Source organism: Phaethon aethereus (genome assembly GCF_964289735.1).
Source record: "Phaethon aethereus genome assembly, chromosome: 8".
NCBI classification, from domain to species: Eukaryota; Metazoa; Chordata; class Aves; order Phaethontiformes; family Phaethontidae; genus Phaethon; species Phaethon aethereus.
The window spans coordinates 7,775,824-7,908,549 of NC_138584.1; the positions used below are offsets into that span (position 1 = coordinate 7,775,824).

Here is a 132,726-nt window from a genome sequence, read left to right on the forward strand (position 1 = left end):
TTGGTGCTATATGCTGGGTAACAGGAGGAGCAGCCGCTCTTCTCTGACCACTGCACTGGGCCATCAACTGACAAAGGCCCCTCCTGAGAGGGTTGGCAGTAGGTTCTACCCTAACATTGCACTGCCGTCACCCACGTTTTTAACCTTCCCCCTGCAATGGTCCCCTCCAGATACCCCAATCCAGCCCATAGATCCATCTTGTTTGATCCTTCCCGATTTCATCAGAATCTCACTTTAAAAAGGTCTACTCCAAGAACAGTGTTTGAAGCAGATAGTGGTGCAGATTTTAAGGTTGGCTGGGGAAAAGCTCTTCCAGAGGACAGTAGTTGCAGCAAGAAAACTGGAAAGCCTGTGACCAGCAACCTCCACACTTGTGATGTGATTGTCCTAGTTCTCTGGCGCCAGCAAGTCAGATGGGAAGCGGCGAGGATGAAAGCTGAAGCTGTGCTGATAGCCAGCTGATTCTAATCTTGCTCTTGCTCTTTTCCCTTAATGTGCATGTTCTGTGCCTTTTTCTCTTAACCCATTTTATTAAGATAATTTTGTATATGAGTCATTTTATTGTATCTTGACCTTTTGTTTTAAATCTCTTCTCCCCACCTCCCGTGAATTTTGGGTTATTTTTTGTCTTTTTCCTAGGCGACCTCCACCAGCTGTTCCAGGAAGATCATCCTAACACACGCATTTTTTTGTTATATGCAGTCTGTCTTTTTTTTTGTCCAAAATTATCTTTAATTTGCACTAGCCTATTTGTAAATTGTTTTATTTTCAGATGTCAATGATAAGCCTGCATATAAAGAAAATAAAAATTCTGACTACAAAACGTGTGCTGGTTTTCTATTGAAGAGTCTACCCACTCTTTCTCAAATGGGGCCATTAGCACCCCATGGAAGCAATTGCCTGGGCTCTGTGGAGACTCCCACCCTCTAAGGTGGTGGAGGGACATTCTGCTGGGATTCCACCACTGCTGCTGAATTCATTAACCACCAGGATTGCTCCGTATAAATGGCTTTGGCTTAGCATGGGCGAGAAGAGTAGCCAGCTTTTTTAACAGCAAGAGGGTCCTAAAAGATGTCTAACGTACCAGCAGCAACAGCCGACTGCGCGCAGAGTGGAAAGTCGAAGGAGAAGATTGCAGCAGTCTGATGAATCTGATCTGCAGCAGTCACTGATGAATCTGCACAATTATAAATAAATCACAGCTGCTCTGACCATTTTTTTCAAGCTAAATCTCTGAATTCCTTGCGAGCTGACCTCATTGGAGCATCTGAGCTCAAATAGCTGTAAGCAGCAACCTCTGGGATTCCAAATGTGTCTGTCCCTATGAGAAAGATAAAATCTGGGATTTAATGGTTAGAAGATGTCCTTGGTTTGGGTGCCAGAGAAGCATATGAAGAGTAAGTCTAAAAAAGGGAAAATTGATGGGTTCTATTGACTTTTATTCTCGTATGAAAACAAAGAAGGGATGTCTCACAAACCATTGCAGATAAGGAACCGCACAGATAGGAACGGGAAGTACAGCACTGCGTCGGGACTCCAGCCTGTTGTTTAAGGGGCACAAACCAGTCATTTATTTGTAGTAGGAAGCTCATGGTGAGAGGGAGCTGCAGTGGTGCTGCTCAGGCGATGGGGACAAGAGAGTGGTGGAGATCAGTATCACATCTGTGTGTGTAGAAGGGGCCTGACAACACACAGGCTGTGCTTGATTTCAAGTCAGGCCTGACACAGCTTTGCTGAATTTGGGTAATTTCTCCCATTCCAGCTGGTTTAGGTCCCTGCTGACCTCTTGTATATCCAGGGAGCTGCTCAACCACCTGCATGTGCCAGACACTGAGCTTGCTCAGATTATAAGGGGGTGCAAGCCCAGAGAGCTGTAGAGTTACACAGATTTTCCTTTCTTCTCTCTTAGACTTTGTCTTTTGGTAGATTACAACAGAAAAAACAGCAATGGTATTAGCAAAAAGGGGGGAAAAAACCCACAAGTACAGCAATTCTTAGGATACTCATTCCTGCTAGACCTTTGAACTGCATGTACTAAACTAGGAATTGCTGGAGCTGGAAAGTGTGGAGTGATGAGCAAGGTGCTTCCCAGCACCCTGGGAAAAGGGAGGAATGGAGGCTCCTAACAGTCCCATGAACACAGCTGTCCCAGAAGTAGGGGATGTGGAGGGGAGCCCAGAATGGCTGTATCTTCCATCTGTGGAACTTGCCGCTGCCAGGTACTGAGGCAAAAAAACCTCAGCAGAGTTTGGGAATTGTGTATTTTCAGGACTACTACAGAATCGATGGTGTTTGTACCCAGCGGGCTCTTAAGAAGGTTCTGGCTGTGCTTCACCTCTCAGGTAAGAGGGAATGGCAACAGGATGAATTTCACAAGCTGCTTTTTTTCCAGGTTATTCAAAAATCTGTTCTGTACCAGGGGAAGCTCTCACTGTGTTCCCTCTGCGTTACAGCATGGTACCAACAGATGAACCAACAACAAATAAAGGGTGGCTGATATTTTACTTGTATGACCTTACCTACAGCACCAGGAGCTGCTGCTGTCCGCCTAGCTGCCAGCCAACCTCCATGCATCAGGCTGTAAGAGCACCAACTTCCTTCTTGGGTGGTTTTATGGTCTTAAACCTTTGACAGAGATCCTTACCTTCTTCTGAGGTATTTGATAAAAAATATTGTTGGAAATAGGACTCTGAATTTCATGGTTTTCTGGTAGCTATTCCTAAAATCTCCCAACAAGGGTATTGGTGTGCTGGGAAACCTTGGCACGTTCCTTAGCATGAACTCACAGGATGACTTTTTGAAGAAGCCGTTTGACCTTGTCTGTGCTATTTCCACCTTGCAATGGTCCACATCCTGTGGCTAGGTGGAGGTGCTAAGGGTGCTGCACCAGCTGGTTTTCAATGTGTGTCCTCGGCTGCTTTTCAATGGGTGGGGTAGAACCAAAATCTATTTTGGTTTCCTGATCATTCACGTTGTTGCTGTTGCCTCTCATGTCACAAAGCTGAGAAAAGCTTAGTGATTACTGTGGGAATTGAAGAGGTATAAAGATCTTGCCTTCAAAGACTAAAGCTTCACTCTTTCCAGGCTTCCCAGACCCAGCCTCCCACGTGGGGAGGGACACGGGCTCCTGACAGCACAGTGCGGGTGGCTGACGCTTGCCTTTGCCTGCAGCAGAGGCTGTAGATGGAGATTCCAGACGGCACGTGTCAGCAGCTCCCCCAGGAGCAAGGCTTATCCCCGGCCAGTTTACAATTACTCACATTTGGCCAGCTTCAAATCTAAAGAAAATGTCCCACTGAAGTACTCTATCTCAGTGGACTTGGAAACTTAAGAGGAAGAAACAGCACTTCCTTGTAATGCAAAATAGCATTTAACTCTTCAGAGTTGGTTGTTGATGATTCAGTTGCATGCAAACTGAGGACCTATTTCTTTGGTCTCGTCATGTGCTTCATCAGAGAAGACACAGACCGGAACACTCAGGTAGCGAATGCTCAAAGGGCATCCAGCTTTACTGCTGAGCCGGGCGTAGAGTTATGGCAAGTTTTTGTTCTATAGAGCATATTCTGACCTCAGGTGTAAAGACCTACTCATAAGGCCATTTATTTGGCATCTTAAATAACTTTACTGCTCAGCAGCATTGCAGAGCATCTGTCCTCAGCGGAAGGTCAGACAAATCCCAGGGAAACTCTACCTGGCCTTTGTATCTCCCTCTCCTCTCCCTGGCTGTTCCTTGCGCTCTTCGCTCCTTCAGAGTCCCTTTGTGTTTCCAGGCCATGGACTGGACTTTATATTTTTGGACTTCCAGGTTAGGAAGGGCAGGATAGCCGTGCAGGGAAGCTAAGGGGAGGGCTAAGCCTTTCCCCGTGGGATCTCTGGGCAAGGACTGACGCTAAGGAGGAGATGAAGGGAAGGAGCTGGGCAGAGCGGAGAGGCCTGGGGCTGTGGGCAGGTATGAAACTGCCTGGGCCAGGCTGGACCAGATGCATCCTGCCTGGAGCTGGGTGGACGGGGCCTGCTGAATCCATCGAAGGCCAAGGATCTGCCTAGGTGATCCACTGGGTTCCAGGTGTGGCTGAGGTGAATGTGGCAGTCTGTGCCCGTTCCCACCTGGCATGATGGCTGGGTAGTTGACATTTGCACTTTTCCTAACCCAGAGCTGGTTTTGAGAGTCTGAATTTGGGAAGAGTATTTTTTTTTTTAAATACTTCTCCTTGAGGGAACAGGTGCAGCAGAAACTGTGCTTTCTTGTAGCCTCTACCATGACACGCATTAACAACAGGCACCAGGCAGGCTACATTTGATTTACTTTTGATTTATACTCAAGCCTTGCCCTACCGATGGACTCTGTGAATCGGCTTTGGATGGCAGCGTTACAATGGCATTAGCCCGGTGCAAGACGGGCCACCCCGCTCGCTGAGCAGCTTTCTGAAGAAGAAAAAAACGTCATCTTGACTGTGAGCATCTGGCTACTCTGTGCTCCCTGTGAGACTGGAGCACGGGCTCTAAACTTCCACAGGTTTCCTCTAATTAAAACCAAAACGAGATGTAGTCATCACCATGACAACAACAGCAACATTTAACACTTGGCGAGAGCCGTAACAAAGCACCGGAGGTGTTGGGGACTCCGCCGGGGGTTGCTCATTTCCGAGAAAGCCCAAGGAGCGCACGGCAAGCGCCCGCTCGCTGGAGGGAGATGCTGGTGCTCAACAGGATGGGGTAAATCAAGCAGAAAGTTGCACTTCTGCAGCATTGGCTTTCCAAATGAGAAAAGCTTCATAACAACCCAAGTAATGCCAAATGCATCCCTGCGAGGTGGGGCTGGAGCAGGTGTGTGCATCGCTTCCCTCCCACAGCGCAGGCTCTGCTCCCCGGGGTGGCCGGAGCAGGGCTGGACTGCTGAGGGACAGTCCCAAGATGGGAGCAGGGAAAGGGAAAGCACTGGGGAAGTCCTCCCAGAACAGGGCTGGCCGGTCCTGGCCTGGCCTCCCGCGGGTCTTCTTTGCTGGGAGCGGCCTCTGTTGCAGTGTGTGCGGTGCCGGACAGACGGCCGCTGGACAGACGGCCGCCAGACAGGACCTCACTGCGTCCCACCGCTGTCGCAGCAGCCTGGCATCTCCCCAGCCGGTGGCTGCGCCCACAGGGGTCTGTGCTGAGCTCCATCCCTCTGGCTCGGGGTCTGGCCCTGTGGCGAGGCCAGATCCACCTCTGGGAGGGGGTTAGAGAGGGGAGGAAGGCGTCTTGCCTCCTCACACCCTCCTTCTCCTAAAGGATTTAGAGTAACGTGGTGCCTGGCAGCATCATGAGGCTATTCTGGCATCAGCAACCAGTGGGGAGCATGTGAATCGGGCTCTGCACCGCGCCCATCCCAGGCACCCTTGTGCTCAGTCCTGTGGGTCCAGCAGTACCCACCGCCCCATGCGCTGCCGCCCTGCCCACAGCGACACTCACCCGGCCCCCTTCCCCCCCCCCAGCCTTCCCGTCAGTCCCTGTTGCACACTGAGGTCCCTGGGGCTGGGGACCTCCATGGGCATGCTGTGTGGCACACCGTGGGGCACTTCTCAGCCAGATGTGCATTTCCACGTGGCATTTCTGCCCAGGGGATGCACCACCATCCCCCCCACCCCCCCCTGCATCGCCCTCAAATGCAGATATGGGTCTGCGTGGCTGCAGCACACACCGCTCTGCTTGCCTGCACCCCGAGCTGCTGCACGGGCCGGCCGGTCTGCGGGCTTCAGCTCCTCCCTTCGCCAAACCAAGCAGGTCAGGTCTGGAAACAGATGCTGAGGGTAACGCACACAGATGTGGTCCTTGCTGCTGTGCGAGGGGCTTTATTGGGGTGGTCACATTCCCCCAGGGCTGTCCCCTGGCAAGGGCCTTTGTGCTGCTCACAGCAGAGGCCCCCCCCAGGCCAAGGCTACATGAGGAACCTGGAGAGGTCCTCCTTGATTTCAGCCTCATCCCATGGCCCGTGGATGTTGTCCTTGAGCAGCTGAAGGCGGATGAGGCAGTAAGGGCAGAGGCAGGAGACGGCAAGCAGCAGCGAGGCGAAGAGCACGGCGCCCACGCTGGAGATGGTGGCCAGCCCCGCCAGCGCCGCCAGCGCAAAGAGCACCGTCACCCCGACATAGCATCGGGGTGTCTGGGCTTTCAGTTTCTTCTGCAGCATGGGCCAGAGGGCAAAGATCTGCATGGCGAAGGTGACCATAACGAAGGCGTGGAGGGAGCGAGGCAGGCGGGAGGCCAGGCACACTGAGGCAAAGATGGCCATGTTGAGGGACAGCGTGCTGGAGACGATGGCGGCGTTGGCGCCGTAGTCGAAGAAGATGAGGTGGCCGAGGAGCATGAGGGCCGACATGGCATAGATGGTGTCTGTGCTGATGGACTCTGTCAGAGTCTTCAGCACCGGTGAGAAACCGTAGGTGAAGGCAGCAAACACCAACATGCTCTTCAGGTCGGCCCAACGCGTCCGCCCGCTCTCCCGCCGCCCGGCCCCGCTGTCCACGGCATCGAAGAGGACATAGCCGAGCAGGGAGGAGACCAGGGCCGTCCCGAAAAGCCCCTGCGGGCTCAGCATCCCGGCGTCCATGTACCACCAGGTGACGACGAAGACGCAGACGCTGCACAGCTGCTGCACCACCGCTCCCGACTGGAAGACGACGGCCCGGTACCGGTACCGGCGGGCACGCACGTTCTTCCGCAGCTCCTCCAGGAACCGCTGGTCCACGTAGTTATCGGGGAAGGGCTGCCGCTCGTACAGCACCTTCTGCCACCGCCGCCCGGGGACCGGCTCCATCTCCCCGGGGCCGGGGGAGAGGCTCCGCCGCCGCACGCGCGCCCGCGGCCCCACCTCCGCCAGGCCCCGGTGGCGGCGCAAGGGACGCCGGGACGCTCGGGGCTGCCACCTGCCGGCGGAGCCCCCGGGAAAGGGCGCCGGGACAGGCGGGAGGGAGAGGTCGCGCTGCGCCGCGGGAGGTGCCCGGCCGGGCGTCCGGCGCCGTGCTGGGGCCTGCGAGGGTTCCCGCGGGGCTGCGCCCCCCTCTCCCTGCAAGCGGGCTGTGCCCTGCAGCCGGCTTTGGGGGGGTCGGGGAGACCCCGGCTCCGTGCCCGCACCTGGGCATCCTGAGTGCCGCAGCCCTTATCCCGCACGCAGGCTGATGCCCCCCCACCATGGCCAAGGGGTCTCCCAGGGGACCCTCCTGCGGCCGCAGCCGCCGTCCTTAAGCAGCCGTCAGGAAGGGCACACAGCCGGTGGGATTTGGTCTGGACCCTTCTGGGCTTGGACACCCCCGTGCGTGTCCGGCCTCGCTGCCCGGCCAGCGACCCCAGCCTGTGTCGCAAGCCCCGCTCCCCGTCCCGGCCCAGCCAGGCACCTGCTTTTCTGGCCAAACCAGGCTGCAGCACCCTTGTCGGGGAATGTGGGTGTGATGCTACGAGCACGGGTCGCCTTTCCCCTGCAGCTCCTGCCGGCTCGCAGCTCCGTGCTGCCCTGCTCCCCCAGCCTGCCGGCGCCCTCGGGAAGCGGAGCGGGAGGAGGAAAGGGAGAAGTCGCGGCTGAGCAGGGACCGAGAGGTGCAGCTCTACGGGGACACCCATCTCCTGCGCTGCCCATCCCCTCGCCAAAGGGACCGAGCTAGCGTGCAGCGAGGGGGCTGGGGAACAAAAAGGGACGAGGGGAAGTTTTGCAGAGGCAAGAGGCTTTTTCCCTAAGCGTGTGTGTGTTTGTGCTCAGGTCAGAGCCCTCCCAGCCCCGGAGAGGTGCTCGCTGCGGAGGAGCTGCTTACTTTGGCCTCACCTGAGAGGCCTCAGCCTGGGGTAGAGCAGCCCCGAACACTGCCCCGTTTGTGTTTCGGGAAGGGGCATTCGTGGCCATCCTGTCATGGCAGGAGAAGGCGAAAGAAATGACGGTTGTTTCCCCCCCCAGCCCTCACATGTTCCCCTTCGCATGGGCAGGAGCCAGCCAGCGCCTGCCGCAGGGGACTCTCCAAGCGGGACCCCACCTCTTCCAGGTACGTGCAGAGCAGCAGGTAACCCCCACACTGCTGGCGTGCCTTCGGGGGGGCCTCCAGCAGAGCCACCCCGCGGTGACATCTACAAAGTGCCACCTCCCAACCTCGTATCATTGCACTTGTTCTGCAGGGTCCATGCAGGTACCCCATGCCAAGGGGTGAAGCCGGCAGCCTCCAAGCCGGGATGGAGCTGGACTCAGTTTGATCTGCCCTACCTAAAAGTCCCCATCCCTGCGCTCTGCACGGGGCCACACGTGTGCCTCTGTGCGCACAAGCCGGTGCCCACAGGGACAGGGAGTGCTGCCAGCTCCTGCGATTGCTGGCATTGCCTGGAAGCCCAGGGCCTGGGAACTCGAGATTGTGAACGAAATGTTGTTCTCCCAAAGTCACAGGGTAAAACTGGGGCGTGCAAGAGAAAAGCTGGGAAGGCAGCGCGGCCCTCCTGCTCCCCTGAGACGTGCCACCATGGTGGAGGGATGCCACCTCCCATGGGCACGGGCAGGGCAGCACTCCGCTCTCGCTGCAAGCGTACGTAACACTGACGCTCTGAGGACCAGGAACAGTGGGCTGGGCTGGGGCACGATGCTGCCTTGAAGTGGTCAGGTCCATCTGGAAACGTCAACAGAGGAGCAAGAATAGAGGCAAGGGGTGCTTCTTGCACCCCTTGAAAACTCCTCTGCTGTGGGCCACCAAAGTCCCCCTTGGAGGCAGGGAAAACTGGGAGAGCGCTGCTTTTTGGTGACTTGCAGCATCCCCAAGCCGTGCCGGGCGATGCCACCCATGGCGGCGGCAAGGTGAAGCCCCTCTGGGAGCTGCCAGCACACCAGCTGTGGCCCTGCTGCGGGGTGCCCAGCCACCGAATGGGGGGATCACCCTGGGGCTGGCTCTGCACCCTTGGCAGTGCCGAGACCCACTGGGCCGGGCGCACACTCGGTGCTTGGGAGACCCAAACGGGCTCCGGCGCGAAGCAGCTGGCACCGGGGCTGCCGCGCTGGGTCCCAGCAGGAGGGGACGGTGCGTGCTCTGCGAACGTACCGCCCTCAGTCCGAAGGGCAGCTCGGCCCTGCCCGGGTGGCCCAGACTTTGCCTGCAGCGGGATGACTCACCTGCCTGCACTACAGTCCTAGCGAGACCCACCGTGGGACCGGCCACGTCACCGTCCGTCTCTGCCCGTCAGAGGGGAACGTGCACCGTGGAGTCGACCCTCAGCCCTCCTGGGGCTACGTGGCCGGCAGGGCTCTCTTGGAGAGGATGAGCAGTAGCTAAGGTCAAGGATGCAAAACCCCTTTGAGAGCATCTTAATTCCCGCTCCGGATTCCATGCAACAAGACCTCCCTCACCTCACAATTAGGTGTCCCCAAGAGCTATTGACTTCTGGGGAGGTTGTGAGATGGCACGTGCTGTGAGACCCTCTGCTGAAATGCGGGAATGAGGACTTTTTAGTTTCTGCCAGGCTCGAAATGTTTGAATAAGCTGCTAAAGCTGTTTGGAAGGAAGGCTGGAAAAGGTGACAGGCTGGGACTGAAATAGCTGTCACTGATCTAGGACTCCACCGGAGATATTTGGATATCAAAGTATCGAGGGCCCTGCACCCCCACTGCCGGCTCCAGGTGTGTCTGCTTGTCCTCAGGGTGGGACCATCACTTGGGCCGTAAAGCAGCAGGCTTTGTAATAACTAAAGAGCACGCCCTGCTTGGGGTTTGGGCTTGCCTGAGGCTGCATGGACAAGGGCAGATCCTGCACCTTCCGGTGTCCCTCGGCTGGGGCTCTTCCCCTGCATCCCGCCCACGTCACCCTGTGGGGACAGGGCTGTCCCAGCCCCAAGTCCGCAATGGCACCAGCAGCTTTGGAGGCCGCCTTGCGGCGCGGGCTCCGTCCTTCTCACCGTCCCTCTGCAGCGAGCGGTGCCTGCGAGGGTTGTGCTGCGTCTCCCAGATTGCTGCGACGGAGCTGGGTCCCTCCGTGGGCCTGGGGTGGTGGGACGGACAGGGCTGCCTGCGGGCACAGCTATGGACGCTCGAGCTTCGTTTTTCTGCCAAGTGATTCCCCAGCTTTCCCCTTTGACCCTGGAGCTCAACCCTTCCTCCGCAGGAATGTTTTTCAGGGGGAGGTTGGCGCAGCTCCAGCTGCTGAATTTTTCCATGCCCAGAGACTGTCTCCTGCCTTAAATGGCCCCAAAACACGGGCTGTGTCTGCTCGCCTGCAATCACCTATTTAAGGATTTTTTTGATCCAGTCCCTGGCATGGAGAGGGACAACACCAGCCCAGCACCTTGCAGCTGGATTGAGCCCTGTGGGTGGACACTGGGGCACGCGGGGCTGGTTGCCCCAGGGTCCCCCGCAGCGGTGTGCCCAGGCACGGGGGAGTCCAGTGCCGCTCCAGCTCTCCCAAGCACCTCCCTTCCCTGTGCACAGGTCAGGTTTCCTGGATTCAGGTCCGCACCCTGGTCCCAGGGGGACCTGGGCCCCTGGCAGTGTGTGAGCCAGCAGCGGCATTCCCTGCGCAGAGACGCCCTTGCCGCGGGCAGCCCGTGCCACTGAGGGTTGCTGCTCTGGAGTCGCTGCAAAACTGAGCTCCCTCAGTTCTGGCATTCTGCGGCAGCCAGCATGGATCGGTGAAGCCCTGTGGCAAAACACCATCCTCACCGCCCAGGCTGGGCTCCGGGGAGGGGAACGAGCCAGCTCACCTGGGGTCCCGGCCAGCTCCAGGGCAGTGGGTCAGTAGGGTCCTATTTTGTAGGGGAACCCCGTGAAGTGTCAAACTGTCATCTAGTGAAGGTGGTTTTGGTTTTTAATCGGCTTTTAGAAAAAAATTTCTAGGAAACTGCAGCCAAAAATTATGTCAATGATGCGCTCTGCCAGCTGCAGGGTGCTCCAAGGTGGGACAAGTCCAAACTTCAGCTGCTCACGTAAGCTCAGCTCAACCCTCAGCCATACGTGGCATGTCCCTAACACACAGACACAGGGAGGAAACCAGACCTTTGGGGTAAAAAACTAAAACCTGCCTGCAGGACCTGAGCGTGTGTTGTCATGGAAGCTGGAAGGTGAAAAATGTCCGAAATTTAGGAGTGAGGAGGGTCTTGTGGTTCACACGGGTGCCCCCGAGAGCTGGCAGAGCAGGGCTGGGGCTCCGGAACAAAGTTTTGCCGAGTGGTTTCTGACTCTGTTCCCCTTCGTTTAGCCCTGAATTGGAAGCATGGGGACGAGATGTGAAGTGCTGACCCAGCTCTGCTGCAGTCGGTGAAAAGGCATCAAGAGCTGCAGGTGGCAAAACACTGAAAAACCCAACTCCCCGGAGGGCGAAAGCAACGCACCGTTGGGAAGAGCTGGTAACCGGGGTGGTGGTTGCTGGAGCCACACGCCAGCTCTCCGGTGCCAGCTCTCCATTGCCCCAAGCCTCATCCGGCAGCCACGTCCCTCCCCTTACAGCTTTGGGACACGGGGCGAGAGGCGTGAAGGGACCCCGAGTTTCCTAACAAGGTTTTTACTGTCTGCCCAGGGGATATTTTTGTTCTTTAGCTGTGTAAGTGCAAACAAAGCCAGAAATAGATGGGGAGGGGGACACTGGGTGAAACAGTGTGTGCAAACGGGCTGGCTTTTATAGGAAGTGTAGCTGGGCAAAAATTTGGCAAGCACAGGTCAAAATCACTCCTTTAGCTTGGTGCACCACGAAAGGATCCTTCTCTGCGCTCATCTTCCCATCTGAGTAGTAAAGAAGCATGTGTTCAAACACAGCATGGCCTCAGCCTGGGAACACAGCAGTTTTGGAGGAGTTATTTGCCCCAGGAGCCCTTCCTGCCCTCTTCCCATGAACATCCACCTGGAGCTTCCAAGCAGGAGCCCATGTGCTCGGGAAGAGTGGTGCGATGTCGAGTCGAGGTGTGTTTTATGCTGCTGGGAAACCCCGGCCCACGCTGTGCTTTTCCCCGCAATATGAGCTCGTCCTACCCCAAAACACGGGGAGGAGAGTCCCCTGGGCCAGGCCCTGCAGGACGTGCATGTTCCTCTGCAAGCACGTGGGTCCCCGAGGAGTTCCGCTCCCCGCCACCAGCCACCCCCCCACCCGCCTCCCGATTTCTAAATATCTGCCAGGGAGGGGATGCAGCCAGGTGGGAATTTGGTTTATTTTAGTGCTCAGCAAAAGGGAAAGGGAAGCAGCTGAGCCCGTGGCATTCCCGGTGCGTGCCCAGCCAGCCCTTCTCATTCCTTGCCCCCCATGGCTTGCATCTGGCAGAGCAAACCAAATACATTTTCAAATGTGGAATTCCCATTTCAATTAATTTTCTTCAACTTAAGATAAAGTTTTGATTTTAAGGTTTTGAGCCACTAAAGAGTGAAATCTCTCTCCAGACACAACTGTGCTCCTCGAGAGCTGTGCGAGGGGCCTGAGCCTGCTGCGAGAGGCCCCAGCCACGTGTCCATCAGTGCATTTGGGAGCCGGGGGACCTCACCACCGCCTACCCATGCCAGATTTCAAGGCTCTTTCAGGCGGGATTGGGGCCGGCTGGCTGGAGATCAGAGCAGTCGCTCTCCTACATCAGGTCACGCAGCTCCTGCCAAGTGTCACTGCGTGCCATCGTCCCTGCCTGCCAAGAGGAGAGCCGCCAGCCGCAGATCGGCACCGTCGCACACCGCCGCGCCGGCACACACCTACACACGCCGGCACGCGTTACCCTTACAAGGCTCTGCGCAGAGCAAGCGTTTTGGTGACCCGGCCCATGGGTATCTGCAGTTTGATCGGCCGATCGCAGCCCCGCAGCCCGGTGTGGTATCCCCCGGGTTTTAATGAACGCAAAGGATGGGTGTGGGAGCGGGAATCGGTGTCCATGCAGGGGGATGTCCGGGACCCACGTCTGGGATTGCAGACACACACGGCCCCTCCCTGCAGGACAGCGTGGCAGCCCCAGCCCGGCAGAGGCGTGACGCGAGCAGAAGCGTCGGTGCAAACTCCACTGACAGTCCCTGCTGCCTCAGCCCAGGGGTGAAAACTTGCTGTAACCTGCCCCCAAAATCCTGTATCTCGGAGACAGTTAATATTGAGTGATGAAAGAGCAATTATCAGCTCAACTGGAGGCCGAGTTTCTCCTGTTTGTTTTTGCAAGGAAAACTATTATACCCCATTTTTTTGCACAGCTTGTTCCCCCTCGGTGTGAGCTGCAAAAAAAAAAATAAAAGAAATTCAGGTTTTTAAAAAAGTTTTAGACTTGTTTGCTGGATGCTCTCCTGCAAGTGGTTAACGGTTCATCTAAAGTCAGAGGAAGCTCTGAAGCAATCTTGCAATTTACAGCTTTTCCTTTACTAAATAAGAAACAGTCAGCAAATTAAACAGGAAATTGTGTCTAGAAGGAACAGAAGTTGTGTTGTCAGAACCTGCTATGAAAGATTTACTTTATTTTAACCAGTAAGGAGCCAAGATCAATAGTCAGAAGAGGAAGGAGTTTGTGCAAATTAAATCACATGTGGAAAAAAAAAAAACACTTGGGAAAACAAGAAGCCTTTGTAAAGAGTAGATAGGGATGGATGGGAGAGAAGGCTTAGCATCTGCAGCAAACAAATGCTGGAAATTGCTGAAAGACAAAGGCCCAGGTGTAACTCAGGATCAGATGTCTCTCCAGAAGTCAAACATTGCTCCACAGCCTCAGTGCCGAAATCTCTGGGAGATACTCTACAGCCCGTACAACACTCTGGGATCCATTTGAGTGTTAGAGTGTAATGGACAAGCATTGCCCCACTGCTGTTGTTCACAATCTTCTGCACCTGCACATCAACACTATATGCACAGAGAGTCCTCCCCACCCACGGGACGTAGGTATGTGCCCCTTCAGGAGACGCGGTGGCTCGAATTCAGTGCCATGGCAGGGCCTGCCCTCTGGGGGTACTGCACCAGCCTGCTTCATCTCAGGCTTTGGCCAAGAGAAAGTTGGCCAAGAGGAAGATCCTGCTGCAAACATGCAGCGCTTTTTGAGAATCCCATGCAAATATTTGCTCCCAGGTAACCCTATGTTGTGCTTTGGGTTAATTATGGGCTTTAGTTAGGAGACTGGGTAATCTGTAAATTTTTTTACCATTATACTGCTCATCTTATCAGTGGTTGAGAAACAAGCTTAGCAAGCGCCGGTATGTGAGTGTGTCAGAGGTGATGAATCGAAACCTCTGTCTGGCTGATGGCACCAGGGTCTTTAGGTGGACGCTTGTACCTGGTGGGGACTGACTCGAAGGGGCTTTTTCTCTGGGATCTTGCCTGGTCACTGTAACAATTCCCCTGAAATGATCCGTCCTCCATGACAGCTCTTTACCTGTGTTTGGTCTAAGCTGTATGTGATTAGTCCCCAGCTGGCAGTGGGACCGTAGCATGCGGGAGCTGTGCCAGTCGAGAGCAGCCGCATGGGCTGAGCAAGTGTGGCTTCACAGCCTTTTCCCCTCCTCTTGGGGAAAAGCTCTTGGTGAGGAGGCTGGAAGAATTACTGTCCCGGGACCACAACAGAAGTTGACATTGGAGATGGCTCCAGCTCTAAGCTGTGGTGTGGCCCTGAGCAAAGCACCACCTGCCAGCGCCTAGGCAAGTGCTCTGGCTGGAAGCACTTAGCAATGGGTTAATAAATGTTTACCAGCTCTTCTAGCAGACAGCTAAGCAGTTGTTTAAATTTCTAACACTTCACGGATGGGTTTCTCTATTGCTCTGGTCCTGGCCACCCGCAACGTGCAGAGTTTGCGGTGGAGGCTGTGTTGGTGGGATGGGGAAGTGCTCTCTGCCTGCTGGGTGAGGCGGCCATGGGTGAATCCTCCGGTGGAGGCAGGACAGAGGTGTTCTGCACCCAGGACACTCTGAGCATGGCCCTGCTGTGGGTCCCTGGAGGCACAGCCAGGTCCTCCACACCACATCGCTGCTTGTAACCCTGCCAAGGACGGTCAGATGCCCACACAGCCACGGATCCATGCTGCCCCTGTGCCATGTTAGCTCCGGCGCTACAAAAGACTGAAGAAACTCTCATGGCTGACTCATGCCCCACTGGTGCTACGAAGTAGCTTCTCAGTGTTTTTCAGGACTTGTGTCACTCCCATAACCGGCTGGGCTGCTCCTGTGTCATCCCTGCTCCTGGGGTGACAGGACCTGACCAGGGAGTTGAGTGATGCTGGGGCAGCCGGGCTCACCGCTCACCTGCTGGGAGAGTCGCCAGTGGGCTCTGCAGCGGGCATTTGCGCCGGGGACACAAAGCAAAGCCACTTGCTGCCAGAGCCACCCTCCTGGCCACTTTCAGCCAGGTATAATCCTTACTGTGGTTTAGCAAGCCCATTTTCCTCTGCTGGAGGTTCACATTAAATCACATGCACTTCTTCCAAAACCTGCCAGTGACTTTCACAGGGATTTTCTCCTATTCAACCTAATGAGCCATAGCCTTGCCCAGCAGCTCCAAGCCAGGCTTCTGGAAAAGTTGCAAGGTATGGGGCAGTGGGTGTGTATGGGGCAGTGGGTGCTGCTTTGCACCCTGGTTCGCTGCCCCCTGTGTTGTTATCCCCAAATTTTCCAGAGACACACAGCAGGGATCCGCCCAGGATCCTCCTGCAACAGCCCCCTCCTTGGGCACTGCAGGACAGGCTGTTTCTGTAGCAGGGCAGCCCATGGTTCGCTGGCCAGGGGCATTTAAACCCCACCCTGTGTGGAGATGAGGCACAAAGCTGGAGCTTCCCCCTTTTGCCTCTCTTCCAACATGTTGGCATGCAGGCCTGTCTGCTGTCTGCAGCATGCAGAGCTCTTGGAAGGGTGGTGGATGCCTAGTGTTAATGAAAGCACAAAATTACAGGGTGAAAAATCAAGACAAGAAGGGACACAAAGATTCTCCAGGGGTTCCCACTGCCGGCCGGGAATATTTACCCACAGCTGGCTGACTCCAGTCACGCCATCCTACAGCTTGGCAGCACCAAGCCGAGCCCTGCAGGCACCCCCTCCCGTTTGGGAGCCCTCCCAGCCAGCCATAAGGGCTGGTTTGTGGGACTGGGGCTGGAGCTCCTTTGGGGAAAAGAGCAGCTGTGGCCTGGAAAGGCCCTGCTCCTGCAAGGACTGCCATGATTCACAGCCTCCCATGGCTCCCTCCGGGCAAAGCTGTCCTTCCTTGTTCAGAGTCCTGACATGAGCACGTTTCCAGCGCGGCATGCTCGTGACTAATCCACCTGTGCCTTTCAGGGCTGTTGTAACACCCCCGCAGGCTGGGAGAGCGGTGTGCGTTGGCTGCAGCTCCTATCACACCGTGGCAGCAGGAGGCCTAATTTTTGTTAAGAGTAAGCGGAAAGAATGGTTTTCTTGGCTACTGTGGCTCAGTGTAAAGACCACCTTAACGATGGCATGCTTCAGATGGGCAGATTCAGGCCTGGCTATCTGCAAAATCCCTAAAATTTTATAATAACTGGGGTGTTTTTCTACCAGTCTGCCCAACTGTGCCAGTACCAGGGAAGGCACCTCCCTTCTGTCCCACATCTGGAGTGGGTACCCACAGCTGCTGAGATCACACTTAAGAGCTGCCTGGCCTGGATTCCTCCTGAGCATCTACCAGAAGCACTGCCCCAGCCATTGGAGGGAAGGCAGCGCCAGGGAGGGAAATGGGGAAGGCCTGTGCAGGGAGCCGTGGGGCTAGGGGTAGAAGCTAGGCCAGCAGGGCTTGGCCAGGCTGCCAGGTCCCGGGCACAGCTCCAAGGAAAGCACTCCCTGAGCGGGCCTCAGGATGCGCTGGGCCGGCTGCTAGGCAAACGCTGGCTTGGTTCTTATTCCTACAATGAATAAATACGTACAGAAACAACTTAAACACTTCTCTGGCACCCCTTGCGCCTATAAACACGAGCCAGGCTGCTAGCGGCTGAAGCCTAAGCCTGCGCCCGACTGTCCCTCACGGGCCACCTCACGCCGTCTGCAAAATGGCCGACAGCAACCCGCGCGTGGCAGCAGACCCCGCCGCACTGCCCTCCCCCCGGAACTACAGCTCCCAGCAGCCCCCGCGCGCCCCGCCCCGTCTGCTGAGAAATGGACTTCCCCGCCCACTCCGCGACTTCCCCCTCCCCCCCGGGGGCCTTACACAACACCAATCATCGCTCGGCTTTGTGTGGCAGCCGGCAGAGAAGCCTGATAAAAAATTAAAAAAAAAAAACCCTGTCTTGTCGGAGCGCCGTTCCTTAAAATGACCCTCGCATCGGAGGAAATGACGTTTCTCGCGCCCCCCCGCGGCTCGAGGGTCTGCCGTCGACCGTCATTTATTACTATGGCAATTTCCCTTTAACGGCTTGTTTCACGCAGACCCCTCAGAGGGGTCCTTGGAGGGGAGGGGAAAGATAAGACCGCTGTTTTGATTCGCCGCCGCGTTGGAGGACGGAAGCCAATCTGCGCCGGCAACTGGGGCTGTGGGGCGGGGCTACCTCCAGATGCACAGTCCATTGGTGGCGGTTGAGCGAGGGGGCGTGGCGGAATGGCGGGGAGGGTGACGCGTATCCTTCCAGCTCAGCGTGTGAAAGGATAAGGAGCGCGGGGGAGGGGCCCGGTTCGGCGGGCAGTAACGGCCGCGCTCGCGCCGCCGCGTGTCGCGTTGCGTCGGAGCCGCGCTCGCGCCGTGCGGGGAGGGGCCGCTCCAACGGTCGTTGCTCCTCAGCGGCTCCCGCTGCCGCCCGCGCTTCTCCCGCTGTCCCTCTGCCGGGGAGGATGCGCCGCCTCTTCCCGGCCGCCGCAGGTAGACGGGGGAGACGATGAGGGAGCCGCCCCGCCGGCTGCTGGCCCTGGGATCCTGCCTCTTCCTCTGCGCCGTGCTCTGGTGAGTCCTGTCCGCGCCGAGGGCCGTCGCGGTGGTGGAGGGAGAGGCTCCTCCGAGGCCTCCCGGGGGTGGGGGTGTTCTGTCGCTCGGGGAGAAGAGCGGCGGCGGGGCCCCCGGGCCGCTCCTGCTGCCCCGGCTCCGGCGGGGAGAGCGCCCTGCGTCGGGAGGCTGAGAGGCGATGCTCGGGAAGGTGGGGAGTGGGAGGTGGAAGCGGAGATGGTGCCATCGGGGGAAGGAAGGTGCGTCCCTTTGGAAAAACAGGTATGTGTTCTTGTGCTGGCAGCACGCAGTGTTGCGTTAAGGGAAAGGCAGCAGCTTTTGGGAAGGTAATTGTCGCTGCTGTGAATAATTGTCGTTTGCTGCGTTCGTGAAAACAAGCCCTGTCAGGTGTGGAGTTAGTCGTCGAATGTCAGGGCTTCAGAGTTAACGCTGTACGTTTCTGTATTGTTTTGTTGCCACTCCATGCTTTTAACAGGAAGGCTTTTCCAGTTTCAGGTTGAGCTTTGGCTGTGTTGTCTGAAAGATCACGATGCCTTCCTTATTCTCAAAACCGATTTTCTGTGACTGGCTGGACTCGTGTTAAACGAAAGCCAATGAGCCCTTTCATTTTTGCATTGGTTATGTCTTTGAGAGCATCTTTCGTAGTAATTACCTTAGCTATACCTTGTTCCAGCATCTTCTGTTTGCTTTGTCTTTGAACTTCCTTAAAACGTGACATTTATTAGAACACAAATATTGGGAGAATATATTTCTGTATGATAAATTCTAAGCTTCTTAAACTTTGCCCTCCTTTGGACTCCGTGACTCACTGTTTGAGAAATGCTAGCCAGTTTGAATAGGAAACTGCAAATACTGAAAACTGACCAGCAGCAGTTGTTAGAGATAGTTGTGTATCTGGTGCATTCTTTTAATACATTTCCTGTAAGTTGCTTAAATAGTCTATTTAAAAAAAAAAGAAAAAAATTGAAATAGTCTTGAAGCTCTGGGTTGTCTCACAGCCCAGGCATCTCTCTGTACAGAATCGGTTGGAAATCTGGTGCTGACACCTGTGTTACTGGGTTCGGACAATCCTGGAATAAATTTGGTTTGTGTCATCACATTTTATTTTTGGGAGATGAAACAGTGAGTCTAAAAAGTGCTTGAAAACTCTGTTGCCATGTTTACATTTAGGAAAATTTTAAAAGAAAAAGCTCCTAGCCATGTAGGTTAACTAAGCTGTGAACGTGACCTAACTGTCTGTAGACAGTTTTTCTTATACTTGTTGGACAATTGTTTTTCTCATGGAAGGTTCTACTTGTTAGGATTCTTATTAGGAAGATAGTTTTTGTTTCTTTCTTACTGTGTCTTGAAGGCTGATAACCTGTTTCTGCCTCGAAGTAATTTGTTAAAGAAGGTGTTCTCAGCTTAATGATTGGTAGATGGTCAGAGTAATTGTTGTTGTGTTCTTAGTCTGCTGTTTTAATGAAACTGCTTGGTTTAAGAAAAAATTCAGGTGCCTAGTCAATATTGATAAAGGAATATTCTGTTCAACTAACTTGTTGAAATAACATACTTGTTCTGTAAAGCTCAGACAATTTGCATGTTCATCTTGGGTATGTTTAGCAGAAAAATTGAGCAGATTTTTTACTTGCTTTTTCAAGCAGTGTCCTAACTGAACTCAGAGCTTGCGCTAGAGTATCCCAAACCTTTTGCTAATTTAAAAAAAAAAAAAAATTCAGACTGTGTGTTCACCCTGCTCACTCTGCTGCTTCTGATTAAAGAGACAGTAGATTAATTTAGACCTAGTTCCCTAGTCTCTGTTGTCCAAACATAAATTTGCACTAGAGAATTTAAAATCCACTGCAGGATGTCATTGCAGCTTGCATTAATTTCAATAGCTGTGTCAGATTTGTAATGGGAAAGTCCTGAAGTCTGTTAATTCCTGCCTTGTTGCTGGACTATGTAACATGATAAGTTGTGAGGTATTTAATTTTTTCCTAAAAAGAAAATCAGTGACTTTGTTCACATAAACAGTTAAGAAACTTTAAATAGTAAATGGAAGGCTTTGTGTTATAAAAGTTGGCATGAGTGATAAATGTTGGCTTTTTAAATTTAGCTGTCTTGAAATGTAATCTTCAAAGGAGGTCTTTTCTTACAGATTAAAGTAAAGTAGTGGCAAACAGATGATCAAATTAAAAACAAAAAAGCGGGGGGGGGAAACACAAGACAAAACAATTGCTGAAAGAGTACTACTCTCAGGGCTACTTGGACTGTGTATTTATTTTTTTTTAAACCTGGACTTTGTTTTATTTCTGTATAGACAGTTGTTTCGTTCTTTGATGAAACTAAGCTTAAAATAGGAAGTTTTTTAATCTCACATCATGCATATTAAAGCTTGCCTAAAGAAGTTGGTCCGGTGGAGAAATATCAATTGGTAAAAATCAACTGGAGAGAAAAAAGATTGATAGTTAACTGCAAACTGTTTAAAAAGATGTCATCCTGTACGTTCAAAATGCGACTTTGTGTTAGGAAATGTGCAAAAAGTCCAGAAGCTTGAGATTAGAGATTTGTTAGCCAGTGTCCTTTCAATAAAGGCAAGGTGGTGCTCTTTGGGAGTGCAGAATCAGAGAGTTACCGGTACTTGAGGCTTTCTGAAGCAAACCGTACGTGGAACAAACACAGCTCACTGACAAACCTGAGCCACCGACATTGTTCCAAGTAGTTCAAAAGAGTGGGATGGCTGCACGGTTTCAGAGAAATGGTTTTGATGGAGGTACGGCTTAGGAATGTAGTGCTCTAAAAATAATACGCATCTGTGCAGACCGGAGCTTTGAGTGTACGTGACAAATGACTCCTGTTGTCCTGAATTTACAAAGATTTTTTTTTATGCTTCAGTTAATCTCTGTGTGGGTGATCATAATGTAAAAAATACTTCTAAGACTTGTACTGCTTCACAGTTTGACAATATACAGAGCTGAATAAGTGGAGCAGATTTAGAAGCTTATAGGGATACTAGTACTATCTGAATTGAGACTAGCCGTGACAGTTGTTTCAACAGTAACCTATATAAATTGTTAGTATCAGCTTTGCCTGCCATAAGCTGCAGTTTCAAAGCATTAGCTCCGAGTTTAATAAAGAAATCATGCATGCACTAATTTGTCTATCGGTGATTTTTTTCTACCCCAGAAAGTGCTTTGTGCATCCTGATCTACTTAGCTTTTATGAACTCTCTTTATGATCCACGGTTTTACAACTATGAGTAAAAGGAAAATGGGGACTAAATGCAAGTGCAGATGAGGATTCTTTAGTTGTAGTTACATTGTGAGTATGTTGCATTAGTAAATTAAGGCTTGTATCAAAGTGATTGGGCAGCAAGATGTGCTGTTGCTCTCTGTAAAAACCCTAGTCTAGTAGCTCTGACTGAAATCCATAATGAGAGTGTACCCTGAAAATTGTAAAGGTCAGATTGGTTCAGTGGCATAGCCAGGAATAATGCCTAGATACAAGTACATTGCAAGGGGGTAGGTTGGCTACAGCTTTGTATTCTTCCTTGTAATGTTAAATATGAAGATTTATATGAATTTTAATGAGAGAAAATAATTCTGGTTTTGGTTTGCATTAGTCTTCTGCATTTTTGAAGGTGTGCTTGTTAAGAGCTTCTGTAATGCAAGAAGTCTGAAAAAATGGTGCAATGTGGGCAGTGTGATAACATCACTAGTGTTTATTTTGCCACTCCTTTCCTGCACAGGCAAAAGCTATGCAAGCCAGATTGGAGATCACAGAAGCAGAAGTTTTTCTAATTGAACATTTATTGGCCCTGACTCTTGGCTTAAATCTTGAGCTTGTATCTGTTAATAACAGAGGTGTTGAGTGGTGAAGTTGGGGAGAGGCTTGTGTTCTCCAGTGTAACACACCTGTAGAAATCCTCTTTTCAGCAGAGTATAATGTTTACAGGAGGCTGCCCTAATGAGCTGGATTGAACTGCTAGTGTAACTCACTTGTACTGGGGCTCAGAATTTTACCTGGTGATTCTTCTCTGGTGTAGTTACTTAAATATCTTCAGAAGGTTGATACTAAAATAAGCACTGCATGTGTTTTATGGCAGGAAGAAATGATCTGGCACTGTTTATATAATCAAAACTTTTGTTCCAGGCACCAGATTTCAGAGTGAAGAGTATGTTCCTAGATACAGAGTATCTTGTTTGGAAGTGTCTTTGCTCTATAGTTAAGGTTGGGACAAAAGCTGCTTTGGAACCCTGGGACTCTTAAAAATCAAATATGAATATGCCTAGCTTATAGCCTGCTCAAGTTGAAGATGCTGTATGCAAGTGCAGGCTCTGGTGTTTTATGTGGAAACAAATGCTTGGTTCAATCAATTATGGAATATTTACCTTCTAAAATTTTTTGCAAATCACTGCAGTGCTTTCATGCAGTATCTTGTAGAAGATTTGTCCTAGAAACTTCAAAGTTGTTTGTTATGCAAGTGTGTATGCATGTACTGGTGGCATGTGCCCTACCCACAACCCTACCATGTTGCTGTGTTGATGTATAAGACCCTGCCTGTTGCAACGAGATGTGCCTTACTTTAGCACTTGATTTCAACAACTTCTGAAATGTCTTTCTCTAACCTGTTATTTGTTCTTTTTCACTTTAATGTTCTTATCACTTGTGAGTATTTTACAGAATGCTTTTTTTGCTTTTGTTTAGTTTTCGTTACTAATACAGCTTTTGGTAAAGTTTGTGTTTCATTCAATGGGAGGATGTACAGTGTCTTCTGAAATTAACACTTGGAGGTGCTAGCAGGCCTCTGCCTGAAGAGGGTGTTACTTCTGAGCATGAAAACTTTTGGCTGAGAACAGGGTAATATAGAGCTGCAAGTCTAAAAACTTTCTTGTAAATCTTTGTGAAAATATTGAGCTGGTATTACAGACAGACTGATCCCAAAGCTAGTGGAAGTAACTTTTGCTTGGGTGAGTGAAAATACTGTTGTAAATGATTTTTTGCAGTATCCGTACAAGGTTCCAACGGTTAAAAATTAGCTTAGGTGCTCAAAGGAACCTTCTTGCCTTGGATGACTTCTGGAATGGCAATCAAGATATTGCTGAAGTCTATTAAAAATACATTATAAAATGGCTGTTAATTAGGGTATAGCAGCTTTACAGTGATCTAGGGCGAAACTCATGTTGCTGAATTTATGCTAAAATTCTGCTCCTTGGCACTGTGTTGAGCTGTGTTGCATTTACAGTGAGTTTTAAGCATGGGGAGTTGGTGTAAAGCAGCTGCTGATGATTCTGAGCCTACCTGTAGTAGGCCTGCCATATCATGCCTGTGTAGACAAGCTTATGGATTGTAGTCATGTGGAAAATCTTCAAAGATGTGCAAGTTAGACATTACTACAGACTCAAAAGGCCTTAAAATTTAATCACAGTTCGTGTCTGTTCCACTATTTTCCTTTAGTTTTTGTGATCAGTATCAGGTTTTAGTGTATTTTTCCAGAATGTGTTCTTTTCCTCAAACTCTTTCATTAAAGATAGTAACTAGAGTTTGACAACGTATGAGATTCTCTTAAGCTACAATTTTCAGTGCAGTGTTTACAGAAGTCTGTTACCAAGAATCACTACATTGCTGCGTGTTTCTTTGAGCACTTCCAAATGGACACTTTTTGAGGGCGAGGGTTTGTGACTTCTGTCCTGCTTTAAGTGCCTGAAAATAGGGTACCTGGATACTCCTTTCTTGAAAGGAGTAAGAGGTATGCGTTTCAGTGTTACTTTGCAGCATGTGTCTACTATAGGCTGTTGTCTAGTATGGGCACTGTATCAAAACAATACACAATTATAGTGCTGTGAAGGTGGCTGTTATCTTAGCAGCCTTTTCTTGGAAAGGATGAGAAAAATATTGGTAGCTCTGTAAGAAAGGAACGAAGAGGTTTTCCACTGTTAGTCCTCGGCCTTGATTTCTGTTGTTTAACTTAATACAACAGTTGACAGTCATAGGTAAATGGTATTGTTCTCCCTCTTCTTGGATTTTTATATCTGAGTATACAGTAGCTCAAAGCTAACTTTCTCTGCCACCTGCCCCCCCCAAGTTGCTGGTGTGTGTCCACAATCTCAAGATGAGGTCAGAGGTGTTGAGAAATGTGTGATTGGCGGTGGAAGGCTGGACTACCTCTTCAGGCAGTAAATCTGATAAAGTATGTGCTGCAACTGTAACCTTTTGCAGTTTTTGCACGCTAATGCATTTAAAATGCTGGAAACTGTATTTTAAACTGATGGCTGGAATGTCATTGTCTGAAGCTACGAAATTCAGTATTGTCAGAAGTATCTTTGTGTTGGGCTCCTCTGAATAAATGAAGTAGCTGTCTTTTTTGTGACGCATTCCAGTTAGTAGACAGTTTGGAAAGCACATTCTTTGCAAAGAGTGGGTAAGATATTAAAAATCTAAATTAATTGCAGAATACAATGGATTGGTAAAAGATTTGCAAAAAAAGCAAACCGATTTCAGTTTGGTTTTTTTAAGCACAGGAGTCAAGTTAGTGGTAGGAGATGAGATGGTATCAGTACCTTGCTGGCAGCATCCTTGCTTAGTCTAGATCTGTAGATCTTAGTCTTTGGCTTTTTTCTTCCTTAAATAACTTTTAAAATTAGTAATGCATGCTGCTCTTCTGTAGTAATAAATGGCTTTTACATGAGTGGTGTGTGTTTTTGTTTTGTTTTTTAACTAGCATTAAGGAAGATTAACAGTTCTTCGTTACATTTATCAACAGTTATTTCCATTTTACATGCAGAAATGAGTGTTGTGTCTGGGGAGATTGTGCTAAAGCAGTCAGTGCCTTACGAATAGCTACTCCTCTGACTGGTTGAAATAATGTTGCTGTCCTAAAAGCCCAGTCTTCATTTTCGGAGAGACTTACTTCATTCTGTGGGCCCTTTTAAATGCAAGTCCCTCTGGCTGAACTGTTTTGAGAGAAAGATGGATGCCACTAAGTTAGTGGGGAGAGGATGAGGATTCCCTCCTCTTGCTGCATTACCAGTGGCTGGAAGGCAGATTACTGCTGACTCGAGAGTCTGGTTGTGGATCTGCTGAGCCCCTTGTTCTTACAGAGCCTTCTTTCTCTTTGACAGTTAGGCTAGTCATAGCAGTCACAAACCTATAGGATTTGTTCAAGCAAATGATACTTTCCTGCCTTCCTCACCCTTCCACAACTTCTCTCGTTTTTTACCTAAGTAATCCAAAATAAATGATTCTGTAATCAAGAAGGTAAGCTTCAACCAACAAATAGGTGCATCTTCCTATTCATAGGCCTGCTCTGCTGGCTCTCTGCTCACAGAGAGGGTAGGTTCAAAACCCACCCGCCTTCTCTTGCACTGGCGTATTCTGAACTGATACTATGAATATTTTCAGTAGAGAAAATAGATATTTTTCGTTCTCTCTCCTAGCTCTTGGTCATCGGCGCATCTGCACCTGTTGGCAACACAGCCCTCTGAGAGGTACGGAAAATGTCAGTGATCATCCTGTTCCTGGATGATTCAAGGAGGGCTTGGTCATTCATACACTGTTGATGGCTTCCTTTTATTTGCCCTCTGCTTAAAATTAACTCTGTCTCACAGGTGTCAACTGTAAACTGTTTTGAACTGCTTTACTCTCTGGCGTCCAGAAATAGGTCTTGTTTGGGGAGAATTTAAGAAAACTCTTGAATCATTTAGAGCACAGATGTGTTTCAGCTGAATCTTGTGTGAGTGTCAGCATTTTCATATTACGTTTTTGGAAAGGAAAACTTAGACTGTTTTTCTCTGGGAAGATCAAGTTGTGGAAAATCTGCTGTTACCTTTAGATTTTGCTAATTTGGATTTTTTTTCAGCTGTAATTTGTATGATTAATTTTTCTTACCAGTTTACTTTCTACTTGATTTTTATGCTTGTGAAAACAGTTACCAATAGCTTCACTATCTCTGATAGTCTTCTGCAGCCTCCTTCACAATTACTTAAAGAGTTTGAGCTGAATTAGAACTGGATGGTCTTTCACATGAAACCTATGCTGCAACTTCAAAACCACCTGCGCTTTTGAATTTCAGTCCGTTCCTTTTCAAAAGCCTAACAGCCATCAGTAGACCATAGCCAATTTGTACAGGCATAAGTGTACCGTACTGTTCAGATAAGGGTGAGCAAGCTTTCTGCTTCTGTAGAGAGCCACAGTATGTGCCTGCCCTGTGAAGAGTAAACATTCTCCCCTTCTTCCCCACAACCCCGGTGTCTGGGCTTGCAGCTTTTGCTTTTGGGTTTGTGCATATCTAGCTGAAAAATTCATGGTGTATTAGAGAAAATAGCTTTTGAACTACATTAACGATGCTACTAAGACTCGTGCTTAAGTTTCTTTGTTCGTTATGAGATTTAATAGTGGCTGCTATTTTGAGTCATACTTGGCAAAAACGTAACTGTTAAACTTCTGTATCCATGTAAGTCACTAGCTGTTGGTTATGTGTTTGGAACAATCTCTTGAAGTATTTCTACACTGTTACATCATTTGAAGATACACCTTGTACCTGTGACAGTATATCTAGTAACGAATCTCCAGTACTATTTGCATGTTAGATCTGCTTGCTTCGAGGTCAGCATTAAACTACTACTCTTCTGTCATGAGACAGGGAAGGTTGTATTAACATATCCAGATGCAGTAGCTGCTGTGATTTCCCTGGATATACTGTGCAAATTTAGTAAACTCAAGAGGAATTCTGCTCACTGTAAATTAACACTGAGATTTTCATGCTTGTTGTCTTTCTGCATATAAAGAAATGTTTAACAGAGGTGCTATGCCATTTGGCAATTTTTTTTATTACGGGCTGTATCATTTATCAGCCTGTGGCTAAAGAAGCCTGTTGAATGAATATGCAGAATGCTGAAGGATAGAGGGGAAAAAAGAGGAGCAGTCATCCTGATAAGGTGATTAATTTGACTTCTTACAGAATGGCTGGTCTCACGTGGCCATGCATTCTGTGGATTTGTGTCCCTAATGCTCTGTCAGAGCTTGATGGCAGCAGCATCCTCTGTTGCAGTAGGGCTCAGGTATTCCTGTGGGTGCATGCATGCATACATACACGAAATGAATTCTCGGTCCCCTCCCTTGCTTAGAGGGCTCTTGGGAGACTTGAGGCGTCATGTTTGAGATGGGGAGTAGACTGAGAAGAATTTGTGAAAATAAACAAATCTGTTATTGGACGCAGATTACGTCGGAATAGCTTAAACCTATGAGCTGTCAAAGTGATCTTCTGAAAGCTGCATTCATGCTCTAATAAAGCATGATTTGTTGCATTAAAAATACCAGTATATTAAGACAAGAAATGTATGCCTTTTGTGTTAAGTGCTTTTCATGAGTGCAAATTCTAAAGTAGTTATTAATGCAGTTGTGAAAATATACCTTGTGTTTTAAATTGTTGATTCACAGCCAATGATATCTTTCCTTTTCTACACTAAGGGACTTAATGTTGCTTTTTGAAGCTCACTGAAGATCTCTGCTTAGTGTAAGCAAAATAGGAAACAACATATTTGTGTGCATGTATAATAAAGGGGTGGAATGAGCTACAGTGTGTTCTGTATAATTTTTTGATCTTTCTCTTGTATTTTTATGAAGAGCCAGGTAGTCATCATAGCTGGAAGGGGAGACCAGAGGTACTGGAATTACATGCATGAGAAAATTTATCCATGAAATGATTGAAACCATTTTTCAGAAAAAATAAATAAAGTATTTGCATAACTAATTTTTCCAAGTGAGAGCTAGGAAGTAAGACCATAAAAGTCTGTTAACATTTCATTCTGTCCCTTAAATGTACATCCTGTACTTAGGATAAGACAGAGGGATGGAAAACTTAATATAAACAAGTAACTACATGATGGGATGGGAATTTAAGATGTGTGAGAATGCATACACCTCATTTTCCACTTAACTGAGATGTGAGACTTTGTACCTGCTACAATACGTGGTTATAAATGTTTTCATACCCTTATATTCAGTCCTTTAGTTTCCAGTAACTGTAGCTGCTTCTGCTTGACTTGAGAGCTACCATTTAGTTTAGAGGAAAGCAGTTACCTCAAAGATGAGGGGAATTACTGAGGTGCAGTGGGGCTGAGGCAGACCTGGGACACCTTATTTGCCCATCCCCAGAATAGTATGTCAGATCCCACAAGTTCCTTGTCTGCTTTCTTCTGGTGGTAGGAGACCTGGATTTAGAGTGGCTAGTGCCTTGCTAACCCTCACCATTCATGCAGGTGGAAGAGGAGCAATAGGTTTATAGCTGTACAACAAAAGTTTGATTTTGTGATTGCCTGCAGTAGAGCTCCCTGTGTATGTATACATGTATATGTGTACATATATATATATGCATTAAACTGGTTTTAAAATGTAGTACTTGACTGTGGTTTATTGCGGCATGGGTTCCTCCTTGGTGGAGGAATCTGCACTGCGTATACCTTCCAATAAAGGTGATCTTCAAGTTTTTAAGACAGGTGGTAATTCAAATTCTAAACACTAGACTGATCCCAGCTGTATAAGTGAATCCTGACCCACTAATATACTTTTTATTATAACTGACTGTTAAGGGTATGTTTTAGTTTTCAAAACTTATGTCTGAAGGTTGCTGTATCCAGATTTCTTTTACGCTTGAAGATCTGCTATGGACCTGTCTCCTCTTAGGAGGAGGCGGCAGTGGCCCTTTTATCGGGGTGCAGAGTGATGTTAGTGTGAATTCACATAGGGTCATACTGATCATGTAAACAGTATTTCCTGGAAAAATGTTTGGATTTAAAGTGACAGGTGAGCTGATGTTGAAAACTCCACTAAAAGCTCAATTTGCGTAGCATTTTGCTGGACTTATTCAAAGTTTACATGAAAATCTTTGGCCTTTGGGCCTGCAAGCCTAATGGTTTGCTGTACGGATGTTATTTAGGATGTGAAGGGGCCATGCACTATAAGCAACAAAAGATGCTGTTCTGGTGCAAGTGTTTGTACAGATGTTGGCTGCCTTTCTACAGGAAAAAAAAAATCCTTTTCTACTGAGAAGCAGAACTGAAAAGTACAAAAAAAAATCTCTATGGAGGTTGTAGCTAAAGCTAACACCTGGTTTGCCATTCGTCTCTTCGTTTTCATTGGTTTTTGCACAGGCCTTTTGTTTAATGTACTTTCTCTAATTCTCTTAAATATGCTTGATGCTGACTGTACAGAATTTTCTCAGGTATGATCTGTACAGGGAAATAAGGAGCTTTGTTTTTTTTTAATCTGTGGCTTTAGTTTTTGCTTAGTAATAATCATTGCTAAATATATCCCATTACTATATGATGAAGGACTTGGTTGATTCAAATTCTTTTTAACTTGCACTAACTTAACTAATTTGTGTCAGCTTCCACTTTGTGATGTGGTATCACTCCAATAACTGTTTTGCTGATACTTTTGTCTTTTGGAAGTGGTAAATTTGTAGTGTGTTTTCTGTTACTGATTTCTTGAAGTAAAGTCCCCCAATAGTTTTGATAAATGAATATCTATGAACTGTACATGTGTGTACTTATTTTTTAGGCATCTCATGGGAAAAAATGAAAAAAAGGTTGAGGGAGATAATGCTGAGAGGAACTTTAAAATATCATTTATTCATTTTAAATCAACGCTTTGACTTTTTTTTAATAGGCTTCCTATTTGGCACGTCTTTTGTAAAGACAGTCTTTCATCGGCAGTGCAATATGCTTCAGGTGATGCTTGTGCCCTGGCAAATGATGATGAAAATGTCCAGGAAAAGGTATGCTGAATAAATTGTGTCAATTAGCTTCTCAATCTGACTTGATATTAAATAAAAAACAATTCATACACTTTGTTTCATAGAGTCTTCTTGGCCAGAATGTTTAATGTACTTAGTTGTTCTGCAAACCATTATGTTATCTTTGCAAGTTTTTGTTTTCCTTCAAGTTTGTGGCAGTTATGTGACAATACAGCTGGACAGTTTGGGGGGGGGGGGGCGGGGGTGACAAATAGTAAAGCTAGTAATGGTGGCTTAGGGTTTTTTTTTTTCATTTGGGTGCCAGATGTTAGAAGTGGTCAGCAGGGACAGTATGCAGCTCTGTAGAGACCATGGTAAGAGGTGAGGCCTGGATAAGTCTAGGCCACGGTATGCCTGTTGCATCTGTGTTGTGTTAAAAACCCAGCGTACAAATGATTGCTATTGTAAATAGAAGGTTTAAGATTAATCGTTTTATTAAAAGTCAGCATTTATCATGTTGTTTTCCTCCAGTTTAATAAAAATTAACAAAGCTAAAATACATATGAGATGCTAATAAAGAAGATTCTGTCCCTTTCTCATTTGCATTACTCAGCACTTTAGGTTAAATTGAGTGTAATCGTCCCACCCTGATTAACTCATTACAAGTTTCTGCATATTGAAATCTCATAGTGAGTTCCCAAGCTGTTGAGTCATATCAGAAAGTCATGGTAATTTCATTTATTTGCTTACACATGTAAAGAATCAGTCCTGTGGTAAACATGGGTAGTATTGATGTTATTGGTCTTCCCTTTTCCACCATCAATTAGTAGCAGTGCTAATCATGGTCCCCATTCCAAGAAAGCTTTTATCTGCCACATCAAACCTGGAGAATGTGTGTTGACTCTATTTGACTTAAGTGGAGAGCTGCCTGACCAGAAAAAAAATACTTTTAAATATTGTAGGTTTCTTAAGCATTTCAACATCTAGGGTAGCTGTATTTTTTGCCAGCTTGTGTTACCAAAAAGCATTCAGTCCTATTCTTCTGGCTACCTGAAAAAAGTCCTGCTCGAGTTTAATGGCTGATGTAATAAAACTGGAAAGATCAAGTAAGCTTTGAGACTGGGGAGCCACTGGTGTGTGTTTTCCTACTTTTTTGCAACCTTCTTCCCCTCATTCTATTAACATGGCTGCATTGGTAAGCAGATTCCTGAACTCAAACCCAAAGATGTGAAAGCTCATACATTATACTGTACTTTTTACTCATTAAAGAAAAATCTTTTGGGTGTATGAGGAACCTTAAGCATTTGTCTATTATTCCTAACTAGGCTGCTGGAGCTGTCATGCTCAAAGAGCAGTCTTGCAGCCCTTGATCAGTTTTCCTTAGATCAGTTGTCTGTTCAAGGCCTTGATGCTATTTAATCTTGGGGACTAGGATGTGAGCTAATATTTGGGGAAAAATGTTTCTTAGCTGTTGTCTTTAAGATTTGCTTGCTCACATTTGTACTTCCTGCTCTTCCAGTGTATGCCTTAACTCTCTCAAATTAATATGATCATGTAATCTTCGTTGGATAGCATAGCAGCCCATTTTGGATCCGAACACCAGCACTTTCAGTATTTGACCACAGGATTTTAGATAGCCCTTAAAAAACAAGGGGTGTATAAATTTCTACTAGACTTCTTGCCATGTTTTAAAGTATTGCTCAAACATAACTTGCATATGTTGTAGTCACAACTTCAAAAAAAAAAAAAAAAAAAGAAAAAGAGTTTGAGTGGCAAGTTAATTCTACAATCTGATGGTTTTAAAATCTTTTTCCCCTTAAGTGTGTATTCTTTTTTACTTTGTGAATTCACTGCACTTGATTGTAAATCTTTAGTTGTAAAAGAGAAAGTTGTTTTAAAAGGTTACAGCAGGCTTGTGAAATTATTCTGGTTCTGCTGCTAAGACTGCTATAACTGAAATGTGCCAAGTGTTACTTTTTTTTAATGGTTGTCTGTTGCAAGTCATCTTAGGATTTATTTTTTTCCCCTTCCTATTTTGGGCAGCAGGGAGATAGAGAGGATTTGTCAACATGGGAAGTCACAGCAGAACGATTAACTCTGCTTAGCACACAAACTGAACAATTTAAGAGAATGCTAATTAACTTGCGGTAGTCTTTGTGCAGATGAGTTTTTAAACATACATGGGTAGTGGCTCTGAAGATTGAAGTAGCTTAACTTGTTGATATTTTGGTGGTTGTAAAAGTAGTATTATTCAGTCTGTACCAAAGGTAACTCCTCTTATGAGAATAGAAGGCCTGTGTTACTGCATACTTACTGTTGTTTTAATATATTAGGGGGAAGAGGCTGGTCCCAGACTGGCGTCTGAGCACGCAGACTCAAGTACACGGAGTTACTCTACAGAAGAGCTACTTGATGACTTTACAAAATCTGAGCAGGCAAGACTTTTATTTCATTCACTATCTCCATACACTTTTCAAATGCTTCTTAGATTTCAGCGTCTTTCATTGTGGTTATCTAAAGCTCCTAGTAAGCATCTAATCTCATTTTGCTTGCACTCAGGGTTGCTGTCAGACTCATGTTTCCAATGAAGGAGAAAACCTGTGAGCTAGCAGATCTTGCGTTTCCCATGTGCATAAATAATAATGAGTAATTTAATATTTGTAGGTCCTAACTAAATGAATCTTTCCAAGATAAAATTGTATGTTATAGGTATGGATGTCTCTTTAGAAATGAAATATAAAAAACCTTCTCACTGAAATATTTTATATCTATCAGACTTGGTGATCGTAATAGTCCATTTTAACTTTGATCCTTTGTGGCTTCTGTCAGTCTAATTTCCTTTGTTAACTGAAACGCAACCCTGTTTCCATTTTGTCTGTGCCTTTAATACCATTAAGTCAGTGCTTGGTGTTAAATGTTATGAAGCCCACTGTTAAAGATGATTTATGTGATATATATTTTTGTTTTGTAGATTACAAGACATACATAAGACATATTTCTGAATATATATTGCATGGTTTAGATATGTAATTCTATAGTAAAACATTCCAGACCTCTTCATGTTCAGTTAGATGACTCTGAGTAATCCAGCTATTGACAAGAGGCTGTTGTAATATTTCCTGTTGCTGCAGGAGTTGATCAGACCTGTTTCAGTGGTTATGTACTCTTCCAGATTTAGAAAGCCTTATTTTGATTATGCTGTGCAAGGGCTTACAGAAACTGAAGAGCTAGAATAAATAAAACTAAGACTACTAGACTCTCTGAAGTGATAAGCTATTTATCTCTTTGTTCAGTTACAACATGGAATAGACTTCTTAATCATTTCGGACCTTCACTGGAGTCATAAAATTGAATGCCTTCCCCAAAATTAAGCTTAGGATGAAAAGCGCAAATACAAATTTTATTGTAGCAGAGCGTGCAAATAGAACCATTTGTTTCAGTTGCTGAAATAGTCAAGCTTGTTTTCTTGTGGCTGCCTCTTTATAGAAATGCATGGTTGAGGAAGCATGGAAGAACATGCCTTCTCCCATTAATATTTTTACACTAGTATTGCAGACTAATGGAAGTGTTGCAAATATCCCAAAGTAGCACTGAACACCACCTAGATTTATGAATAAAGAGAATTTATTTCTTAACTGTTTTGTCTGGTTTTCAGGTTAATTGATGACAGAAATCTGAACTATTGAACTGTTGAAACTCCATACTAGATGTTACTGTATGAATGCTTTTTCTAGTCAAGTTTTGAAAAACGTATGTTCATCTGTAATGTTTTCACAGCCGACAGAAATGAGTGAAGCAAGCCAGCCTGAAGTTGAGACTCCACCATCAGTAGATTTAAATGAAGCTTCGTCTAGCATAGTTGCAAGCACTGAAAACATTTCCAGTTCACCTACCTCAGAGATACCTCCAGTCTCGCAGCCTGAGTAAGCTTTTTTATTTTATTTTTTTGATCTTTGAGAGAATGTCACGTACTCTGATGTTGTTAAAAGGGTTATCTCTTTAGATTTAGTAGGGATAAGACTAGACTGCTACACACGAATCTTTTGCTGTACTTTTGCTTTATGATGTCAGTGCTAATGGAATATGTCATCATTTACTCAGTGCATGGATTAAAAGTTGTGTTCTTGCTTGAAGTGTCATACTGTTGCCATTATCAGTTTCTAAGCTGCTGCTTTGACAGAAAAAAATCCAATGTCTTGTATGTGCTAGGTAGTGTGTATTATAAAAGCCCTCAGGACTTCACCATAGGGTTTCTTCCCTTCACAAATGTGCTTTCACATCTGTGATAACAAGCATCAAGGCTGCTTCAGTGATGGCCTCTGCTTTCAGCTAAGGAAGAGCTTTGCAGAATTTTATTCCAGGACTTACAACACAGCAGTCTTAAATAAGTTCTGATATTAAGGAACTTTTGATGAAATAGCAAATTTTAGTATAAACGCAACCAAGATGGTTTGTAATTCTGGTACTTAGTGTGTTGCAGAGCTACCTATGCTGCAGGCAGTCCTCAAGAGTTGATGTGCTTAATTTTGTTTCTGTTCTTTTGTGGAATGCTGTGCTATCAAATGTGAACTGTAGTGTGGAAATTCATGTGGGTATACTTCTAGGTACTTTCACAAAATTCTCCTGGGCTTTTTAATGTGTGCTAAGGGGAATATATTCTTGTGACTGTCTGCTGATAAAGATCTAATATTTCGTTAGATAAAACTTCAACACATTCAAAATGAAGTAGACTTTTCCTTGGTGCTTTGGGTTTTTTAAGAGTCCAGTTTTTCTGGTTTACCAAATTTAGTTTCTTTACCATAGAAAAGATCTGGAATTCTTATCTGCTGAATGATCTTGCATAGTCTGCTAGGGCTAATGCTTAAGCACCTTTTGGTACTTCATAAGTGTCTTTTAAGTCTTTGAAAGATAAGTTTCCCAAATTTGCAGTTTTATAAAGCAAAACAGGAATGTAATTTCACCGTGCTGCTTTTTATAGCTTTTGTTGACTACTGTACTGATTTTTTTGTGTAATGTGTTGTAAGTCCTATTGTTGTCAAGTCTTAGAAGGAGATTATGTTGTTATGTTGTTTTGAACATTCAGCTTGGTATCTTGTAATTATTGAAAACAATCTTGCTGTCATAGCTGGGGAATAGTAGAGTGATGAACTCTGCAGACTTGAACTATGAAACAAATGAAAATGCAAACTTGTTTTGGAGTACCTGATACGTTACTGCTTGGCAATAGTGTTCTGACACTAGTACCATTTACAGGAAGAAAGGGTAGAATGAGTAGGATATACATATTTATACATTGTTTCAAACTTCACTTTAGCTTTAAATAGTAATAGGTGGTCTCCTTTTTGTACACATTAACTCTAATATCCAAAACAGCTGTGGTCCAACTCTGTAGTTAAACAAAATCGTTAAAAAGACTCAGTCTCATTTGTTATGTTTAGACAGCATTTTTCCTGTTTTAGATGCTGGTTCCCATCAGACAAGGTCCATCTCCCTTAGGTGTTACTGGTCTGATATTCCAGCAGGATCTCTTATTCAAAATATTCTGCAAGTAATTTTATTCCAAGCGGTTTTTACTTTGTAATGGATCTTTTTTTAGGACAGCACTGATTGTAGCTTTTCTATTCAGAACTAATCTGGGGAAAACTTCTTGAAAAATCATCTGGGTTCCTGCTCTGACTGCAAGTAAAGACAGTTGCCATGCAAAATGAGCTTGGTAATGCACTTTAAAGAATAAGGAAAAGCTACTAACAAATGAAAGTACCCAAAAGAGACGAGCACTACAGCTTTTAGGCTTGTGCTACTCACCTTCTGCCAAAATTAGTTCCTTGAGGCCAGTCAGGTACACCCTGATATCAGGGTATTTTTAAGTTCATACTTGTCACATATTTTATTCAGTAGATAATTATTCATACTGTCATCTATCCACTGAGATCAAGAGTATGTGGACCTCTTTAATTTTAAGTGTAGTGTTCAACCTTACTTCAGTCATTAAAGTGTTACATGCAGAGCTATACTGTGTGCATCTCAGGTGTGTGCGCGTTTTGGGGTGTTCAGAGAAACTACTCCCTGTTTGTAGTTAATAAATTCTTGTATTCCTAGCATTTGTTACATTTTGCTACATAGCAAAAAGTCTTGAATACCTATGAGCTTTTTGTTTAATATGATAAACTTTATCATATGAAAGGTACTAAAATTGGCTCCCTGGGTTTGTTGCAGCTGCTTCTGTTGATAATTGTAGCAGTCAGAGGACCAAAAAGATCCCTTTTTAAGTTGCTGATGTGCTGTTTGTGTTTTGGTAGCTCTGTATCATGAATTTGGATTAACCTAGTTTGCTGCTGACACTGAAGAAAGCTTATGTTGAAATTTAGAGGCAGAATAAAGCTTTTACTTAGATCTGGTTTATAACCGTCTAGACCAGTATGGAAGTCATCCCTGTACTGCTGCAGAGAGAACAGAAGTTATCAAGTGAAAGTTATTATTTGCCCATCTTCTCCTCCCCACCCATTCCGTCATTCCTAAAGAGCATATTGGGAGGCTTTCATTTCAGTTTTTGCATTAGGATTTGTGTGTTACAGTGTGTTCAGCCTTTCTGGGAGAGAGGAAGTAAAGCAGTGGGCAGATTAGCTAGTTCAGTCTGATGCAGCTTGGATAATGGTCTACTGGGTTACCTCATTTTATTACACTATCAAAAAAAAAAAAAATTAGTGGAAATGAAATCTGGCTGGCGCTACTACATATAGTTATGCCACCCCTTTTCTCCTTTAGTTCTAGCCAAGTTCGGTTCTGACTGCTGCCCTTTTGACTTGGGAACGTTAGGAGCTTTTAGTGATGGACTCAGTCTTGTGTTTGATTCCTTTGTTGAAAGGGAAAATTTGCTGTCAGCCAGGTAACTCTGAAGCTGTTCTTAATTTGTAGTGATGATGGGAAAAATTATCCGTTGCAGTGTTTGGTAAGATGTTAGATGAGAGTTCTGGGAGATAAGCTAGCTTTGTGTTCCTTTGAGACAAACAGTCTGGAAAAGGAAATTCCATTCTTGCATGGGTACAGCTGAGAATGCAGTTCCACAAGTATAGCATACTTCATTGCTCTTTTCTTAATTATTTCTGTGAGATTGTTGCTTTTTAAAAAAACTTTCAAATATGTTCAGTTATGTGGTTGATTAGCAGGGTTACTTGTGTTATCAGAAGGGTAAAAAAAGCATGTTATTTCTTTCCCTTCAGTGCAATAGAAAATTCCCGTGCTGATATCCCTGTAGTCAGCTCTAGTGAAGCTGAGCAGTCAGAACCTGACTGTGATATTGGTGGGACACTTGAGGCTGACCCTCAGAGTGAGCCTTCCTCTTTTGTCAGTCCACCTGAAAGGTGAGTATTGAAATAGGTTCTGAGTCTGAATAATTTAAAGGTAATTGTTCTTTTCTGTCCTGGCCTTGCAACAAATATTTGCATGTACTTGCTTATCTACATATTTGTGTATGTGTTTAATATTGCATATGGCTGAAAATGCAATCACTTTATAGGTCCTAATACTCTTAAAACTTTCAGCCTTGCAGGTCAACATATAGAGAATATATCATCTTCACAAGGCAAGGGAAAGAAGACAAAGTCTGAGTTTGAGTCGAAAGTTTCAGCAGCTGAAAAACGGGCAGATGAGCAAAAATCTGCTCTGAATGCCTCAGAGAACTTAAAAAGGGAGGTAAGCAGTACTGATCCACTCAGTCCACACAGGAGCCAAATGCCCTCTGTTAGGTTGTCATCATTGTTAAAGATGAGTGATATTCATCACTTTTCTGATTGCCACTGTATAAATACACAGCCCTCACATTTTTGAGCGCTGTGTGCGGTTGTGATACTGCCATCTCAACAAGGGTACAATAAACTGGAAGAAAGGGCAGCAAGGTTGATCCATTGGCACAGAAGGGTTTTTCTGAGCTAAGTCTTTTCAAATACAAGACTTGGGGAAATCACATAAAACTGGGGCAGAATCCAGAAGAAATGTTCTTCATGTAACAGATAGTTAAGCTGGGACTTCTTGTAGGATGCTGTGGATGCTGAATTTTTTTCATGGGTTTAAAAAAAAAAAGAGGGCTTGAGTTGGACAGCCCAGGTAGGCTTGTAGAAGAGAAGTCTGAGGGTTGAATCTTGACTGAGTCAGGAAGTTCTTGAGTAGCAAGCAGATGGCTAGAGGCAAAGATGACAGTTGAAAGAAATGCAAAATGTTTGATGTGCTTTTATTCTTTCCTAGGTATCTTGGTCACTGTTAAAGTGGCATACTTAGCTAGACAGGTCATTTATACTTAACTGTATGACTGCTTTCATGTTCTTACTGTGAGACACTTCTTAAAGCTTACGTTTTTTAAATAGGTAAAGAATGACCAAGGGGCAGTACCATTTTTTGCTATTTTAGGGTCACATTTAAACTGTCACTAATAACTTGGATAACCCTCTCTTAAAACTAAGACGTTTTCCCCAAGATTATTGAACAGAGTACAGAGTGCCTTAAAATAATTACATGCAGTCAGGAAGAGTCTTATGAAGAACTTACTACAAACAAATTGGTGTAAACCATTACTAAAAAAAAATAAAAAGCTAAGATTTTCTTTATTTAACTTAATGCTTTAAAGACTGCAATTTAAATAATTATGGCGTTGGCCTGGTGTCATAGTTAAGCAAGAGCATGATTTGGCATTGTTTACTCAGTCAGTTTTTTGACTTACCACTTTTGTCATAGTCCAAGGAGGATCTTATATCCTGAACTTTCTTGGGAGAAGAGGATACAGGGGTTTTTAGGTCTTCTCATTTCTTAAATATATATGGGGATGTGTTTTTGGGTATGCCACATCTAAAGTTCTGTTGCAGTGTGGTCATGTGAAGAATTCTGTTGTCACTTTTGTCCAGATGTGAGTTTGGCTCTCTTTTGAGGGCTTTTAGCTATAGAACTATATGTGAAATAATTCCTGCTTTAAGTGCAGAGAAAATGTCAAGCTACGAAGCAGGTTGCAATACGTTGTCTACAAAATAACTTATACGTGTGAAAAATCTAGCAAAAGCTTTTCACACGTCTGGTGGTGTGCTGGAAATGTGTTTGTACAAAGGATTTCTGCTACAGGGAAACCTTTTTTCCATAGGAGGAAAAGCAAAAGTCTTGAGGAAAAAGCAGATGTTTTATGAGACAGAATGCTTATGTTTTACTTAAAATGTTTAGCCACAAAAATTACTAGCATCTCAGTGAAAGAATCTGTAATTCTGGGAGGAAATCATCACGTGTTTTTTCTGGCTTGTGAGCAGATGTTGGCACTAAGTTTTTTAACATAGGTTCAAATTATGTACTTACTATTGACTTGATGATAGCATGCTTTTTTAAGCATTCAGGTTCATATTTGTTTTCATTGTCAGTACTGAAAAATATTCACAATTGGTGGCATTCTCTTTTGCAGACAGACTATAAGAAAACAGGAGAAATTGACCCTACATCAGTGGTAACTCCAAAGGACCCTGGAGACATTCCAACATTTGATGAATGGAAGAAGAAGGTCATGGAAGTGGAGAAAGAAAAGAGTGAGTTCAGGATTTGTTTGTTTGCTCTAAATACAGACAACTTTCATCTTGTCTCAGATTTGAATAATGAAACTGTCTGAATTTGGAATGCAGCCTGGAACTCATTTTTCTACTAGAACTACATAATTGATAGCATTTATTGTATAAAAGCAGTGATTTAGAACTTCCCTGGAAGTGAAAATACTGTTTGTGTGGTTGGTTATAGTAGCAATATTTTCTTGTTCCTAGGTCAGTCAATGCACCCTTCTGCTGTTGGTGGGCAGCATTCCACAAAAAAGGTCCAGAAAAATAGAAATAACTATGCCTCTGTAGAGTGTGGTGCCAAAATTCTGGCAGCGAATCCAGAGGCGAAGGTAAGCATTCACTAACTGTTAGTGTGTATTATTTCAGTTTGCTGTTAGGCAAGCGGTATTTAAAATATGTTCACTTAGTTAAAACTGAACACTGATTTCCAAAGTAATCTTTTATTTTTGTGTTTGAGTTTATTGTGATTTTTTTTTTTTATTTAGAAAAATGGAACATAAACTATCTATCTCTTGTTTTAAGTGGGATTGCTATAGTTTGTCTGTAAGTTAATTTGGAAGGAGGAGCAGAGTCTACTCATTGCAGAAATTCAACAGAGTTTTATTAAATAACTTGCCGTCATAAATAATCTGTGACTGCCCAAAAGTAGTATGGCATACTGTCTCCTGTATATGACCTTGCCTAGAATATTGTGAATCTTGCTGTGTTAGTCTAGTCTATGTAACTAATATCAAACTTATTTTTGGAGAGAGGGGAAACACCCTTGGTGCTGCATTAGTATCTATCATACAATTTAAAATACTCATCTTCTTCTTTATGCAGAGCACTTCAGCTATTTTGATGGAAAACATGGACCTTTATATGCTAAATCCTTGCAGTACTAAGATCTGGTAGGTTTCTGAGGCTTGCTTCTATGATAGGAGTTGTTATAGTTCTCCATCGCAGTGTGACTGTGTGTATCTTGTGGGACTGACGTGACCTTGGTATGTCTCTGCCCGAAATGTGTGTGTAAGTGACTTTGATGGGTTTAGTGGTGGACACTTTATTGTGTCCCGCATGGAGTTCTGTTTAAAGGGATAGCTTTATTGACTGTAGTATTTGTAGATACGTTTGTAGATAATTACAATCTTGCAGAAGAGAAAGCGCTGAGTGTTCAAGTAAAGACTTTGGTTTCTTTCCCCAGCTGTCAGGTAATTGCAGGACACATGACTGGTATTTACCACGTACTAACTGGTATTTCAGGTGTGGTTTAAATGATGTTTGCTATCCTTATTTTTTAATTCTGTGACTTTTTGCCTTTGAGTACAAGATGGATGAAGCTTTTGTAGCTACAGGTGCTATCTAGAGTTACTAAGCTAGATATGCACGTAAATGTCACTAGTGATTTTGAAGGGAGCAACGAGTGATGCCTCCTTATTGTACAGCATTTTTGTGTTCCCTTATATCCAGTGAAGGATGCAGTAACAAGTTAAAGGACTGAGGATTGTAATTGTAGAAGGAAAAGTGCTTTTTAAAAATAATTTCCTTTTTGTCTTCAAGGTTTGTTATTGAGCTCTGTGAACCAGTCCAAGTAAAGCAGCTTGACATTGCAAATCATGAATTATTCTCTTCCACTCCTAAAGACTTTCTGGTGTCTATTAGTGACAGGTATGTCAACAAAACCTGCCCTCCTGAATGAAAAATGAAATAATTATTAAATGGATGGCTTCATAAAACATGATCTCTGTATGCCTGTTATTGTGCAAAGTGTAATTCATTGTGAAATTACATGGATTTTCTTTGTATATATTATAAGTTACTAGCATTTTTTTTCCATGGAAAAGCAACTGTGGGGTCCTAGAAGACATGGTTTATGTTCTTTCCATGTTTCCTGTATTTTTTTTCTTTGCAACCTTAAATGAAAAGGAAAACTTTCTTGAAATGTAGCAATGAAGCAGCAGAAATTATGCAGTTGCTGGGTAGTGGATGGCAGATCATAAAAAGAACATTACTTAACAGAATGACATGGGGGTTGTGGGCTGTCTCCTCCCTTGGAGGTCATTCAGACTATTTTCACTTGGCTGAAACTGTCTTCAGTGGTGAACTCTGTCCAAAAAACCCCCAAACTTTAAAAAAACCCCAAACCATTATTGAGGAAGTGGAAGGGGTAAGAATACTATTGGTTGGCCGTATGGCTGATTAAAGGGTGACTTTATTGTATTTTAAGCAATGTTGTACCCCTAGTACTTTTGGGAGTGAGGAGATTATTCTGGTATGTGAAGGAGGAGACATTTGCACAGTCTATCAGAAAAACCTCACTTTCTTCAGCGCTCGAAGCGTGTGGATTCTGATTTTCCACATTTGATCTGTTGCTTATTTCTAACTCCACTTTGCTCACAGTTTTTTGCTGCTTGCTTACAATAATATTTACAGCCTGTCACTTGTGTGTCATGTTCTTCAGTGTTCACTTGAGGTGACTTTTTCAGTTCCAGAAACTTTACTGTAGGCTAGTTGAATTTCAGTAATTGGATTAAGTATAGGGTTTCATCCTTCAAGTGCTTGCACTCCTGTTTTTAAGTTTGTGGAGAGAAACTGCTGAGCTTTTGTGCTTGGACTAGCCTTATTTTGCAACTCTTCTTTCCATAAGAAAACCCACATTGCTGCTTCTTGCAAATAAAAAAAAAAGTAACTCTTTTTGTGAAAAGGCATTTTGGGGAACTTCAGCAAATGTCTGTAAACAGTAGGTTTTTGCATTTCATTGGCTGACTCCATTGTTTCTTTTCTAGGTATCCAACAAACAAATGGATTAAATTAGGCACTTTCCATGCCAGAGATGAGAGAAATGTCCAAAGCTTTCCTCTGGATGAACAGATGTATGCAAAATATGTTAAGGTAACTTAACACTGCAAAAGCATTCATACTTCTCAGCGCAGGAAGGGTTTGCTGGGCTTACCCTGTATAACAGAGCATCCAGAGACACCTGTTATCAAAGCATGCTTTACCATTAATTGCACTAGTTTCGTTAGTGGCCCTAGTGTGATTTGCCATATACTAAACCCTTGTCACACAATCACAAGTATATTACCTTCCTCATAATGGTAACTGAGAGCATCTTGGGAAGCACCTATTACCTCGTGTCCAAGTACGTACTTAGTTGCTATCTGAATTAAGAAAAATCCAGACAGTGTTCTATTCTATTTGTCTTAACCAACTGTCTCCTGAATATAAGATTAGAAGTATCAACCTATTTTGTCCCTTGGCTGTTCTGGATTTGTATGTGCGTGTGTGTATATATGTATATGCATGCCCACTCCCTGGAGCACGGATTAGAATATGCATACTTCTTGATACTTTTGTGCTGTATTCTGCTGTACAGTTTTAAGTGACTCTGAAAGAGTAAGCATTTGAATTCTGGTTCTCAGACTCGACGTGCAGTTTTGCATTTATTCAATCATAACGGTGACTCATGGAAATTATTATAGGCTTACTGCTACTGGAGCACTTGCCATGATCTGTCTGCCTTCAAAATAACTTGCAGCAAGCTATCTTTACTCAAGAGACTCAAAAACTCCAAACCTCATACATAATATGGTACTTGGATTGGGATAAAAGCTTTTGTGAAAATATTGGGATGTAGTGGAGGCTTAAATTCAAGTAAAATACAGACTTTTTAGGTCCTCTCCAGTGATGTGTTATCTTCCTGTTATGGTGCTTGCAAAAAAAAAAAATTTTGTTTGTGCTACTGAATTACAATTTATGCTTTCACGAAGAAGTAGCTGTGAATGATAGTTACCTAACTTCTAGAAAAAAATTTTGCTTGAGTCACAGGATAAAGATTTCATTTATTATTGATTCTGCTTTCTGGCTGAATGAATGTCTTAAGGTAGCTGGAATCTTGCTTGTCACTGAAGTTCCAGAATTACGCTAGATGCTTTAGCATTTAGTCCCTTGGCAGATACAGTGTTCTGTCTTGAATAATGTAGCATGGTAAAATTTTCAAAGGATTGTTCTTGTAATATTTTTACTTTATAGCAAAAAGTAAGCAAGTTCTAAGTGTGCCTAGTCTACAGAAGAAGTCCAAAAATTTTTTCAAGAAGCTTGATATCTGAAGTGGCTTAATGAACTTGTATCAAAAATAGTGGACTTTTTTTTTTTTGTAAGAGTGCTTTTATGGGAATAGTTACCTTGATCTCACTTGCAGATTATTACAGTCCTTCATTGGTAGTGTCTACATAGTGGTTTAATAAATGCATTCTAGACTTGCAAATTAATTTAGATTAAATATCAGTGTGTAGTCAAGTTCTCACTAGAAATACACCAATGATTGAAGCTTCGAAATGTATCATCAGATGCTCTATACATTTTCTTCCAGTAGTATTTCTATAAATTGAAGCATGTTATATTGAACTTGAAGCAGCAGCAGTACATAGAATGCATGCTATGAAGGGTTTTTTCCTTTTAAGTCAGTTTCTGTAATCTGTGCTCTTTAAGGGGAAGAAATACACTTAGTAAATTTAACACACTTCAGTATTCTGTCTGCAATCATGCTGTCTAGAAAAATTAAGTTAACTCCTTAAATTCATTAATAAAACACTTGTTGCATGTTACCTTCTATCTGCAAGGTATGTGGGCTAAATGAAATCTTGCTACCTAAGGCAGATGAAGTAGTATTGCAACTTTATCCTTCATAACTTGTCTTAGGCATTTATAGTACTGAATTAAAAACAAAAAAACTCTGTAGTTGCCTGTGGCATGTGTTCTGCCTTTGTACTGACATCTATTTTTTTTTTTTCTTTTCCTTTCTCTCGCTTCAGATGTTCATCAAGTACATAAAGGTTAGCAACCTCTTCTTTTGGAATGATGAATGCATGGGGCTTGGGGTGTTCTCTGCCACGACTCAGCACTTTAATGCATGGCAAGAACAAGTCTTTCAGTCTTTTCTGTTATGGGCAATCTACAAATCCCTTGAGTAAACAAAACTTGGCATTTCAAGGTTGGATGTGTATGTTAAATGAACTCTTGACTCTGTGGGTCTTTGGAGTTTTAATTTAAGTACCTTTTATTCTTTAGGTGGAGCTGATATCACACTTTGGATCAGAACATTTTTGTCCTTTAAGTCTTATAAGGTAATATTTTAAGTGTTTTGCTTTGTCTTCCTTGCAGTGAGGATTAGTGTGTTTTAATAATAGTTGGGCAACAAATTCTAGTTTTTGGCTTATTTAAGTTATTTGGAAATGCTTCACAGCATGCTTCACAGCTGTTTAAAGAAGGTTTGAATCTTTTGATTTGATTCTTCAGTATGTAAGAATAGTTTATATTTGTGGGGGTGGTGTGGGGTGGTGGTGTATATGTGTTAGGAAACAGGAGCATGAGCAGCTTTACAGGAGGACATGAGCATTTCAAGGCTGACCAAGCAAAACAATGAACAAGTGGTGAACTAAAAAGAGCAGATGTGATGAATGCTTTTGAGAAGCTGCTGTGTAGCATGGCACCCTAGGTACATACAGTTAGTAATGCTTGGAATGTCTGAATCTGAACAACTGTGTGTGTGTGTGTAGTTCAGAGAATAATCATCCTCTGTACTGCTCCTAAAAAACAGTTTCAATTCTCCTGCCAAAGCTATGTGAGGATTTGAGCCTGGGAACTCAAATGTTGTAAGCCAAACCATATATTCAGTTGACGAGACTGCTTTAAATTGGATTGGATAGATTTGATTTTTGGCAGAGCAGGTCAAAGAGAATATAGCATGCAAAGTGAGGTAGTCATGAATAGACACTCCTAAAGTTAGTCAAAAGTGAAGCTGAAGAGGAGGTGTAAGAGCTTATGGAGAGCTTAAGACAAGGAAGTCTAGGTATGAGTTCAAGTTAAAAAGGAGGAGAAGTCTCTTTGGAATTATTGGAATTAAAAACAGGATCTTGTTTTGGTGCAGCATGTGCAAGCATGCAATAGACTTTGTGGATACAACTTTTGAGAAAATAAGCACACCTGCTGTTTGATCTTGGTTAATGGAAGGCAACTATTGCTTGTCTAATTTATTTGCTACATATTACATAATGTTACTATTGCTTATCTCATTTTCAATTATGTCAAGTAATTACATGATTAGTAGACTAATACTATGGTTTTATTTTAAAACTTTGTTCATAGGGTATTTGGTACTAGCATGGTTGAAGAGTATGAAGAGATAGCTGATTCTCAGTATCAGTCTGAACGACAAGAACTCTATGATGAAGATTATGGTAAGCAAATAATTACTGTGTCTTTAGCCATGCAAATGTGTCTTGTGCTAGTCTGGTGACTCGTTGTTTCCTGCATATGCTAAGTGATTTGACTGCTAAATTTACTCTTAGTCTTGTTGACGGTATTTCAGGATTTCTGGGCTTATCCAATAATCCTTTTAAGTTTTAAACAATGTGTTGTAACTATTTGGAGGGTTACTTTAAGATGCTAGTAATAAGTCTCTATTTCACTTGGCAGGCTGGGCATTAATGTCTTCATGTGCTGACAGTAGTAAAGGATAACTAAAATAATCAAAGCAGCTCACAGGAAACAACTTTATTCTTAGTGTCCATAGCCTGTTTCCTGATATTATTTGTATGATCAATGCTGCAAGCAATTGGGAAGGTGCTTATTTTGGCTTGCAGACTTTGTGTTTAAATAAAAAATATGAAAACACCTACCTCTAGCTCTCATGAGGAGGAGGGGGAAAAACCCTATACAAAGCTCAGTGAGCTGTTTGCTGCATTCATGTCATGAACCCTGGAGAAACTGAAGCTTGAATCCTGAATCTCTTTGGGTTTCTTGCTTTCATTGCTTGGAGCTTGATATTTCGGTGTGTAATCTCTAACCTTTAACTCTATTTCTGCTGTTTTATTTTCACACTGTCAAACTGACATAGTTGAATGACATGGTAAATCTTGGGGTTTAATTTCTTTGCTCCTGGCACATTTAATTTTGATAGTCATAAGTGTTCTTCTTTATACATAGATTATCTATTGGATTACAATACAGGGGAAGAAAAATCTTCCAAAAATCTCCTTGGTTCTGCTACAAGTGAGTATGATTTATTAGAGAAATTATTGCTGTGCTGAAACAAAATGAGCTACTTGAAAGTAGAATGACATTTTGTCATGGAGCAGCTATGATTTTCTTATTTTTCTGCTGAAACAATTTATTGTGATTCCTATTTAATTGCATAGGAATAAGCAGTAACAAGTTGAAGTTGGGGTATCATTCTTATTCCAGATCTCCAGTTTTTGGAAACTTTGCTTTCTATACTTAAAGATCCTGAGCATTTAAAATAATACGGATGTTACATAGGGCTGCAAATAAGGTTCTACGACACTTTAGTACTGACTAATTATTCAGAACTTGGAAATCTGTACTTAATTAAGGTGCTTTGTTTATAGGAGGTAATATAAATATTTACTTTGTACAGCTCAGAAGGAGGGGATGGAGAACACTTTCTGAGAAGGCTTTATGTAAATATTATAGCTTCTACATTCTTCATAAGAGCTGTATAATTTTTTGAGAGAACTAATGGTTCTTGATTGTCTCTTTTTCACTTTTTCCATTGAAAAACCTCCAGGTGTGGGGTTTGTTTGGCTAAGAATACTTGAATATTCAGTTTTAATGGTATTCTTAACTGCTGACTTATTTAGGATAGTAGCAGCTGCCACACAACTTCTTCTAAAGAGCTGTTACACTGTACCACTCTTCCTTCTGTCCCAGTTAATGAAGGTTTATTATTGTAGTGTAGATTTGCACTCGGAATGAATGCTGATTGGGCTGAGGCTTTCCTTTTTATCCCATAGTGGATCAGAGCTGTGAGTTCTTTGCTCCTATTTCCTAGAACTTAGTTGACCCTTAAGAACAAAAAGGTTATGGCTAGGAATATTGCGCACCTCACGGCAGTTTTCAAAGGGGAAATAGTAGAAAAAGCAGTTTATTTTTAAATGTTAGCCTCTCACAGGTGAGAGCAAGCAGTATAGTCTTCCCTGACACTGCTTATCTCTTACCTGTGACTTTCAAATTGTCAAGCTGTCTTGATGAGGCATATTCCCATATGTGAATATGTACATACACACGTATGTATTCACACATGTTCTATCTGCAAGTGTGGTGTTGCAGGCATTTTTTTGTTTGCTGTCTGAAAAATGCAGTGACTTTCCTACTGTTCTTTTAGAGTACTAAAGCTATGATAAAAAGACTTGAAACAACTATTACTGATAGTGCTTTAGAAAGACAACTGAGCAATGAAATATTGCAGTGATCGTTATTTGTTTCTAGCTGGTGGATCTTGTTATTGAGACCTTTCAACTCTGGCAGGGTAGTCAGTGTTCCTTTTTTTGAAGGAATACTGAGTTTGTGAGTGTCATTTTTTTTGCAGTGAGTTTTTTATATGTGCATGCTTGGACAAATGAGATGGACTTCCATTTTGCCTCGTTTGTCTTAGACTGATACACAGCAAGGAGGAAGGACCTCTGAGGAGGAGATAGTGGGCATCTCCAGGCATTTGATCTCGTAAGAAGTATTTAAATCTTCTTCTGCTAGTGTAACCTGTGAGGAAAGCTCACTGTTCTTCACAGAATCACAGAATCATTAAGGTTGGAAAAGACCTTTAATATCATCAAGTCCAACCATCAACCCAACACCACCGTGCCCACTAAACTATGTCCTGAAGCGCCACATCCACACGTTGTTTGAATACTTCCAGAGGTGGTGACTCCACCTCCCTGGGCATCCTATTCCAATGTTTGATCACCATCTCAGTACAGAAATTTTTCCTAATATCCAGTCTAAACCAGCCCGGCACAACCTGAGACCATTTCCTCTCGTCCTGTCGCTAGTTACTCGAGAGAAGAGACCAACACCGACTGCACCACAACCCCCCTTTCAGGTAGTTGTAGAGAGCGATGAGGTCTCCCCTCAGCCTCTTCTTCTTCTCCAGAGTGAACACCCCAGTGCCCTCAGCCGGTCCGCATAAGACTTGTCCTCCAGACCCCTCACCAGCTTTGTTGCCCTTCTCTGGACACGCTCCAGCACCTCAACAATCCTTCTTGTAGTGAGGGGCCCAAAACCGAACACAGTATTCGAGGTGTGGCCTCACCAGTGCCAAGTACAGGAGTACAATCACTTCCCTACTCCTGCTGGCCACACTATTTCTGACACAGGCCAGGATGCTGCTGGCCTTCTTGCCACCTGGGCACACTGCTGGCTCATGTTCAGCTGGCTGTCAGCCAGCACCCCCAGGTCCTTTTCTGCTGGGCACCTCTCCAGCCACTCCTCCCCAAGCCTGTAGCGTTGCATGGGGTTGTTGTGACCGAAGTGCAGGACCTGGCACTTGGCCTTATTAAACCTCAAAGGCCAAGTGCCGGGTCCTGCACTTCTTACTCCTGCTATTCTCCTCGACTGGCAGGCTTCTATACCAGCTCTTAATCCTCCCTCTTTTTCTGCTTCTCCATCAATAATAAGAAACCATTCATTCTTCAGGTTTAATGTCTTTTGATTATCATGACTTTTCAAAGAATCCAGGCCCAGATAAAAATGTAATTCAGGAATGTTTTTTTTGACCTGTTTTGGAGGAAAGGCAGAATCAAGGTTCTGAACGGAGCTTCCTGGAGTCTAAGAAATTTGTCTTACTACTGAAATGCCTGTCATATATCACATTAATAACTTTATAATATTAAATACAGATGTATGTTGATGGGTGGTGGAGAAAGGGGCAAAATTGGGGCAACTTTTGAGTGTTTACAGTGAGGTGCTCTTTCCCTCTTCATCTTCTAAAGAAGCCTGGCAGTTATGTTTGTTTTGAATATGAAGACCATGGTTAGCTGTGTGTAATATATGTGCTATACAGAGCAGACCCTCTTTGAATTTACTTCTGTGAATGGGGCAGGGGGGAAGAGTACGCAGAACTGTTCTACTTAATAGATCCTTAAAAAAATATATATATGTATCTAAGGCAGATCTTTGAATATTTGTTACGGTTTTCTTCCAGTTGCCTTGATTGATCTAGATAGCATTCAAGTAACAGATTGTAAAGTGTAGATTTTCTTCCTCAAATCTTAAAATATTTAGAATTGTAATGTTGCAGCAGGATCAGAGCCAAAAGTAAGATTTGGGATTAAGGAGCGAGGTATGATGGAAAATGACAGAGTCCAGCTTAATTGGAATGAATCTTTAGGCTTCTGTGTCTGTCCTGCTGTGGACATCCTGTGTTCAAACGCAGAATTCTGTCTTGCTCGTTCAGCAAATGACATTTCTTGACTTACTACTTTAGTGCTATTATGACAAATGATCCAAACTATCTTTATCAGAGTTCCTCCATTCGAGTGTTCGAGCTCTAAATTTCTGGCTTGGGACCCCCATTAGTGGTTCACACACTCAGATTGTCAGAAAATTCCATGCTTAAATATTTGTCTTACTGTTTCTTGGTTTCAGTGGACTAATGATCAGCAAGTACTTCTCAGTAGTGTTAGAAGGTCTAGCTGGTAAAGGTTAAATATGGGTTTTCAAATACAGGTTTTGAGCTTGTAAACTTACCCTTTAAAAGCAACAGATCCATCCAGTGTAATAGAATGAGCGGATTTTTTTTTTTATGTCCTTATGTTGTGCTTGGTTTCAAGCAAGTGTTACAAAATAGCAGATTGCTCAGTGATGCTAATCTCTGTGCCTCTGAATATGTCCTCTTTGATTAGTTGTTTTTTCTTTTAGATGCTATCCTAAGTATGGTGAATATTGCTGCTAATATGCTTGGAGCCAAAACTGAAGAGTCATCTGAAGCTGAAGGTAATTTTTTTAAGATTAAAAGCATTCTGGAAAATCTAATTTCTTTTTGTCATTTTGTTTATTTATGGGGGGTTGGGTGATCTATGTTTAAATCACATTTTTCACCTTTTATGGCATACCTTATTAGTGCCATAGAATTTTTATCCTACTGACCTTGAAATGTGGAACAAAGACGCTGAATTTGCTGAGACAGGTACAGATAGAAAGATAACATATATGTTTGTTCAGCTACATTCAGAGTTCCTTACTCTCTCTATTACCCAGCTTCAGCTGTAAAGTCTAATTTGCTGCTTCTCCCTGGAAATATTTCAAGACTGTCCATAACATTGTATACGTAAACTGCTAGTAGCACTTTCTTTCAAATAACTATGAATGACATCTGCAGTTAATTCGGTAGTGCAGTTAATAATCTAAAAACAAACAAACCCAAATTAATTGAAAACAAACACGATTCTTGAATCTTTATGTTGACATTTTCCTCCTTCCTGCAGCAGGGAACAAAAGTGTGTCTGAAAATGTCACTGCCACCCCTGCAACTTCAACAGCTGCACCAAGATTGCCTGAACCAACTCCTGTTCCTTCACCAGAGTAAGTGGTTGTTGGTGGGATTTTTTTCAGTGTGTTCCTACCAGAGACTGACATGCACCGATCTGGAATCTTTGGTAGTAGAATGCTCAGATAGTGGCACTCTGCCTTAAACGAGTAAAAAGGCAAGTATTTGGTGAAATGTGTAGTATTGTAATGTACTAACCAGGGAAATCTATCATTTAGTTACTGTTTGTAGCCATTTATTTCCATTACAATAGGTTTTATTTTAACACTTGATTGAATGTCAAAATGCATCACTAACTTTCTCAGTTGTATTACTTTGTTTAGAAGAAGCAGCAGGAGTGGTTTGCCGCTCTTGGCTGTTGCAGCTTTCTTGGGTGGAAACTGACTTAATATTCTTCCAGGTTTTGCAGGTTGTCCCCCGCAAGGGAGACTAATTAGGAGCGTAAGTTATATTGCTGAAACTTCAGTTAAATTGTATTAACAAAAATACTGTTATAGAAGCTTGTATTTTTTTGCTAGGCTTTCCTTGATGAAAATCTGTATGCAAAGATACAAAATTAGGTTGGGAAGGGGAGCTGTATGTAGATATTCTATGGGGTTTTTTAGTTGATTACAAATTCTAATCAATTACAGTTGATAAGAATTGAATTGGCTACTTAGAGCTGAGACTCTAGCTTAAATGTTAAGACATGACTTGTGCTGTATTTAGTGGTTTTATGGTTTTCTAGCACTCAGAGACTGACGAAGGTCAGTGGGAAGGTTGTGATTCTTGCATTTGGGTTTGAAGATTGCAGCAGAGTAAGATGCTTGCTGTGTAAGAACTTACTGATATTTGAACTGGTGACCTTTTTCAGGGGTGAGGGAAAGGGCAATAGCTGTTGAGAGGGTTTACTGTTTCAGAAGCAAGGATTGAAATAATTTGTTTGCAAAGTGGAATTGAATAACACCAGAGAAAATACTAATTTACAGAATTCCTGACTGTATCCAAACTGGCCTTTGGTCACTTGAATAAGCTTCGCTAACTTTCTAACAGAAAAGACTTTTGCAGTCTTCCAGAGTGGGCATTGTTAAACTGTTGAAGTAACAGTCCATCTTTAAATCTTTCTTTGTAGACTTGTTACTACAGATATTCCACGGATAGGTACAGAGCAATTTGTCGTGGATTTGACAAAAGAAAGTCCTATTGTTCAGCTGGTACAAGAGTACGAAGAAGATACAAGCCAGTCAACGGTAACCTTGCTGCCCAGTGATGATCAGGAAGAAGATGACGCATCGGCGTGGTTTGAACTTGAGACAGAAAAGTACTGCTATGACATGGCAGCAGCATGTTGTATTTCCACCTTTTCAGAATATCTGTTTAAATGGTGTTCAGTTGCAGTAGCCATGCATCGGCAGCGTAGTAAAACTGAAGGTAAACAAGGGCAAGGTTACTCTGCTGATGTTCAGCAGCCGCAGGCAGTTCTGACCGAATCTATACATACGTCAATAGATGAGCCTCTGCTTGAGCAATTAGACAGCAAAGTTGAGAAACCACCTGGATCTACTGTTGCAGTTGACTTCAGTGTGGTCCGTGAAGAGATCAGTAATGAGACCACAGATTCAATTGAACTGGAGCCAAGCCATCCTCAAACTGTGTCTCAATCCCTCCTCTTAGAAGTTACTTCTGAAGTTAAGCCATTGCCAACAACAGACATGATGTTGGAGCCTGCAAAAGATGATGCAGGCCAGGTAGCACCACGTGTGACTCCCCAGGTGGATATAGCTGAGATCAGTGCAGAAACAGAAAAGGCCGAGAGCTCTATTGCAGAAGAAAACCCTGTAGTTTCTGAGACCAGCATGGCCACCGAGGTGAAGGAGGTGAGCGCAAGAGAGACTATTGCTACTCCAGTGATTTCAAAGCCTACAGAGACTGTTCTGCAGCCTGAATATACAGTGGGCATGTTAGCCGGTGATGCTGGAGAAGGAAAGGAAGGCACTCCAGAAATGCAGAAACCTGTCTTGCCTCCTGTGGAGTCTTCTGTATCTGCCGAAACAAAGGAGGATGACCAGGCAACTGAAGAAGCTTTAATGGCAATTCCAGTCTCTGGGGGACCGCAGAGAACAGCTACAGATTTCTATGCTGAATTGCAGAATTCAACAGATCTAGGCTATGCTAACGGAAATCTTGTTCATGGATCTAATCAAAAGGAGTCCGTCTTCATGCGCCTTAATAATCGCATAAAAGCCCTAGAAGTAAACATGTCTCTTAGCAGCCGTTACTTAGAAGAACTTAGTCAAAGGTAAGTTTGAGGAAGACTGGTAAGAGTCTACCATACGTAAACATGATTTTAGCCAACTATACAAAGCAACATACGCATACGGAAAGTAGTACAGTGGAAGCAGAGTATAATGTAAGTTACAGCATAAAGCTTTATGGAAAATTGAGAAAAGTACCTAATCCTAGGTAGCTACTGGAGATGTAGATGTCCATGGGTGGCAGGGGTTCCCTTTCTGTATTTTTGGATACAATCACATTTAGTTTGTTTTGAGGAATATTGCTTTTAAAAGGATGTGTTGCCAGGATGTAAGCGCTAATCCTGTCCGTAATCCTTTCAACAAAAGGGCCCATCCTCCTGTTGCTGTTACACTGAATGACACAGACCTACAATGCCTTCTTTACTGAGTTGATTGTTTCCACTTAAACTACCATGTTATCTGTAATAACTCTTGTTGGAAGAAGGGAGCATGGAGAGGGAACCTAGAACTTTCTGTGAGGGATGTATGTATATTAATGTTTACCTGTGATGCTGCTTAGCCATAGGAGAATCAGGAAATGTACCCATTTCAGAATTGGTTCCAAGGAAGGGGCTCTTAGTTATAGTTACTGTTGTGTTGTCTGTCTTGGCAGTGAGTAAATTGGCGTGAAGCTCTATGGTGTTGAAATAGGTTTGACCTTAACCTTGGGGGAGGGGGGGAAAACAAACCACAAAAAAAAACTAGAGACACACATCATCCCTGTTTTATGTCTGAAGCTTGAAATACCACTTGACGTTTAAATAAAACTACTTTGGGCAAAGAGAGGCTTTCTTCTGGAATAGTGGTATTTTCTAGTTTTATGAACTAGCGTTTCAGACCTTTGCACTCTTTGTTTTAGGTACCGGAAGCAAATGGAAGAAATGCAGAAGGCTTTCAATAAAACAATAATAAAACTTCAGAACACTTCAAGAATAGCAGAAGAGCAGGTATGGTTTGTTGGAGTACTTAAGTGTTTTCCTGCTTAGGAAAGTTTACCTTTAAGAAAGAGTTTCAAGGAGGTGCAGAAATTACCTTTCAGTTGAAGATTTTTATTAGCTGTGTATCTGCCTTTTAAAAGCAGCTCCATTCCATGCTTCCCAATTTTTTTCTCGGTAATAAATTTTATAGGTATGTTCCCTCCCAGTTGTTATAGAATAAAGCCATTTCCAGCTCTGCTTCCTCATTTTGTATTTGAAGAAAAAAATCTGTTGTCAGCTGGTAATGGCTAAAACTCTTAACTTTTTAATTGACAAAGACATTTATCCAGGTCGTTCCCAACCCTTGTTTCTTCGTTGTAGCTGCACTCAAAACCATTTTTTTACTTTTGAACTTGGTTTGGTTTTCATCTCTGATTTAAAGTATTGCCCTGACATCCCTGAAGAGACCTAACCTCTAGAAAGGAAGAGGGGTACAGAAATGGCTTATGCCAAATTTGCATTTGAAAGTATAATGCATATAACAAAAGCTTTAGTTCATTCTTCAAGATGTGATTTAAAGAAGTGGGAACTGAAGGAGAGGTTTTCCTGGCTCTGCCATCCTAACTTTCCTAAGCAGCTGTGAAATAGAGCACTACTAGCAGTGCTGAATAATCACTAAAGCAACTGTGCATGTGGCATAGCAGGCTTAATCCCAAACTGTCTGAAAATTTCTGAAGTACAGTCCCAGGCGTGTATCACAGAATCATTAAGGTTGGAAAGGACCTTCGAGATCATCAAGTCCAACCATTAATCCAGTGCCACCATGCCCACTAAACCATGTCCCGAAGTGCCACATCCACACATTGTTTGAACACTTCCAGAGGTGGTGACTCCACCACCTCCCTGCGCAGCCTGTTCCAATGCTTGACCACTCTCTCGGTGAAGAATTTTTTCCTAATATCCAATCTAAACGTCCCCTGGTGCAACTTGAGGCCATTTCCTCTTGTCCTATCGCTAGTTACTCGAGAGAAGAGACCAACACCCACCTCACCACAACCCCCTTTCAAGTAGTTGTAGAGAGCGATGAGGTCTCCCCTCAGCCTCCTCCAGACCCCAGTTCCCTCAGCCGCTCCTCATAAGACTTGTGCTCCAGACCCCTCACCAGCTTTGTTGCCCTTCTTTGGACGCGCTCCAGCACCTCAACATCCTTCTTGTAGTGAGGGGCCCAAAACCGAACACAGTATTCGAGGTGTGGCCTCACCAGTGCCAAGTACAGGGGTACAATCACTTCCCTACTCCTGCTGGCCACAGTAGTTCTGATACAGGCCAGGACACTGCTGGCCTTCTTGGCCACCTGGGCACACTGCTGGCTCATGTTCAGCTGGCTGTCAGCCAGCACCCCCAGGTCCCTTTCTGCTGGGCAGCTCTCCATCCACTCCTCCCCAAGCCTGTAGCGTTGCATGGGGTTGTTGTGACCGAAGTGCAGGACCTGGCACTTGGCCTTATTAAATCTCATACAGTTGACCTCGACCCATCAATCCAGCCTGTCCAGATCCTTCTGCAGAGCCCTCCTACCCTCCAGCAGATGAACACTCCCACCCGGCTTGGTGTCATCTGCAAACTTACTGAGGGAGCACTCAATCCCCTCATCCAGGTCATCAGTAAAGATACTGAACAAGACCGACCCCAGAACCGAGCCCTAGGGAACACCGCTTGTGTGGATTTAACGCCATTCACCACAACTCTCTGGGCTCGACCATCCATCCAATTCTTTACCCAGCAAAGAGTAAACCTGTCTAAGCCACAAGCCACCAGTTTCTGTAGGAGAATGCTGTGGGAGACACTGTCAAAGGCTTTACTAAAGTCCAGGTAGACAACATCCACAGCCTTTCCCTCATCCACTGGGTGGGTCAGCTGGTCATAGGAGGAGTAGTTTGCTCATCCATCAAAAGCTGCTAAAAATGGCAGCTTCCCTGAGACTGTATGGATGCTCTTTTCTGCTTTTTTCAAATAGTGTCAAATGCTGGTGAGTCTGAGGTGCTCCTCATGGTTAACATCCCTGATATTCTCCTCTTGTTTCTTAATTTCTCACAAGATTAAGGATCATGTTAGGGCTCTTTCCAGGCGATGATAGTCGCAAAGGACTTGTACCTGGTTGGCTTGGGCTCCTATTGTTAAGTGGCTGGCCACCTGATCCCAGAGCAGAAGCTATACCTCAGTGACTAGGCTTTAGCTCTGGCTGGTCACCTGCATGTGTATTTTGTAACATGAGAATACTCAGCTTCCTGATAGTCATTGCATGGAGCTGGCAACTTAATCTGCCTTTAATGAAGCTAGCAGAAATCACTGTAATGAAATGCACTTGGCGTAATGTTACAAAAAGTTGTTTGATAAGTAAAAACATTGCTGTTTTGAAGTGTGTATGTGACTAATGCTGCTTAAGCAGTTTCACATGTTACATGAAAGTTGTGTTGAAAACAATGATGAATAGGTCATGTGACTACAAAATGCCTGGCTGTGTCAGAATGCTAACTTGGTCCAGGTGAGAGTATATGATAGTGGGAACCTGACAACTAAATAGCATGGCCATGACTCTCTTTAATACAGGATCAGCGGCAAACAGAAGCAATCCAGCTGTTGCAAGCACAGCTCAGCAACATGACGCAGCTAGCTTCCAATCTGTCAACAACTGTCGCGGAATTAAAACGTGAGGTAATTACAATTCAGCAATATGGCACGAGAATACAAAGGAAACAGATGCATAAACATACCCCACTTTGAAGAGGTCTGGAGTCTTTAAATGAAGCTTTTTGTCTGAGAAGTTGTCTGTAGTGTTGCTTTCAGCCTACTTTAGCAGCTGGTCAAGGAAGGGGAGGAAAGTTTGAGTAGCTTGAGCTGTCTTATGCACAGCAAGATTGGTAATAATTTCTAGTACAGCCCTACTAGCCCTGTGATTGTAGTCTGAGCTAATAAAAATAAAACCTAGTTAGAATAACTTAATATCTCAGCCTTTCTGTAGTGTGTTGGAATTGGTATTGTTCTGTGAAATTAAAAAAACTCTTAATGAAATTAGAAGACTAACCACTGACTGAAATGGCAGTAAATAGGATTTGTTGCACATACAGAATGTTTGACGTGTTAGAGGGAATGATAAAAGTTCATGCTTCAAGAACTTCTCTGGCACTTGCTGCATTATATAACTAGTTGTATTGCATGGCTTTGTTACACAACATCAGTAAAATGGGACAATTTGCGGTGTCCAGCACTTACATTGTCCACTTAAATATTAACAGATTTTTGCCATAGGAGGTTTGGTGTGCAAGAGTGTGCTGGGCACTGTTAGAACTGGGCTGTAATAACAGATGACTGTGTGGAGGGTTGCACTCTTAGCTACTGAATGAGAGGCTAAGACACCCTTCTTCTTTTACCTCTGGCTATTCTTATCTTTGGAGGTTAGGGGAATCTTGGCAACAATATTAGGAGCATGTTCTCTCAAGTGTTTACATTCTCCAGCCTGGGATTTCAAACAGTACCATAAACATGACCTTTTTTTGTGCATGTTGCCAAAGACATCTCTTGAGCTGTTTCCTAACACTTAAGTGAGACTCCTTTGATGCCTGCCTGGCTAAGCACCTGTTCATGAGTGCTGTGGTTTTAACCAGGATTTGACGGTGATGATCATGAGGGTATGTTAGATGAGTGTCCTGGAATTTGAACACATGGCTTTCCTGGAATTGAACTCTGGTCACCTGAGTCTATTAGTCTGAGACACTTGCTTGTTACAAAATGGGAAGTTGTGTTCCTTGTCTTTTCTAAAGTCTTTGCATGACTTCTAAGATCTCTTAGTGTGTTTAAGGTATTTTTTTTTTTAATAGGAAAACAACTGTGCCATTCATTTTTTTAAACACTATCTGCAAAACGCCCTTGGACTTCAGCTTCCGTATAATTCTAGTAAGCTTCATCTGTCAGTCTTCAGAAATGAACATACATGAAAAAATCCTTCTGCTAGGTTGTGAGATGGAAGAGTATTTAGAAAGATGAAATCCATTGAATCAAGTGAATATAATGGTATTTATTCTGTGAAGTACTGCAATGTCAGCTAATGAAAAGCATCACATAAAATTGAGATAGTATTACATTCGTGTCAATTGTAAAACAGAGAAGTTACTTTTAGTGCACTTTCTTACAGAAAGTATATTACTTTCAGATAGGTTTGAATGCTCTTTGCAAGGGGAGGCTGCTGCTTTAACTTATGGTGGTACCATACTAGTGGTACTAGTTCAACACAAGTTGAAATCTTGTCCTGTGTTACCAGCTAGTTGTTTTCAGCCTTCAGTCCTTGAATGCTGTGTAGCCAATAGGCTACATCAAACCTCTGAAAAAATACTCAAATTTGAATGAGTGATTAATGAAGTCGAGGGAAAGTGGCTTGAGAACATGTCGATTATGTTCTTTTAAGATTTTAATGTTTAAAACATGAGCATAATAGCACAAATTATTCTTTGTCTTTAACAACAAGTTATCAAATTCTTTCAGGTTTCTGATCGGCAGACCTACCTTGTGATTTCTCTGGTCCTCTGCGTCATTCTGGGCTTGGTGCTTTGTGTGCAGCGGTGCAGAAGCACTTCTCAGTTCTGTGAAGATTACCTCTCAAAAATTCCCAAAAGTAATCACTACCCTAGCCCCAAAAGGTAATGAATTTATATTTGAGACTTAATGGTTCTTGCAGCTTTTACTGATACTTCCTAAATATGCTGGGACTAGCACATCTGCTTTAATTTTGCATCTTCTTTCTGCAAACTCAAAATTGATAGCAAAGAGCCATTACTGCTGTGTACTAACACACTCCTAGGAGCATTTTGGGGCTACATGCTTAACATGCCTTGGTAGCTTGTTGCAAATACAGTCCTGTGTCTGTTTGCCAGGATTTCTTGGGCACCTCAGCAAATCTGTCCTTCTGCCAAAGATGTTTCTTAATGAAAAACGCGTATGACAAAGTCCTGAGAAAAATGTTTAAAAAAAGCTTTGTGGATTTTGTTTCCTAGGTGTTTTTCCTCCTATGATGATATGAATTTGAAAAGGAGAACTTCTCTTCCACTGGTCAGATCACAGTCTTTTCAGCTAGCTGGTAAAGAAGGTATTCTTCACATATCATACATCTAGTCCTTAGTGTTACTCTATTAGAGCTATACAACATGTGTGTTACTGCAAGTGTATGAAAATGGAATTGCAGGTTAATGTCAAAGGACACTGGATTACAGTAGTTCACGTATACATTCTGTAGGACAAGGTGGTTCATGAACAAGTTACCAGATCCTCACAGAACTGTGCTAAATTATGCTAAAACATTAAATGTAGTCTTTGCTATCATTTCGGCTCCACAGGTGGTTTCTTGTGATGAGTAGCAATCCATGCAGGCATTCACATCTACAAAGCTATGAAGCTTGCAGAAAGTGACTTTTTTTTTTTTTTGAATGTCGGACGTGGGAAGTCTGAATGCCCTACTTCTCGGAAGTCTTGATACCCTGTCTTTGAAATTTGGCAGATATTTAGGATCCAAATTTATCAACTGTAGTAGAAAACTTAGGCTATTTATCTTGGCTTGGGTATGAGGAGTGATCTGGTCTTTTCAGTATTCATGTTACACTCGGGACAACTGAATTTTGATTTCATGGCCTTCATCATCATCAAGACCAGAAGTGTTGCAGGTTATAGTAACTACCAAGTATGCAGCTGACACTGCTTTTCTGGGTGCGTGCAGCAAACTTGCTGTGTGGGTTTTTGTACTGTGAATAAAACTGCGTGACAACTTGTGAGTTGAATTTGGGAACATGTTGCAATAGAGACTAGCTAAGGCATAGAATATTTTTGTGCAAAATACGCTTTTTCCGAATTCCCCCCTGCTGTGGCTTGGAGGAGTCATTTACAAAGCCCTGATGGAGGAGTGCCAGACAGGTCTTACGTGAATCTGAACATCTGTGTCCTTGATAGGTACATGTGCTTCTAGTATCTGTCCTGCCATGAGCAGGCTGCACATTAAACACTTCGTAACAGTTTGTTTTCATAGAAGCTAAATTTTGCTGACTATTGTTCCTTTTCCCCAAAGAATGTGGCCTATGTGCCTAATGTGTCAGGAGGTCAAGTGTATATCACTGACAGCTGCCGTGGCAGCATAGAGGAATTTCTCAGTGTTGATTCACTTTCACTGTTCATGTGTTGTACCCCCATTAACTTGTAACAGGGAGCAAAAACGTACGTGATAAGTGGAATATTTTGTCATAGGGTTTTTTATTTAGAATCGCGTTGCTCTAGAGCTGGCAGTGTCAGGACTGCTAAATTTATGTACCCTCTCTTACAGCGGATCCAGAGGACCTGTACATTGTGGAGCCCCTGAAGTTTTCCCCGGAGAAGAAGGTACGGTGGCTGTGGGAGGCGCAGGCTGAGCTGAGCATGCTGCTGCCGGCAGGTGGTGCATGCCTCCGCTGCCCTCCCCTGCGCACGCCCCTGCTGAGGCTTGGTTTTTACGCTCTGCTTGCCTTCCAGAACCTAACTGTTTCTCTTTTTACTTGTGGTTTCAGAAAAAGCGTTGTAAATACAAAAGTGAAAAAATAGAGACTATTAAGCCAACAACAGAGCCTCTGCATCCAGTAGCCAACGGGGAAATTAAAGGAAGGAAGCCGTTTACGAACCAGAGGGACTTTTCTAACATTGGGGAAGTTTATCACTCTTCATATAAGGGTCCTCCATCTGAAGGAAGCTCCGAAACGTCATCGCAGTCTGAGGAGTCCTATTTTTGTGGCATTTCAGCGTGTACGAGTCTGTGCAACGGACAGACCCAAAAGACAAAAACTGAGAAGAGGGCTATAAAACGAAGACGGTCTAAAGTTTCAGACCAAGGGAAGCTCATAAAAACTCTAATACAGACTAAGTCAGGGTCAATGCCAAGCCTGCATGACATAATCAAAGGAAACAAAGATATAACAGTGGGAACACTTGGTGTCACGGCAGTTTCTGGACACATCTAAAACTAGCTGAACTTCTCAAACAGGAGAGTGTTTGTTCATTTGAGAACAGTCTGTGGTATTCTGTGGGAGGATAGTGGGAGATGAAGATCTCAACTCATTGGAAAGTATTCAGAAATTTGGTTTCTGCCTTTTTAAATAGATGGGATTGTGTCAATCTTGGCTATAAGCTGCAGCTTTACAAGGCTGATAATTTCCTATGAGAACAGCTTGGGGGGAGGGAGGGCAGGGTTCATTTTATAAAGGTTTTTTTTCACAGTTCCTGGGGCAGAGATTTTTTGAAGCCCAGTTTGTTGGGTGGAATAGGGATAAAAGCCTAATCCTCTTCCTTTAGCTTTGTTCCTATTTCTTGCACCTTCCCATATTTATGTGCCTTTTGTCTATTTATAATGCCACTGGAAGAGGGGAGATACAGTTGTTTGTCATTTGATTTCTTTTGTAATTTCTCTAGCTTTTTTTGAAGATGCAACACTACAGTGCTGTAAAGGGACATGTGTTGGCCTTCAGCTGGACTCAGTAATGTGGATTGGATACTGTAAACATACTAATAGATGGACTTGCCTGACTAGATTCTGGTTTTGCAAACTCAGTTGGGGAAAATACCTCACTAGGGATGGTAATCATGTTTATTTCCACCTTCAGTTACAAGTCAGAGCTGTAGTCTGATGTACTAAATGAATGATCGTGGCTCATGAGGATTGCCTGTGTACGATGGGATCCTAGGCTGGTGAGTGCATTTGTTACCTAAATTGCCTGCTGTAGGTCTCTGAAGGAAGTGGTTGAGGAATGCTCATCGTTTCTGTGCTGAGAGTTCAGGGCAGAGCTCAGCTGAAGAGTGTGAGGGTGAGCTGGTGCGGCTGGGCCGTTCTCTGAGCCAGCTCGGGATGTCTTGAGTTTGCAAAGCCTTGAAGTCTGACCAGTCAGGCTGGTTCAAAGTGGGTATTTCTGTAACGTTTGCTTTTGTATTGGCTAACAAATGTGCAGTGTTTGTATGGTTGGTATTTTCATATCCAAGTGTTTTTTTATTTTGACTGTGATTGTATATTTGGATAGTATAGGATGTGTGATTGCTAAAATGATGACTGCATATCTGAGTGAGTGGAACAAAAGGTTATTCCTTTTGACAGGTGTTACAGATTCATGTTGTAAAAAATAAGTTAACTTATTGAGCACTTTTAGTGGTACCTTTTTTAACTGATCTAATGCCTTTCCTAGGTATTGTATGTAATGTGACTTATTTAAAGCCTTTGGTTTTTTTTGCTGCTTTCTTGTTAGTTTATGAATACTTTAAGGTGATGTACTTTTGGAGTTGATCTGCACAATTAGCCAGTCAGAGCACATGAACCAGACGTGTTGAACGTTTCAAACCTGGATGAGGAAAATACTTACCACCTGAGTGCAGCATACAATGTTGTGGAACAAGAGTATGTAACTACAGAGCTGTAGTGCCATTAGAAACTGTGAATTTCCAAATAAATCTGAACACTTTGTCTTTAATTTACTGGCATTTTTCCTTTGAAAATGAAACTTGTGGCTTAAATTCTTTGAGACGGACTAATCTTTAAATTTTAGTTTGGGACTGGGTTGGGGTCCTATGGGCCATAGTAGGGAGTGCATAAACTTATTTGTCAGCCTAGATGTGCTTCTCCATTTAAAAAAGGAAAAGGGGGGGGGTGGAGGGAGGGAAGCTGAAGGCTGAGTGGTGCTTTGTCAGAAAGTTCAGGAACTGTGGCCATCTAAAACTGCTAGAAAGATTTCCAGCAGGTATCGGTTCACGTCTTGACCTGGGTGATCCTGGGAAGTGGTAGCTTTCTGTGCGAGTGACTGCATGAAGTTGCCTCTTGGTACTCAGAGCTAAAGTTTGTGAAGGATGTAAAAGGACATTAAAAGAAAATGTTAGATAGTAATTTCTCATTTCAAACCAGAGTTTTCACCTTGAAGCCTGCCCCTTACTGTTCCCTTCCTCCCAGCTTCTAGCTAAGCGTAGCAGCACTGCATGCAGCCAAGTGCCAAGTTCACTGCTGTCCAGCATCTACTTCTCTTGCCAAATGAGACCTCCCCAGCACTAATTTCTCTCACGTGTTTCAAGACTCTGCTTCATCATAGTGCTATGATTTAAAAAGCAATTGAATGTGGGGTTTGCTGAGGGGGGGTGATGTTTTTTGAGTGTGTGTTTTTTTTGTGGTGCAGGGTTTTTTATTTACTGGCCTTCCTCTTGATACATCACTTGTAGGAAGCATGCTTTGCTTTACTGCCCTGAGAAATCACTGAGCTGTTGTTCTTTTCAGTAAGAATCAGCTGAGGCTGAACATAATTGAATTCTTAAGAAAGCCCATCTTCACCATCTGGCTATAAACCAAAGACTGACAGACCTAGAATCTGCTGATAGGTGTAGAATGAGGCCAAATGAGTTGTGATGGGGGATAGATGTGTCTCTAACTGGGACTTATTTACGCTTTGTTCTACCTGGCCTGTAAGCATTGGATGAGAGTAAATTTTGTTGTGAAACTGAAGTTAAACCAAAGACGCGGGTGGTCATATACATTTATTAAGTATAGAGGGTGAGCATATAGCTCTGGGGCAAGGAGGGTCGTCTTTCCTGGAAGCAGCAGTTCCCTGGATGGCCAGAAACTTTCCTCCTAATCCTTTTCTGTTTTGCTGTAATGGACAACTTCCTATTTTGTCCTGTGTACGTTTGCTTTCTGGACTGGATTACCCCACAGCACTGGCGAGCAGTCCCTGAAAATCACTTGGAAATACACAGTTGAAGAATTAGAAGCACTCCTCAGTGCTTCCTCATGCAAGAGGAGTGTATTGTGTTTGTTTAAAAGCATTTATGTATACATCCCCATTCTCTCTTGGGAAGGTGATACTTAGCCTGGGACTGAAATCCCTTTTTGCTGGCGCTCTTCTGCTGATACAGTCTGTTTTATACCTTGGGTGTTATACATCTGAGTACGTTGTACGTGTTTAAATTCCAAGCACATGTTCAAATTTCCAAGTTAGCAAGTTCAGATGTGACACTAAATGCCTTCTAAAACCATCCTTTAATACCCTGCGCTCTCTATATATGTTTTAAAAATTGGGCATAACTTGGATCTAAGGAGCTGCTGTATTCTGCAGGAAAAAAAAAAGGGCGATGAAGCTTCTCATGTAACGAATGCAGAGGAAATGTGCCATGGGAATAGTGCATAGCCCAAATGGACAGAGCAGAGCTCTGGTGAGAACATGGCTTGAGGCCACATGGCTTCCAATTCACACTGGAGATGTGGCAGATGCTGTAAGTGGGAGATAACACAGGGCCAGAAACTCCTCTCACTCAGGCTCCCGTGTTTCAAGGCTGTTTTGAGAATGCCTCGCAGCATTCCCACTCATGACAGTGTACCCCAAAAAACAGTGTAATGAATAAATGATGTCATGGGCTGTGTAGGTTCACTTTCTTGAAAACTACTTCTTGTTCCTAAGAAATGCTACCTCTGGCCTCTGAGTCAACAGGAGCTTGTGTGAATTCAGCTGGTGTGATGGGGAGCACAGTGCAGGCTTTTCTAGTATTTTAAGTATCTGGCTAACAGAAACTTGGGTCATATGGTGAAAAATGGCAGCCTAGGTTTTTTTTGTGCTGCGACAGTGGAGATGGCTGTGAGCAGCAATGACTCCTGTGAATAAAGCCCATCTATCATAGAGTGACTGCTGGTGCCTGTCAGCCAAGGAGTGACTTTCATATCCTCCTAAGCACACCACCTAACCATTTCAACTATGTCTAGGTCTAAACTTTCCCATCAAAGCATAGGCTATGCTTCAGCCCCTGAGAAAGCCAGCATCTGAAGGAACCTATGGAGCTGATTGTGCTATTGCAAGCTCGAGAGCATTTGTTCTGGCACTAGACTTAAGATTGAACCACAGCTTCCGCCTGCTGCTGCCTTGCTACTTTTAATTATTTGTAACCACTTTTTTAAAAAAAAAGAAGTCTCTTATTGTCAAGTTCTTATTGCTTAATGTTATCCTTTCATGTGGGCTCTTGAGTAATTTTTTACTTCCAGTTTTATTAATGTGACACTGACTCTAGCTTTCAAAACTTGATTCTTGAGTGAAATCAAGTTCCTCAAATTTGTCATGGTCTTTACATGGAGATAATAGTTTTTAACAATGGCAGCTTAAATCTTGAAAAATTCCTGTGGTGCTGTGGATATTTAAAGGGAGGGCCTTGTCTGTCTTGTGATACTGCTTAATAAGGTTGGACAGTTGTTGGTGTAAGATACTAAGAAGGCAGCATGCATATGCAGTAGTGAAGACCACATACCTTGCAGTCCTTGAGCAGGTCTTGAGCCCAAGGTCAAAAAATATGTAAGCCACACAAAAGTTTCCATGGGAGGATGGGTAGTCACAAATGTACACATTGTATAAGTGAAGAACTAGCTATATTTGCTGACATAAGGCATTTAGGTTATATACATTAAGCAACACAATAGAAATCCAGTATCTTTAAAATATGCAAACTCTACCAGTTGCGTGGTACTGGTAAGCGGAGAACTCAAGTATAAGATGTCCCTGGGTAACTTCTGCTTTTGCCAAGTTAGTGTGAGATGAAACAAGATGGAACAGCTTAGCATGCCTCACCTAATGAGGTACAAACATGTTCCACTTCATTTGGAACAACTAAAGTGTAGAGCCCTGACCACAAAGTGCTGTGGGTAGGCCATCAAGCAGTGTGTGTCTCATCTCCTGGAAACCCTGAGTGTCAAACAGCAACAGGTACCACTGAAGACATTACTGGGGCTTGTAACAGCTCGAGCAGAAGTAGTGTTCCCAGAGCTCGTTTAGATAATAATGGGTTAGCTTAGGAAAGGATAGCGAAACTCATGAATCTCTCTTACGTATCTCTCTCTAATTTAAGAACTGTAACTTTAAAAGAAGCTAGCAAGGAGCTTTCTGCTGCCTTACTGCTGTCTCTTGTTTTGGACACACGGCCTGGGAGCTGCAGCTGGTCTTGCGTGTGCCGCTTTTCATCAGAGTCACTCATTAAGTCACAGATTAGAGGTATGGCTTTTGGTAGGGAATGGAGATCAAATAACTCTGTGCTTTGCGGACCTAGAAACGGAAGAGAAATGGTGGCCATCCTGAGACTTATTTTTTCCTTTGTTAGATGTGGTGGCTAGAGCTTACATCCAGGTGCTGGGGCCCTCTGTGAACTCACAGCAAACAAGAATCCTTGTCTGTGATTTTATTTCCCACCCAGAAAAATAACTCAAAGCAGGTAGTGAATATCTTCTGTTAGTCATAATTTGACACAGTAACTGCTGGAATGTCAAGGTTGTGTACATTGCCCATGGATTTTTTTTTTTTAAATGGGCTGGAGAAAGGCTGCTCTCAAGAAGAAATAAAATTGTCAAATACCAACTAGGACACATTGGCCAGCAGAGCCAGATGGCATTTTCCAGGGCCAAGGCTGGCTTTGTGCTGGCAGCCTGGGGTAGGACAAGGATCCTGCTGAAGGGCTTGTGAATGCAGTTCTTAACTGTCATGGGTGATGACGGGAAATCAGCATCTGCATGTTTGCTGTGGTCTTCCTCGCAAGGTCTGAGCAGCCACAACACCTTGTTCCATTTTGTCACATGACTAAGCTGTTGTATGTTAAGAAGTGACCTGCTTCTCTTTCTTGGATGTTCAAGCAATAGTTCCTATTACCTCATAACCATTATACCTCATTTCGTTGCTCTTATTACAGACACAAAAGAAATATTACTCTGCTGCTTTCAATTCTTCCTCTTTTTTTCAGCTGCTTTGGCTCCTTCCCTGGTTGGATTCTCTCCTGCCTTGGGTCAGAGCGCTGTACCTCTTCTGCTGAATCCAGGGCTGCTGCCTGGTTGGCTGGGATCGTGGTGAAGGAGATGACAAAGCACCTTGCTCACTGGAAGAGGACCGTATTAAACATTGCAACGCCAGGCCAGAGAAGTTAGAAATGGATTTTGAAACCTGCTCCTGAGTGTGAATATGTGAATGTCTCCCTTGTGACCTGTTGGCACCAAGACACGGCTTTACATGTGCTGCAAATGCTTCTAGCAAAGAGGGCAGTTGTTGGGGAAATGAAAAGCATCACCCTTGTCTGGGAAACCGAACTGTTAAAAAAACCAAAAGTAATAGAGAAATGACACTAAGATGTCAGTGCTAACTGCAAATGCTGGGTGAGTTCTAGTGTATTCCATGCCCCTCAAAAGCTTCAGTGAATGGAGACCCTGCTACCTTTCTGGAGGCAGTTCTCACAAGCATTAATTTCAATGTTCAGTCAGAAATCCATGTCTTTTTGTGCAAACTCCTTCAGCTTTGGCTCCCAGTTAGTGACTCCCTGGGAAGGCTTTTTTTCTGTGACATTCAAGAGCTCTTTACTGCTGGAAATCGCCCCTCTTTATACATGTGTTTTGCTCACTGTCCATACCTCCTTGCTAGTCTGCTCTTGGGTGGTAGCCTCTCTATCAGTATCAGAACTGTGTTTTCTTTCTAGGATGCTGTTTTCTATCTAAAGAGTTTTATCTTTGTTTCTAGATTTGTTTTCTTCTGATTAAATTCTTTGTCCTCATGGCTACTGAGGATCTCTTACCAGTTATTTTAATCTGCAAATATTACTGGTGTAATAATTTGCTTGGTTTTCTCCAGTTCTATGGTAAAGGTGTTGAAATTGTGATAGCCCTTAACACAGCACTGAATCATTAAGGTTGGAAAAGATCTCTAAGATCATCAGGTCCAACCATCAACCCAACACCACCATGCCCACTAAACCATGTCTCAAACTGCCACATCCACATGTTTTTTGAACACTTCCAGGGATGGTGACTCCACCACCTCCCTGGGCAGCCTGGTCCAATGCTTGACCACTCTTTCAGTAAAGAAATTTCTCTAAACCTCCCCTGGCACAACTTGAGGCCATTTCCTCTCATCCTCTCAGTAGTTACTTGGGAGGAGAGACCAACACCCGCCTCACCACAACCCCCTTTCAAGTAGTTGTAGAGAGCGATGAGGTCTCTCCTCAGCCTCCTCTTCTCCAGACTGAACACTCCCAGTTCCCTCAGCCGCTCCTCATCAGACTTGTGCTCCAGATCCCTCACCAGCTTTGTTGCCCTTCTCTGGACATGCTCCAGCACCTTGACATCCTTCTTGTAGTAAGGGGCCCAAAACTGAACACAGTATTCAAGATGCAGCCTTACAATCCTTGTGGAAAATCAGAAGCCTTGTCCTGGATGGTGCTGTCAGTTACTCCTTCCACCGTACCCATCAATGGGTGTTAATGGTGCCATCTCTTCTGCCAGCCGTGGCTGACCCTTACTGGGTTTGCAATAGTTGCCTCTCCTGGCTCTGATGGCATGGCTTAGCCTGGGACCACGAAAGGTTGCCGAGGCTGTTAGTATCTTGGGTTAATGTTTTGAGTCCTATTTTTTGAACGCAAATGATCCTCAGCTGCTTCTTCAGTTGTTCTTGGGTGCAATATATGCAGCCCTGTGGGGTTTCAGTAGTCGCTTTTTAGCATTTCCACTAGTCACTAGTGTAATAGGAAACATTTGTTAATCACTCAGACACATATCGGACTCCGTCCAGAATTTGATGAGAGCCTCTCCTACACAGTGCTTCACACTAATGGTTTTTTATTTTCTGTCAAGTATTAGATCTGGATCATTGTTCAAGTCCTGCTTTTTTGGGGGTATTTCAAGCAGGTCATTCTTTTGTCCTTAAATCTGCTGATACAAACTCTTAGCTGCTGGCTGGTTCTCTTTGCTGTCAACATAAATTTTAGCATGACAGTGTGTATTCTTAATAAGAGCTCCCACCTTTCCTCTGGGGGTAAGGTGGGGAGGGAGTGGGTTCTTCTGAGCAAATCCTCTTTTTCTCTCTTGTAACTGTGGCTTGTCCTTTGATGTTTTTGGCAAAGGGGATCGATTCTCTCATAAAGAGTATGGAAGGTGTTTCTAGTTGAAGATATTCCCTCCTGTTCAAATGATATAATAAGGCTGCTGGAAACAGCACGCATCTTGCAGACTGGGTGAAGAGGGAGATAGGGAGGCAGACAGACAAATCTAACACCCCTTCTGTCCTCCTTATGTCCTCCTTTGCTGCCCACCTGTCCTTGCCCCATATTTTAGGAGAGCTCAAGCTCAACCTTGCCTAAATTCTGGTTCTAGGCCTTCTAGCAAAATAGATTCGCATGACTTTAGCAATTTGCTGTAGGTAGAGACTTAATGTTGTATGTCACGTGAGCAATAGGAACACAGAGCCTGCAGGCACCATGATGTGCTACAGAGACACAGCCCCGCTTGCCATAGTCTTCCAGCGTGTATTGTCTTGGTCATCTCCGAAGGTGGTGATGGGAAACAGAGTGTGACAGCAGGACCAGCACAGTAGAGTGTGCTAGGAAGGGAGAGGTTTCTGAAAGCGTGCTGTGCGCCAAAAATGATCCTTTGATGGTAAAATAGCCCCCATCTTTGGTTTGCCACAACATGTGGTATTAGCAGGTTCTTGATCTGAGCAGAAGATGCAGCAGACATGGCTGAAACGGCTTTCATTGTTTTCATCACCTCTGTCCTCTCACCCACCCATAAAAAAGGCATCTTTGTGAAAATAGGAAGCAGTGGGTGAGAAATAAGTACACTTCTGACATTTAAGGGAGACTGTTACTATGCCTGCAATCCCAGCAAGATAAGCTGTCTGCATTAAACGCAGTCAGCTTCAGAAAAAAATTGAGAGTGGATCCTCTCCAAGCAAAACTGTGGAGCTGAGCCCAGCCCTTTGTGTGACCTTCTCTTCTAACGATGGCAGGAGTGGATGAGGACCTGCCCGCGGGCTAGCTGGGGAGCACTGTTCTGGGATGCAGACAGGAGGAGCACCGAGTGAGGGGAGGCATGACCAGACTTGAATTCCTGGAGCTGGATTTATGTTGTTTTTGTGTCTTTTATGTCAGAAGCCTAGAAGTACAAGGAAGAGCCAGACGGGTTGCTGAAACCTCTCATGCTACGGATCACTGCTGCAGCAAACGGCTGTGGTGAACATCTTCAAAAAGCAGTGGGGTGTCTGGTGGTGCAGGCAAGGCTTTGAGGACACATCTGGCTTATTGGTGTGGTTGGAGGCAAAGCTGAGACCTTGCTTTGGAGAAACAAGTGTGCGTATGCTGTTAAAGCGTGCTGTTCTCTGACCCCGGTTTGATGTTCAAGATCAAATCCTGCATGTTGGGATTGCTTCCTTCAGCCACAGAGGACACAAATCTCCAGTTTGTTCTTGTATTAAGCATTTCCTTGTTTTAAACGCTGCCCACACAAATACACACTTCAGTGTAAGTCTGTAAAATGGAAGACCAAACTGCTGTTTGTAATCACTTGTGTGCACCTATAAATCTGTGGGGAAAATCTCATTGCTGCCACTTAGAAATCTGTGGTCAATGAGGAATGGAAATGTCCTTGTCCCTCCTCATTATGATTTTGTAATGAGCTCTTACAAGTGCTGGTCCTTGAAGCATGGCCTGAATTCTGGATCCTTCCTTGGAAGGCAAGAGAAATTCTACCAAGATGAGTAGCACAGTGTCTGCCCCGGGCTCTAACCACAAGTTACTTGGCCAGGTTAGGTCCTGCTGCAGCGCTCAGCATTGACCTGAAGAGTTGATAAAAAAGCCCTTCCCTCTCTAAGGCACCCTCAGGTTAGAAGTGGGCTGTGGGATTGCAGATAGTATTTGCAAAGGTAAGAGGGGCAGCAGAAGCTGCCAGAAGAGCCTGATTGTGCCCCAAGTCACTGTGTGTTTCCCACATTTCGGCACACTGCTCGTTCAGCCTGAGTGATTTGGTGTGGGTGAAGGCAGCCCACTGAGCTGGCTCTACTTGGGCTGTTAACGCCGGGGCAGCTCTGCTGAGGCTGCAGCATTGACAATGTCTTCCTCTTCTTGGTTAGGATGGTTTTTGTCACAGTGGGACGGTGTCTGTGACTGGTGTTCTGTGACTCGGCGTCTGTGCCCTGTGGAGCCGCCAAGGAAAAGGTGGGATGCACAACAGACAGCAGTAAGTAATTTGTCCTGTGTGAAATGAAGCAATTCCCCAGCACCTACAGCTGCACTTGGGATCAGGTCCTCATCCATCTGCTGAGGGGAGAAGTCCTCAGCTCTGCCTCTCACCTCTTCTGCAGGATGCCAGACGTTTTGTCATTCCTTTTGCTCTGCTTGTGGTCCAGGACACTGCAGTGGAAAAGCAGCCGCCTCTGCTCGAGTGGGCTGCTGGAAAGGGTGCTTGGCTGGTGGGTGTGCGCTGGGCTGATTACTCAGCCCCTGACTGGCAGCGCAGCCCTTGTGTGTCCCACAAGCGCTTCGCTGCTGAGAGACCTGCTTCCCGAGCCCGGCCGCTGAGCGCGGTTTTGTGCGAGCGCAGTCTGCTGCCGGGCTGGTCCCGCCGTGTGTGTGCCTGCTGCCTCAGTGTGGGAGGAGCAGGCGGGTGCCCCAAACTTGCAGTCAAGGGCGGAAACTCTTTGGGGTTTGCTGTTGATGCTTGAGGCTTTCATAGAGTTGCAGCGTCTGAGCTGGGTGTTCACTGCTGGAGTGATGCAGGCGTATAAAGGCAGAGCTAGGTCTTCCCCCAGGGCTCAGTCTGGGACAGCCCCGGCCGTTTTTGGCTGCCGTATGGAAGATCACGCCAAGCACACCCAGCCCATCCCACTCCCAGCCATGCAGCAGAACTTGAGCTACGTGTACCCCCAGATCTTTTGGGTGGATGGCTGTGCCAACACGAGTACTTCCTGCCCCCCAGCACCCCCCGTCGCTCCTTTCCCACCACCAGTATCCGACCGGAGGAGAAAGCCAAGGAACAACAGGGAAAGGAGGAGCGTCGGCTTCCTGGTGATCTTCTTGCTGATCCTGCTGGCCCTCACTGGAGTGGGGCTGAGCATGTTTCAGATTTTCCACCTGGAGAAGGAACTGGCTGAACTCAGAGAGGTGAGGTCTGCCTGGCTGCCCAGAGAGGCTCTGGGGGAACAGGAAAAAAAAAGAAAAACTTAAAATTGGGTCTGAGATGCTTAGGTGGTGCAAAACTCCCCAAGGACAGGCTGGTGTGCATTTAAATGTCTGCCGTGCCAGTGTAAGTGAGGTTGCTCATTACTGCATGGGACTGCTCTATTGGTGACTGGTATCTGGATGTCTTCATGTTTCTGAGTGCTGCAAGGTCTCTCCCTGTATATTTCTTAGCACTTTGCAGCTCCCCATGAGCACCCAGAAATTGCCAAGATAGTCAAAGATAATCCTTGGCTACTTTAGATGATGCCCTTATGCTCTCACTCTGCTAAGACAGCTTGTCACTCTCCTCTTTTGACAGTCTGCCGGCACTGAACACATCCCTCCAGCTTTGGAGAAACTCATAGGTGAGTTGATGTTCGTAGAGGAGGAACTCCTCTGTGTCAGCATGTGTGAACGCTCCTGCTGAACTCTTCCCTCTCCTCATCAGGGGCAAAGGCAGGGTCGCAGCTCAGTGCTCTGAACGCACTGATTTCATTTGCTTGGCTGGAAAAAGAGCTTTATTTCTGGGGTGTGGGGATGGGGTCCTGCACCCTGCCTGCTGGAGTGCTTAGAGGTGTCGGCCACAGGTTCCTGGGGCAGTGTGCCTCTACCTTGGGGCCTCCCAGGCCCGGTGGGGCAACGGTACCAGGGGTGCTCTGCTGTAAAAGTGAGTTTCTGGCTGTCCTAGCATACAGCAACAACATGAACAGAAGGAGGAGAAGGAAGATGGGCACCACACGTGTTACTTCTTTCTCTCCTTACTCTTCACATTTTGGGAGGATGCAGAGGGTTTCATTTTCTTTGAGGGTGGGGGATTCACTCCCACCCTTGCGAGCACAACTTTTTTCCCAAATTCTTTTGCTACGAAGTCTCACTGCAGCCAAAGCTAGTTGAGAAGAGCCTGATAATATGTGGTTTCTTTTTTCTTTCAGAAATGTCGTTTCAGTGAAATTGAAACTTTCCACAAGAACATGCCAATTTTTCTAAATTTCATTTAGGAAAAAAACAGAGAGTTTCAATCTGAATGGAACGATTTAAAAATCATAGTTAGTTTGAACTTTCAAACTATTATTTTACTTTCACATTCCATGTTAATGTTACCAGTGAGGAGATCCCTTTTTAAAGATAGCCAAGTCAAAAAGAAATTTTCAGCGTTCTTGACAATTTTTGCTAGATCTGAAAAGGTTTTTGTTTCCCTCAAGGATTTTGGTTAGTAGGAAAGTTAATTTCTTTTCAAGTTCATTCTGACACTGAATGAAAGCAAGTTTGGAAATAGCAAAATTCTCTGGAAAGGGCAGTCCTGGCTCCCATCAACTCCCATATCAAGAAATGTTTTAATCTCTTGCTTAGGGGAAGGGGAGCTGTCATTTTAACTGGATGCTCGGCACTTTGATCATAGGCTGCTTTAGCGGTAGCTGAATGTAAGCCATAAATAGTAACCCTGAATTTCTTGAGGGTGATGGATAAATTAAAGCTATGGAAATAGTGTAAAGGAGAACGGGGGAGGAGAGGCAAATTTAATTGGCTTGAGAAAAGAAAAGGCTGCGTGTAAAATTTGAGAACATGATGCTTGAAAGTAGACGCTGAGAAGGGAAGGATGCAGTGGGATGGGATTCAAACACTGAGTTACTGTAACTGGCCCATCTCTCAAAGGGGAACCGAGCCCTCCAGGGAAGGCAGAATTTTCCTAGCTGTGCTCTGCCTCTCTGAGGACAAGGTCTGCCTGGCCAGTGGGATGGCTTGCAGGATGTCTCGGGTGTCTTCTCTGATCTAGTTGTAAGGAGAGTTGGTACTTGACAGACAGAAGTCAACTGCCATGAGTACATCTGCCCTTGGCAGTGCTGAACAGGAGGCTCATCAGTGACAGGACATGAGCAATCTCCTTGGCATGGACCACAGATGCTGGGTGAAGGGGCAGTATCGTCCCTCTCCTACTCCCTGAGCGAGAGACCTCTGCTTCAGCTCACCATCTGAGCCATTTTAAGATGAAAGCTCTGCTTGCTCTTTCCCCTTCCTTTTGATCTCATCTCGATCCTTCGCTGCAACTCTTCCTTTTCAGCTCCTCTTCTTCTTGCCCTGCAGCGTTTGCCCAAGCACCGCTCTGCCTTGCTGCACTACGCCATGGTGCTTGTGTGCTCTGTGCTGCTCTGAATTTGCCCCATTTCAGCTTCATGTTTGGCTCCCTTCTGCTCCCTGGGCTGGCTCCTCCATGGAGCATATGGCTAATGTATTCCCTATTTTTGTACAGGGCAGAAAGAGCAGTCAATGAAAAAGGAACCGAGGAAGGCAGCCCACTTAACAGGTACGTGTTGAGGTGCCAGCAGGGTGTAGGATCAGGGGATAGGGCAGAGGTGGCTGGGGTGAGAGGGTGGCATGGTCATAGCTGTGAGGAGCCCACCTCACACAGGCTTTCCTATTTTCCTTTGGAAAACAGGATGTGCACTCTGACAGCGGGAAGTCACTCCACAACTAAAATCTTCCCCTTATCTGTGCTTTTCAGTGAGGGCTCTCTTTTTTGGTTCACACCCGCGGTGTGCGGGGCAGAAGGCTGTCACAAGCAGCTGGCGTTGAGGTGATGGTGAGAGCCCCCAACACTGCGAGGTCAGGGTAGACTTTCCACGCTGCAGCCAAGGGCTTGCAGAACAGTTGACTTCTTGTGACATAGGGAGTGACTTGAGGAAAAAAACCACACAACTGCTTGTAATCATCGCAATTTTTCTCTTGTTCTGGCTTCCAGGGAACCCGGCCCAGCGGGACCTCCCTCTGGAGTGGGAACACATCTCTGGCCATGCCTTCACCAATGGCATTCAGTACCGTGATCAGGGCCTCGTCATCAATGAGACCGGCCTGTACTTCGTGTACTCCAACGTGCTCTTCCGGGGGAGCGTCTGCAGCAGCCAGGTGTTGACCCACATCGTCTACAAGAAAAACCCAGCCATGCCGGGCAGCCACGTGCTGATGGAGGACAAAGGCATCAACTACTGTACGAGTCAGAAAACATGGGCCCGGAAAAGCTACCTGGGGGGTTTATTCAAGCTCAGGAACATGGACAGTTTGCACGTCAACGTCTCCAAAATTGCTCTGGTTAATTTTGAGGAATCAAAGACATTCTTTGGCTTATTTAAACTTTAAACGGGGCTGTTGGAGCATGGCTGGCAGCCCCACACAAACACTAGGACATGTGAGGGTTGAGTGCTGCCTGAGCAGCAGTGGCCAAGCCAGGGTCTTGCACCACGAAGCCCACCAAGAAGCCAAGTTTTGCTTTTCAGCATGAGAAGACTCAAGCAAACTGGTAAAGGCTTGAAAGCAGACCTCTGGGAAGCACTGGGGCTGTACTGCATCAACCTGAAGAGAATTGCACGTTTTCCCCCTCTGAAAAAACCAAAAAACTCAAAACATAGTGTGCTGAAGTCCCCATTGAAACTCACTACTTACTACTTGAGAAGATGCTGGTGCCAGTGGCCCCAAATGGCATTATGGCCCTGGTGAGCTTGGGCAAGCAGGTGTGCAGGGACAGCCGGCAGGCGCCGAGGAGACCGCTTGAGCCAGGGCTATGGGTGCTTGGGCTGTGCCACGCCACGCTGCAGGCAGCGGTGTGGGAACGAGTATTGCGGAGGCCTCAGCTGCCTTCCCGGAGCCATGGCTGGCCACCCTGCCTGGGCACTTGGCATTGACTGCTGTATGACAGGCACCTGCCTGCTAGCTGGCTCGTTGCACATGATATGTTCATTTTGCGTTAAGTTATCGACCGTTCCCATCCTAGAAAATTGTCCCCCAACCCCTTTATTTAACTCATCCCGACTGCCTTGCAAGGAACACGCCAGAAGCAGCAGTGCCATGAGGAGGGTCCCAAGTCTGCAAAGAAAACCATGACCATGGTGGTGGGGCTGATGGGGAAGACACATGCTCTGCTGACAGGACCTGAACAGCACAGCGGTGGAGGGCAGTGGGGCACGAGATGAAAACAGCATCTCCAACCCCCTTCCTGCCTTTGCGACACGTCAGGGTACCCCATGGAGACCTGATCCTGGTGCAGGTGGGGGCATGCTGGCCCCCTTGTCATGGGATATTCTCTCCTGAGCAAAACACAGATGGTAAATAAAGGTATATTTTTCTAGTAAGCGGCACTGTCCTCTCCTCATTTGGGGCAGCAGGCTTCTGCAATGGCCAAAGCCCTGAGGGCCTCTGTAATCAGGGACCAGCACCCCACTCCTTCAGCAGCACGGCAGAAATCTGGGAGCCTGACCCCATTTCACTGCCTGCTTGGGCAGGGCACAGGGTCCCTGCCGTGGTGTTTTGGGGCTCCAGCATCGAAACATCAGGATTTGGGGACCAGGGAGGCATGAAGTGCGCAGCACAGACCAGGCAGCCCAAGCCCAGTTTGGCCATCAAGAAGGGGACTGATCTCAAAACACAGGCTTGATCTTGAACGGAGCCAGACACTTGCTGCTGAGCAGAAGCGCTGCTGTCCCCAAAGGCACTGTGCTCCTCTGTGTGTCCTCTGGCCCCAGCAACACTTCCCACGTGGCAGTCTGAAGGGCACCCAAAGGAAGTGGCGCTTTGGTGTTAAAAAAAACCAAACTATTTGCTCACGCTGGCATCTGGTCCATGACGCTCTTCCCTTGCATGGGTTAACCCCAGGGCTGTCTGCCACATCGCCACCAGGCAGTACACAAAGGCTGGGGCTGTCATCATCATCTTTGCCTGTGCTTTAGCCTTCTCGCAGCTCTGATGTTGGTCACAGTGAACAGTGGCTCTTCAGCAGCCTGCAGCATTTATTTCCTTTTTCGTGGTGCTGCTCTTGGCTTGGTGGTGTGTGGCCTGTGGTTTGCTCTTGCTTGCTTCAGGGAAACCTATTTCTTCGAAACGTCGAAGTGGACTGGCTACTGGTGCGGCCAGCGTAAAGTGAACACTGCACCCTCTCAGCTCACACGGGTGTTGCTGCACTCAGATATTTCCCCTGCATTTCTCAGGATGGAAAATACCTCAAAAGATCAAAGTTTAGGGGCCTTTTTGCTTGATTGATGTGCTCTCACTCTCCCCACGCCCTCCTAGTATCAGAGGGGCAAACCACATAGGATGGAGGTGTTGGATCCAGACCCTACCAGGAAAGGCTGGAAGCTGCTATCCTCTTCTGACTGCTGTTTGGGCTGTGTTGCTTTCCTAGCGACCAGACATCCAAGTGGGGAGTGGGCACCTGTATGTACACATGCCCGCAAGCTTGCAGCTATTTCTGTAGCTGAGCATGTTGCGTGCTTCCTTTCTTTACTGGCAAGACACGGGGCATTCACTGCCCAGAGGAAACTCAGGCTGAGGTTACGCTCTCTGCTAGTACTGTAATGGGGAAGGGCTGGAAAGCTCCCAAAGGTTTCTATAAGTCAGCGCACAGTAACTCATCTAGGCAGAGGATGCAGTCAGCTCTGGGGCAGGATGCAGCAGTTGCTATTGCTGCATGTCAGGACGGGGCAAGGATTTGTTGTCTGAAATGTAAAGGCGATGCAGACGTTTCCGAGACAGTGGCACAGTGGGTTGGACAGTCATGTTATAGATCGTGTTGGGATCTCCTGAGGTGGACAGAGCTGGCTTATCCTTTCAGGACAGAGCTGGGTGCTGCTGGGCTTGTTCCTGAGTCAGAGAGCGGCTGTGACCGTGTCGAGTCAGCGGCACGGCTGCCAGTAATACACGTTTCTTCTTTGCGATCCTTTCTTCAAATATTGCTCTGAACTGCCCCGAGCAAATCCACTACTTAGCTTGTGGGCTCTGACTAAAGATCTAAAGTCAGGTCATGAAAGGATTATACAATTTCAAACCGCACAGAGTCAATTCATAGACTTCATGTACCGCAACGACTTTATTAAAAAGTCATCTGTTTATCTAGCTAACGAACAGTTAATTTAGTGAAATACTTGTTTATTGTTAGCATTAAATACTTAATGAATATTTAATGCTGATATTATTAATAGCTCTGGGACTATATTTAGGATTATTTAACAAATATTCAAATTATCAACATTTATTTTGAAATTATCAAGTGTTTTGTTCCCTCCCCAGCAAGGGAAGGGTATTTGCACCAGAAAGGATATCCCAGCTCCATTGGCAGGGCTGGGCATTGTGATAATTTTTTTTTTTTTTCTTTTTTTTCCTTCTGGTCTTGAGGAAAACAAGTGACCCTTCCCTGCAGGTCATGTTTCTGGATTGCAGCGGTCTAAGCTGAGCTCTCTCCTGATGGAACAGCCTGGGCCCTGTATGGAGGTAGCCCAGGGTTTGGGCACCTTTTAATGCGGCTCCGGAGAGACTCTTCTCTGTGGAGAATGTGGCTGACAAGAAGCGACAAGCCCAGATCATCTCCTGATCCTCTTCAGAAGCTTCTGGTCTGCTGCCACTGCCCGGGGGTCTTCTGTGGTTCATGTCCTTTCTTCCTAGGCACAGACGTGCTTTCCTCCAGATGGAGGGACCTGGCCAGTACTGAGCCAGTGGGCATGTTGCATGCACACAGACAGCTCTCGTGTTGAGATGAACCCTTTCCAGGAGATGCCTGAGTGTTGGGGTGCGCAGCTGACCAAATCAGGGCTCTGCATGACAGAAAAATTTGTGCTGCTATGTGACCAAGCACAGTGAGCTGCTTGACAGAGATACAGACTCTTTTGTGGTTGATGTGTATCAGATGCTGCATCCTATTTACCTACCCCAGTGGAGGATGCTAGTGTCTTAAAAGCCTTGGGTAGGCTCAGTATGTACAGTAACCAAGGTGGTAGAAGGGACTGCATTATGGAAAGGACGGTATGGATAGGGTCATTTTTTCTTCTACAGCAAAAGCGCAGTGGAAGCACAGGGACACCCAGTGAGCTCTAAGCAGAGAGTGAGGCAGGATGAGCAATGAGCAGGGCTGGTGTGCGATGGGCACTGCTGCACAGCGGGTGCTGTTTCTCACAGATCCGTGCAGACGGGAGGTGGTGCACTGGCAAACAGCCCTGCCAGTGCCTGCTGCAGCTCTGCCTTCTCCAGCGGAGGAACCCTGCTATGAGAGGCAGAAATGTCCCCTGGACAGCTATGGCCAGCACCCCTCATGTCAATACTGCAGATTGCATCTGTGTGTCCTGACTCTTTACCAGTCCGTGGTCACTCGTCGTCAGGTAGAAAGGTGACTGATGGCCTGAAGGACACCTGTAATTCAAAAGCAGAAGGAGCAGTTGCTGATCTCCAGCTGATACCCAGCACCTGCTGAAGCAGCGGGGTCAGAGACAAGAGATGGACTGGCTCTCAGCAGGCTCGCTTGGATACACATCTTGGCGCAGAAACCTCACAGCTTAGTTGTAATTAGCTGGAACTGTCACTGTTGAGATGTGTTACATATGACTGTTTCTATAGCCCTCCCAGGAAGAAGAGAGAGCATGAGTAAGAATGGAAGAACTGATAAGTCTGAAGCCACTCAAATCCTGTGAGTTCAAACAGCAACCTTCTGTTTGATCTGACAAGTTTCGTTGTTGCTTTGGTTGTTTTTTTGGGGGTTGATTTTTTTTTTTTTTTTTTTTTTTGCTTACTCATTTACCTGAAGCCAGCCTTGGGCTTTCTAAGTTTCTGTTACAATGTCTTGTGAGGTTAGTTCTTCCAGACCATGGAGCTGTAAAAACTCTGCCAAATTTTTACCACATTGGGAAAGAGCATTGTCTAGTGGCTAGAGGAGGAAGAAAAGGGGAAGGGAAGTAAACTTAAATATTGCTATTATTTTTCTGGTACTCCAACATGGGGTTATATTACATCATGGTTACAAAAGTGTAATTTTAGGCATGACTAAGTGACTGAGGTTTAACGCAAAAGAGAGGGTGAGGTGAGTAGAGAGGAGGAGTTTCGATGCAGGGTGAGGCAAGTTGCATGTGAATTTCTTGTTGATTTTAATTAAAAAAAAAAAGATAAGAAGAAAAGCTTGACAACTTGTAGCTGATTCATCTTTTGGGGTAACAGAGAGTCGGATATTCTGTTCCCTGCACGTGACTGAAGCCCTGACAAAGGAGATGCGGGACTGCAGGCTGTGGTGCAGGAGACTGCTGGCAGCATCTGTGATCACAGAATCACACAGAATCACTAGGTTGGAAAGGACCTTTAAGATCATCAAGTCCAACCATTAATCCAGAACCACCATGTCCCCTAAACCATGTCCTGAAGCGCCACACCCACACGTTTTTTGAACACTTCCAGGGATGGCGACTCCACCACCTCCCTGGGCAGCCTGTTCCAATGCCTGACCACCCTCTCAATGAAGAAATTTTTCCTAATATCCAATCTAATCCTCCCTTGGCGCAACTTGAGGCCATTTCCTCTTGTCCTATCACTAGTTACTTGGGAGAAGAGACCAACACCCTCATCGCCACAACCCCCTTTCAGGTAGTTGTAGAGAGCGATAAGGTCTCCCCTCAGCCTCCTCTTCTCCAGACTAAACAACCCCAGTTCCCTCAGCCGCTCCTCATAAGACATGTGCTCCAGACCCCTCACCAGCTTCGTTGCCCTTCTCTGGACACGCTCCAGCACCTCAACATCCTTCTTGTAGTGAGGGGCCCAAAACTGAACACAGTATTCAAGGTGCGGCCTCACCAGTGCCGAGTACAGGGGCACAATCACTTCCCTACTCCTGCTGGCCACACTATTCCTGATACAGGCCAGGATGCTGTTGGCCTTCTTGGCCACCTGGGCACACTGCCGGCTCATATTCAGCCGGCTGTCAACCAGCACCTCCAGGTCCCTTTCCGCCGGGCTGCTCTCCAGCCACTCCTCCCCAAGCCTGTAGCATTGCATGGGGTTGTTATGGCCAAAGTGCAGGACCCTGCACTTGGCCTTATTAAACCTCATACAGTTGGCCTCTGCCCATCGATCCAGCCTGTCCAGATCCCTCTGCAGAGCCCTCCTACCCTCCAGCAGATCAACACTCCCACCCAGCTTGGTGTCATCTGCAAACTTACTGAGGGAGCACTCAATTCCCTCATCCAGATCATCTATAAAGATATTGAACAAGACTGGTCCCAGAACCGAGCCCTGGGGAACACCACTCGTGACCGGCCGCCAGCCGGATTTAACGCCATTCACCACAACTCTCTGGGCTCGGCCATCCAGCCAGTTCCTCACCCAGCGAAGAGTAAACCCGTCTAAGCCACGAGCCGCCAGTTTCTCCAGGAGAATGCTGTGGGAGACGCTGTCAAAGGCTTTACTAAAGTCCAGGTAGACAACGTCCACAGCCTTTCCCTCATCCACTAGGCGGGTCACCTGGTCATAGAAGGAGATCAGGTTGGTCAAGCAGGACCTGCCTTTCATGAACCCATGCTGGCTGGGCCTGATCCTTTGGCTGTTCTGCAGATGCCCTGTGAGCACTCTCAAAACCAACCGCTCCATAATCTTCCCTGGAACAGAGGTCAGGCTGACAGGCCTGTAGTTCCCAGGATCCTCCTTCCGGCCTTTCTTGTAGACGGGCGTCACATTGGCAAGCCTCCAGTCTTCTGGGACCTCCCCTGTTAACCAGGACTGCTGATAAACGATGGAGAGTGGCTTGGCAAGCTCCTCCGCCAGCTCTCTCAGTACTCTTGGGTGGATCCCATCAGGCCCCATAGACTTGTGGGTGTCCAGGTGGCTTAGCATGTCCTTGACTGCTTCCTCCTGGATTACGAGGAGTACATTGTGCTCTCCATCCCCGTCTTCCAGCTCAGGGGGCTGAATATCCTGTGGATACCTGGAGTGGCTATTAAAGACTGAGGCGAAGAAGGCATTAAGTACCTCAGCCTTGTCCTCGTCCTTGGAGACAATGTTCCCCGCCATATCCAGTAGGGGATGGAGATTCTCCTTGCCTCTCTTTTTGTTGTTAATATATTTGTAAAAACATTTTTTATTATCCTTTACGACTGTGGCCAGACTGAGCTCTAGCTGGGCTTTTGCCTTTCTAATTTTGTCCCTGCTTGACCTAACGAGATCTTTGTACTCTTCATGAGTTGCCTTCCCCTTCTTCCAGAGGTGATAAACTCTCCTCTTTTCCCTGAGTCCCAGCAAAATCTCCCTGTTCAGCCAGGCCGGTCGCCTTCCCCGCCAGCTCTTCTTACGGCACATGGGGACCGCCTGCTCCTGCGCCTTTAAGATTTCCTTCTTGAAGACTGTCCAGCCTTCCTGGACCCCTTTGTCCTTCAGGACTGTCTCCCAAGGGACTCTCTCAACCAGTGACCTGAACAGGCCAAAGTCTGCCCTCCGGAAGTCCATGATAGCAGTTTTGCTGACCCCTCTCCTTACTTCCCTCACAACCGAGAATTCTATCATGTCGTGGTCGCTAAGCCCAAGACGGCCTCCGACCACCACATCTCTCACCAGTCCTTCTCTGTTTGTAAACAGCAGGTCCAGCAAGGCACCTCCCCTGGTGGGCTCACTCACCAGCTGCATCAGGAAGTTATCCTCCACACACTCCAGGAACCTCCTAGACTGTTTCCTCTCTGCCGTGTTATACTTCCAGCAGATGTCCGGTAGGTTGAAGTCCCCCACAAGAACAAGGGCCAGCGAATGCGAGACCTCCGCCAGTCGCTTATAGAATGTCTCATCCGTCTCTTCATCCTGGTTGGGTGGCCTGTAACAGACTCCCAGCAGGATGTCTGCCTCATTGGCCTTCCCTCTCATCCTTACCCACAAGCACTCTACTTGGTCTTCACAATCTTCGATTTCTATGCAATCAAAACACTCCCTAACATACAGAGCCACCCCACCACCTCTCCTTCCCATTCTATCCCTTCGGAAGAGCTTATAGCCATCCATTGCAGCACTCCAGTCATGAGAAGCATCCCACCATGTTTCTGTGATGGCAACTACGTCATAGCTGTCGCGCTGCACAATGGCTTCCAGCTCCTCCTGTTTGGTGCCCATGCTGCGTGCATTGGTGTAGATGCACCTGAGCCGGGCTATAGATTTCAACTCTGGCACGTTGAACCTACCCCTAGGTTCAACTCTAGTGAGCCCGGTTTTAGCCCCTCCCCCCTCCAATTCTAGTTTAAAGCCCTCTCAATGAGGCCTGCCAGCTCATGAGCAAGAATCCTTTTTCCCCTCGGCGTCAGTTGCACTCCATCATTTGCGAGGAGACCTGGTGCCGTGTAAACCGCCCCGTGGTCAAAAAACCCAAAATTCTGACGACGGCACCAGCCCCTGAGCCATGTGTTGATCAGGTGTGCTTTCCTGTTCCTTTCAGCGTTCTTCCCCGTCACTGAAGGGATTGACGAAAACACTACCTGTGCTCCCGCTCCATTGACCAGTCGCCCCAGTGCTCTCAAGTCCTTTTTGACTGCCTTCGGGCTTCTTAGCGCAACCTCATCGTTGCCAACCTGCATGACCAACAGCGGGTAGTAATCAGTGGGCCGAACCAGATCAGGGAGTTTTCTGGTGATGTCTCTCACCCAAGCCCCAGGGAGGCAGCAGACTTCCCTGTGAGTTGGGTCTGGTCGACATATTGGGCCCTCTGTACCCCTTAGGAGGGAGTCACCTACAACAATCACCCTCCTCTTTTTCTTAACTAAGGACGTCTTGATGCGTGGGGCTGGTTGACTCACCCTAGGCACCCTCTCGGACGGACCTTCATCAGGGTCCTCATGTTCCTGTCCCTGATGTTCCAGAGCCCCATACCTGTTGTGTAAGGGCAGCTGGGACGGTGAGGGAGGCCGGGAGGGAATTCGCCGACCTCTCCGAGGAGGGACCTGCTTCCATTTCCCCTCATCTCTTAGGTCCGCTCCTTCTGCCCGGCAGCAAGAGGACAGGGGATCTCCTGCTGCTTGTGGAGCCTCCACCAGCTGCCCCTGCCTCAGGGCCGCCAGGGAGTGGCTCCACCAATCTATCTCCCTCTCACACTCCCTAATGCTCCTCAGCCTCTCCACTTCCTCTTTCAGCTCTGCCACCAGGCTGAGCAGGTCGCTGACCTGGTCGCACCGCACGCAGGTAGCGTCCCCATCGGTCTCTGGGACAACCGACAGGCTCAGGCACTCTCTGCAGCCGGATACTTGGACAGCCACGTGCCTGAGCGGGAGCTCCGTCTGTGTCGCCACAGTCTTTCTGGCCCCGGTTTTCAGCCGAGTGGCGACCATGGCTGCGCCTCCTCTGGGAGGACGATGGCCACTTGTACTGTACCCCGCCCGCACGAACTGCCGCGCAAACTGACGCGCTACGCCCTCCTGACGTGCCACGCCCTGTTCGCCGCGCTGCGGGTCGCTCGCGCTCCCGGGGGCTGCTCTTGTAGGCGAAGGGTTTTGGCCGCCGCCGCCCTGGGCCCCGCCCGCGCTGAGTCAGAGCTGCCGCTCGTTAGGAGCCCGCTCCGCCGGCCGGGGGTCGGGGGGGGAAGCTGGGGCACTCTCTCGCTCCCTGTGCTGCCGCCTTCGCGGTTTGGCCGCCTCGGGAAGGCTCCCCCGGCGCGATCCTTCGCTCCGTAGCCCTTCGCCTCGGTGGCTTCTTCTCGGATGGCGTCTTCTGCCAGATAGAGGTGTGAAGAGGTGCTGAGTTCCCTGGGCTCTGCCTGTGGTGTGACCAGCAATGCTAGTTTAGGATCCTACCAGCAGACACTGGTCTGGCTGGTTACCCCTGCCAAGACATCGGAGTCATGTGAACAGGCACATAGGCTTTCTGTTGTGAAGACTCAAGTGTTTTGGAAAATAAGCTGCTTTTTGCTTTGGGTAGGAAAGAGACAAAAAGCTCTACGTGGAATAACAAACCCCAGCATGCTTTCCTCTGCCTCAGTTGTCTCAGCGTTCCTCAGCATGCTCTGTATGATTCAGCCCTCTCTACAGAGAATGAACTTCTCTCCTCCACTTACAAACCATCACAGAGATTTTATGTCTCTTTTTCCCATGCTCCACAACCAGTTCCCTTCAACAACAGTTGAAAAAGTCTCCTTGCTCAGTTTCCTTTTGTCATTGGGGATTCCTCTGGTCCCCCTTTGTCAGGTCACTCTTGAGGAATGAAATCCTGCTGGTCAGCTAATTCCCTGGGATGTTCAAGTTGGAAACCTGCACTGGTCAGAGGAGTAGCTGGCCTTTTGAGCCACCTGAATGACTGTCAAAACTGGACTGCATGCTCTCCTGAGCCCTGTGCTGGGGACATGCATTTCTCCTGGCATTGCTAGTGAGGTTTATGTCGAGAGAGAGGAAAAAGGTTTCGGAAAAAGGTTTCAGTAAAAGGCATCAGAGAAGGAGATTTGTCTCTCCTAATTGAAAGTCTACAAGCTAGCTGTTCATGCTGGAGGTGTGATGAACATGAAATTCCCTAAGCAGCGTGCAATCTGTTTATGGCTGGTGCAATTCTCAACTATCATGGGGTTAACCAAAAAACTGGTACAAGCTGCCCAATATCAGCACAGGCTCCGAAGGACATGCTGACAGAGTGGCTTGCTACCATTCTCTTTATCTGTGCTCCCTGCTAAGGTTTCTGCATGAACAGGTATCCAAGATTTGGCTTTCATTAAAGTTCTGAAAGAGAAATCCAAACCATGGAAGATCAGAAATGCTGTAGCCACAAAAGAGGATGTAATTTGCTCTAATTCCCTGCTTGGTTTCAACAGGGAAGGGCCAGGAGAAATTCAGCATATTCAGTAGGCAAATCCCATTGCTGCACTTGGTTTGAGCAAGGAGGGGTTGGCTGGCTAGTTTTTGAATAAGCAGCAGAAGCGTGCTGTTGCAGCCTTTGCAATGTTCCTCGCTGTTGTGCTCTGAAATTGGTACTGTGTGTCCTAGCCATCGAGTGGTCCCGCCAGGCTGTGTGCGGCTGTGTGTGTGCACTGCTTTCCTGCTGAGAGCTAATTTAAGGCTCGAAACTCCCCACTCGCATCCTGTGGACACCCTGCTTGCTGGGCTGGAATATGTGACTCAGGCAAGGCTGTTGAAGGAGAGAAGAGGACGGTACTTTCTTGATCCAGCTCAAACGACCCTTAGGTACTGTCTCCCTGCCTTTGATGTGTTCGTTTTGTCATCACATGCACATTATTCTGCGCAGGGGGGAGTTCAGTGACAAGACATGGTGTGATCCATCAGTCAGTCTATGCATCCACATAGACACTGTACCTAGTGCCCTCCCAGTCACAAAATAAAGATGTCTTGGACGCGGCAGGATTGTCCATGCAGCGCTACAAGAGAAGTACCAGTGCTGTGCGCTGGGCCTTGAGATGTGTGACTTTCATTTTGATGCTAATGTAACTTGCTGTCTGAGTTTCCTTGCTCCCAGAGTGCACATGGGATGGAAGAGATACATAGATGGTTCCCCAGCCTGGGATAAAAGCCTGGGGGAGCCTATCCTCGGTGCCTCCCCACAATGTGTATCAGTGCAATGATGCTAGTGGCATCGAGTCTGCTTGGGATGCCAGGGAAAACAGTGCCACAGAACTGCCCCGCTTTTCCTCTTGTGCTAGGAAATGGCATTAGAAAGGCTTCTGGGTGCAGGTTGTAGCAGAAAGCAACCTGTGGATCTTGTAACTTCTGTGGGGTTAGTAATTTCTACTTTGTTAGCTCATCAGACAGGCTGAAGAGAGAACCAGAAAGCATGAGAGAACCTGAAAATGGGCTTGGGACCTTGCATTGAGGGGCAGGAGCAAGCCTGTCCTGGCAGGGAACAGGGCACCACCAACAGCACCCATGCCTGCTGGCATCAGGCTCCTTGCTGAGGGCTGGTGGTGGCTGCAGGTGGCACTGGGTGCTGGGAGTTTCTGCCTCCATGTGCTGATTCCTCTCTCCTGGGGGACCCTGGCCTGAAAGGTCTAACCAGCACTTCAGCCAGAGTTTCCACACACACACCCCCCTTTGTTTTCATGCAGACAAAAGAAACAAGTAAACAAACAAAAATCCAGCCCTGTTGCTTGGAGGGAGTTGGAGGATGTGCTGAGGGGATGAAGTGAGAGAATGTGGGGACACGGCATCAAACTTCAAGGCTGCCATGCTCAAGAGTGCTGTTTGGGACTGTTGGGGCTGAATGCAGAGCATACTTGTTCTGGTGCTGGCAGGGATAGAGCTGTACAATCACTGAATTCTTTGAAAAAAATCCTAAAATTGGCACTTGGTAGCAGCATTTTCGTTTCTTTGTGTTTCCGCTCATTGCCTGTAAACGATGCTTAGCACCTAACTTTATAGGACACTGTGAAGAAAAGCTTGCTAATTTCTCTGCAGTGCTCATGTTGGGGTTATGACTAGCATCAGAAGTGGATAAGGAAATGGTGACAGCGATGAGCCTCCACCAGCCCGCAGCCAGGTTGAATCAGCACACCAAGCCCGCTGGAGAGAGAGAATATATATGAACGAGGGACACTGCTTAGAGAAAAGAAATCCATGTTTATTGTCTTAAATCATTGACTTTCCAGGAACCTCACTTAGACAGCAAGTGTTCCTTCTTTGTACAGCCTTCTTGGGAAGTTTGACCTTGTACTTGTGACCAGCTTGCTCTCTTTTGTTTTCTTGGCACTGTTTTCTAGTGACTTGTACCCTTTGCAAGGGTGGTACCACTGCTGAACGCTTTGCTTTTGCTCTTAGGGTGTGAAAACCATTGAATTGCCTGTTAGCACTATGTTTCACATAATTGGTTTGGAAATTCAGTCTTTCTTTAACCGCTTTTACTCCTGTCATTCTTAACTTCTTATTTCCTCTGCGAAAAAGAGAAAAAAAAAAAAGAAAAAAAGACATGCTGTCCCCTGTAGCCCTACTTTTTAAAAAGTGCTATTTCCTGTGGTCTTGAGGAGCACACTGCACACAGAAATGTGAACCTGAAGTACCTTTGTGCTCTCTTGCTGAGAGTAAAAGGGAGCAGGTAGGCGGTGAAGTCCCATGCTGACTTCCAGTTAACATCCCAGCGTCAGCAGGGCAGCGGGTGCCTGTCAGGAATCCCTCCTTCCCCACGCCACTGCGTGGCATTGTGGTCTCCAAAGGCCCTGTCATCACTGCAAAGACGTCTCCATCAGAGATGCAGACAGAAATATTTTTTTTCCTTCTCAGCTGCCCCGTGTGCTGAAGAGGGCCAGTGGCTTAACCTCTCTGGGGGGAGCAGGGCTCAGCCATGTGTAAAGTACTCAGACTCTCACCTGGAATATGCAACAGAAGTGACACATTTTAAACTTGCTAGGTGATTATTCCACACACCTCCGAATGCTTGAAATTTAAATAGAACTTAGTACTTGTGGTGGGTTGACTGACCAGCTGCCTGACAGCCACCCAGCTGCTTTCTCATTCCCCCTCCTCAACAGGGTGGGGGAGAACATAAGAAGGAAATGCTCATGGCTGAGATAAGGACAGGGAGATCACTTACCAATTGCTGTCACAGGCAAAACAAGACTCAATTTGGGGAAATTATTTTATTGTCAATTGAAAGAGATTTGGCTGGTGAGAAACAAAGACAAAAACCAAAAACTTTTCCTGCCCCCCAATCCTTTTTCCTGGGCTCAACTTCATGCCTTCATCCCCCAGTTCCTCTACCTGTCCCCCTGAAGCAGCACGGGGGGATGGGGAGCAGGGGTCCATAGTCAGTCCATAACAGCTCCTCACACTTTTCCCCTGCCATGGCGTGGGTCCTTTCACGGGCCACAGTCCTTCAGAATAAGCCCGCTCCCACGTGGTCTCCCCGGGGCGGCAGGGGACCCGGGCTCCGGCGCCTGGAGTGCCTCCCCCTCCCCTGTCCCTGGTGTCACAGGGCTGTTTCTCACACTTTTCCCCCTCACTCCTCGCCGCCAGGCAGCATTTTTCCCTTTCTTAGACACATTTTCACAGAGGAATCACCAGCTTCGCTGAGGGGCCGAGCTGTGGGGCCGTTACTGAGGCGGCTGGAACCGGCCAGAACTGGCCGTGCCCGGTGCGGGGCAGCCTCGAACTCTCCTCACAGACACCTGCTGCCAGCGCCTGGGTGCCGGCAGCTGACGCCCTGCTTCGGGTAATACTTGGAAGGCTTGGGAAGCCCTCTGGAAGGGCATCAATAAGAAGAAAGGTGTTAACGTGCAGCCACATAACGTACTCGAGCTCTGGGACCTTCTCTGGGGCTGTGCGTTTGGGCACAACACAGCAACGCTCCGTGTTGGTCGTGGGAGGGCGGGCAGCAAGCAGGAGGATCTGGAAAAGGCCGTGGAGGGGAAGAGACACAGTTGCACAGTTACAGCAAAAGACTGGTGAGAAGATGGCTGCGGCCGGGACATTAGAAATGACGGGCTGCAGTCTGTGTGGGAAGATAGAGAGTAATTATTAATTAATAAGTACTATCTATGTCTATAGGCAGGGGTTTTTTCCCCCTTAAATGGAGCAAACCCAATAATACAGACTGCAGCCAGCCAGAGAGCAGTTAAAACTGGCAGCAATTTAGGCAGGACACTTGAAGTGTTTTGGGTTTACATTTGGAAGGAAATGGAATATGATCATATCATAACAATGACATAATACTTTTATTTCCTATCGTAGCTGGTTCACTAATATTGAGCTTAAAACCAGAAGGCCTGGACGACTTGCACAGAGAACTTCTGTTAGTTTTGTGTTTCTGACTGGAGCTACCTCAGCTGCTGCTGTTAGATAGAACCAAGTCTTTGTGTGCACTTTGAGGACGGCCGGTAGTCTGATGTCTGTTAAAAATGAAATTGCCAGTGCAAACGCAGAGCTAGTGGCTGGAAAGGAAAGCCTGAATAGAAACTAAGAAATGCCTCTTTCAAGTAAGAGACAACTCAGAGCAAGGAGGGAGAGCAAAATTTTTCCCTGCAGTACCCCCCAGGGCTGCTCGGTCCTTGCAGACGGGACCTTGCCTCCAGCCATCAGTGCAGCCCTGCTGCCCCAGCGAGGTCTTTGTCACTGCCAAGGCTTGTCCTTCTGCCACAGGCTGACACCCAGCTCCCCCTGGGTCTCCTTTCCCTGCCCTCCCCACAAAGTCTATGGGCCCTTCCCCCAGGCAGGCTCAGTACCTCCCTGAGGATGGGACAGGTTCCCACCTGACCTCTCAAAAGCAGGTAAGAAATGGTGAACACACAAAGTCCCTTACATGAAGCTTTATGAGGAATTTAAGGAGTGGGTCTATAGAAGTCTAACAGCGGAGAGCAGCCAGTAAGCAGCAGGTGAGGTCCATCCCTTCCAAGGACAGAAGGTCTTCAGACCTGCTGCCTCCCTGACAAGAGTGGGGCACAGCCATCAAGTATGGGGCAGCAAGCAAATAGCTCTGGGGTATCTTATTCTCATGCCCCAGCCTGGTGTCAAGCACCCGTGGCAGAGGGCCATGACGCCTGCCTGCTGCACACCCCACGTGCCAGAGGCACTCGGTCAGTGTCACACTCAAAACAGCTGCAGCAGCTGTGTGAGGTGCAGAGTGGAAAGATGGCTGTAGCCAAGTGGGATGCTGCCTTATGGAGTCCTGCTACAAAGTACACTTCCTAGCTATTGCATAGGGTCTTGTTGCCCTTTTTTCTAGCTTTATGTCCTGGGAATGCCCTGTCACACATCCTGAGACCAAGCTCTTTCACATCAGGGACATGCAGGAGTTTGAGACTGGGGGTATAAAAGCATGAGAGGACAGTTCACTTGTGCTTTATTTACTGCTGGGCCTTCTTCATCACAGCCAGTTTTCCCTTTGAAATCAGAAGACTTTAGAGTTGGGAGTAATTACCCCTTTTTCACCCAGAGCAACATATGTTTGGTCCCCAGGCAGTGTTTTCCCACACAGCCTTTGCTGGTGGCTGAAATCTGTAGCTGTGGTTTGCACTCTGTGTTGTATTGTTCTTTGCTCTTTATTTCTGGTTGCATTTTTTTAAAGGTCTTTCCAGGTGACATATGATTCTAATTGTTATCTTTTTTGATAATTTGTATGTTTCTTGTCAGCATTTAGTGCACTTTGATGTATGGTGGCATCATGGAGTGTGCGTGTGCACATCTACAAGTGTTGCCAGGGTCCTCTCAGCAATCTGTGATGACTCACATTTTTCATGTTATCCTTTTATCCTTTTTTTAATATTTTTCCTTCATCATTGTTAATGTTTGCATGAACTCAAGTCTAGCACATACGCTATTTTTAAAGTTCCCTCCAAGGGAGATACTTTATATTAAGACATTGGAATAAGTAGCTGGCAATCCTAAGGATAAAGGGAGTGTGAGCTTGAGTGGAGAGGTCAGTGCCTGTGATTGATTGATAGGCAAAAAATAGCTCAAATTTTCAACACTGGCAGGTGGCAGCCAATTGTGCATGTATACCTGTGGGTCATGTCCGAAACAGAACTATTTTCCATCTACCACAGTGCCTAAGTCTGATGATACAACATCGCTGAAGGCAGCTTCTCTCCATGCAGCTTGTATGGCATATGGCTCTGTGCCCAGGCAGAGAAGGGTGCAGGACTGGTGGTGGTGGAGGGGGAGAAAACAATGGGGTGAGGAGCCGTTATTTTCTCCAAAAGGCTGGGGCAATGGCTGGTGAAGCTGAAGGGTGTGGAACTGGCTGCAGGCAGCAGCATGAAAAAGCTTCTTGTGCCTCGAGGAGTCTCCTGCTAGGGGCACTCCAGCCCCCTTGCTCTGGGACAGGAAGCATGTGCAAAGAGTCACAAATGCCCCGAAAGAAGCGCTGCTGATGAAGAAAATACAAGGCAGAGTAGCTAATATTGTATGGGCTGTTTATCCCACCCAGGGGTGGCTACGTTCCAGGGCTGGAGGGAGGGAAGAGCTGGTCTGTAAAAATACTTCACCTACCTTATAAGCAAGGTTATAGCATCTTTTTCTTTTGCCATAGAGCTTTTCTTTGCTGGCATGAGGTGGAACACCAACAAGCTGGAAGCTGAGGAACATCAACATCCTAGTGGCTGTGTCTGCAAGATTTTGGGACCTGGCAGAGAGGTGACTGTTGAGCAGCCGGAAGATGTGTTTGGGAGGGAGATTAGGACACATGGGTCCTGTGGCAAGTGCTGGGGAGTGGGAAATGCCCTGAACTCCTTGCCTGGAAGAAGGAACTGGGTAAATGCAGGTGTGGGAGCTGACAACACAGAAGGGAGGAACTATATTGGGGCCCCTCAAACTCTGCTTGGATGAGCAGAGAGTGCATGCTTTCTCTTCATAAGGAAATTAGATTCATAGATACAATCTCTTTTGTCTCAGAGCCTTGTTTCTTGGGGACATTGGTCTGAACTGACTCTCGGTGTGCAATTTGTGAGTGAGGGCATGGTTACAGGGACATTTTCAGCTGTGGGGAGCAGAGAAAAGGGCAGGTGTGGCCACACTAACCCTGCAATAAAGGAGGAAGCTGAGAAAAGAGGCAAGGGCCAGAGGCTTGGTGGGAGAATCAGGATTTGGACGGACATTGTCAGGGGTCTCCATGCTGAGTGAAGCCACAGGTCTCTCAACCACATGAAGAAGTTCTTTGGTGGCACAAAGCAAGCTGAACAACAGGTCCCAGCTGTAGGTAGGGCAGCTCCAGGCTCCAGCCCCGTGGCACATGCACCACTAACACTCAACTAAGCCAGTGTCCCAGTGTCCTGCCTGTGGTCCTTGGCTCTGCTGCACAGTGCTGCCAGGAGGGCTTGTGATCTGCGATTTTAGGACCCTCACCTGCCAGGGCAGTGTGGCATTGTGAGAGAGTCGTGTGATACTTCCAAAACAGCCTGGAAACAGCAAGGCCCACAGGTGATTCATAAATATTTGCATTCTGCAAATGACTCTTCTGCTGGGACGGGTGAATCACATCTGGTGGTGGTGAGGGCTTGCGGGGAGATAAGGCCCTTCTTTCCACAAAGGGTAGTGGAGTCTTCCCCAGCCTGAGTACTCTGGCACCATGGCCTGTGCTGAGCTGAGGACCTTTTGGAAATTCCTTGCTCCTCACTGTTGAGGAAAGTGCTCACCTGATCCTGCAGCAGTGCCCATTCCCTGTGACCAGGTGAATGCTTGAGGGTGCAGAGCAGTGCCAGCCTGGTACCCATGGCCGGGGCTCACCCTGTGCTGCTGCAGGCCAGCGTATTGCCTGCTCCTGCAGGGCCATGGTGACCACCTGTGCTGCCCTCCCTGATGGATGGGAGGTAATGCTCAAATGTTTCCATGATGCTTGGTGGTGGCAGGGGCAGGAAGCGCTGATGATCTAAGCTGTGAGGAGACCTTCTTCCCCAAGATTGCTGGTTTTAGCCTTGGGTGGGTTGTGGGTCCCTGGGGGCCTGAGCAGGGATAGCACTAGTGACTGGCTGGCTGGTAGGCTTGCCATGGGTTTATCTTAATCCCAGAAATGAGGCTTGCTCTGTGGCTGGGAGGCAGAGGTGATGGCTTGTGGCTGTAGGATGACACCTTTGCATGAGAGTGCCTTACCTGCAAAACTTGCAACCTCCCTTGGAGAATCCTGAGCTCAGGAAGACACCCTTTAAGAAGAGATTCTGTCTCCACGTGGACCAAGGACTCTAGGGCTGGGAACTACAGAGTGGGCTGACACATGCCAGCACCCTGCCCTACTTGTTAGCCCTGCCTGGTGCAGGAGGCTGGACAGGGGGTCTCCAGAAAGACCGTCCCACCTTCTTATGCTACAGCTTGATGTCAGGTCCTGGTTCAGCCCCAGGCTAGAATTGTCCTTCCTCTGTCCAGTGTCTCTGCAGTTGGGGTGATACTCTCACGCAGGGAAACTCTCCTCCAGCAGCCAGGGAGGAGGAGAGGATGTGAAGGAGGGACTGAAGAGCTCCTACCCATTCCAGACACCTCTGAGGTGACGGGCTTGTTCCACCCGTAGGTGCTTGCAGCAGGCTGTCCCCCGTGACGCCTCTCTGCCACCTGGAAGGGAGTGTAGCAGTAGCGATTGTGATAAACAGCTTGGGGCTTATTAGAACAGCAGATACAAACAGAAAATGTTTCCTCTTTATTTTGTTTAAACACAGCTACAGGAAATCGAGCTACCTTGGGCAGGAAGCAGAGGTTACTGAGGACAGGGACAAGACAGCCTGTCAGCACAGGGTTTTGTGTGCTTCTGGTGGCAGTCTTCATCCACTGTTGCTCCAAAGAATTGTCACCATCTTAATTTCCTGATGGGGCTTCAGGATCCTCAAAGGGCTTTAGCGAGGGGGAGCAGGGATGTCATGCGTGTAGCCTGAGAGGTAGTCTGCTTTGCTGTGCAACCTGCACCTCCCAGCAATGGCTGGATGAACGCTCTCAGGACATGCTCCGCAGGGAAGGAGCTGAAATCAGGACAGCTTATGAACTGCTGTCATGAAATCTATGGAGGCCTTGAAGACTGGGGCAGGGAGGCTTAAAGAGCACAATTTAAATGGACACTCTGCTTTACACATGCAAATTTGCAGACTTGTTAATAAGCGACTTCTGGATGCAGATAACAAATGTGACCGTGTCAAAGTGGGTTTTGGCAAAACCTTACCTGGATTGCTTTGAGAATGTTAAAGGGGAAGCTGAGTTCAGAGTAATCTTAAAAGTAAAATCCTCAGGAGACTCAAAAGTAGATTAAGATCCACATAAGCATCTCACTGAGTCCAAAGAAGTTAGAGAAGGCTATTGCCAGTGTTGCATTATTGAGACAATTCACCAGCTAGATGCAATAATGTTACTTCCAGCTGTAGCCCTGCAGAGCTTTATACAAACAAAGTAGTATTAAACTTTGTGACTAGAGCTTTCCCATTTCTTTTGAAGACTGTGATATGAAGTGTTTCAAACTGGAAGCTTTAGGCTGGCTCATCAGCAAAGTGCTCATTACTGATGTGAAAGCAAAGTGCCTGAGTGCAAAGAAGAAGCACCCTATGATAAATCTTCACTGGATATAGTTTGCAGCCTTCCATTGCTCTTCCTCTGCCTTTAGTAACCTGTTTAACTGAGATGTCTTTACCAAGAGATGGGTCACTGTTTTCTTCACTGCTAAGCATATAAAAAAATGTCCTGAAAAAGTCAAGCATTTGTAACAAAAGCACCACAGGCTTGGAAAAGACTATATTATTTGGGTAAACAGGACTTGCTGTGAGAAGTGAAAAGAAGTAAAAGGAGAAATCAGCTCTCTCAGTAATAATAAATTCAGTGACTTCTGATGTGGCTTAGGGACTCGTATCTAAGAGTCTGAAAGAGTTGTGTGAGAAAATGCGTGCTAACTTTGAATCCTTGGAACAGAGGGAAATTCCAGAGACTGGGAACATACCAATGACATGTGACAATAGGTGTAACAGCAGCCACAGAGCTAACATCACACCTGAGGGAACACTGAAAATCTTAGCAGGGATCAATCCCAGCCCAGTCAACAGGGAAGAGCTGTAGTTGTCTCCACAGTTTGAGTGGCTCACAGGTGTCATCTGGAACTGCTTTATTGTCTGCAGGCTTGGCTTGTGGGTGCTTTTAATTTCAACCTGGGTCTGCTGTCCTTAAGTGTTCTGGGCTATTTCTAAAGGGACAGCAAAAAGATATCTAAAAGCAGTTTAAATTCTTTGGAGGGCCTCCAGATCATTGATGTGACTGATTAAATTCCCTGTATGAAAATACAGCAACAGGCAAGTAACAGCAGAACAGAGGATGGGGGCACCTGGGAGGTGACCTACACCTAGGTGTGCAACTGCCACCAACTCATTTGTCACTGCAAACCCCAGCACAAGGGTTGCCAACCCTCTGGTATGATACAAAACCACTTTCTGGGATAGAGTGACGCTGGAGAGCCTCTAGGATTGTCCTGGGCAAGCAACTCCTTGGGGCTTTCCCTTAGCAGAAAGGTCTTTGAGCTGGAACAGACAGACAGAAGAACAGAGACCAAAGGCAGCAGCGGCTGACTTTCAGTCCTCCTACCTCTTAGCCAACTTCTGCAGCATCTACCTTGTAGTGAGACTGCAACTTAAACCATAGTGTTTAAGAAATTGCTGAGAAGAAATTAAATTCTGGCTCATAACTACCGTTCTGGGGGAAACCACAGAAAGCTTTTTTCCCCTACTGGAGAAAGGCCTGAGATCCACTGGTGAAAAACAGCCTCATCTGTGTGAAAGATAAAACACCTGGTTTGCACAGGAAGGGGTGATTAACCTGAGGAATTCTGATGTGTGGCATCCTCACACCTGTGTGGAGAACAAGGTTCAGCTAAAGGTTAATTGCCCTAATTAGGCAAATTACTTAAAGCAGGGTAGGGGGGGGTGGGGGGGGCTAGCTTAGTTGTGCTGTACTGGCTGGGAGGTAAGAGCTGCGTGATCCTCTGCCTTCATGCTTTAAATGCTGCAGCTTAATGTTCCTGTTTAGGCCTATGGCATTACCACTGACTGGGGTTTTGCTGTGTGTGTTCAAAAGTGGCCTGGCTTGCTGCCAATTAATCTCTGGTAGCTGAGAAAGTGCTTCAAAAGAAGGAGCTTGTATTCTTAATAATCCGACAAGTATTTGTTACTGGGCAGTGCTAGAGAATGGACAGAAGCTGGGGGGCCTTTGGTCTGACCCAGGAGCTGGTGCAGTGAGGGTGCAACAACCACACAGAAGTGTGAATGCTCAGAACCATGACTCTGGTGGTTTGTTGGGACAGCTGGTGATGCAGAGGCTGGACAAACTCTGAAGGCAGCAAACTCCTATTCAGTGAGGATTTTCCTGGTTCTCTCCTGTGTTACTGATACCTGGGCTGCAGAGGGATTTATGCATCTTGGCTCTTAAAATCTCAAGTCTTGTCTAGGCTGCCTAGCTGCAAAAGTGATGAAAGCTGTGCCTTCATGACCTTGGCTAACATGCAGCTCCATATCACCCTATTTGTAGGCCTCCTTGTGTTTCCCTTCAGGAGCGGGTGTCTCTGAAGCCTTGGGGACTGCAGTTACAAAAATATTCTTTGGTCATAAACCAGAATGTGAACCTTAAATCCTGCATGTGTTTTTTGCACAAGAAAATGCAGTCAAAGGAGAGAGAGCAAGACTCAGCTAACCAGCAGTTGAACAGGGATCAAAAAGTGTTTACAAGAAAGGAAACCACCTGTGAAATCGGTCTTGATGATTTTTACCTGACCAGATCCGCGCTCCCTTCCTGCACCTCTGAGCACTGGCTCTCCCTTAGGTTGCTGCCTGACATGTAAGGACTGAAGTGACTAAACAGGCATGTGTGAGGCTGCCCTCCAACACAGGCACCTCAACTGGAGTGTTCCCAGCTCTTCTGCCATAAACCCACTGGTGCAGACTGGGCTATGCTGGACTGGAGCAAAGCAACTGCGGGCAATGGATGGAGCTGGCTGTGGACGCTGCTGTGTGAGGTAAGGAGCGAGAAGGTCTCTGCAGCCTTATGGTGTGGAGGGGATTGGGCTCCAAAGCTGGGTTGGGTGCCTTGCCTGGTGTGAGTTTGAGTCTAGGAGCAGTGTTGGGGGACATCTCTAGGCAGTTTGTCTCAAATTCTTTCAGGTACTTTTAGATCAGTAGCAACATAATAGAAATGCTTCCCCTCTGAAAGCTGATCTGGTGAGATAAATCTAAGCCCGCAGACAATAAAGCAGTTCCAGATCTACTATCAGTAGGTATTTCCATGAGATATAAAAGAAAATAACTCCTTTTCCACCACCACCACACTAGTTCCATGCCCTGGTGGAAGGAGAGCAGCTCTGCTCACTCAGCCCTCCTGCCTTCTCTGAAGACCAGTGCTGACCCAAGGTCTAGCAGCAGAGGCCAGGACCCTAACCCAGGACTTCTCTGTACTCTGGTAGCCTGCACAGGAAATGGAGCAGCTGTAGGCTTCAGAAGAAATGGGTGTATAGTGGTGATCCAGAGTCAGCTGGCAGCAGCCCCTGTATAAAGGGGTCTTTTAACTCACTCTGCGCCTTGTCTTCTCGCCCTGTTGTGCCTCAGCTCAGTATGCTTCTAGCTTTCTCCTCTCTGCAGTGGGTCTGAAAAATGACAAAGAAACTGTGTGTGTTGATTAGCTGCATTGAGAGATTGAAATGCAAAACCTTCTCCATTTCTTATTTTCGTTTTGTTTGTATCATGTACTCCCCCTCCCTGGTTTGTCAAAGTCTGAGCATCTTCCTCCCAGGGTCCTCAAAGCCGCACCTAGTGAGGCCCTCCTGCTGTAGCACCTGTGTAAACTGTGCTTGTCCAGGGTTGTTGAGTGAGGTTGGAAAGTGGGAGTCCTGCTTCCATAAGTCCTTGGGAAAGCTTTTGAAAGTTTTTGACAGAGGAAGATTCATACCTCCTTCCTTGCACTGCTCTCTCCGTCCTGTAATGCCTCAAGTTCTCATCCATGCTGAAGTGATTTACCACTTCTGAGATGTGGCAATTGGGAAGTTTTGTCTGAGTTGCTGTTTTTCATGTATGAAGTGAGCTGCCTTTAATGAAGTGGGAGAAATACCACGTCTCTTTTTCAAAGTCCTTTTGTCCTGCTTTGAACTCTCTGCTTAGGCAAAGGCGTTGCAGCTGCCCAGGCTTACTCATTTGGCATTTTGCCAAGGGATACATGTTTGTCACCAGGTTTGGGACAATCAGATGTTTCCTATTTCACGGCTATCATAAGGCCGTTCATTTACGTATTTGTTTCAAAACCACATTGTTGGCTGGCTTTCCCATACTGGCTGCTAAGGGGAGTTGGTTTTTTCAAATCCTTTGCAAAATCATCCCCAAAGTTACAAGATCTTTGTGCTAGCTGGAACTCTATTGTTATCTCAAGAATATTCTTGTGATGCCTTTTCCTCTGAGGTTTTACACCATGTTTCTGATTGATCTTAATGTGTTTATTTGTAGAACGGTAATTCTGTGAGCGTTGCTCCTGGTAGAAAATGCTGCCACTCAGGCTGGATGTGTAGGCAGTGGGTATGCAGTGGCATGGTAAGGGTGGCTGGTGCACTGGAACACAGTCCTTGTTAGCTCATGGGCTTTATTACTGTGCGTATGGTTTTGTTCCAGGTAGGCTGAGAGGCTCATTGATACCTTGGGTAGCCTAGAGGAGGTTTGTGCTTACCAATCGTAGCTACTGGGCTGTCCTGGGAAGGGTTTTATGCTCTTCCCAAACAGTCTGCAGCACACAGAGTGAGGAGGGGATGATGAGGAGGCTGTCTGTGGTGTGTGGAAGAGCAAGTGGGAGAGCTGTGACTGAAGGGAGACATGGCCCTTTTTTTTTCCCCTGTGTGGGATCTGTATCTTAGGCCTGGGTGCAGCCCAGTGGTGAGCAAAGCCATGCCCTGGGAGGGCAAGGACACAGAGGAGGGCTGTACCAGCAAGGCATGAGTCTCTTCCTGTGGGCTGTGTCTCACCCTGCCTTACAAAGAGGCACATGTCATGTGGGGCTGGTCCCTTTGCTCTTGGCCCTGCTGGCTGAGCGAGGGCTGGGGTCAAGAGCATGGGGGAATGAATGTTGCCCTCCCAGCAAGCAGGCAGCTCATTTGGATGGCATTGCCTGCTTGGCCAGTGCTTGCTGTGCCCTTGCTACCCTGGGCTGAAGGCTGCAAAGAGGGAAAGTGTTGTATCTTCTGAAGTCCCTGGAGGAACGTATGGAGGGTGCTTGCTGGGTGGTAGGCAGAGAGAAAGGGCAATAAATATGTGTGGAGGCAGAGCAGAAATGCTGATGGCAGGGCAGCATGGCATTGGACCAGGCCAAACTGCCCCAGACTCTGGGACATAGACACTGTGTTTATCAGCCCTGGCACAAGGGAGGGGAGAGGTGCAAACAGTTCTGCATGGTGATGTGATGAATGTTATACATACCAAAGTAAGTAGGAAAAATGCTATCTTCCTGGTGATTCTGCCTGCCCCCATAACCACTTGCATCTGCATTGTTTTTACTCTGCCCACACATTTCATGTTTTGGCTGCTCCAATAAGCACGTTGAAAAAACCACCCTCCCACTGCTGAGTGACTCACACTGTCACCCCTCCAGGAAACCAAGAGATAATCTCACTAGGTCTGATAACGGCAGCTCATCCTTAGCTTCATAGGTGTCTCAGATGCTACTTGCAGCAGTTCCAGGGGCATTCCCACCTCCTCAAATTCAAATGTGCTCTGGAGATCAAAGAGCCAAGCTTCTCAGCTGCAGCCTGGGGCTAGGTCACCTTTGCACGGAGCAGGCGAGGACTCCTCCCGGGGGTGACTTTTTCTGCTTTGCACTAGGCTGCCCTTTCAGGCTGCCTGCTTTTCTGCCCTGTACTTCAACCCTTTCCTCTGCAGCAGCCACGCATAGCACACTGTCACACGTGGGATGGAGTCACAGTGTTTCTGTGTAGAACACGGCAAGGATGCCCTAGGGGAGAGCCTGACAGAGGCAAGTACAGACCAGGATGGGAGCAGCAGGGCCTGTAGGAGCAATGGGAAGGCTGTCTCTCTTAATTTTTGGGATTATGTTTGCTTTAAATAAGAACTTCAGAAAACCAAGACAGTTTGTGGGTGCAGAGTCTAGCATATATGCTGCTGCCAGGGCAGTCCTGATACACTGCATTTCCTCTTGCTTTTTCCCTGTGAGATTTCTGCTTGCTTTGGTGAAACAGTGGGTGTTCAGGATTTCTCTTGTCCATCTTGGATACCTAGATGGTGTTCCACAGCTGTCTGATTGTAAACTGTCTGAACCCGGACTGGTATGAACCCTCAGTCACTCCCACCTGCTCCCCCCCCCATCCTGTGTAAGTGACTCTAAGACTGAGTTTATTATCTTCAGGGTGTGCTGGGGGTGGAGCAGGCTACCTTTGTCTCAAAGTGGAGGGGTAGAAATGCAAATAAATTAAAGCTGAAACTCCCTGTTTTGAGTACTCCAAAGCATCTGTCAGGGTCATGTGTATATTACTTTTAAGACAGATTTGTCACTATTCAGCCTTCGGTCTATTCAAAGACACCTAGCTCCATGCAAATTCAGCACTGCCTCTTCATCCCACCGGGGGGTGACTGCCAAAAGTCACAGTGGTGGTGGGGAGGGAATAGAGGACAAGGTTGAGCATGTTGATGCCTGGGACATGCCCTGCAGGGTACAGCTTTCTCAGCTAGCAGTTACCCTATGAGATGGGCTTTAAGCTGTGTCTTGGGGACCTTTCAAGTATGCTGGGCCACAGAGGGAAATACAAACTCTTTAAAGCTGCCAGGCTCCAGGCCCATGCTCTGGTCCTCTGGGAAAATCCCTGCAGGATATGGCTGCCCTTTGGAGAGCAGTGGCGAGGGGCCTGCGCTGGATTGGTAAGCAATGCCTTTGGTTGTGCCACCCTGGCAGGCTGTGCTTGCCAAAATCTCCCTTTACAGGTGCAACACTGGGTTTCCTGTCACCCCTTAGTGCTTTATATTTTGGATTTGGAAAAATTTGTGTTGGCAAGACACTGCTTTGTGACATTTGCCTCTGTCTTTTCTGGTGTGGAGAGATGCACAGACATTTTACCAGACTTCCATCATACAGATTGTGTGCTCTCTTCTCTTGCCATAAGGACTGACCTCTCAAAAATGGCCACAGCACTGGATTGATCTGGGAGTATTTGGATTGTGGCATGGGTTCCCTAAATGACCTCATTTAACTGGCAGCGCTTTGGGGCATGCTGGTTCGTGTTGTGTGTGTGCGCAGTGTCCAACACGGACGCCTTGCATTTACTTTGACAATGCAAATAAATCATGTCACGCTGCTGCGTGGTGGCACTGGTGGAGTTTGAGCACAGGCCGCTAGGTGTCTGTATAAACCAGGGTTTGACAAGCAGCGGCCCAGCGGTGGTTTACGAGTTTATTGGCTTATAAAGAGCAGAGATGGAGCACAGATTAATAAATTGCTGCCTCATGCAGAAGTGTGGCCGCAAAGGAGGATCTGAGGTGGATCCTGCAGTACACAGTGGGATGGTGCATGACTGGGTGGCTTGCAGAGGTCTGAGGTCAGGTTAATGCTACCAACTCATGGTACTCTGGTGGGATATGCTCTACCATTGTGGTCAGAGCTCCTAGCAAGGAGCCCTCAAAACCCCAGTGAAATCTGTCCCTTGCAAAGAAAGCTTATTCTGCTTAATGGCAAGAGAGGCTTTTGCTTTTTGCCTGCAGTGTATCCTTACAGTTGCAGGCTTGATGCTACCTCTGTGGCACGGTTTGGTCTCTGCTGTGTGAGAAGTCAGTACAGTTGTGCTCCCACTGGGGAAAAAGGTGCTTTCTCGGCTTGCAGTTTCCCTATGAGATGGGCATTAATCTGTGTATCAAGGACCTTTCAAGTATACTGGGCCACAGAGGGAAATACAAAATCTTTAAAGCTCCAAGTTCAGGTGGCTCTCTCCACACCATCCCAGCAGCCATGTGTCTCTGAGCACAGTGACTGCTTTGAGCAAGGGCTCACATGTCTCTTTGGAAAGAGAGGTCAAGGTGGTGAGAAGGAGCTGCACTCTCTCTTCCCTCACTGCTGGCAGAGCAATGTGTGTTTCTGCTCCCCAAATCCTCAGGTGTTGGTTCAACCTGTGTCCCACCCCAAAGAGATGCATTTCCCTGCCAGAGCAACTTGCTTTGCTTTACCTCGGCAAGATAGGGTGCTGCCAGCACCCGAGAGCAGCCGCCCACCTGCTTGCTGTGGAGGTAGAGGAGGTGGTGGAGGAAGAGGCTCTCCCGGTGCTTGTCTGCTCGCACAATTCCTCCAAAACCACTAGAGGGCAGGGAAGGCCTGTGAAAGGGCAGAGTGGCCTCATAGCCTGCTGGAAAGAGCTCGGTTGTCCCAGGGGTGAGATCCTGCACCTGAGGATGATCCTACTCACTGTTTCCTGAAGGGGTCCTGGGGCAGGCTGGGCTCGGCTCGATGCAGACTGGCCTCGTGCAGGAGCAATTCCTCATTCCCCAAATCCCATACCCTCCTGCTCTGCTCTCCTGCCACCTCTGTGCATCTACATAGATCCTTCCTACTCTGCTTCATCACTTTTTCCAGCTCCACCAGCCCAGGCTGGAACACCACCTTAACCTGCCTGGGATGCTCAGCCCTGCCATAGAGTTTCAGGACGCTGACCCAAGGGACAAGCAGTCTCCCTGCATGACACATCTGCTGTTTGATGTCTCTGACACATGGGGAATCAGAGGGCTCAGTGGCTGAGCTTGATCACAAGCCCCTGAACTGCAAAATGCATGAGGATTGGCAAGGCAGAAATTACCTTAGTGTGGTAATGGAGCACAACCCCTTTGTGCTGGCCATGTGGAGAAGTGATAGGAAATGGCAATGTGCAAAGGGACTGAGTCCCCTTACAGCAGATCATGGGTTAGCCCAATGCAAGTGGCCCCCTTAGTGCATTGGGCTACTGGCCTGTGAACAATGCACAGCTGAGTCTGCTTGTGTGACACTGGAACTCAGGCAGCACAATAGGGCTAAAGGGAAGGTACAGCTATGGGAAAACAGTTACTGCATGTTGTGCTCATTGTACAGTGTCACACCAGATGTGCATGAATTCCCTGAGTTGAGGGACTTCATCAGGATGTGGTTGGAGGCACTCTCTGGCTGGGTGACCTTGTCAGAGCTGTGGGTGTTTCTGCAATTCCCAGGAATGCAGATGCGATCACTGAAGATGCACATCTGTCGTGGTTTAGCGCTGCACCAGCTAGCAAAGCCCAGGGTAAAGCAGGCAGAAGCAGAGTGGGCTGCAGCTGGCAGATGAGCCAGAAGAAGCTGGAGTACTGCATGGGGGTATCGGAGCCATAGCACAGGGTGTAAATGAGGAAAAGGAGTAATAAGGCAAAGCTGTCCCTGTCTCCTGCCTTTACCTTTAAAAGAACATGTGTTTCTGGCTTTCCTTGAAGGAAGCTTTCAGGAAGATCCTGCCTACAGATGTCTGTGCCCAATTAGGTGTTGCTTAATGGTGTTTATTCCAGGGTCAACATTTGTAAAGTATGAAGCAGACCATGTGTCTCTTGGGGATCCTCTTTTTTTTTTTTTTTTACTTCCAGTTAGCAAGGCAATCTATTGAGATCAGTTTGGACAGGCGTCTCCAAACTGATTGTTTAAATCATGGTATTGGACAAGCTTTGATGTACCCTTTCAGGAAACCCAAGTATCCATGCTTCAAGGAAGACACCACTGCTTGCTCCTGTGTTCTTTTCACTGTTGCATCTGTGTTTGAATCCAGCAGATATGTTCACTAGCTTGGGAAAGGAAGGGGACTGTGTTTGTTTCCTAGGAAAGAAAATATGAACACTTGCATTTCTGACACAGCTGGGAACAGAGCGTGGAGCCCTGTGAAGGCAGGACTAAGACTCAGCTGATTACCTTGCAGCTGGGCTGTGATAAACCGGTTCAAATGCTGTGCCTGCAGTGTGGATACATGTAACCTCTGGAATCCTGGTCACCTAAAGTGTGGGGGTTTTTTTATAACTTGACTTCAAAGCTCTATGGATTGATGTATTCAGGGTGAAGTAGTAGTCAGTCAGGGTTTTAAATCTCTAAGTCCTGGATTTATTCCCAAGCCAAACTGATGTACTGTTAACACTGTTTGAGCTGTCTGGATGTACAAGACCACCTTCTGTATCCAAAACCAAGAGCAAGAAAAATGGCATCTGATGCTACAGCCTCCTAACTGGCTAGAGGCAGGAATAGGTTTAGCTGAATGCAGAGTGTGTGAGATAGGAATAGGAGGTGGGAGAAGTTGCTTCTTAGAGGAGCGGAAGCCTCCAGCCAATGCTTGACACAGCCTTTGGAAAGGCATGAACTGAGGCTCGCTCAGCTCTGAATCTCTGTGCTGACAGAATATTACAAAAGCACTGAGAGTCTGCAGTGGAGCTGCCAGTCCAAGGCTGCCTCAGAGCATCAGAGATAGAAAACTGCTTGAGTTTTGCAGATGCTTGGGACAGGATGCCCTCTTCCAGCATTGACATCAGTGGTGCCCTGATAGGCTGTGTGATGTGCAGGCCAGGATTTGTTTCTTGCTGAGCAGAGCTGTGGCATAATGTTGCTCCCTGAGTTGTGCATGTGGTCAGCCAAGGAAGTTCAGAAGCATCCAGACCTTTTTGCCAACTGCCCCCTCCTTTTTCAGATTTGCATCTGTCCTTCCTTTTGAGCTTGCTTCTTCGTACAAGTGTCTGTGTCTAGCACAACATTAGCCTCTCTTCTGTTCCCTGTGGCTCAACTGGATGTACTTCCAGCTGTGAAGGAAACAGAGGCAGTAGGAAAGGACAGAATATGGTGAGGAAAGAGGGCATGGGTAAGCACAGCAAAGAGCCAAGGAGGGGAAACAAGCAATGCAATGCCCTGCCAGAGCTGTATTTTCTTATTCCCAGCTGAGGAGATTTTTTTGGTAACTACTGAATGAGTAAGCCGGTGCCATGGTAATCAGGGACACATTTGACAGCAACAGTGTCTGCTGTTGCAATCATTGATTGGTGTTTGCAGTTACTGCTTGCAGCTGTGGCTTCTGAGTTGTGACTGATTTCCTGTCTTTGGATTGGGGGTCCCATCTCAACACAGACCTTATTTTGTGACATTTGTTCTAATCTATTTGCTGCTGCCTCGACAGCAGAGTGCTGTGCAGTTGCCTCTGGCCTGTTTCTCTCCAACAAGCAAATTCTTGGCAGCATGCATGTTGCAGCCATGTTGTTCCTATGGCCTGGCCTCACCACTGTCACAGTGACAGTCTTGTTGAAGATGTTGGGAGAGGACTTGAGGAGATCATCCAGACTCACAATGACTTGCCATAAGCCCAGTCTTGTTCTGCCATATGCAAGTGAGGTGACCTCCATTTGGAGAAGATGATGACAAGGGAAAATACTTCTCAGAGGGTTAGAGTGAGATAAAGAGCTGGAGGTGGGAGAATTTTCACCCACCAGCTGTATTTGTGAGGCCTTCCCAACTATGTTAACAGAAGTTGTATGAGGAGCCCGTAAGCTTGGGGTAACACTCAGCCCTGACAAGGCTTGTTTCATACCACTGTGAAATTGTGGGGTTGGAACCAGCCATGGGTGTAAAAACCTTAACATGACTTGAGTAAGAGGAGTTAAAACCTCCAACACCCAGTGTCCTGCACTGAGTGGTTCTCACGTTTCTGAAACATGATGCTGAGCAAGTCTGGATGTGCTCCTGTCTGAAGGCAGCTGCTTTTTTGGCTGACAGCTTTCTATTAACAAGCTTGGAAACTTATTCCTCATCCCAGAAAAGTCTTGCTCTAAGGGACAACCAGCTGAAATTCCCTGCGAGCCAAACATTTGTAGCCATTTCTTTGCCAGTCTGATGGATTTGCTCTTTTGCTGTTCAGACTGTTCTTTCAGTGCCTAAAAATGCTTTGATTTCTCTGATTGCAGGGTTCCTCTGAGCATCCTTTTTTCAAGTAAGCTCTGAGCTGTAGCTTCTCCTACCATATGAGCTGGTTGACTGGCTCTGATGTGGTTTGTGGTTACATGTAGCATTGCTCATGTGACCCTTCTGTGCTTTTGATGTTCTGAATCACCAGAAAGTGCATTTCACAAGCAAGTGTGAGCCTTGCTCAGGAGATGTATGTAAATGCCATGGAGTGGACCCTACTGAGAGGGTCAGCTTCTTCCAAGCTGACTTGCTGGAGGTGTGGGTGTGCAGTTGCCAGGTGCTGCAGCAGCAGGCACTGTGGAGCCCAGTACTACCATGCAGCCCTAGGAGACACCCCACTAGGCACAGGCCTTGCACTGAGCTGCTGCGGACTCCAGCCCCACCCACCAGTATGGGATGACATACCCCAGGGTTAGATGGTATCCACTGGGTAGCAGGAAGTTACCAGGTGGCTCCAGTCTTATTCCTCACTTGCCAAATTATTACCTCTCCATTGACAATTTGATGCAATGCTTGAATCTTGAAAGATTCAAAGAGTCCTGGTGTTGACCTGCCACAGTGTGGGGACTTTGAAGACATTTGCCCAGCTGGCATCCATGCTGTGTCTTAAAGAGCAGACACTGGTGTCCCAACCTGCCTAAACAGCCATGACATGTTGATGGCAAAAAGGTCAGGCATGATGACCATGGTGTTGAGCCAGTGCATTTTCTGCAAAAAGAAGGCAAAGCAAATGACAGAAAGTCAACTTTGCAGGAGCACTGGTTTCTCTAAATTGCAAGTCAGGCACAGATCTGTGTCAGAGCCTGGGTCCAGTGGGTGCTAGTGTAGTTTGGAACTACAATACTGTTGCTGGTCCAAACCCTGCGGTATCTCAGGCAGATGCAGGATGCCCTGTTTTATTGGGCCGTACTAGAGCTAGACACCACAAGGAGCAGAGTTCAGTGCATCTGCAGAGAAGTATCATGAATCATGAGTTCATCATTCTCTGCTGTCGTCTTTAAAGAAAAAGCCCTACTAAGCAAATTAGCCAAGTCTTTGTAGCATATCCAGGATGGACTCCAGACAGGTGCTACTCAGCTCACTGAGCTTTTTCTGCAGCATTTTCTTATGTCACTCATTTTGAGTAAGTCAAGCGCTTGTGAGGCCCTTAGGAATAAAAATTTCAAGATTGTGTTTGCATTCTTGCCATATAGATAGGTGCCCTACACTCCCACTGGCAGATTTGATTTGGAAGTGCAGAGACTTTACATGCTTATAGATCATGTTTTGGGTCTGAATCTTCCAGGACACAGGCTTTAGTGATGTTCAGATCCACCTTTCAGATAGGGCCTGGCCTGTTTCCTTTTATTGTGTTGTGCAACGGTGCATTTAATTTCCAATATCAAAGACTGGCAGTGCTGTGCAGCTGTCTGAGAAAGGTCACCGAAAGCCAGAGGAGTTTCACAAAAAACATAGATGAAAAGTTGACTCAGATTCACTGAAATGAACAAAACTTTTTCTTTTAGAATTATGTGTTTTTTGTGAAACTTCATGGTTTTGCTGTGACCTTTATTTTTTACGCAGTCACAAGAGACTTTGTTTTTGCAGGCACATGGGGAAGGACTTTAATACAGACAGAGCTCACATCCTGTGCTCAACGCTGCAGGATGGATTGAGATTTCCTGTGGCAATCCTGTCACAAAGGGCTCCCCTTGCCAGCCTCTGCTGTTGCCAGTGCCACTGAGTGGGAGGCTTACTGCTGGCAGTGATGGGTAATGCTTCAATACAACATCTGACTCTGGCAGCCTGGCAATATTCCTGCCTGCCTGGGTTGCCTTGGGCTATGCTAAGCCATGTGTGTGCTCTGGGGGTCATATCCAGAATTATTGCCTTTGTCCATGCAATATGGTGGGGAGGCACATTTTCTGTGATTTAATGCATTTGAGCCAAAGTTTTTTCTTGCTCACCACTGAATAATAAAGATCTCATAAGATAAAAAAGCTGTGGCCTCTGTATGAGTGGCAGTATCTGAGTCTGTTCATCAGCCTGGCCTGAATTTAGAAGATATTGCTGGCACCTCTGGCATCCAGCTACAGTGCCAGGCAGTCTTGTGTGGCTCCTGCATCTTTTTCTTGTAGCACAGTTTCTTTCCTGTGTGTAACCAACTAGGTAAAATAGATGCTTGATATCTGATGAGGTGTCAGGAAGGTGCTAGTGTAGCATAGACAGCAATATGAGGTGGTGGTGCCCTACGAATTTTTGGGGTGGGGTGATATTTGAGGTAAGAGGTCACAGACTCTAGTGATTTTAGGATGCTATTAATAGCCTGTCATGCATCATGTCTTGCTTTGAAACCAGCAGCTATAGCTGGCCTCTATGTGGGTTGGCGGTTCCTGCAGACACCACTGAAACTGGTGCTCTTGTCTTGCCACTGCCATCTCAAAAGTATTTGGGGAGCACAGTAGCACTGTGCTGCAAATAGGAGGGAATGATCTATTCAGCTGTTTTTAGGATTGTTTTCCTAACACGCTTGCTTTCCCTTTGGGAAATCCCATGTATATGTGAGTTATACATGACTAAGTTTGTAAAAAGAAAGCAGCTTTCTCAAGGTGGAGTGGACATCAGTGAAAAGATGCCCCAGTGTTGCAGGGTGGACAATGGTAGGGTGCCCTGGTTCTGCCCAGACAGTGATTTTGTTAAAGAAAAGCAAATTTAAGTGCTGGTTGCAGAGCAGGCTCTCTGGTCTTATTTCTTGCTGCAAAGTGATTGTGGGGCCTCTTGTTTTAGTGTTTTGAGGGCTGGTGATGACTGGAGATGAGTGAGTTCCTCAGCTGCAGCTATCCTAGCCCAAGAGGCTTGTGCTTGTGGGGCTTGCTCTTTGACTGCAGTGGTAGACTAGAGCTCTGAAAAGTGTTTCAAGCTCCAAGCCCAAGTGGTCTTTGTGTGCTATAACCATTCCAATCTCTCTAGGGAGACCCTACTTTTGTCCCTCTTCAATAAGAAGTGGGTCGGAGTGACTGTGCCTCACCATAGCCATGTAAAAGGAAGGGAGCTTGTCTAAGGTATGTGGGACACTTCTCTGTTGGAGATGCAAAATCCCTCGGGGATGGTCCCAGCATCACCAGCTTGAGCATAGCCTAGTCAGTCTGCATGGTGTGATTGGGTGGATCATGTCTAAATGCATGTGAACATCCATCTTCACTTTCTGTAACTTTGAAACCAGATGAGAAGCTGAGAGGAGAAAGGTGATCTTGATGAAAATGTGAGTTTGGGAGGCTCTGGTAATATTTTCAGAAGCCTGTAAAGAAAGTACAGACTAAATTCCCAAATTCAAAGAAGTGTTTTTAAACGTATGCCTTCTTTCCCATTTGCAGTTACAGGAACGGCAGCTGGGCTCTTGCATCATTTTGAAGCTTGATGGGGCCTGAGTCTTGGGTATCCAGAATGCTTATTCAGAGGTTTCCCTAGTTCCATATTGTCTATGTCATGTTTCCCATATGTCGAGGCAGAGAAGTCATTCTCAGGACATGTTCTTACGGTAAGAATACAACACTAGTCCTTTCCATCAGTTGACTAGCTAATCATGTAAGGTGGTGCAATTTTTCTGTTGAAACAGGGACCATGTGTACATAAACAAAGAAAATTGCCTGGATTTAATTAAAGCTGTGATTAAAAGCTTTGTCTATAAAGACAAAAAGGGTAGAGCCTGCAAAGGAACCCTCAGGACTTGGGTATGGAGTTGGTTTAAGGTGCCTTTAGATGAAGTGGCTGCATTTGCTGAGCAGCAGGAAATGTATGTGTGTCTGGTTGCCACCCTTGATCATGGGTGAACTGCATCCAAGTGCAGGCTGGTCATGTGTTCTCCCCACTGATGCATAAACATGCTTGTGCCTCTGATTCACAAATACTTATAGACATTTGGCTGTCAGGCAGTAACTCTTTGTCTGCTATGAGATGGTTTCAGCCCATTAGGAGTCAGAGCTGACTATAAATAAGCAATTCCTTAAATGAGAATGACCGTCTAGCATTTACACCTATTCAGCTTAAGTAGTTGAAGTTCCTGACTTAAATCTCACCAAGCTTGCTCTGTCCCTTCACCCAGCTGGACATCATTCAACATGTAAGTCCACAGGAAATGACTCCTGTTAGACAAGATGGGCATTGCTGAAAGATGCATTAGGCATTGCTCTACTGGGAGACAACAAGCAATATCAAAATTGGAGATATTGAGATGGCAGGAGGTGAGGAATACTCCTTATCTACTATTTTCATTAATTCCTCTGGATCAAAGACCTGGTGCTGGTTAACAAAATGTGCTTTGGATAGAAGTTAGGAAGCAACTTCAGCATGAGGAAGGCCCAGAATACCGTACCAGGAATTCTGAGACCAGAGTAGTAGAAATGGCCTGAAACTCAGCAGTACAGTGCAAAGGGCGCTCAGTGACTAATAACAAAAACCTGTTCTTAAGCAGGGGCCTCAAGTTATAAAATACTGAGAAGGAGAAAGATGTCAGTGTACTGGCTGATCACAGGATGACTACGAACCATCAATATGATGGTCTTGTGAAAAAGGCAAATATAGTGTGAGAATCTAGTAGGTGAGTTTTGATGGGCCCTAGTCCCCTGTGTGGTGCAGTTATGAAGAATAATGATGTAGATGTCCAAGGATGCTGGGTATTTATTACACAAGATCTTATTGAAAGAAAACCTACAAGAAGGCTAAGCAAAATGAAAGGCTTGAATATTTGGAAGGGACATGAGCCTAAACTGAAGGATGGTGCTGTCAGAAGAAGAAAATAATGAAAAATGATGATGAACATACCTGGGCTGCAAATTAGGAGGTTTTCTAACCATCTGGGTCTGGAATATCCTCCTCCTAGAAACAGAAGTGTCAAGAACTCTAGCCTCATGCTATGGGGGGACTAAATGACAGGCCCATAATAGCACAGGATTGGCTTTGGTCTGTAAGTCTTCATCTAGTTCAGTGCTCCCAGACAAGGTGTTGGTTAAACTTGCAAGTTTTGTAGCTAATTTTGTGAGAGCAAAGTTGATCAGTGAAAGACAGTTGTGGAAAATGTATGGAAGCGGGCATTTGTAACTGGTTTAAGTACAGAATGTTGTAGAGACTTAAACTAAGATGTTTCCAAGCTCTGTGTTCATAAGTTTGCTGAGGCAAGATAAGGCAAGACAGATCAAGGGAACACTGATTTCAGGAAAGTGGCTCTGCACACGTTTATATTGATTTAAGAACACAATTTGAAAGCTTGTTGCTAGATGACAGAGCTGTGATTTCCTTGTGTTGGTAAGGGCGATAATGGAGGAAGTGAGGGATGCTCAAAGAATTCTTGCCTGGGGTGGGGTCATTAAAAACTAAAGAGAGGTTTGGAAAGCAAAGGTGGTGCTTGATCATCCATGTATGCCTGGAGTGGTGTGTAGCTGCTGCAGCCTTTCTCTGAACTGATGCTCCTGCAGCCATGCTCAAAGACAAAGCCTGTGTCCTTGTCATCCTAATTGCTCTTATATGAAGTAGACATCTGCTGATTTGTCAGTACAGACTTAAAATACTTTTTGCTTGTATTGCTAACTCCCATTCAACAGTGGCATGATTTAAATAGGAAGAGTCATATCTGTTGGAGAGGAAAAAACCCCCAACATTTTTTCCTTAGAGTCAAAAGGGGCTTGGGTGGTTTTCTTTGGGTCAGCTTGGCAGGATCAAAAAGTCAGCGGGCAGCCCTAGAAAAATTAAATTTAACAACGCTGCTGTGGGATGTGTGTTCTGCTGTGGTACCATGCAGGGCCTGGGGATGTCTCTTCCTCCTGCTGCTGTGCTCCAGCAGGCTGAGCAGGGCAGGGCACCATGGGGGACAGACTGTGCAGCTCACTGACCTGCAGCCAAAGCACAGCACCCTCAGGTTGCCCCTGCTCTGCTTGCCTATAAATCAAATCTGGGGTTTTGCTTGCTCTCACCAAAGATCCTGCATGTCGCCATGGTTTGCTTCCCTAAAGTGTCAGCAGAAGAGGGGCTGTATTGGGTCAGAGGGTGGCCTGAAGCAGATGGCTGTAGCAGAGCACATGAAGAGAGAGTGGGCATGTGGTAGATCTCTGCAGCTCCCTCGGTGACCCATTTTCTATACCACTTTGTAGCTTTTACCTTGGGCTTTGAACATCTGTTACATTCCACACTGGCCCAGCCTCAACCAAATTAAGCGTGTTCCTATTAAAGGAGTGTCTTTTCTTACCTACTTTGTACCTGCTATAGTACTGATCTGAGCGGTCTCCAATGGCTTTTTAGAGATAGAGATGGTCCAGGAGCTTGTTTCATTTGTGCAGCATCTAAAACATCTCCTGATGGTTGGGGGTGGGGTGGGGGCGGGGGCTCAGAATGAGACCCGAGTGCTTTTGCAACAAGCCAGGTACAAGCAGATCACTGCTGCTTCCTGCAGCAACATAGGAAGCTCTCAGAGGAGCAACTGGTTCCCATCAGCACTGTGTCACCTAACTTCTGCCAGGAGCCCATCTACCCATCTACTGTGCCTGGTCCCACAAACAGATACCAAAGGCTTAAAGTCATCTCCACTAAGGCTCCTGATGTTGCTGAACCTGTTGAAGCTCAGATGGAATTAGAAATGGTGGGAATTTTTTATTAAAAACATCTCTAGTAATGTGGAGTTTGAGAGGTACTGTTTGCTCCTGCTTGTGGATGTTAAGATTGCAAACCAAAGTACTTGTTTCAAGATATCAGCCAATGTCTAGCAGGCTGTCCTTTAGCAAGCGCAGCATTTCTTTTGATCATCAGCTTTCCCTGTGTTTCCTGCCTGTTCTGACAATTACTCCAAACTCCCTGATAGCAGCTCATTCTCATATTGCTGCTTTCTGCTGAGTTTATTTTCCATGGATGCCTTTTCTAGCTACATGTTGTTCCACTGTGGCCACTCTCTAGAAACAGTACAGAGCTCAGATCAGAGAGCCAGAGGGTCCTGATGAAGCAGGACAGATGTCCCCACTCTTCTGTTGGCTGGGAATGGTTTGGGCTGCAAAGAGCAGCTGGGAGCTCCTGGCAGCAACCCAAGGACTGATTTCCTTGGCTTTGTTCCTCCTGTGCTCGTGTACCACCAGGAAAAACAAGGGGGAAGCCACTGGAGCAGGCTGGGAGCAGTTTATCTGTGTCTTGCTTTTAATTGAAGTGCAAAGCAGTGGGTATCTAGACCTGGTTTCTCTTTGTGTTAAAGTGGTACTGTTTGAAGTACCACTGGCAACTACTGTTCTGAACATAGCTGGAAAGAAATGAGCTGGCTTTGTGTTTTAGCATCGGGGAGGTTTCCTGCCTGGAGCCATACAGGCATGTGTCAGGGGTTCAGTGGTGGAGAGGTCACACTGAAACTTCTTTTAAACAGAAATCCCCATTTGGAGAATTTAAACTTTGTGGGCTTTATTATTTTCCCTTTGCATCTTTCTTTGAGATGTAACTTTACTTAGCTCATCTTAGTTATTCTAGCCCATACCTCAATGTGAGTAAAATCAGGAGGAGTTCTTGTGTTTTTAAGTGCAGCTCTGAGCATGTAGCAACTGTAAAATATCAAGCTTACTCCTAAAGCCACTGGTTTTAAAAGAACCACTGGAAAGTTTAGGATTTCACTTTGACTCACTACTTTTCTTTCTATGGGAACATCACTAAGACTCTCCTTTCTTGGTACAGTTTTGAGCCAATAGGAGCTGGGATAGCCCATTAGATGGAGCAGTATGTTTGGATTTCACAAGGAACTTAAGCACACTCCAAGGTGAGATAGTTAACTCAATAGCATGTGTGTTCGTTTTTTGTCTCAGGAGAATGTTCCTGAGCCAAAGTAAATGTTAGACCTTATGATTTCCCCATCCAGATACTGAAATCATCCGGACAGTTGGCTTATAATATAAAGACTGACTTTCGAGTAAGAATTCATATATTGTTAAAGTTCGTCTGAAAACTGGGTGCAGGAAAGTCTTTGGATCAGAAAGTGTTGATATTTCTACAGTAAAGTCTAAACAGGTCAGATATCCTTTAGCAAAAGAATATGCATTGTTCAGGGTTTCACTTATTTAGTAAAGCAGAGGGTATTTTTCTCACTGCCAGTCAAACAGCAACAAATTACAGATAAATTGTCAATGCAACATAAACTCATCGTGGTACGAAACCAAGGTTCTGCTCAAATAGCACCAGTAACAAATTCCTTGTGACTTGATATTAATGATGCGGTCTAGCTTATTAGAGATAAAGAAATGGAAGTGGGTATGGTTTTAATATTAAACCAAGAAACATACCGAAACTTAGACTTTATCAGAAGATAATTAAACAGTCATCTCTATTTACTGTAAGCCTTCTATGCCTTCTGCCAAAGAGAAAGACTACTTGGACTACTAGATTTGCTTATGTAAATGGAAGGTAGATGGGTACTTACCTGGAAATAACGGCTAACTTCAGCTGGGTAATTCTGATTAAGGAGGTGGTCTGGGCCACCAACATTGAGGGTTTTGACAGATGAGCCTGTGACTAACAGCAGCACTTTCTGGGGTTGCTACCACAGCCTCTCACAGCTCACTAAACTTGAACTGGCACTGGAAGTCGTTTCAACTTATACCCTGTGCTGAGAAGTGGAGCCCTGAGCTCAGGTGCCTCTTTGCTCCTGGGAGAAGAGCAACTCCTTCATCTGCCTCAATGTCTTGCTCTGTGTGCAAGAGCTGGCCCTTGCTACATGTGCTCTGGTGAACTCTGCAGGGCTGCTCATCTTCAGCATCACACAAAGAGGCTGCAATGCTCATGGGTGAGAAAACTGGCTTGGGAGCTCAGCAAATCCAACACAAATCTAATACCTTCTCCGTGCCTCAATTTCTTGAGACAGGGACAGTGAAACTTACCTTCCTATTAACAGTTATATGAGGGTGAATTTGGAGGAAAAATAATGAATGAGAAATGTCTGTAGGTTCTACATGTGACACTTCATCCAAATCAATGCATTGCTGCTTTGCAGTGGGTTTTGTGTCACCCTCCACTTGGAAACTTTTTACCTAAATTGACAACCTTAGTAGATAGAGCTGTCTGTTTCTCCCGAAGGGAACTACAGAGTGAGGCTCCATCACCCTTCCTTGCCAGCATGCAAGCCTGAGGGGGAGTTTGCTATAACATTTAGCAAGGCTGGCACTTAGCACAGGCTAAATAAGGGCATACTCAGGTGACAGAGCAGTGTGGTAGAAAAGTTGCTCTGTCCCCAAGTTCTTTGTGTGAGGATCCCAGGGGCATGGCTGTTACTGCACCAGGAGAAAGGTTGCGTAAGAAGGGCAGGGAAGGCAGGAGAGTCTGGCTGCTTGCCATGCTCCCTGCCTCTTCCTCTGCGCCAGCCCAAGACTGGCTGGGCTGTGCTGTGCTGTTTGGCCGGGCTGAGAGCTGGTGCTTGGATGTGACAGTGTAGGGCAACACAGGGAGTCTGTGACAGTCCCTGGGCACAGGGAGCTCGTTTGCTTTTCACCTCTGGCAGGTTTTTCCATCATTGCTCGGTGTGCAGATGAGGCACAAAGGCAGTTGTGTCCCTGTATACTGTGCAGGCTCTTGGTTTCCCAACCACGGCCAGCAGCAAAAGGCACTGCAGTGGGTGAGTCATGTGGATGATGGATGGGTGGCACCTTCCCACATGTCTGTGCCTGGAACAGAGGTACTTAGCTGGACTGAAGCAGCTCATGGCACGTGGGAGTCAGACTTGATCTCCATGCAAAGGTACTGAAACAGTCATGGAGCTGCCAGCATGTGAGCAGTGCTATCCTTGAGAGAAGGAGGCTTGTGCCTGTGGAGACTTCTATACCGTCCAGGCCTGCCCTGGACAGTGCTGATATGAGAAAACTCTTGCTGGCTTGGGGGCACAGTCAGCTTCCTCTAAGCTCATTAGTCTTGCAGTTGAGATGCCCCTGTCCTTACAGAACAGCTCCCGCTAGACTAAAAAACTTGCAATGGGTAAGATATGCAGACTCACATTCAAACTGATGGAGGCAAAGTGGCAAACAAAATAGCCTGTGGCAGTTGTGCAAGGGAAAGATGATCTAGTCTCTCTGCATGCATGTGAAGGCCTTTATATTTGAATTCTTGCCCAATAAATACATGATTATTGATCCCTGCTAGTTAATTCCTGCAATTTATCAATTGTTGGTTAGCAAGGCCATGAAGTGCATATCACGTGGTAGGGAAAGCTTGACTGGGATTTCCCAGGCTGTGGGATATTTTGTGGGGAAGACTTGCTTTCTGAGAGTTGCTCCTGACAGATGCACTACCTGCCGATGCACCCTCTGAGGGATGTGAGACCTGGCAGCTCTGCCTCCAGCTGGGCAGCAAGTCCAGTGGCTATTTCAATGTATTTATATTTTTAACTATATTTTTGTCATTTAAATTTATATTCTATTTACACAGCGGCCTCTTTATTTACCTGTATGTATTAATTGAGCAGCCTTTTGACATTTACAGATAACGTGTAGACACAGATCCATAACCTCTCCATGCCTCTGGCAGAAGGGCAGACTGGTGCTGATGCAGCTCCAGTGAGAGCTGAGGCTCTGGTTCATCCCTCCTCATCTGTTCCAGCTGGGCTCAGGCACAGCCTGGATGCATCCACCTGCCAAGGGAGCTCTGGGGGCAGATCTTCCATCTCACACACAGCAGAGCTGTGGCTGCCTCCCACTGCTGCCCTGCCTCTGGCTCTTCCTGCAAACTGCTGAGCAGACAATGGTGCTAAAGCTGCAGTGTCTATTCTGGCACCACTCACAGGGCTTCCAGCACAGCTCAGTTTTCCAGTTGCTTGATTATTATTTTTTGTTCTGTGTGTGTGAATAACTCTTGGTTATTGCGGAGCGCTTGGAGATGATATTCACATCCAAGGTGTTCTCTGTGTAGACAAGCTCTTGCCCTCACCATATGTAGTTAGGGTAGTAACACGGTGTCCATGATGTTGTGATTCAGGATATATTGGCCTTTGACTCTTAAAGCAGTCAGAGGTCAACATCCTACATAGCCAGAGCAAATAATTCCTGCAGTGATCTGTTCTGTTCCAGGCAGCAGAAATGCTGAGGCTCCTGTTGTGATTGTTCTTGATTACGCTGCCATTCCCCAAGGCGATCTGGGGCTGCATGCCAGTCAGGCAGAACTGAACCAAAAGCAATGCCTTGGAAAGTCACAGTGACCACAAGTGATACACTGATGGCTTTGCCAAAATCAGCACACAAGTCACCTTTAAACCAAAATCACTGGCTGATTTAGATCTATGGCAAGATGACTTTCAAAGTGGACAGTTCCCTTCTGGCTTCTGATTTATTGCCTTTGTTAAAATATTTATGACTTAGCTTCCTTTTACAATACAACCTCTGTACAATTGCAATTCTCTTTTTTTTTTTTGTTAACACCAAAAATAACTGTGATAATTACATTACTGTTCCTCTAGGGTTTTCTGACTAATTCCTGAAGCAATACTGATTGGAATGTAATGTCATCTTGGACTGTGTATGTGGAAAAGAAAACATGAATGAGTGAAATCTAAAGCATTTCCTCCAGCTTTTCTCTATAGCATCAGGAAAGGGAATGCTGCTTTTTTTTAGAACTCAGCTCTTTCATTCACTTCCAGTATGCAATTTCCTAGGCAAGCCAAGTTGTCTTGTGTTTTTAATTTGCCAGTACCCTTCAGATATTTTCTACCGCAGTACTGCAGTGCTGCTTACTAGGGCTCTGGACTTGCTGGCTGTTCTTCAGCCTAAACATACATGAACTGTGCTACTTGTCAAACTTGCTGCCTTGTGTTGCTAATGCTGATGATGGGGAAAATATATGCCCAGGGCTCTGGCACATTGCAGAGAGCTCTACACCTTGCTGTTTTTATCTGCTGGGATTTCCTCCTAGTGCCTCATATGAGAACTCATTTTCCTCCCATGGCATCTCTCTGCAGAAATCTTTCTCACCTGCTGTCCTACATGGGTCAGGAAACCCCTGGGTCTCTCCAGTTGCCACTTTTCATTTGCAGCATTCACTTTTCACAATGCGGAGACCTTGGGAGGATGAGCAGCAGGTCTGGAATTTCCATGCGAAGAAGTAGACCACAACGGGGTTGTGAGCTTTGTCTGATCCCTAGCCACTAGCACGTGTAATGAGGGATGCACACTGCTGGTGGTGTTCCCCACCCCATGCCACCAAGCTGGCAGTCTTTGACCACTACAAGTCAGCCACAAATTTGCTTGGAGCACACAAGTGAGCCTGTCAGTCTTGTGATGATGGCTAAACAGTCTATACTTATTAGCATGACTTAACTGTGTGCAGGAAGCGTCACAAGTGAGCCAGATATAATATCTGGTTTTCCAGAAATGGAGATGCCCAGCTGTGCAGGAGCCAATAACGGATGCTCACAGTTGGCACCACAGTACAACCAGGACGATGTACTTGCTGCCTAGCATGCTGGCCTAGCATGCTGCTCCCTGTCTTTCTGCAGGTCTTCCTTAATACCAGAGGTTCACAAACACCAACAGGGGAGTGACTGGAAAAGTGCAGATGTTGGAGTGCTAAGAGGATCTAGTTGGGACAAGGTTAGACCTCATTTCTGCTAGAAATTGTGATGAGTAGGGTATCTCTACTACTTCCATTCTTGGGGATAGAAGTCTCTCCTTCTAGATGTGGCTCAAGAAGCAGCGTACCTGCTGTCAGATGACAGGAAGATTGAACTCTGTAATTAGGAATAGTTGGAAGATGGTGGCATATATTCGGGCCAGCTGTTTCCTGTCAGTTTTTGGATGTTGGTGAGGACCTCTGATTCCTGAGCCTGGTTATTAAACTTAGGAGTCCTTGTGTGACTAATGTTTTCAGGTGGAGTAACCTCCAGAGTGTAGTGCTTAAAATCTTGGGAGCCTGGTTAGAAGGAATATAGTTACCATGCCCCAGTGAACAAATGAAAGCATTTCCCAAGCACATTCTTGCAGTTCAGAGAGAAGAGGAAAATTTCAGTTAGGTCTGCACTGTGGTTAAGATTGTAATTGTGTTTATTCATTAGCTGCTGGTGCTAATTACTTCAGGCTTTCTGAAAGTATGAATGAAAAGGAATTTGGTAATAGTGCAGTTATGAAATAATAAGGACTTTGACTATTTAATGTTCTACCACTACTGTTATTTGTTAGCATAAGTGTGTTTTTCCCTAGCAAAGCACTTCCTTTGGAAATGAGTAACAAAAATCCCCAAATATTTGCAAAGCAAAGGCAGTTGTATATGCCTGCCCATTAATAGGGTATCAGAGGATCTGACAAACCTGTGTGACTGGGTGAGAATGTGGTAAATAAAATTCATTACTGATCACTGCAAAGCAATGTGTGTGGGAAGTAAGAGTTTGCTCTAGGGATGTATGTTGACATTGCAAATAACTCTTGCCTTTCTGGAAGGCTGTTGGAATCATTGTAAATGGCTGGCTAAAAGCCTCACCCCAGCTCTTTGCCTTTTCTTCTTCCACTGAGTTCAGAGAAAAATGAAACAAAAATCCATACTGCACCCACATCTGTAATGCTGGTGGCAGTTCCTGCCGGTTTACCTGAGAAACTATAGAGCTATAGGGAATGTAGAGGTGGGCAACTAAGATGATGAGCTTTCACATGCAAAGCTTTTTGTTTAGGAAGAGGTAATTGTGAAGAGATATGCTGGAGGCTGGTGCATTTATCAACAGACAAGTGAAATATGTTTCACTTATGACTGCTTGTAGTACAAGTGCAGGGGCATAAGGTGAAATTATTCAGCAGCAGGTAAGCCAACAGAAGTAGTGTTTTCACAACACTCAATCCAAGTACAATGAATTGCTACAGGATACTTTAGAGGCCAGTAATATACCTGGTCATAGGGGTTAGATACATTGTGGGAAGTGGGTCTGTGACTAACTTAAAGACCTCAACTCAGGAAGTCAGCAAATTTTGCTTGCTGGGATGTGTAAAGCAGGGTCCCATAGTATGCACACACCCTTTTATATTCTTCCTGAAGAATCGACTTTTTACCACTATGAGAGAGAGGCTATTGGGCTAGGTAAAATAGCTCCCCTAGATAAAGATCACTACAAGTGTGTTTATGTAAAAACTGAGAGCACTGTGCTGGATAGTGACATTGTGTGGACAGGTTTGAAGGGAAATCTTGGTTTCTTAGGAGAAGATGTTTGACCACCATGTCATGCTACTTCCTTGCCTTTGCAGGTGCTTTGTATTGTGACCTGGGAAATACAAGTTTTATCTGCAAAGCTTGATGAAAAATCAAGACAACAGTCTTGCACGTGCATTAACAGCCTGAGGCCTCCAGGGGAAAAAGAAAAGGTCTCCCTACCTGCTCCCCATTATACTTCATGGCATCAAGTGTGGAGCATGGACACTGAGATCCAGAAGCAGAGGATCTCAGGGGAGAGTAACTGACTAGAGCTGAGCACCTGTTCAGAATAAGCCACAAGACCTTTTTAACAGCTGCTGCCTGTTAGTAGGAATTACCTGCTAATCAGCCTGCAACTTTTGTAGCCTCAGGTTTTGCAGAGATTTCTCTTTGAGAGGATCCTTTGTAATGCTCAATGTTCTGTTCTTCATGCTTGGATTGCACAGGGTGTATGTGGGCAGAGGAAGAGGAAGGAAGGAAAAGGAAGCCTCACAAAGTTTTTGTGGTTTCACCCACAAGAAAAGCCAGATTTCCTCTATTTGCATGCTGTCCTCCCCTCTCTGGGATAATAGCTGCCCTTCTCAGAGAGATGGTGGGTATTCCCTGCTCCTGTGAGCTTTCCTCTTAAGCCTGTGCTGTGAATTTTGCATCTACTCTTGGAAGGTAGGGTTAGTGTGCTGTTAACTTTTCATATATTTATGGTTTATGCAGGGTGTGGTCTTTTTGTGTGAGGTTCCTAAGAAAGGGTTGAACATCCGTCAGGAATGTGTGATTAAACTGGGGATTTTATTGGGTCAGTATGTTGCAGAGCATTAATACATTAAGAAATGGATCTAACACATGGAGGCTGAGAGGTTCTAAACCTAATGAATCTTGATGTAACTTCCTGTTAGGAAAACCCTAAACCGCAGTTTGCTACTTAAGCTCAGAAAATACGCAAAAGGATGACTTGTACACGTATCCTAATCCTGGTATTCCTTCTAAAACACTTGGTGCTATCTACTGCTAGAGGCAGACTTCTCAACTACCCTTTACTCTCTGATGTTTTGCAGTCATTCTTATGCACATATATATACAGTGGTGAACAGTGTATAGCTGTTTGCAAATACACTTTATCTCCCCTTCCTACTAGGAGACTGTTATGCAGAAAGATGAGTGCTCTACCTAGTGTGATGCCCAAAACAACAGTGTAGGTCCTCACTGCAGTAAAGCAGGTGTGCAGGGAGACATATTTATATTTGCCATTCCTAACTGAAGCTTTGCATGCCAAGGCAGGGTGCTTCACTCAGTCCTGCACTTCAAAGCAACGTATTTGATGTTTGACTCCACTGCGCTGTTTGAAAGCAAGATGCCGGTGTGTTCTGCCAGCCAGCTATGCACAAATTACAAGGTCTCCAGCTCTCACAGAGCTAGGCGGAGCAACATAGGGAGTAAAGGACATGCGAAACGAAAAGTTATATGCCAAGCTGAATCCTCTAAATTACAAGGGCTAGAAAGTACAGTTATGAAGGAAAGCTCTTTAGGTTTTAACCAAATGGTCAGTGTTTGCCACGTCCAAAGTGGGTGGAGGGTGGTGTGTAGTGTTACATGCTCTCTAGAGTATCATGCATCTTTGCTAGTAGAGGATCTGTTGCCTCCTAGATGTGTATAAGAGCTCTGATGTGGCTGATGATGTGGCTTGCATATATTTATTTGTTGACATAAAAATAAATTTTACAGTGTTATTGAAGAGTGCAGGAACAGGTCCCAGCTTGTTCATCTCGCCTGTCTACTAAAATCAGGTACCGAACATGCTTCTGTCCCTTCCCGTTGCCCCACATATTGCAACTGCATGGGGTATTTGCATTTGCAATACGAAATACAAATGCTGCTATTTTAATATTTTTGCTCTTCAGATTGCTGCCTAGCAATTCCAATTAACCAAGTATGCATATAGTTGTCAAATTTCAAGTAAACTTGGTGATGAAGTACAATGCATTTGCTGTTGAAGTTCGTAGGGCTGTGCTGATTTACTCTATGGAAAATCTGATCTTTTATTAGTGGGTTTCTGATGATTTGATCCTGTACTTGAGTGTTAGTCTGCCCTCACCCTTGTGATCTAGAAAGTATCTGACTCGGAATCTTCTGTGATGACTTCTGCTTCCCATCCCCACTGTAAAAACGCTACCTTCTTGAATTTGTAGGGGTGAATTAAGGAATCAAGAGCTGGGAAACCTTTGTTCTGTCCACCAGTGAACTAAAGGACTTGGATTACACCACTTAGCTATATCTTTATGAGAGCATCACATTTGTCCACTTTACATGCATGTGAGTGCTTGTTTATGTGAATTGGATACTGCCACCAGCTCAGCTTTTTGTATCATCAGTGGTTGTCTGACATTCCTCTTGCATATGAGCAGATAATTTTCTGTGCAATTGTTTAATGTCTGGAATGTCCTCCATCCTGCTAAGTTTGGCTTTAGAGAAATAAGAGTGTTATCCCTTTTCTCTTCCAACAATTGTGTAAACTTGTGTTCAGAAATGTCTTTTAGAACCAGTAAGTGTTAAAAAAAAAAAAAAAAAAAATCTGGTCTAAAGCAGGAAGTGCCAGTTGGCACAGTCCGTATCAGGGAACAAACAGATGCCATTAGACCAGAGGTGGGGAAAAAGTAAAGCATGAGAGAAGCTGTTTGAGCCTGATTCTTCATCCCTTTTGCTCTGTGAATCAAGGACATGTCCACTGGAGTCAAGGAAGCAGAGTTACTCTTATGAGAGAAGTATCTTCTGGTATGAAAGCAATTAGACCAGACTGGCCTTGAAGCTTTTCTGCAGTAAACATATTTGCTAAGCCCTTGCTGATGTGTGATTAATGTGCTCCATCCACTCCAGGATCATTTTACTAGTACGCGGTGTATTAAGGCTACCTCTGAAATTGTCTCCTCTAATGCTTTTTATCTCAGAGAATGACTAGTGTGGCTGAGAGAAAGTTAATCCCATGATATTGTCAACCTAGAGCTGCCAGCCAAAACTTGTTCCCTTCTGCCTCTTGTTCTTTGTGGCCTGATTGTTCTCCTCCTTTAGCTTTACATCTTTGCAGTATTATTTTCTATTTCAGGATCATTGCTTCTTACTGGAGGAAGGAGCTAATGGCTATTTCTTGCACTTGTTCTTTTCATCAGTGTGGCTAGCACAAATACTTATGAAGATTTATTTGCACACATGCAGTTGTTGCTCTTTGAGAGTCATGTCAATCTTTGATTTCTCCCCTTTTCTGATGATGCTGACAGGCAATCACATGTTGATTTTGTGACAGATTTAACCTCTTGGCTTTCCATTCAGACCTCTCTTGGCCTTGAGGTTAGAAGCTATTTTCTGCTGTGTTGCACCTAAACAAATATCCTTTGCTTCCAGGTGTGTGATCTGACTGCTGTGTAATGCTGCCTTGTCATTATTGTGCTTGTTCTGATCCTTCCTTAGAGCTTATGCTGTTGTTTGTATTCCAGGGAAATTAAGGTCAACAGTTGTGACAGCATCTAAAATGTCCTGTGGCAGAACATAAAACCTACCTTATATGTTCCTACACTTTTATTAAATATAGGGGTTGAAAAGAAACAGTTTTTCTCTACTCTTCTGATGTGTTATCCTTCCACTGCTTAGGTGTGATGCATATTGGGACTTGCAGTGTGCTCCTCTGCTACCTGAATTTCTGGTGAAGTATTTCAGAACAGTCTGCGTAAGCAGAGCTTTTGAGCAGTAGGAATGGGTTTATTTTCTTTGGTGTTTTTGAATTTCAAAGAAGTTTTGTTACAGAAAGGTGCAATCCTTTTGCAAGGCAGATGAGATGACACAGCTCACATGGGGAAGTTCACTGTGATCTCTTAGCCACAGATCACTTCTGTTGTTTTCCTCATCCAAGGTAAAGCAATACTTTCTTTTGATAAAGCTATCTATGAGGACAGGCCTTGGATTGTTAGACTGTGCATTCTCAGAGGATGGCCCTGCTGGTGTCTGCTGCTTGTCAGAGAATGCAGTCTTTCACTGAGCAGGAGTATGATTCATGCTGTAGAAACAGAAGGTACTGGAGAGGCTGCATGAAAAAAAAAAACAAAAACCACCCACCACCCAACCTACTCTCCTCCCATGGAAAATGTGAATGTTTAAAGATACAATTTTTTTGTCCTACACTGGGAATAAACAATCTCAAAGCTATTTGTGGAGGAGGGATATCAACAGTTACTTGAAAATTGCCTTGTTACTTGCCTTGCCTTCAAGGAAAATGTCAGCATGTTGTGATCTCTCAGCTGGAGCCTTCCCTCTTAATTTGCTTCAACATGCTCTAAGGGATGTGGTGTATGGGAATTTGCATTTGGGAGCAATTCCTGTAAAGTCTCATGCTGGTGCTACTGGAGAGGAGGCTGTGATGCATTGTGGGAGCATTGGTCTGCTCATAAAGATGAACAAGTAAAGCACTTGGATGACTGCTCTGGTGTTTCATCAAGGCCTTTCAAGTTAATGTATCTGAATAGTAAATTGACCTAAAATAAAACTGCTTCATGAAACTGCCATTCTTCTGCATTGGAGAACCTAACCAGAAATGTGGCACTTCAGCTTTCTAGAAAGAAAACTTATGAGGCAAAAAATTCTGAATTTTCCTAGGGAAAATGGAGTATTTTACCTTTTTGGGGGAGGAAAAATGTTCCCCAAGGGAACGTTTCCCAGGCCTAAGCCTCCTTTACCAGGAGGAGATGGAATAGAAAATCTGTGAGGAAGATATTTGAATAGAATAATGTTGTCTGTTCCTTTGGATCCTGGCAGAAGCACTGGGTGGCTGAAAGCCTCTGTGTGAACCATCCCTACATCATCTGGATGGTCCATGCTGACTCTGGTTAACAGATGCTAGAGCAACACAAAACCTTTGCCTGCCTTCAGGTGAAAGGAGGAGTCTGCTGCTTGGGAAGACTCTGAGCATGAACAGGAGGTATTGGGGCTGTCTTGTCTGCAGGTACGTGGATAGAAAAAGCTGATTATTCAGGCTAATTTTGGTACGTTGCCTTGGGATGGTTAGGGCTAAAGTTTTATGAAGTCAGACTATCTGAGCAGGAAGATGATGTGTCTGGTGGCACTAAGGACATATTGATAAGTTGAAATAATTCTTTATTTTTCCAGGGACTCATAATTTAGATCCTGTTGCAAGCCAGGGGTTTGTGGAGCTAGAGGTCCAGCTGATGGCAGACTGCTTTCCCTGTTGCAATAATGCCTGAGAACCGTGTGCATTTTCTACTTCTGTCTTGTGCCAATCTAACTGCTCGTACTGATGGAGTAGTAGATCTTGGTTTCCAATGAAGAATTAAATCAGCTACAGTGTAAGAATCATATAATGTTTTATTTTCTCAACAAACACTCACAATGCAGCAGAGCATGTGGCAAACTCCTCTCTATAGTGGCTCTGGACCCTGACCTGGTGTCACTGTCCCCTGCCCTCACACCCACCTAAATGGGCTCAGGAGGTCCATTAATTCTGAGCCTGCAGGAAATTGTCTTAGATTTTGCTAGTCCTCTGATAACTATACAGGATAACTGGTCTGAGCAGTTGAAAAGGCAGCAATTTTTTTTTATATAGTGCTCTCTTCTCTTCAAAACACTCTGTCCATTGGCTAGGACAGTTCAAGACAAGCTCAGTTTTGTATTGCATTGGATGATAGTCTGTGTGACTGAGATTGTTGAAGCGTTCAGAATTTTTGCCTTGCTTAATCTCATCCTGAACAGCAAGTATGCATCTTCTAGGAAACCATGGACTAAGCAGCATCATGGAAAGGAATGACCCTTTGGGAAGTAACTGTGTGTCCTCTTCAGAGAAGCACTGACATCCTCAGGCTATGTCAGAGAACTTGTCCCACCACTCACCAAATGTGACCATTTGTCAGGTTGTTGTATGGGAGAGGAAGAGATGGGGATGGAGGGAAACCCCTCTCCACTCAGCATTATTTCCATGGTTGAATGAACTGTGCCTGAGAACAATGTCAGAGTAATATGCAGAATACCACTTGGGTTTCTAGAGCCAGTAGTCAATGACCATGCCTGGGACCGCGCTACCTGTATTTGTCTGAGCTCACGACGGGACTTGTAGACTGGAATTTCCCCTTGTGCACTTTGGTCAGAGGATGAGGGAGCCCTGGCAGGGTTAAAACAAGACAGTCATCCCACCCCATGCTAGCACAGGCACTTCCTGCAAAGCCAGCCCTGGTGCTGTGGGTCTGCAAAATGCATCTGGGCTATGAAGCAGGTGACCCCAAGATCAAAAATTCCACTGGAGATATTTGCTTCAGCCCTCTGCAGCATAACTGCAGATTTACTCAGCTGCACAGGATGCCCTTCTCATCAATGCCTTTGTTGCACAAGAACTACATGTGGACATTGAAAATGTGTGATGATGTTGTTGGATCATGACACCATGGGCTGTTAGGATATAGGCACTCAAACTAAGCTTCCCCTTCTTCCTTGTGTTTGAATACCTCAGCAGCAAGGTAAAGAGACACAATACATCCTGAAAGGAAGGGGAAAAGTTGTGTAGTGTTCTCTGAACTTGGTACTGGATGCTTCCCAGGTCATCTTCCCTCCCAGTGCTTACTCTTACAGCTCCCTGGGCAGTGACGAGAGTGGTCAGGAGTTCAGGGCACAGGGACAGCAGAGTTGTCCTTGAAGGTCCACAGCTGTAAGAGTGCTAATAAGAGTTTTCCACTCTAATAAATGGAATCAAGTCAGGAAAATGAAGAGCTTTGAGTATGATAGTCTAACAGGATTGCAACTAGTGTTTTGTAAATTTTGCTGCTGCTCATTGACTTCTCAACAAGCTTTTTGATCAAAACCTGTTTCTGTCTCTGAACATACTGGCTGAATTCAGCATGCCAAAATCATTATAGGATTTTTCTGCAGAAGTGAGGCTTGGTTTACTGTGAGAAGATGTTTTTGTTGCATAGAAGTCTGACCCAAAACTGTAGTAATTTATTTTTGACAAAGTTCCATTTGCTTCAGTGGCTTTCAATCAGCATAAATGTGGTTTAACTTTGTCATCAATTACATATATTTTCTGCCTTTGGGGTGATAATTAAAATCGCAGAACAGTCTTTAAGCTACAAAAACTACCCTTGGTGATGCTTATCTTCAGTAAAAGAATAGCTAAGTAGACCCTCAAGGGTATCAGTGGTCAGTCACTAGGGGAGCTGGTGCTCTTGGACCCTAAAAGATGTGAAATCAGTAGTAGTGGCTTTGTAGCTATCCTCTTGTCTGAGCAATGAACTCTGATACAAACTACTAGGTCAAAGTGCTGTCACTTCTATTTTTGTAACTGAAATGAGCAGAACTACTTCCTTTTGTGTATGCTATGATGCCTGTGCATCAGTCTGAAGGCAAAGGAAACTATAAGACTTAATCAGGACTTTGAAATGTCTTTTGAAGTTAGTAGCAATGGGGAGTAAATAATATGATTATCTCTAACATCTGCTTTCCGCGCTGGGATGATCTTGGGTATTTGAGTATCCCACAACTGCTGAGAAGATAGTGTTGCAGGACAAGAAGAAAATGGTTTTTATCTGTAGCAGAAAATTACTGCATTTTACAAATTCTCAACCACTTCTCTGAATCAAATATTAAGGTAGGATTAAACTGTGCATCTTTGCCATGTTCTGTGAAGGCAGCATGGAGGAGGATGTGATCCGCTACACAGGAGAATTGCTTCAAGGTTGAGGGGTGTCCACCATCACTTGTTGGGAGTCTATTCTTCATAAAAATAGGAACAACACTTTTTCACCAATAGTTTGGCTTCTTGGAAAGTGGTAGAGGTGCAGCTTGTTCCTTTTCTTATTAACAGCTGTGGCCTCAGCTGGAAAACACTGTTTTCAGTTGTTTAAAACTTGAACCACCTTAACTAGATGAGCTGAAACTTAATACTGTGAGTTGTCCTGCAGCAGAACTTTCTCAGGAATCTGGGCCCCAGCAACATAGTGGTGTCCAGGCCTAGCTGAATTTTCTGGATAACAAGTACCAGAGCAGAGCTGTCGGCAGGCTAAAATGACACCTGTGGGAGGGGATCACAACCAGAGGGGTCCTGAGCTCGTGCATTATAACAGGATAGTTTGGATTGTGTCGCCTTGAGACCAGCTCGATCTGTTTGGTGTGGCCTGTCCATTTTGTCATGTAGTCTTGGGAGGGAGCTGCCTGCAGCCTAGTTCTTGTGCCCGTCAGTGCTGGTCATCAGCACTGTTCCCAGAAAAGTATATTCTGGCTTTTTTTGGACAAGCCACTTGTATCAGTGGTGTACCATCTAGTTTGTCCACCTCCAAGAGGCTCATACAAGGGGGAGCTCATATGCTTCCACAGTCTGTCTTGTTCCCCTTGCAACAGGGAATGCTTTGGTAGGTAGAAGATGCATTGACTTGCTAGCGGTGACCTGGTTGTTTTGGGTGAGCTATCATTTTGCGGTTGTGCTACCTGGAACTGAACCCTGACAAGCTACCTGTTTCATGCTCCTGTGAGTAAGCTCTGTCCAAAAAGCACTAGTCCCTAGACTTCTACATACTGCAAATCACTTCTGTGACTACCTGGTGCTTCCCTCAAAGGCAGTTGCTATGCATGGGCAGTTTTAAGGAAGTGAGATCAGCCTCCCTAATGTAATTCTGCCTGTCTAGCATTCTTCCTTGGAGCACAGTTCATAGCTGCTACAGCCAAATCACCTCTTACACTAACTGCTGTCTCCTGGCAGTCTGCTTTTGTCCCCATCTCCATTTACTAATGCATTCAACTGCAAATTCAGTCACATTTGAATATATGTAAAAAAAATCAACTGCTGCTATGTAAAGCTTTTTTGTTTTGACTGCCTTGTCATGCCAGAGGCAAATCCTCTATGTGCAAGAGCAACATACAAAATAAACTCAGTGAGAAGAAGAATCTACTGTGGCATTTATATGCATTTTACACCTTCCCCCCATCACCAAGTCACAGTCCTTTTCTACTCAGAGAGAGTAGCTACTCCTGCCCAAAGGCTATACATTCACGAGAAGTGTGTAGGAATGTCCTGTCACTCCAGGAATGAGACTTCTCTCATTCTGCACGCTTTAACAATTTTAAAATTGCTTTACAAGTTAGCCTGGATAATTGCAAGGAGCAGAGGAACTGTTCCCTACTGTGCTTTAGGATTGAGATCAGCCCCACTCACAACCTCTAGGGGCAAAGTTCAGAAACCCCAACACCCACAACAACCACGCAATTTCCTGTGGTCCAGGACTGACAAGCATTTTTAAATTCAGAATTAATGGTTATTATAATCTCTGCTCATTATAGTAAATTGTGAATAATGCTATTTATCATAACAACCCGAAGTATTTTGGCTATGATGTATGTGGAAATTGTTGCAGACATATGTTGCAATTGTTTTTGATACTAGGCAATTTTGGCAATGTCATCTTCTAAATATAAAACCAGGAATATGGTAATGGCTTTCTTATGGTAGGTTAAAGGGCTGAGGGAGTTTTATGAAAGCAGAGATGGATTAAATACTCTGGATGAAATAAACATTACCCATGGAATCATGCCTTTTTCTACATCCCAACAGTCTTATTTTTCGGCTTCATGTTGGTCTTTGGTCAGCAAACAAACAGAAAACCATTCTTTATTCCTTTTTGGCCTGCCCATCAAAAACTTTACGAATAGTTGATAACTAGCTAGACCTAGCAGGTGTTGGGTTAAGATGTGTCATACCTGTTTTAGGGATATGGGCTCCCATATCGCTTTTAACCGTTTTTCATTTCATTATTTATAGCTCCTTTGTATTTAGCTCATTGCTAAATAGTGCAGTATTCTGACACTTTTTTATTCTTTTATGTTCTGGTAAACTTTGTTTACACTTTTGATGTAACTTCTATGATTCATTAGTGGAAATAGGTTTCTCACATTTTATTTAAGGTGCTGACTCTCAGCAAATACTTGGATTACTAGGTCTAAGGAGGAGAATTCATTTTGTAATGAGCTCAGTGAGCATCCAGATTCACCTTGGTGGAGGGAAAGACAAATAAGAAGTGATGTGCAACAAATATTAGGAGGCCTCAGACAGTACTCTTCTTTATGGCTTTATGCTGTTTTGATGCTTTGTTTGGACAGAGGGAATTACAGCAGGTGATAAAAAATAAAAACTGAAAATACACAGAATGCATTTGTTGAGCAAAGCTCCAAACGATGTGGTCTCAGTTCTCCCAGTCTTTCCCAAATGCAGATTTTTAACATTCATCATTCTTCTTAAAAAAAGAATTTAGTAGCTTAAGGATCAAAAGGCATAACAAAGATAATTTTTTTGAAGGCAATATTAGACAGGTTTTGTCTGGAATTAGACATCATGTTTTATCAGAGAGCAGCTAGTCCTTGAGGCAAATAACAGAAATGAGCTGACTTTGTTGTCACTTTAAGACTTTAAACTAAAGCATATAATTTTCTAGAGGAAAAGTTTGATTAAACCATAAAACTAGAGCTTAATGAAGGAATTAGCCAGCCTGTGGTTATATAACATAAATTGGGATAATGTCACTTAAGGTCTTTGAATTCAGTCATTTGACTGTACATAAAAAAAAAATTCTTCTAACAACACACTTATGCAACTGTATTTCCCAGACATAATGGTTTGGTAGCATCATATACAGTAATCTGTGAATTCCCACTGACTGTGTTTTGGCCTCTTGTCCTTTTGTGTGCATTTCAGATGCTACTCATTTAGCGTGGTATCAGAGCTGTTATCATTCGTTTGAATTCCTCACCATAATGCCTTTAAGCACTGTGGTTTGCATTTGACAAGGGCATGCTGGCAGGCCATGTTGTGAACATGATCTACGGTCATTCTGAAAATTGTGTATTTTCTCCTCTCCTAAGCAAGAAGACAATTCTTTATGTTCTCATTTGAAGCTCAGTATGGAGTAACTCTTCTGTCATTTGCCATGAGTGGATTGTATATTGTGTTTTGGTGAACCGATTAATGTGGGTGACTTTCAAGACAAAGCCACAGAAAGCAGGCACTCGGAAATTGGCAGGCTTCCTTTTGATTTAGCAATGAGTGTTTAGGAGATAAGACAGTTGCAGCAATGTCAAGTAGGGAAGTGATTGCATCCCTGTACTGGTGAGGCCACACCTCGAATACTGTGTTCAGTTTTGGGCCCCTCACTACAAGAAAAACCCTGAGGTGCTGGAGTGTGTCTAGAGAAGGGCAAGGAAGCTGGTGAAGGGTCTAGAGCACAAGCCTTATGAGGAGCAGCTGAGGGAACTGGGGTTGTTTAGTCTGGAGAAGAGGAGGCTGAGAGGAGACCTTATCGCTCTCTACAACTACCTGAAAGGGGGTTGTGGTGAGGTGGGTGTTGGTCTCTTCTCCCAAGTAACTAGTGATAGGACGAGAGGAAATGGCCTCAAGTTATGCCAGGGGAGGTTTAGATTGGATATTAGGAAAAATTTCTTTACTGAGAGGGTGGTGAAGCATTGGAACAGGCTGCCCAGGGAGGTGGTGGAGTTGCCATCTCTGGAAGTGTTCAAAAAACATGTTGATGTGGCGCTTCAGGACATGGTTTAGGGGACATGGTGGCACTGGATTAATGGTTGGACTTGATGATCTTGAAGGTTCTTTCCAACCTAGTGATTCTGTGATTCTCTAATTTGAAGTCTAAGTGGGCTTTTCATGGATCACCTGCTGTTGTGTGTGGGTAGCCTGCGAATATGCATGGTAAATTGTAAAAGATGATTGTTGTGGCTGAGCTGGCTAGCAGTCATGTGGCAGCTACAAATAGCAGGGAGCCTCTGTGCCACTAGGCTAACTTGGTTGTTTTGGTTCTGACTTTGATCCAAGCAAGGGGGGAGCTTCTCGTATCTCAACTGGCCAATCCTAATGCATTGAAACAGATGTAGTTAGAGATCCTTTCCATAGTGATCTCTTATCTAAACTGCAAACTCCTCAATTTGAACCATGACTTTTTAATTTTGCTTATTACTTTAACATCCCAGACACTTTTACGTGCGTTCCTACTTACACTTCGGACTAGTGCTTCTTTCAGTTTTAGCAGTTGCAAACTTGACACAGAATCTGTCACTGCCATCTACTAATGCAGATGGCGACAAATACAGCTTTTAATCTGCCTGTCACCTAGACTCAAAGTCTTATCTGGGGTGCTACATTGGGGAGGAGAGGAAGAAAGTAGAGAGGGAGGAAATGGGATGAGGGAGTGAGGAAAAATACGGGAAGTAGTAATGTTTGATCTTTGTCATGGTAACTTTAATTGAATAGTTCACTTACTGAACTTCCTTTCTTCTTTGTGGCTGTGTAAAATCCCCGTTCTGTGCCCCCAGTGTGCCCACGCTCACCCTTCAGCTGCATCTGTGATATCAAGAGGCACATATGCTGCTCCAACAGCAGGGACTCTTCCCACTGTGAGGTGGGATGCAGTGATTCAGCAGGGAAATTGGTGCAGCTCCATCAACTCTGCAGTATGGCAAGTCTGGCAATGTTAAAGTACTAAAGCACATTGGCTTTAGCAGCTTTTTTGGGGAGCAGCGTCCCCTGGCAGTGTCAGCACTGATGAAACCAGCGAAAAGGTTTTCCAAGTGCTGGAGACAGGGAGATACTTTACTTTCTCCCCATTCACATTTTGTTGTGGTGTAAGGTGGGTGTCAGTCTCTTCTCCCAAGTAACAAGCAATAGGATGAGAGGAAATGACCTCAAGTTGTAATAGGGAAGGTTAAGATTGGATATTAAGAAAATTTTCTTCACCAAAAGGGTTGTCAACCATTGGAACAGGCTGTCCAGGGAACTGGTGGAGTCACCATCACTGGAGGCATTCAAAAAACTTGTAGACATGGCATTTCGGGACATGGTTTAG

The 132,726-nt window shown here is 45.6% G+C and overlaps 3 protein-coding genes across 3 annotated transcripts; 2 read left to right on the top strand and 1 right to left on the bottom strand.

Moving 5' to 3' along the window:
- Positions 1-5,914: 5,914 nt before the first annotated feature.
- Positions 5,915-6,986, bottom strand: PIGC (phosphatidylinositol glycan anchor biosynthesis class C; the record flags this gene model as incomplete). The annotated part of the gene is made up of 1 exon (XM_082002615.1): positions 5,915-6,986. The coding sequence occupies exon 1, from the start codon at positions 6,791-6,793 to the stop codon at positions 5,915-5,917; it is 879 nt and encodes a 292-aa protein (XP_081858741.1). The 5' UTR covers positions 6,794-6,986.
- A 10,745-nt stretch (positions 6,987-17,731) lies between these two features.
- SUCO (SUN domain containing ossification factor) lies at positions 17,732-60,625 on the top strand (the record flags this gene model as incomplete). Its single annotated transcript, XM_082003140.1, has 24 exons — positions 17,732-17,796; positions 29,443-29,551; positions 31,843-31,944; positions 33,287-33,432; positions 36,730-36,870; positions 37,051-37,201; positions 38,943-39,063; positions 39,292-39,416; positions 39,910-39,977; positions 40,627-40,734; positions 41,853-41,958; positions 43,881-43,901; positions 44,137-44,192; positions 45,214-45,305; positions 46,054-46,119; positions 49,783-49,857; positions 50,349-50,445; positions 51,522-52,688; positions 53,543-53,630; positions 56,208-56,312; positions 58,137-58,291; positions 58,646-58,737; positions 59,959-60,014; positions 60,179-60,625. The coding sequence occupies 24 exons, from the start codon at positions 17,732-17,734 to the stop codon at positions 60,623-60,625; spliced, it is 3,759 nt and encodes a 1,252-aa protein (XP_081859266.1).
- A 10,558-nt stretch (positions 60,626-71,183) lies between these two features.
- Positions 71,184-74,762, top strand: FASLG (Fas ligand; the record flags this gene model as incomplete). Its single annotated transcript, XM_082002925.1, has 4 exons — positions 71,184-71,573; positions 71,950-71,995; positions 73,879-73,932; positions 74,368-74,762. 4 exons carry the CDS (start codon positions 71,184-71,186, stop codon positions 74,760-74,762), a joined length of 885 nt encoding a protein of 294 aa, XP_081859051.1.
- Positions 74,763-132,726: the final 57,964 nt, after the last annotated feature.